The 144,179-nt window shown below is 42.3% G+C and overlaps 1 protein-coding gene and 2 long non-coding RNA genes across 3 annotated transcripts; 1 reads left to right on the top strand and 2 right to left on the bottom strand.

Moving 5' to 3' along the window:
- Positions 1 to 46,276: 46,276 nt before the first annotated feature.
- Positions 46,277 to 81,383, top strand: lrrc3b (leucine rich repeat containing 3B). Its single transcript, XM_048228915.1, has 2 exons — positions 46,277 to 46,495; positions 80,072 to 81,383. Exon 2 carries the CDS (start codon positions 80,242 to 80,244, stop codon positions 81,037 to 81,039), a length of 798 nt encoding a protein of 265 aa, XP_048084872.1. The 5' UTR covers positions 46,277 to 46,495; positions 80,072 to 80,241; the 3' UTR covers positions 81,040 to 81,383.
- Positions 81,384 to 99,452: 18,069 nt separating this feature from the next.
- Positions 99,453 to 99,804, bottom strand: LOC125284800. The gene is made up of 2 exons (XR_007191941.1): positions 99,762 to 99,804; positions 99,453 to 99,498 (listed from the first exon to the last, which is right to left on the bottom strand). It is a non-coding gene; the product is annotated as an uncharacterized LOC125284800 (long non-coding RNA).
- Positions 99,805 to 106,694: 6,890 nt separating this feature from the next.
- On the bottom strand, positions 106,695 to 107,299 carry LOC125284797. Its single transcript, XR_007191938.1, has 2 exons — positions 107,006 to 107,299; positions 106,695 to 106,740 (listed from the first exon to the last, which is right to left on the bottom strand). It is a non-coding gene; the product is annotated as an uncharacterized LOC125284797 (long non-coding RNA).
- Between the last annotated feature and the right edge of the window lie 36,880 nt (positions 107,300 to 144,179).

Genomic DNA, 144,179 nt, shown 5'->3' with positions numbered 1-144,179 from the left:
ACAAAAACAAAAGTATTGGGTTTACATTTTTGTTGAGTATAAACTTCACATGGACTATGTGAACTTTGCCATTTGAAAATGATGACTGAACTTCTGCTCAATCTATAGAGCGCTTTTCTGCTTGACAGAGCTGGAAAAGCATGTTCCAGTCAGTCTGTCAGTCAGTGAGCGGCTGTATAGGGGCCATTGTCCTGCTGAAGGCCACTCAGATAAGAAGCTACAAAACAGAAAGCACCAACATCACACTGTTGTCCTGCTGAAGGAATGTCTATCTCTCTCTCTAACATCACACTGTTGTCCTGCTGAAGGAATGTCTATCTCTCTCTAACATCACAATGTTGCTTCCTGCCATTTCTCCTCATAGCACACACACACACACTCTCACACACTGTTTGTCTGCCACTTCTCTAATAGCACACTCACACACACACACACACACTGTTTTCCTGCCATTTCTCCTCTCATAGCACTCACACACACACACACACTGTTTGTCTGCCACCTCTCATCTCATAGCTTGGGCTCCTGAAGTCTGAGCTCTGGGAGTTGAAGTTTAAAGAAAGTGGATGTTTTTGATGACTGAGAGGATGGTAGAATTGTGTGCATTTTAAGGGGGAATGGGAGAATTGTGTGCATTTTAAGGGGGAAGGACAAAGATGTGCCTTTCCAGTCAGTGAAAAACATGTCCAGCTTGAAGTTGAAATTACAATTGGAAAGAGTTGATAAATTAGATGGGAATGACTTTTGTCTCCAGGCCATTCTCAGAAAGGCTGAAATGCTATTAACTGGTCGGGTCGTCATCCACCGCTAATGAAGATATTAATTATTCACCCCGTTTTATTTCAAATGCTGTGACAGAGACGGATGAGTCTGCTTTAGTCCTGTTACTGTCAGTGGAATAGTCCTTACTTTTCATCAAGGTGACGTCTTCCTCTCTCACTTCAGAGCCCCTGATTGGGGAACTGTGCCCTGCCTGATTGGGCAGCTGGCTATGTGGAGTGTACTGTCTAATTGTTTAAGACCAGTTAAACCACATGAACACTGACTGGAGAGTGTTTACTACTCAGGCTACCCGTGACTCCCACACGGACATTGACTCGTATGTGTGTGTGACTCATACACCTTCTTGGTTCTGGACTGTATCCACCTTCAAACAGATTACCACTTTCCCTAAGCAGAAGCCATGGATGAACAGTGAGGTCAGACTCCTGCTGAAGGCACGAGACATCGCATTCAGATCAGGTGATGGTCAAGCCTACAGCTCATCCAGGGCTAACCTGAAAAGGGGCATCAAGAAGGCCGAGCACAAGGATTGAGGATCACACTCTCCCCCACCGATGTGTGTGCGGCACTGAGCAGGACTAATGCACGTAAGGCTGCTGGTCCTGATGGCACTGAGCAGGACTAATGCACGTAAGGCTGCTGGTCCTGATGGCACTGAGCAGGACTAATGCACGTAAGGCTGCTGGTCCTGATGGCACTGAGCAGGACTAATGCACGTAAGGCTGCTGGTCCTGATGGTATCCCCGGACGCGTACTCAGGGCCTGTGCTGTGCAGCTGACTGAGGTTTGTACTGACATATGTAATCTGTCACCAGCCCAGGCGGCTGTCCCCGCGTGCTTTAAAACCATCTCCATCATGCCGGTGCCAAAACACTCTACTGCAACAAGCCTCAATAACTTACGTCCAGTTGCACTCACCCCAATCATCATGAAGTGCTTTGAAAGTCTGGTCCTGGCCACCTCAAGACCTGCTTATCACCCTCACTGGACCCCTTCCAATTCGCCTACCGTCAGAACAGGAGCACAGAGGATGCCATCTCTATGCCACTTCACTCTGCCCTGTCCCACCTTGACAATAGCAACACCTATGTGAGAATGCTATTCATTGACTTCAGTTCAGCATTCAACACCATCATCCCCTCCAAACTGATCACCAAACTCAATGAACTGGGCATCGATACTTCCCTCTGTAACTGGATTCTGGACTTCCTAACCAACACCTGTCTCCTCTTCATCCTGAGGAGACTAAAGAAGGTTCACCTGTCTCCTCAGATCCTGGTGAACTTCTACCGCTGCACCATCGAGTGCATCCTCACCAACTGTGTCATACTGTAATTATACTTACACATAGCCATATTCTACTGCTCTTTATACTGTTCTAGTATAAGTATAAGTATATATACTCTTTTGATCCCGTGAGGGAAATTTGGTATTCGTGAATTAGTGAAACACACACAGCACACAGTGTACACACAGTGAGGTGAAGCACACACTAATCCCAGCGCAGTGAGCTGCCTGCATCAACAGCGGCGCTCGGGGAGCAGTGAGGGGTTAGGTGCCTTGCTCAAGGGCACTTCAGCCGTGCCTACTAGTCGGGGTTCGAACCGGCAACCCTCCAGTTACAGGTCCGAAGTGCACTTAGCCACGGCTGTTCTTAGTGCATATACATTTTACTACTCCTATAATGTTACTGTTACTACACTGCACATATCTGTAAATATCTGTCTATATGGTTCATACTGAATATCCATATTTATTTATATCCATGTTTTTTTATATAATATTACTGTTAATACACTGCATATATCTACTCTTATGTTCCAGGCTACTACACTGCATATATCTACTCTTATGTTCCTGCTACTACACTGTCACATATTTGCACATGTTGTTCATACACTGTTCTTAATGCATATTCATAAGCACTGGTCTTAATGCATATCCATAAGCACTGATTAGCTTTATAGTTAGTGCAGCATCATAATTGCACTTGATTAGCTTTATAGTTAGTGAAGCATTATAATTACAGTTGATTAGCTTTAGCTACAAGTGCATCTCAAAAAATTAGAATATCACGTTAAGGGGGAATGGTAGCCTAGAAATCTAGACGCGCCCCTAGCGGCAGCAAATTACATTTGCTGCCAGGGCTAGTCGAGCAACTCAGCAAACAGTTGTACCCTGCTGAAAAAAACAGCTAGAAACCAGCTTATGCTGGTAGCTGGTTTAAGCTGGTTTAGCTGGTCTTTGCTGGTTTTCTTCCAGCTCTTGCTGGTCTTTGCTGGTGTAGCTGGTTGGGCCACCAGCTGGATATGCTGGCGTGACCATATGAGGAAGCTGGTCATGCTGGTGTGACCAGCCTGTTGTGTGGGATACAGCTGGTGCAAGATGGTCATGCTGGTGTGACCAGCCTGTCCGGGGATACAGCTGGTGCAAGATGGTCATGCTGGTGACCAGCCTGTCTTGTGGGATACAGCTGGTGCAAGATGGTCATGCTGGTGACCAGCCTGTCTTGTGGGATACAGCTGGTGCAAGATGGTCATGCTGGTGTGACCAGCCTGTCTTGTGGGATACAGCTGGTGCAAGATGGTCATGCTGGTGTGACCAGCCTGTCTTGTGGGATACAGCTGGTGCAAGATGGTCATGCTGGTGTGACCAGCCTGTCAAGCTGGTCATGCTGGTTTGCTAGAATGACCAACATAAGCTGGCATGGCCAGTTAAACCAGCACTATAGACCAGCAACACCAGCTAAAATTACCAGCTTGAGGTGGTACGACAAGCAAAACCAGCTGAATTACCATCATAAAATGGGTAAACCAGCTGAAGGTATGTTTTCGCAAGAGTTTTGCTGGTCTAGCAGGTCAACCATCATAGGGTGGTCAAACAAGCTGGTCAACCAGCAAACCACCTTAAGCTGGTCAGGCTGGTTTTTTCAGCAGGGTAGTGTGCACATCCCACCTTCTGGCAGGTGCAGGACAAAAGAAAACTATACTCATTTGAAAAAATATAATGTCCACAACACTGCTATTGACTCCCAATTATTTATTGCAACGTTTCGACCCTGCTGGGTCTTCTTCAGGCAAATGATCGAGCAACTCTCCGTTGGCTTGTGAGCTCCAGAAATCGAAACTTAATCAGGACATTGAAATCGTGTATAGAGTTGTTTGGTGGGCTTAACATAATGATTGATGGCAGAGTTGCAACGGTTTGGCTTGAATTCCCTGCTACTTGAAAACAAATATCCTATTGCGTCCTATTGCGTGCAGAGGGAATTTGAAAGACAACTGATTATCCCGCTCCTCGGACTGAGCACTGCGAACGGTGAGTGCCCAGACCCTATACTACATTTTAATGTGTATCTGGCTCGCCAGGCTAGAGGAATGGGAGAACAATTAGAATATCAAGTTAATTTTTTCCCGTAATTTATTTCAAAAACTGAAACTTTCTTTAGAATCTAAATTCAATTCACATTGAAATTGAAACATGTCAAGCCTTTTTTTGTTTTAATCTTGATTATTCAAATACAAAATGTATTATGCAGAACTTTCGACCTGAGATGAGCTCATTAAGTCAAAACACCAGCAATGGTTTCCTAAACCTTTAATCTCTCAGTCTGGGCCCAGACATAATAATAATAATAATAATAATAATAATAATAATAATAATAATGTGTGTCTGTGTGTGTGTCTGTCTGGGCAGGGCAATGGACTTTTTCATGACATTCACATTTTTTGAGATGCACTGTATTACTGCATGTTGATGAGAAAAGACAGTTCTTAGTGTTGGTAACAGACAGTGACAAAGCCAGACTATTTTTACTGCAGTGGCACAGGAACTAATGACTATTTTTACTGCAAAGGCACACTGTCTCGTTAATTATGTTATGTGTGGCACAGGAACTAATGTCTCGTTAATTATGTTATGTGTGGCACATCATCGGCGGCCAAATAGTCTGATTGTCTTAGTCATTTTCTCCTAATGTGACTGTGACTGCAACAGTCAATGAAGTATACTAACAGTGAATGAAGTACACTAACAGTGAATGAAGTACTCATAGTGAACAACAGCATATCTCAGGAGCTGGAGGAAAGGAGAAAATGACAGGAGTGTTTAAAGAGAAAAGGACAGAAGTGTTTTACGGAGAAAATGACAGGAGTGTTTAAAGAGAAAAGGACAGAAGTGTTTTACGGAGGAAAGGACAGGAGTGTTTAAAGAGAAAAGGACAGAGTGTTTTAGCACAGTGTGTTAGTGTGTCCATGTCATGGGGGGCAGGGTACACACACACAGTGATTAGTGCTCTCTGAATACACACACACACACAGTGATTAGTGCTCTCTGAATATACACACACACAGTGATTGGTGCTCTGAATACACACACACACACTGATTGGTGCTCTGAATACACACACACACACACACACTGATTGGTGCTCTGAATACACACACACACACACACACACACACTGATTGGTGCTCTGAATACACACACACACTGATTGGTGCTCTGAATACACACACACACACTGATTACACACACACACACACTGATTGGTGCTCTGAATACACACACACACACTGATTGGTGCTCTGAATACACACACACACTGATTGGTGCTCTGAATACACACACACACTGATTGGTGCTCTCTGAATACACACACACACACTGATTGGTGCTCTCTGAATACACACACACACTGATTGGTGCTCTGAATCACACACACACACTGATTGGTGCTCTGGAATACACACACACACACTGATTGGTGCTCTGAATACACACACACACACTGATTGGTGCTCTGAATACACACACACACTGATTGGTGCTCTCTGAATACACACACACACACACACTGATTGGTGCTCTCTGAATACACACACACACTGATTGGTGCTCTGGAAACACACACACACTGATTGGTGCTCTGAATACACACACACACTGATTGGTGCTCTGAATACACACACACACTGATTGGTGCTCTCTGAATACATTCCCATTCATCTGTCTTCTGTACGGCTACCAATTATCTGAGCATTTGCATTCTGCATTGATCCGCGAACCCCCTTATGGTCAGTCGGCCTTCAAAGATCTTCAAAGATCTAACAAGATCTTGTTGTTACGGCCCTAGTGTGTTCCCTAACCCTAACCCTAGTGTGTTCCCTAACCCTAGTGTGTTTCCTAACCCCTAACCCTAGTGTGTTCCCTAACCCTAACCCTAGTGTGTTCCGGCCGTCTGTCTCGTGTTTTGCCGTTGCCCTTGTTTAGTTCCCACCTGCTGCTGATTGCCGGAAAGGGAGTTACTAATTGGGGTTGATTGGACAGCCCTTAAAAGACCCAAGATGGCGTTAGTTCAGTGCCTTTGAGCCCGCCAGCATCCACGGTTGTGTGAGAGCCGTGGATGGCTGTGTGTATTGTGTTTATGTTGTGTATTGTCCTGAGCTGTTGTCATGCTGTGTGTTCTTGACCTGCTGTGATGGTCACGGACGGACCGCACATTTCCTCCCTCTCCCCCTTTCTTGCCTTTTCAACACACACACACACACACACCTGTCGCGGACAAAACCGTTCACCTTTCCTTTTGCCTTTTTCGTAATCAAGCATTGATTTGCACACATGCACACACATACATCTGCACTGACGCCGACGTAGGCATTGAGGTTCCCCAAACGCGCTGGATGAAAGCGCTACCGCAAGTGCCGCAAGAAGCTAACTTGCATTCAAGAGACTTTTCCTTCACTGTCTACACATGTAAAAATGGACAATTGCATGAAAAGAACCACGCTAGACAAACTATTTCAAATGCTTTTCTTTTTATTGTGTTTAGAAAGTTGCTAGTGCTTTTCTAGGTGCAGAAAGAGAAAAGTAATGAGAGCTCATACCAATTCGTTGTGTTTTCCTTGTTGACGGACCCACGGATGGCAAAGAGGGTCGTCAAGGAACAAGCAATCGTTTATTTGGTTCTGCCCGGAAACGGTCCGGGTCATCTTGCCAAAATGTCATAGGGGTGACGGAAGCAGTTGTGGCCAAATTGTTTTATGTTTAATATTTACTATGACGTTAGGCAATGTTATATTTTAAATCTCACTTGGGTAATTTGTTTTGTAAATAATGTGAAATGTCCCACTGATGCATCAGAGTCTGTGTTATGTTTATTTTGTCTAGTGTATGTTAAATGTTTCCCCTTTGTGTTGAGATGGTGCTGGCCACCTTCTTTATGTAGGTTGTCTGAGTCCTATGTCTAGTAGTCTAGCCTTGGGTCTGATGGTGAGTGTCTTGAACTCCACTGCATTTGTTCTCTGCTTTTGAATAGAGACTTAGCAAATTTCTGCGACATTGAACAGTTTGTTCATTTTGGACATTTTGATACTTTTGAAGATTTATTTTTTTTCAAGATTTATTTTTTTTTGTAAAAACTCACTTTCTGAAAAGAAAATTTTGAAGATTGAACATCTTTTGGCTTCATAGCCACCAAGCTTGAAAATAAAAACTTTTGCTTGGATTTTTGCTCCCTCTGTTCTCTTGGCCTGATCCACTTTACATTTTTGGGTAACCGCTCGATCCAATCTTTCACACCTGCTCATTTATAAGTTTACTACAGTGGTAGTGTGTGTGCCGAAAGTATACCGCCGATCCAATCTTTCACACCTGCTCATTTATAAGTTTACTACAGTGGTAGTGTGTGCCGAGTGCGGCAATTACTCCCAGTGGGGAGAGTGGCTACGATGTAGCAAAATACTGGCCTAGTGTGGCCAGGGTGTGCTGGGTTCGGCAAGACTACTCCCAGTGGGGAGGTTAGTGTTTGTATGTTTATGTGTTTGTTTGTTACTATTTGGTTTAGGCCTAGCCGTCTTCATACTTTTAGTGTGATTGTCTGTTTGAACTTTTATTTTGATAAACCGGTCATCTCAATTATTTACTTCCTTGTTTGTGTTTACTGTTCTCCTTTATTTAAGTTAACTAGTTACGCAGCCATATGCCCCTAGGCATTTTAACATCCAGGCGTAAAACACACACACACACCAGCATGCCATGACACACACACACACCAGCATGCCATGACACACACACACACACCAGCATGCCATGAGACCCCCCACACACACCAGCATGCCATGAGACACACACACACACCAGCATGCCATGAGCATGCTATGAGACACAATAACACCCAGCATGCCATATGACACACACACACACACTAACACCAGCATGCCATGACACACACACACCAGCATGCCATGAGCACACATGCCATGACACACACACACCAGCATGCCATGAGACAGTCACACACACCCACGCTATGACACACACACACACACCAGCATGCCATGAGACACACACACACACCAGCATGCCATGACACACACACACACACCAGCATGCCATGAGACACACACACACACCAGCATGCCATGACACACACACACACCAGCATGCCATGAGACACACACACACCAGCATGCCATGAGACACACACACACACCAGCATGCCATGACACACACACACACACCAGCATGCCATGAGACACACACACACACCAGCATGCCATGACACACACACACACACACCAGCATGCCATGAGACACACACACACACCAGCATGCCATGAGACACACACCAGCATGCCTTGAGACCCCACACACACACACCAGCTTGCCATGAGACCCCCCCACACACACACACACCAGCATGCCATGAGACACACACACACACCAGCATGCCATGAGACACACACACACCAACCAGCATGCCATGAGACACACACACACACACACACACACCAGCATGCCATGAGACACACACACACACACACACCAGCATGCCATGAGACACACACACACCAGAATGCCATAAGACACACACACACACACCAGCATGCCATAACACACACACACACACCAGCATGCCATAAGACACACACACACACACCAGCATGCCATAAGACACACACACACCAGCATGCCATGAGACACACACACACACACCAGCATGCCATAAGACACACACACACACACACCAGCATGCCATGAGACACACTAGTGTTAATTTCGTCAGACGAGACTAGAGAAAAAATGTTCGTCAACAACCTTTTTTTCCATGACTAAGACGAGACGATGACAAGACTGCACTAATGTCCTGAAACACTGACTAAGACTATCTTAAGATGCATTATTGTTGACTTAAAAAAGACGAGACTAAAATGTTTTGCATGAAATAAAAACTAAGATAAAATCTCTTCATTTTCGCCTAAAAAATGAGAAGCCAGAATAGCTGTTACGCTTTCAAAATATTCCTAATGAGTTCAGGTTCATGCGCAGCAGCTTTCCTGTAGGCTAGTCTACGCGGCTGTTGCTGCAACTAGACATTCTCTGCTGCAACCCTGTACGAAACTACATGGAACAAGAACACCGAGATTTCTGCCAGAGTTAGCAAGCTAACTACCCAGGCATTAGGCCACAATGCTACATACCCAGAAGTTGAAGCTTCTCTCATACATACAGATTAACATCCCCCAGAATGTCCATACTTAAAATTTTCAGCAAGTAATGTCAACTATTTAACTAGTTAGTTAATTGATGATGATGCAAAGTTTGCTAGCAAGTAAGCTTAATATGGAAAGTTCGCAGCAAGTTAGCTAAGATAGAGTTTGCTTGTTAAAGGCGCTTGGCGATATTGCCATCTAGCGACGGAGTAAACATTCATACTTGAGTCTAAGACAGTGTTTTCAAACTTTTTCAGATGAAGGAATACTTAAATAATCAATAAAAAAAAGAAACGCATCGACTACCTAGCTAAAAAACAATTAAAAAAAAAGACCTAGCAGTATATTAGCCTACACAATACTCACTGAACCACCTTGCTTATTGTCTTTGCACTTTGCTTAATTGTGTCAGAGGATTCATATGATTTAAAACTGGCATATCTGACATAGACAGTGTTGTAGAACCGTTTGAATTTAACATACAAGTTGGTTCAATATTGCAAACAACTGATCTATATTATATTTACCAGGTCTGCTCGTGGACCACTTGGGATAGCTTATGACTCACCAGTGGTCCCCCGGACTACAATTCTTGTGAAACACTGGTCTACTTAAGATCATGACAGTGGTCCAGTCAAATCTTTACTGTCTATGGTCATCCCAGCCGAAGCTATAACTAGCTCGACTTACCTGTGCATGTAAACATACTGACTGGACTGAAATAATTTGTTATAAAAAAAAAGACTGAAATGTTTTGACTAAAACTGACTAAGATAGTTTAGTTTTCTTTTGACTAAAACTAGACTAAAATACGGTGACTTTAGTTGACTAAAAACTTGACTAACAAAAATGATATTTGAATGATTAAATATGACAAAGACTAAAAAGGACATTTCGTCACAAGACTAAGACTAAGACTAAATTAAAAATAGGTGACAAAATTAACACTAAGACACACACACACACACCAGCATGCCATAAGAAACACACACACACACCAGCATGCCATAAGACACACACACACCAGCATGCCATGACACACACACACACACACCAGCATGCCATGAGACACACACCAGCATGCCTTGAGACCCCACACACACACACACCAGCTTGCCATGAGACCCCCCCACACACACACACACCAGCATGCCATGAGACACACACACACACCAGCATGCCATGAGACACACACACACACACCAGCATGCCATGAGACACACACACACACACACACCAGCATGCCATGAGACACACACACACACACCAGCATGCCATAAGACACACACACACACCAGCATGCCATGAGACACACACACACCAGAATGCCATAAGACACACACACACACACCAGCATGCCATAAGACACACACACACACCAGCATGCCATAAGACACACACACACCAGCATGCCATAAGACAATACAATACACCAGAATGCCATGAGAGACACACACACACACACACCAGCATGCCATAAGACACACATTAATAACACCTCAGCATGCCATGAGACACACACACACCAGCATGCCATGCCACCAGCATGCCATAAGAAACACACACACACACCAGCATGCCATAAGACACACACACACCAGCATGCCATGACACACACACACACACACACACACCAGCATGCCATAAGACACACACACACACCAGCATGCCATGAGACACACACACCAGCATGCCATGAGACACACACACACACACCAGCATGCCATGAGACACACACACTCTCTCTTTCTCCATTTTCCTATTCTCTCTTTTTTTATTTGTCATTTTGTTTCAGCCAATTAGGCAACTTCCAGGCTGAATTATGTTCACCATGGCAACAGAGTTGTCATGCATTCCATTTGATGTCAGGATATCAGAGCTTCATCTGCCCTCTCTACAATCCATTAATAATACCATTAAAGTATTCTGGGCTACACACACACGACGACGACAGCATTATCTCCATTACACACACACGCATTAAAGTATTCTCCGCTAAGACAATAACGAATACAAGACACAGTTATTCTCCGCGACACACACACGCTATTGCATTATCTCCGACGCATTAATACACACAGCGCTTATTCTCTCCGCGACACACACACACGCATTAGCGCGATTCCTGCGACGCACACACGCACAGCATTATCTCCGCACACACGCACGCACAGCGTTATCTCCACACACGCACGCACAGCGTTATCTCCGCACACACACAGCCAGCGTTATTCTCCGTGACATAATACACGACAGCGTTATTCTGGCGCGACACACACACGCTGCGACAGCGTTATTCCCCGCTGAAGGAGACATTGCCATGAGAGACACACACACACACACACCAGCATGCCGCACACCAGCATGCCATGAGACACACACATGCCAGCAGCATGATCTCCAGCATGCCATAGAAACACACACACACACATAGCATGTATGGATGCAGACACACCAGCATGCCATGACACACACACACACACCAGCATGCCATAAGACACACACACACCAGCATGCCATGAGCGACACCAGCAGTTAGCGAGACACACACACACACACCAGCATGCGTTGATCTCCCTACATTACTCTCACACACACTCCATTATCTCCTACACACTTTTAATAGCGGAAGCATTTTGTCTCCGCGACATTAGGTTAACTGTGTCCAGGCGACGGAACAGCGTTTCCATCTCCGCGACACACAGAGTTGTCATGCATTCCATTTGAGCGCAGAGCTTCTCCGCGACTAACACACGCACATTGGCACAGCGCATTCTCCACACACACACACGCACGCACAGCATTATCTCCACACACACACGCACAGCGTTATCTCCGCGACACACACGCACGCACAGCGTTATCTCCGCACACGCAGACGCAAAAGCATTATTCAGCACGCCACGCGACGCACAGCGTTATTCCGCGACACACAGCGTTATTCTCCGTTATCTCCGGTGACGCGATCACTCCACGCACACACATTATCGCCGCATTCCTGTAATCTTGCGCATCACACACGCACAGCGTTATCTCCGCACACACACACGCACAGCGTTATCTCCGCACACACACGCATTAGCGCATTCTTCCAGACGCACAATATACACACACGACATCTCCGCCAGCGGACACTCCGCGACACACACACGTTACGCCTGCACACACACAGCGTTATCTCCGCACACACACACGCCACAGCGTTATCTCCGCGACACACGACAGACGACGCATTATTATTCCCCGACACACATGTGGGAAGCGTTATTCTCCGCGCTGCGACACACACGCACACACAGCGTTATCTCCGCACACGCACGCACAGCGTTATCTCCACACACACGCACGCACAGCGTTATCTCCGCACGCACACACGCATCCGCGACACGCGACACGCGACAGCGCACTTCCTCCGCGACGCGACAGCGCGACATCCCTCTCGACACATATGATGCGAGCAAGCGCATTCTCCGCACACGCACGACAGCGTTCTCCGCGACACATAAGCGATATCTCCGCCCACAGCATTAATCTCCGCACACACACACGCGTATTCCCGCGTTATTCTGGTAACACACGATACGATTAGCGTTATCTCTTCGACACACACACGCGACGCATAGCGCTATCTCCAAGATTACACACACGCGCAGCATTAAAGCATCTCTTCGACACACACACGCACGCATTAAAGCGCACTTCCTCGTACAATAGCGCACGCACAGACACACGCGCACGCAGGCCAGCGTTATTATCTTCCACGCACGCATAGCATTATTCGCGACGCACACGCATAGCGTTATCTCCGCGCACAACACACGCACACACACGATGCGATGCCGACAGCGTATCTCTCAAGACACGTTACACACACGCCAGCTTATTCCCCGCGATGAGACACGCATAGCGCCATCCCCGCGACGCGACAGCGTTATCTCCGCAGGCATAGCGCATTCGCCGACGCATTAATATCGCCAGCGCTCCGCGACGCGACAGCGCAGTCTTCCGACTCACGACGCATTGCTGCAGCGTATTCTCCGGCGACACACACACGCGCGACACACATGCGACAGCGTTATTCTCCGTAGACACACACACGACAGCGTGATTCTCGCGACACACACACGCATTAGCGCTATCTCCCAGACACACGCACGTTATACAGCACTATCTCGCCACACACGCGCGACGCATAGCGTTATCCCATTCCGCATCGCGACACATCTCCGCACACATATCTCCGTGACAAGCACGCGGAGTCTCCTTCCGCGACACACACACGCATAGCCAGCTTTATCTCCGACGCATTAATACGTTATCTCCGTGATCACACGGACAGCGCGACACACGCGCGACAGCGTTATTCTCCGCGACACACGCGACATAGCGTAATCCGCACACACACATTTGACAGCGTTATCTCCGACACACACACACGCCACGACGACAGCATTCTCCGCATACACACGCCAAGAGAAGCGCATTCTCCGACGCACATTATAATTAGCGCACTCCGCGACGACACACGCAAAGCAAGTATCTCCTCGCGACAGACACACGCACGCGACAAAAGTGATTCTCGACATTAATAATGCACATTTAGACGGAGCAAGTTATTCTCGCGACACATACACGCACAGCGTTATTCCGCACACACACGCAATGCACAGCATTATCTCCGACAGCACACGACGATAGCCGCGTTAGTCTCCGGGACACACACGCGACGCACAGCATTATTCTCCGACACACGCGATAGCTTTATTCAGCGCTGCGACAACGAGAGCGCTATCCGCAGCATTACAGCGCATTATCTCCGACACAGACGACAGCTTTATCTCGCGACACAGACACGCAGAGCGCTTATTCTCCGCGACGCGGCACATGCTTAGCGCGCAAAGGCATTTCGACACACGGCCACAGCGCCATCTCCATTATTATACGCCGCAAAGCGCATTCTCCGATTTCCGCTACGCATTACCACATTAATGCACATTACAGCCCCTCCGGCATTACACACACATCGCCATTAGCTTTATCGTTATCTCCATTACACGCATTATTCTCGCGATGCATTATAAGACAGCGCATGCCTCTTGACGCAAGACACGCGACGCGACGCCGCGCAGCGCGATTCTCCGACTTCAAGACGCACACACGCGAGACGCGACAGCGTGGCATCTCCGATACAATAATATACGCATTACAGCGTTATCTCCGCAGACCACACACGCATAGCGACAGCATTATCCGACGCATTACACACACACGTATTCTCCGCGATCTCCCGGACATAATGCGACAGCGCACAAGACACACACACGCGACAGCTTTATTCTCCGCGACGACACACACGCGATAAAGGCGATCTCTCTGATGCAATATACGTGCGACATAAGTATTCCCGGCAGACGCGACACGCGACGACAGCGCGTATCTCCTCGCGATTATTGCGATAGCTGCTATGTTACGCACAGCGCATCGTTATTCCTCGCATTGCACACGCATCGCCATTGTGCATTATTTCTCACACACACACGCAATGCGCCCCACAGCGCATAATACACACGCATTAATAAAAGTATTCTGCGCGACACACCTACACGCCATTCCAATCCACACACGACAGCGTATCTCCAGACACACACGCAGCGCAGACTTCCAGACACACGACAGCATTGCATTATTCTCCACGACAGCGCATTCCGCGATACACACGCACGCATTATTCGGTCAAATGCGACGCTATCTCCGCATACACACGCCAGCATTAGCGCGTTATTCTCCGCGACACACGCACGCATTGTGCATTATTCTCCACACACACGGAGCAGCGTTATTCCCTCCGCGACGCGACACATTAATAACACGCGACAGCGTTATCTCCGCACGCACACACGCACAGCGTTATCTCCGCATGCACATACGCACACACAGCGTTATCTCCGCACGCACACACGACGCACAGCGTTATCTCCGCACACACACACACACGCGTTATCTCCGCACACACACGCACGCACAGCATTATCTCCGCACACACACACACACAGCACATTCCCCATTCTGACAATAATGCGACGCGAATCTCCGTACAGACGCGACACGCACACGCATAGCAGCACCATTCCGCACACACACACACAGCGTTATTCACACCGACCGACAGCATTATCTCCCACACACACACAAATGCACGCGCATCTACATTACTGCCATATTCCAAACGCGCACTTAATATAAGAGACTCACACGTTATTCTGCACACACACACACAGCGCTATCTCCATTAATACACGTAGCATAGCAATTCTTCTCGCGATATTACGCGACACGACAACGTATCTCATGATACTACACACATGCGCGCATTTATAACGCGAGTTCTCCGCGCATTACACACACATGTTTATATATTATCTCCATTACACACGCGATTATCTCTCCAAGGACACAATATTTCCTTTCTCCGCGCAAGGCAACATTATTCTTCCTCCGACAATACACACAACATAACATTCTTTCTCCGCATACATACATTGCCACATAACATTCTTTATTCTTAGCATATTACACGCGCATAATGCGCACGCAAATATTATCTCCGCACAGAGACGGCACACACAACGATAATTATTCTGCACAGATACATGCAGACGTACAAATATTATTCTCCGCATTGACAGACACTACAAACATGCGACACGCACGCATAAGTATTTATCTCACGCATATTAATAAAGCATTCTCCAGACACACACACGCGACAACGATATTCCGACGCACACATTATCGCGACGCGACACATTGCGACAAGTATTCTCCCGCGATGCACATTTTTATAGCGCATCTCCGTGACACACACGCGACAGCAGCCAGTCCGCGACACACACACACGACGACAGCTTTATTCCCCCGCGATGAAACACGCAGAGCGCTTATCTCCGGTGACGCATTACGCATTGAAGCGTTATCTCCGGTGATGCACACACACACACAGCGTATTCTCCGCGACACACACACGCATTGACAGTATTATTCTTGACACACACACACATGCGCACGCATAACGTTATCTCCGCACACACACGCACACATTCCATAATCTCCACACACACATAATATTACAGCGAGATACGGATTACGTCACAGCGTTATTCTCCGCGACACACACACATTGTATTATTCTCTCAGACGCGACGCACAATAGACAGCGGTCTTCCATTACGTTAATCCATTACCAGCGTTATTCTCATCGCAGACGCAGCGTTATTCCAGACGCGACACAGTATTATTCCGCATTAACAATACGCATTTGACAGCATTATTTCCGCGACACACAGCGCTTATTCTCACGACACATCTATTAGCGTTACTGTTACATTTCCGCATAGCAAGATTCCGCGACGCACAGTGTTATCTCCGCGACACACACGTTATTGTATTATCTTCCGCAGACACAGCGCTATCTCGCCACACACATTGCGACACACAGCGTTATTCCGCATTCCGTTATTCTGCGACACACACACACACTACGCATTACGCATAGCGTTATCCGGCACACAGACACATATACGCCGCGACGTGACACAGCGTATATTCCACACATTATAGCGCAGATATTATTGTCGCGACGTAGACGTGTAAAATTCTTTCTGCATTACGACACACGCACATTAACGCGAGTATCGGCGACATATACACATGCGCGACGCATAACGTTATTCTCCGCATACGGCCACATACAATATTATTCTCCGCGACACACACGCTATTAACGTTATCTCCATTACCAACATTCATCTCCAAGACAAACATTATTCTCCGCGACAGACAAGAGCGTACACACATAATATAATATTCTTCCGCACACACGCATACACATACACAACATTATTCTCTCCGGTGAGACACATTACACACAACATTATCTCTCAGACAGATACACACACGCAATATTATCTCCTCGACAGATAAATATTATTATCTCCTCGCACAGACACACACATGCGACGATAACGTTATCTCCGCTCTCATCGCGTTAATAACAACGCGTTTTCTCGCCAACGCATAACGCTTTCCGCTCTCGCGCATACATAACGCCTTCTCCGCACATTACACACACACACTCCTATACAGAAGCACTCTCCTCCACACACACACTCCTATACAGAGGCACTCTCCTCCACACACACTCCTACAGTATACAGAAGCACTCTCCTCCACACACACTCCTATACAGAAGCACTCTCCTCCACACACACACACCTCACATCTCACTCCTCTACACTCTCAGTGCAAAGAATGGCATCATAAAAGGTAAGTGTGACGTCTGCAATTGTGTGATTTCTCATCCGTGATAATTATATGTGCCCTGAGTGACACACACACTCTGGTCACACACACATACACAGTTGGGTACTATGTTTGTCTTTAAGCTCAGTGTGTGTGTGACCTGACTGAGATGGAATGAGGCCCGACGGGTTCCTCCCCAAGGGAGAGCCATTGATTAAGAACTACACACACACACAGCTCCTACACACACACACACCTACTACACAGCCACACACACACACACCTACTTACCCTCGCTGCTGATTGGCCAGGTCACCCGACAAGGCCCTTTCACATACTTGACCTTTTCACGGCGGCTAAGCTCGTGTACCAGGACGTCCAGAATCAAGCGCTACATAGCCGCTCAGAGTTGACCTTTTAGCAACTACACAAACAACTCCAAATTTGGAGCCACAAACCATCCAACGTATGGTTACTATGCTGTGGAAAACATTGACAACAGGCGGTGAATATTTGTTAATTTATTGATACCAGCACTGCTCAATGTAGCAGAAATCAGCTGAGTAATCTGTAGTGTTTAACATTTAGGGAAGCATGGCTGAGGTTGGCTCTAAAGGACATTTTGTTGATTTTGGAAGTTTCATGGAAACGGTGTCACTTTAAATTAATTTATGAGCCGAGAACTTCCTTGTCTGTGCACTGACCAGTGTGTGTGTGTGTGTGTGTGTACAGTAGTGTGTGTGTAGCGTGGTGCAAGTTCGGTAATAACGCACGCCATGCCTCCTCGTTTTACGTATTTATCAAACCTGAATCCCATCAGGCAATTAGCGCATACTCCACCCTCTAAAAGAGCAAAGAATGGGCTCGCATATATCTATCATGGATCTTCTTTTCGTGATAACCCTAAAGAGCAAAAGAATGGGCTTGTAGCTTTTATATCTATCATGGATCTTCTTTTCGCATACTCCAGCCTTCAAAAAAGATAAAAAAGAATGATCAAAGAATGGATATATCTATCATGGATCTTCTTTTCGCATATTTCACCCTCTAAAAGAGCAAAGAATGGGCTTGCATATATCTATCATGGATCTTCTTTTCGCATACTCCAGCCTCTAAAAGAGCAAAGAATGGGCTCGCATATATCTATCATGGATCTTCATACGGAAAAGCGCTTAAATTTAGTGACAATCAGAGCTAAAAGAGCACGAGCGAGCGAGGAGCGGAGCGAATGGAATTTTGTTGGCGCGCGGAGCGCCTTTCAATGTAGAGGTCGGAACGGCTGCTCTGTTCCGCTCCAATTTCGCTCCGAAACCTTCACACCACATGTCTGAGGCATGCCCAAATCCACCCAGAACTCATGTCTTCAAAATGAAACCAAGACAGCTACATTTGTAAACAAAGACACTGACTCTACACTAATGCAACGGATTAGAATTAGCCAGAAGGCTGTTTCCCATAGCTAGCATTCAGATACAGGAGCAGGGATTCAGACCGCGAATATAGCACACACTAGGCATGTCAAACACTCACACACACTACACATACAGGGGTGGACACACACACAAACAACCACAGAGTTCTCCCCCGTATCCCAGAATACATTGTCCCAGAGTCCGTAGCACATAGTCCAGTGTGCCGACGTTACAGTAAGTTTGTTGGGGATGAAGTCGCTAAATATTTTAGAAAGGAAACTGAAAGTCATAGGGCTTACAAGCGTACTATTCCTACAAAACTACCCAGATAGCAAAAATACACTGGGACAGAACTGGGCCACACCTACCACAACGTCCGGCACGGATCTGCACAATGCACTGTAAAAAATGTAACTTGCAACATTGTAGAGTGAGAAAAGGATTCTAAGTTGAATGAACAAATGTCCCTTCTAATTGTTCAAGTAACTCAAAAAAATTAGTTGAGACACTTTTCCTTCGCCACAAGTTCATAGGAAGTCGAAATTAAGTTGAGTGAACCGATATTTTCAAGTTCTGATTGACGCCACTTCACCAATGCCACTGCGCATGCGCACTTCCCTGCCTCGAAAGTTTTGTGGTCGAGTGAAGTGAGTGAGAAGTCCGTGGCAGTTCGACTTCGACAAGGTAAAATGGACGCTCTTTTTATGTGCAATTTTCACCTTCATTAAGTTATAAATCACAATGTTTCAATATGTACATGCCGGAATAGTCTTGTTGCTATTTGCAAAACTTGTAAGGCAGTGATATCGCCGTAGCATTGTGGTAGGCTATGCTAGGCAGGTCCAACGGCTAGCTAGCTTGACGCTAAGCCTTGGTGAACAAATGATTTTCCAAAGGAATTTCCCTCGCAATTCTGCTTAAACTGACTGCCAATGCAAACATTAACACAAGCATTATCTTTGTCCTTGCCCATTTCGGTTGTTGTTGGCACAGGCTCATGGCGGGGCATATTAGCTGCTACGACAGCTAATATGGATGAAATAACTCCCAAGACAAACTTGGATGTTAATTTATGCATTACATGGTAAAATCAGGAGTTGCATTGTGATTGTTTATTCCTTTGACCTCATTTACCATACTGCCAAATGCCATGGCAATATCAGAGAGGAGTTTCATTGGTTTCTACACTTGCAACGAGGAAAAACGAATTGCACATGCTGAGTTCTAGCTAGCTCTTGGCTGTTGAGGGTCGAACTTCGTGTACTGTATATCGATATTGATGTAGTTATTTTTAATCAGGATAGCGTTTCATGTCGAGATTGATTTAGGCAAGTGTTTCAGTGGTATTGCGCTGAGCGTGAGCCACAATTTAGGCAAGTGTTTCAGTGGTATTGCGCTGCATGTGGCACACACATGCCACATGCACAGCAGTTCACTCTGTACATTCAGCGAGCTAATCTGCCTCCCTACTCTCTAGTCCTATAGCAAAGCAAGCTATCTAATTTCTTCAGCAGTTATTTTGCTAATAGCATGAAACTTGACTATGTTAAATGTAATAATGGTAATATACCGTATTTTCCGGACTATAAGTCGCTCCTGAGTATATGTCGCATCAGTCAAAAAATGCGCCATGAACAGGAAAAAAACATATATAAGTCGCACTGGACTATAAGTCGCATTTAGAAAAGTATTTCACAAAATCCAAAACCAAAAACAGACACTATGTAACTGGATTATTGAGGCCAAAAAGATTACTGTTAATGAAGAGGAAGGAGTAAGGCAGCCAAGAGGAGGGCAGGAAGGTAATTGCAAAGCAAAAGATTCACTGAAAGAAAATGCCATGTGGTACACCAAAATGTATCTAAAATGTGGAGAATACAATGCAATCAAGCATTTTAAGATGTGGAGTCACAAACTGGCAGCAGATTAAATGCTCACAAGAGAGAAAAAGATGCAGTTTTAGACGTGACTGAAGCAAGCCAGGCGATAGGCCTATAGGCCCGACGGCAATTGTAAAACAGTTTACAAAAGATTCACTGAACAAAAATGCTGATATGATACATGAAAATTTAGCTAAAAATGTGGAGAATGCAATGCAATCAAGCATTTTGGGCGATGTGGTGTCACAAACTGGCAGCAGATTAAATACTCATGATAGAGAAAAGACGGTTTTAAAAGGACGCGGACCGGCTGAGGCAAGCCAGGCAATAGGCCCGAATTGTAAAGCAATTTACAAAAGATTCACTGAACAAAAATGCTGATGTGGTACATGAAAACTTAGCTAAAAATGTGGAGAATGCAATGCAATCAAGCATTTTGGACGTTATATTGGCACAAGCTGGCAACAGAACAAATGATCGCAGGCCACCTCCGAGAGAGTGCGAGAAAATGCGCGATTTAAAACCAGGGCCTAAATTTCAGCTGGCTTGCGGGTATTATGATAAATTATTACTAAGTATTGAGCATACTAAGTCCCGCAACTTTAACCATCACAATGCGAGAAATTCCCACACATTTTACAGCACTATCTGACATTAATCTAATAATGCAGCGGCCTGAATGCGGGACTATTGACTGGACGGACCAACTCTGACTTCAATTGAACCCCATGCAGAGACACACACACGAGCGTAGGACCACTTTAGGGGTGCCTCTCTCTCTCTCTACCTCTGCAGGATTTGTCACCGCTAAAGTCAAATTATAGCCTACAGGTGCTTCTACATCAACCGCTATCGACAGGAAAGGAAAACAAACGTTTAGCGATCAGGAACCGTCAGGAATTTTGCAAATACAGAAGCATGACAGCCTAATATAATGTGTTCTCCATTTGAGGAATGTTATAATCGATTGCGGACGTGAACAGACAGCTACAGACATGGAGCGCATAGTAGGCCTACTTTCACTTTCTGTGCATATTCACGTGAAAGATAATTATTAGCAAAACAGCGATCAAATATTGCATGGCAATGAGTTTTGTTTTAAAATGTTTTCATGTATGTCTAGATAACGGGTGAGGAATGTTTAGGGGACAGACCATCATAAAACCTCAGCACCTTTATTTGGACCATGGCTTGTAGGCTATTCGAGTCAGCTATAGGCCTTTATTTCTTGCGTTTTACTGTGAGACGGCTTATACTTTTCGTTATAGGAGCGGCATACCGGTAGGCTATCAATGGCAATGGTTCACTATTAAGTTTCATGTATGAAAGGGTGTCGGGATTTCCATCCGCTTATTGAGAGATAAGGCATCCGCTTTCATTCATTCATGGAACGTGTGCTGTGCTGCAAGGGAAACCATATATTCCGTATAGCCAAAGAGGTCTAAGATAGCCTAAATTTAGTTATTTTTTAAATTATGCATGATTTACTTTTTTTTAATAAAATTCGTAGGCTGATGCCTGGCAGCAACAATTGTGTTTAAATGTAGGTTATTGATTCAGCCTCTAGCTCAGAAAGGGGCTGCGTGCGACTGGTAGCTTGAGAGCAAGTGTTGGAGACTCATGGTGTAGGATGATGACTTTTCATTGGCAACAATATTAAACCAACCAACAATATAAATTATTAAGAAGAGCTCTTTTATGAGTTAAATTGAAGCAAAATTATACTGGCTTTTATTTGTCCGAATCTGAGGCCCAGCTATAAATAGAATCCAGGCCATAATTTGAGCATTTAAGTATGCACGTGTGTTTCAGGCATAGCGAGCACTAATCTCTGACTGAAAGTGCACAGGACTTGTGCTCTCTCAAGGCTGTAGACGGTAATGTTTCATGTAGGGTTCATGTCAGTTAATATAAATTAACATTTAAAAACATGTGCAATTATATAATTTTTTTGATATATAAGTCGCACCTGACTATAAGTCGCAGGACCAGCCAAACTATGAAAAAAAGTGTGACTTATAGTCCGGAAAATACGGTAAGCATAGTGACTGTTAACCTGTATCTATTAATTTGATGTTTATGTAATATTGAATGATTGAATAAAGCAACTTATCATATAATAATAATAAGCTTTATTTGTATAGCACCTTTCATACACAGAATGCAGCTCAAAGTGCTTTACATTTGAAGCATGTAACACAATAATAGTCAGTCAGTCATTATCAATCACTTTTCTTTGCTGTTTATGATCTACTCAGCAACATATCAAGAATATAGAAAATGACGTCATAAGACTGGCAGCCTTAACCCTCTTACCCCCCACAAGCACGCCATATGGCAACTGTGGCAAGGAAAAACTCCCATATTCCAGGAAGAAACCTTGAGCAGAACCTGACTTAATAGGGGGAGCCCATCTGCTTCTGGCTGGCTGCGCCCTCCAATGGCAGCAGATGTAGAATAATCTGAAAAAGTAGTCTACAGGATAAGATGAGTTAACTACAGTGGGCAGTGCTTCGACTTGGCCAGCTTCACTCGCGGTCCGCGCGTGGGATCACGCGACTTTAATTTGTATTTTTCCAGTGAGACGCTGTAACAACCCAAACAACCGGTAGATGGCTCAAGTGAGCAGGGTGTCTCATAAAAAGAAATGGAGCCTGGAAAACCCTACACAGACTTCACTACAGACTTTAGCAGACTGGTTTATAAATAATTTAATAGCCAGAAATATGCCTGCCCTGCCCTAATAAAGAAATATTTGGTTAACTGCGAGTGAATCCCGTTTGCAGCCCATTAGAAGAAACATGAGGACAAATTAAACATTCTGGTTTTCTCCGAGTGCAACGATGATAGACAGACATAATTTGGACAAAATATAGAGCATATTAACCTCCGTTGCTCAGCCAAATGCCTTCCTGTTACGTCCTGTTATCACGGAGTTACAGGCGATATAAACGATTTTGATGGTCACAAGTTTACTTCATTAGCGGTTTATTATTTTGTTTTTTTTTATTATTAAAGAGTGTTTTTCATTTAAAGGTTTGACTTCGTGCTTATTCAGAAGAGCATTTAGTGCTCTCCCCAATCCCAGATGTTCACATTGCATGTTTGTAATGGATGCAACCGCGAGATAGAACCAAGACATATAGCCCAGCAGCAATCTAGGGACTGTTCGTTATTTATTGAAGGGGCCACCGGAGGAATTTTGAGTGCTTCAGTTGCAAGTTGCAAGTTGCATGACCCTCTCTTGCCTGCTAGAAATCGTTCAATGACCCTCCAACAGAATTGTTAAAAAAGACATGACCCTCCCCTGCCAATTGTCGCTGTCTTCCGCCCGCGCTGCTTTGCGCCACAGCCACACACTGTGATAATAACGTTATTAAATGAATCTTTCCCGTGAGCTTGCATGCTACCAGTCCTTCCTTTTCAAATGTGTTGCGCCTGTTTGCACAATTTCATAAATAATCATATGTGATTAATAATATGACAAATAATCCCTGTGCACAGGGACCGAAACAATGCATGCCAACTTTTTCCGTGTTTATCACGTATTTTAACTTTCCCCCGTTGTCTTGCCGTTTTAATGTTTTCCCGTAGAATATCCCATATTTTAATACTCTCATAACAGCCCTGCCATCGGGCCTGTCTCTGTGTTGCCCTATTGCTACCCCTTGCCCTTCCAACGAAACAGATGTCTTCAAATCATCGTTTTCCTTGCTTGAAGGCGAACTTACAGTGATGTTAACCTATTTAAGTTTAACAGCGTGATTGTCGTGAGAGCATGATTCATTGGCACTTGCATGTTCGGCCTTATGTCTACGTGCGCACCTGAGGCTACTCAGCTACTAGAGAAAGTATTTCCCCTGTTAGTATGTTCACTCCAAGTTGGCCTACCATAACTTACCAACTCTGCACTGTAGACCCTAACTGGCTATTTATATTTTTCTGTGAAATAAGCAAATGTATTTGTTCAACTTTATGAAGCAGACTTACGCACTAGGCTACTTGGAACATAACACATTTGACAAAGGACAGATGTGTGTTATAGTGACAAAATATTAACTTTCAGTGTTTTACGATGTCTTTGTCATGGGTAAGTTTTTTCCCCCATGCATTTATTCTAGGCTACTGTCAGTGACTGCCGTGAGAGAAGTGGGTTCTGTGTTTCGTTCCTGTCAGTGACTGACGCGAGAGAAGCGGGGTCTGTGTTGTGTTGCGTTGCGTTAATTTATTTTCAATTGGGCATGCCGTGCTATGTCGTCCACAGCTCAGTTCTGACAAAGCCGAAATTACTCCTTTTGAAACAATGAGTGCCTGCGTTTGTATGGTTATATTGCTTGACAGGGGGGGATCCCAAGCAGCTTTCAGCCATAAGGCTACTTTGAGAACATTTCCTTATTCACCCGACACTAATATTCAAAATGTTGAAAACTATTTAGGCATAGCCTATAAGCAGTTTAATTAAATGTAATGTTAGTTGTAAACAAACGGGCTACTTGGAGAGGCTTGGCCTCACAGATGCGTTCGTGCCTTAGTTGGCAAGAAAAATCTTCACGATATAGCCGATTCACGTTGACTGGGGGGCAGGGGGGGCCATCAGACATTTGTGCCCAGTTAATCCGGCCCTGCCCCCAACAAATCACACCTTTCCACCAGCTGTGACAGCTTAAAAGAAGTCCAGAGGACTCCTAACTCACAGACCTATTCACAAACCGGTTTTGTGGCATTTCGCCTGTTTTGAAATCCTACGCAGCTACAGGAGCTTCCAATCGTGAGGAAGCAATTTTGTTAGTGGATGCTCAGAGGTGGTGAAAAGGCCCATTATTGAATTGTTAGTGCCATGTGTCAAATAATTTCTTTTGCAAATCTGAGCAATTATAAATTATACTTTTGCCCCCTTTTTGACTTAGGAAGGCATTGCTCCTACATACTTTAGCCAATAATCAAACGTCTGCTCTCTTTTGGAAAGCTGAGACACTGTTGGAAAACAATTAGAATAACTGTGTGATGTACTGTCACAAAGTTACAAAGGCTAGATTATTCTTTTATTTTTCTACCGGATAACAAGCATCTTTGAACTGATCACATTTCAGCCCTCTAGGTCTTGACTTGATATGACTTGAGTCCTACCATTAGGTCTTGTCATGCTGTGTGCAAAAGTAGATCAATATAGAATGACAACATGAGTACTTTAGACCATTATTTGCCAAGGTATGCTCATGCATTTGGTAAAATGCCCTATGAAAACTCCCCATAGGACTTTGGGTTATCCAAAATGCATACTGGCAATCAAATGCTTAGTGCATATGAACCCCACATAAGCATAATCTTGGCCTCAAATGAAAGGTAATACTCTGAAGTTTCATGCTTGCATTTGGATTGTAGGCTACTTCAGGTTCTGATATGACTACACTAAATATGGAATAATTACAAAAAATACAAATCTTTACAATTTCTATTTCAATTCAATTGGTGTGTATAAGACGGGCTATATTTCTGCACAACTAATATTGGATCAACTGGTAACTGACCTGGGGCTGTATGCTAGCTGGTGATGCTAGTTGCGCGTGTAAATCCTCACACCCCTAACCTCAAGAACGCTTCTAACCGCTGAGTTGGAAGCCTGGGCTTTTAGCTCAGTGGTTAGAGTGCTCGACTCCCATGCCAGCGTGTGTTGACGTGGGGGGGATTGTCGACAGGGAATGTCACTCTTGCCTGTCCTCAAAACTTGAAAGCCCTGCTATTAAAAATATAAGTTTTCGATGTCCCAAACGGAGAGCCATACTTTATTGTTTTAACAATCTCTATGCTACTCACCAAAATGTAGGCATGGGAACATGATGAAGTATCCAACTGTCGTGTGTTAAATTATTGTGATTACGAGCCAGTCACTGTTTTCAAACATTATGCGTGACTCAGACATCTATGCAACAGACTCATATCGTCCTCGCATTCGCAAAATGAGGACATACAGACTGCTCAGATAACAGGTGTACCTCCAGTTATGCACGGTTTTAGTCAAGTCATTTAAATGTGCTGGTGAAACAGTTGTGTACTCTATTGTTATTTATCCCTATTCACCCACGCCCTCAATTCTGTGGCGCAGTGCGTTAAGGCCGGCTGATGACAACCGCCGTTACGCAGCAGTTATCAGTCTCCTGTCCAAGAGTTCGAATCTGGGATAAGGCCAAATTTTGAGAAATGCTGAATAGACCACAAACAATTTCAATTCTTCAACACGGTCACCGTTAGACTAGAGGGGAGAAAGAATGGGAAAAGATCTGGGCACAGTTCTTCCAGAGCTTTGTGCCAAGTAATAAGCGTTGAGTCGAGATGTTTGTGTGAATGAAACGAAGTGTATATAAGCCATAGTGTGTGATGCGTAAACCAATGGTGTAGAGATGACGCCACAGGGTTTTATTTAAAAAAGCCTACGTTTGTATGTAGGCAATTTATATTCACAATACTTAGGCCTACTAAAATAAATAGTATTTTATTTGTATTGGTTGTTTAGAGTAAAAAAAATCGGTCGGTCTTAACATGAAGTTTACAACCGCAAGTAAGCCTAAAAGGGGAAAAAAAAAATAATATTTGGGTCGGTTCTAAATTGACAGGGTCGGTCGGGTTACGGCAAACGAAAATATTTTTAAGGATGGCCTGGCAGTGTTTTTTTGCGAGTCTGCATGACATGAAAGAAATGACATGTCAAGCAGTCAATTGACTACATTGCAGTCTAGAAGTAGGGCAAATTAATTTACGAAACCAAAATGTGGGTCATAGTTGTCTAAGCCTCTATTGAAAACGTCGCCAGATAGTATTAAATCAGCAACAACATTGTTTTCTGCAGAAGCCTACCCAAGGCTACAGATTAATTCTGAACAGTTATTTCTCTACTGACTCAATTATCACACCACTGTTTTGATTTGCGTAGTTGCGTTACCCCCAACACGGACAATAATGTAGACAGCAGATTTCGATTTTCGTTACCACCGTGTAGTCAAGCCTTAAGACATACCCAAGTAGCCTAAATCGAGGTAATGTTTAATTATGCATGATTTATTTTGTTATTGAATTCAGAGGGCTGGGATTACTCTCGCAAGTCTCCTGCTTTTTCAGTAGGGGTGGCAGGCAGAGCGATGTACAGTGGCAGAGCGACGCACAGTGGCTGAAAGTGGTACTAAAGCTTCACGCAGCTTCACGCCTCGTAATGCGCGACTGAAGTGGTCATTTGAAAGCGATGCCCACTGTAAAGGCTTTCCTATACAGGTATGTTTTCAGATCTTTTTTAAAAATATTTACTGAACTTGCCTGCTTGATGTACAGAGGCAGGGTGTTCCATAGTTTTGGAGCATAATGGATAAAAGCAGCTTCTCCACTTTGCTTGTGGAGCACTTTGGGTACAATTAAAAGATTAGAATTGGATGATCTAAGTTTCTATTGCGGTTGATAAGATATTAAAAGCTCAGAGATATATGAAGGTGCTATGCCATTTAGAGCTTTGTAAGTAATTAACATAACCTTAAAATCAATTCTATAGGAAACAGGGAGCCAGTGCAGTTCAGCCAACACAGGGGTGATGTGTTCTCTCTTCTTGGTCTTGCCAAAAGTCTAGCCGCAGAGTTCTGTATGAGTGCCAATTTCTTTAGATGTTTTTTGGGAAGACCAGTGAAAAGTGCATTGCAGTAGTCTAATCTGCTAGTGATAAAGGCATGAATTACTTTTTCTGCATCTTGTTGAGTTAAAAAGGGCCGCACTGAGGCAGATGATGCACCCGTACACCCATCGGCCTGTAGATGGTGTACTGTCTCACACACAGCCTTTTTTCGCAAACACACACATGCATGCACACACACTCACATCCAAATGCACAGACACACACATACGCACGCACACATACACACGGTGTGATGTCACGAGAGGCTGCGTCCTGGAGGGGCGCTACATTCCCGTGAGATGGCTGCAGTCACAGACAGCTTTGGCTCCATATGCTGGTAGAGTTGGAAACTCCACCACTCAATGTACGATATCCCAACACACCTGACGCTGATCAGAGCCTGATGAGCTGAAAGGCTTTTTAAGGCTCAGAGACACGGTTAGTGGCAGAGTGGGGTTTGGGAGACAAGCTCCAAGTTGTGTTCTGCCGAGAGGTACAGACCGTCAAAGTGGAGTATCTGAACATTGGAATACTTGCCTGAAGATTGGAATACTTACCAAGAGACTGAAGGACTTACCGCTGGGTTGGCCACGGGCTGCAGCGCTAAAGTAAGGCTAAAGACTGTTTTCCTTCATTGCATTCTAACTTGGTGTCCTGGCACTGCTTGAACTGTCCCGCTCAGAACCTTGTAGCCTCTCATGATATCACAACGGACAAACACAATGATAGGCGCACTATACAAGGACAACACGGGTTTACGGCAGAGAATGTCTAGGATGATTTTCACATGAAATGTAATTCCCATTTCTTCTTGAAGCCAAAAATAAACCTGAGAATGTTTATCGAACATGCTTGGTTTTTACTGCAGGTATGTTCATTTTATACCAGCTTAATGTTACATCAATAATAGGAAAAATTAATGTTAGTTAGGTTAGCATTGGTTGAGTGATTGAGGCCAGTTTGATTGTTGATGTATTTATGAAAACATAAATGCGGTTATACTGACCAAATTGATAGCAGCACTGTTATTGTATCTTTCGACTGTCATCTCATTCTTTTCTGACCATACTAACAGGAGCTAAGTTAGTTAGTCACAACGCTAACCTTCGCTGACACGATGGTTTGCTAACATCTACGGTTGATTCGCACACAGTCCTTGGTGGCTCTGTCAGTGCTTTGTAAAATGTTGCATTAAGACCACAAAAAGTGAAAAAAAACAAAACATCTGAGCTAACGTTCATTCCACGTTCATTCATACTTCAGTCTTCTATTTTAACAAAGGTGTTTCAAGTAAGGAAGACCATGGTTTAAGCTTCAAAGCCACTTAAAGTAAAGTAACTAGGGCTGGGACAATTGGTCGACGTAATCGACTACATAAATTCGTCAAAGTGAATAATTTTGTCAACTCACAACTCAAGGTCTCATACAAAGCGGGGAACATAGGTACGTTCCCACTGGGGCCCTACTTGCATCAGACACACACACACACACTGAAGCCCTACTCGCATCAGACACTTGGTGTTCTGTTACGGTTATATTTAAAGTTACTGTTCTTGGTGTTCTGTTATGGTTATCTTTAGTCATTGTTCTGGGTGTGAGCAACTCTTTAGTTTACTAATCAGACCATCTGCCTATCTATACTTGGATATCATTTGACGCCTCAGAAATGGATCAAAGTTTCATACCCCCTTTTTCCAATTCAACCGATTGATTAATCAATGTTCCAATTAATCCAGTAGCTCATAATGTGAACAATGATGCTCCATAATCCCTTCTTATTAGTAGGCCATAAGCCTATCATGAAAGGCCACTTATTTCCCTTCATGCCTTGTTTGTTGTTTATGCCATTTTTAATTTTCTCACAAGACCAATTATGTGGGAATGGAAGCTCGAGCTGACACTCAAATGCAAATGCAGAAGTGGAAATTACAGCTCCTCCATTAGCAAAACCACAAAAGACCCTTGCTTTCAGGGAAGTCCTTTATGTTTATTTCAGGCTATTATTTTATCTCTCATCTCCTAATCATTACATTCTTGTCCTGGTTTCATTGTTATTGCCAGACATAGTAATCACATGTTATGCTGGCTGAGAGAAATGTGGGGAGTGGCGATAAGGTATTTTGCACAGCTGCAGATAAAACAAACGAAAATAGTATTTAACATCTCATTGCAATCCACAACAGGCACAAATATCTTTCATCAGTTTGTGTGAATGAAAATGGCAGCAGAGGAGCGGGCTCTTTATGAAGCTGACACATACGAACACACACACATATACGAACACACACATGGACACACGCACATTCACACCGCATGCACACACAAACCAAACACCCATACACACACACACACAGGTATATGCCACTACTAGTACTACTAGCCACACAAACATGCACGCACAGGCACACACACACACACACACACACGTGTTTTCATACGATTTGTTTCTGCTCCTCCTCGATTTGTTCTCCCTGCCTTTCCATGACCGCACAGAGAGCTTAGAAATCAGGAATGAAAAGACACACACACAGGTTTCCCCAGTGCACAGAGAGCTTAGAGATCAGGAACCTCTATTCTAAAATGGGCGAAATGAGAACACGGAGGGCTTTAGAGATCAGGAATGAGAAAACACACACACTCAGATTTCCCTGCAATGTCATTATGGCTCATTTAGCTGATGGCATTTGGGTGGGGGTGGTTCATCTGATGTTTGTGTGTTTGTGTTGTTGATGTGTTTGTGTTGTTTATGGCATTTGTGTGTTGTTGCTTTGATGCATCACTATGGTGTCAGAATTCTTTCAGGATGCTGTAATGTAGAGTTCTCATGACGCCTCTCCACCCCACCGCTCATGATACAGTATTTTAAAACACAAATATACACCAATAAAATATTCAAGCCATTTTCTTCAACCCAATAAAATATATATGACGGCACAAGCCGTGGTAGCCTCGTGGTTAACGAGCTGGGCTAGCGTGCAGTTGGGCTAGCGTGCAGTAGCCTGTAGGGTGGTGGTAGTGTAGTGGTTAACGAGCTGGGCTAGCGTGCAGTTGGGCTAGCGTGCAGTAGCCTGTAGGGTGGTGGTAGTGTAGTGGTTAACGAGCTGGGCTAGCGCGCAGTAGCCTGTAGGGTGGTGGTAGTGTAGTGGTTAACGAGCTGGGCTAGCGTGCAGTAGCCTGTAGGGTGGTGGTAGTGTAGTGGTTAACGAGCTGGGCTAGCGTGCAGTAGCCTGAAAAGTTGTGGGTTCAGTACCTGGCTTCCACCATTGTGCCCTTGAGTCAAGGCACTTAACCATTAGCCAAGGTTCCCCGAGAGACTAGAAAACGGGGGTATATTTCATTAACAGTAGCCTACAGGACGGCTCTCACACAGCTCGACGTAATAGATAGAGATATATAGATAGATAGATAATTTATTGATCCCCAGGGGAAATTCAAGGTCTCAGCAGCATACAGACAACACAAACACATTCTTTAACAGCAGAAAGAGTAATTAAAGTATATAATATAAAAACACAACTAAGCAATAAGGACAGTAGAAGATAAAGAATATGCTAAATATACTAAAATACAAATTATACTAACTAACACTTAAATACAATATATACAAATATACTAAAATACAAATGACAAAAATACATATTATACTAACTAACACTTAATCTAAATCAATTCTAAAAACAGTATCCACATAGTGGTGATTAATCAATCAGAGGCACTTGCAATGACTGAGGCAGGGACTGAGCCAGTGTGCATAGTAAGGTATGGTAAGGTGCTCTAAGGTGCTCTGTGTGAATGAGTGTCATGGTGGTAGTGCAATGGTGATAGTGGTCATGGTGATAGTGCGAATGAGTAAGTGCAACAATGCAGAAATAAAGTAAAGGAAAGTCTATATATCTATGTATTTAACTATTTAAGAAAATGTATAAGTGTTGCCACAGTTCGGCTGTGGCATGGAGGGGGTTATGCATATGTGCTAATATAGCACGCAAACAGTGAGGCATAAAGACAGTGGTAAAAGTGGCTAGTGGACAGACAGTATCCAAACATGGAGGGGATGAAGAGGCAGACAGACTATGCAGAGAAGTCTATCTCTCCTCTTCCCTTAAGTGAGGCATTGAACAGTTCAATGGCCCTAGGGACAAATTACTTTCTCAGTCTGTCAGTTGTGCAAGGCAGTGAGCGAAGTCTCCAGCTGATCAGGCTCTTCTGCTTAACAATAGTGCTGTGGAGTGGGTGACACTCATTGTCCAAGATGTTGATCAGTTTGTTCAGGGTCCTTTTGTCAGATAGTGAAGTGATGCACTCCAGTTCAGCTCCCACTACAGAGCCAGCTTTCCTTACCAGCCTGTCAATTCGCCCCGCATCCTTCTTCCTTGTGCTTCCTCCCCAACATACTACTGCATAGAAGAGGACGCTGGCAACAACAGACTGGTAGAACATCCTGAGGAGCTTACTGCACACATTGAAGGACCGCAGCCTCCTCAGGAAGTACAGCCTGCTCTGCCCTTTCTTGTAGAGTGCATCAGTGTTGGCTGACCAGTCCAGTTTATTGTCCAGGTGGAGACCCAGATACTTGTAGGTGCTAACCACCTCCACATTGACCCCATCAATGTGGACTGGTAGCAGAGTGGGCTTAGACCTGCGGAAATCCACCACCATCTCCTTGGTCTTTGAAGTGTTAAGTTGAAGATGATTGAGTTTGCACCATTGCACAAAGTCCTCCACCAGGCTCCTGTACTCCTCCTCCTGCCCGTTCCTGATACACCCCACAATTGCAGTATCATCAGAAAACTGCTGCATGTGGCATGACTCGGTGTTGTAGCAGAAGTCAGATGTGTACAGGGTGAACAGGACTGGAGAGAGCACAGTTCCCTGTGGCGCTCCGGTGCTGCAGATCACAGTGTCAGAGAGACAGTTCTTCAGTCTGACGAACTGTGGTCGCTCGGTCAGGTAATCTGTAATCCAGGTAGTAGGCTACTAAACCAACAACGTGGGCACAGTAACCAGGTTCCCTGTTAAATCCCAAGATGAAAATGCTCATTAGCCAACTACTATATTCTTACTACATTGAATGTTAACATAGCCCAACATATCTCAGTATCAATCTTCCGCTAGCTAGCTAGCATTAACGTCAGCGGTTTTTGCAAGGTGATCTGTATAGGCTACTCGCCTGTTACCTTGTATGTATTTTAAAGTTTTGAATACACTCCTCCATAGCATAATTAAGTCCCTTTTGATTGCTTCTGGAGGAAATGAAATCCTTTATCAATCAAAAGGTCCTCAAAGCCTGCTTTGATATACAGTCAGCTGCCATTCTCCATAATGTATTTCTAATCAAGTCTGGTTTGTTTGTCCGAGTTTCACACGGTGTCGTATTTATCCCTCTGTAAAATTTACATAACACACAACATAACCCCCTCCCCCAACACACAAACACACAGGTACACCCCGCACACACACACACACACACTCATCCCATTACCGCCAAGGGACAGGGCTGAAAACAATATTAAATATTTGCAGAGCCAGCGAAAAGAAGCAGAAAGCGAATAAAACGTTGTCGGAGGGAACGGCAGACTGACGATTGATGTGTTGAAATATAAACCTGCGAGCAAAAAGCGAGAAAACAGGGAAGAAATTGGCAAAACTGCATAGTTTCTCTTAAACCCTTAGAACCCAATTGACGCAAAGTGTGTCAAAAAACACACCCTTTCTTCTCTGTTACATTGCTCCGGAAATGTTCATCGCAGCGAGATGAAACCTTTATTGCGTGACAGAGCAGAAGTGGGGCTTTCCAACGAGACTACGCACTTGTCTGTACAATCAAGTATGAAAATTAGAAAAAAATCATGAAAATCAAGTTAAATCAAATTGCATCATATTTACAGTCTATACTTCTCTGCCTTCACCTGCACCCCCCATCCCTCTCGTTTGAATTACTTGCAAACCCGTGATCGCATAGATATGGCAAGCATATCAGATGAAAGAGGAGACAGAGGGCTATCCATGTATATGTATATCGATCCTTCTGGCTTATAAAAACTGACAAAGACTAGCTTGTTGTAGAGAATCATTATGAGTGCATACACCATAGGCACACACAGGCTAACGCGCAAACTCGGGTCAAGTTAGGTGAGATCAGTTCGTGTCACAGATATGGAGCGCATTTCATCACTAAATAAAAAAAATGCCATTTATTTCTGTAAGGCCACACCACATATGTCTGTAAATTGCTCAGCCCCAGAGAATTCCTCCACCATGGCAATGATATTGCCAGATGCAGGACAGTCTGCTCTACACTAACACGTAAGGCAAGTCGAGCTGCCAGCTTGCAGTGGTGAGATACATGTCAAAATATAAGATTTTTAATAAAACGCTTTTTGTATTTTTATTATTTAAACATGCTAGTAATAGTCCAGTAGTAATAGGGTTACACCCGGAACAAATTAGCAGAATTCTGCTTCCTGTTTGATACCTCAAGTGAAATGCAAATTAGCAGAATTCTGCTTCCTGTTTGATACCTCAAGTGAAATGCAAGTGAAATTCAAGAATTGAATTGGAATTTAAGAGCCAATTTCAATTCAATTCTGGAATTTTGCACAAGCCTGCAAATTAGTAACAAGCTGAATTTTTCAGGATACCTTTAGGAATGACATACTAAAAGTCCCTGTGAACCCCCCTTGTGCTCTCTGAGATATTCAAGATGCTGTCCAAAATGGCCGCCATTTGGAGATTTTTCCGTATCTCAGGCTTAAAACCTGATACAAATGTAATTAAAAGGTCAAAATATATGTTTTTAGGGTAAGTAAGTCAAGTTCATCATTAGTTTATTGAATGGAGACATTTCATAATAATAAATCACTTCAGTCATCATCCTCATCATCAGAAATTGGTGTTGATTCTTCAGTTTCTCCCTCATCATCTAGTAAAGCTGGCATTGGTGCTGCATTATATGAAGTCAGCATTATATATAATATTATGTGCTATTATAAAGGTTATAGAGGGAAAATTGTTGTCTAACTATGCGTTCAGACCAAGAGCTACCAAAGTTGCAAAATCACTTTTGTCACTGGTAAAATGCAGCTGCTAAATAATAAATCTGTTGTTTTTGTCCAAAAAGACTTGTTATTTCATTATTTGTTTATGAATGTGACACAAACAAACAAACAAACCTTTCAATTTTAATGGTCAGATTAAAATCAGAAAATTTAAAATATGGCCTCAGGGCCAAACTGATTTTGATATTTATTTTTTCCAATTGCTGTGACCCGGATATGATTTATTGACTTCCATTGCCAGCTGCTGCTTCTGTTTTGAAGACTATCAGTTCTATTTAACCAAAAGACAATGGCTATATTTAAATGTCCACTCACAGAATCTCTTTTTTTTCCTCAGCCAACAGTCTGAACAAATAGGTTATTCTTAATTGTATGCTCTGTTTGTGAATGAAGTTGTAGCCCACTTTCCTTTGATCAATGTGCTTGTTGAACAATGCTGGCAAGCGTGTCCCTAGTTTCCCTGTCATTCCATAGCTACCTGTCTCTGGTGTAATCTCACCAGAAGTTGGGCTAGGCCAACTGCAGCTGGCTGCCTTCCAATGACATTGTCGACAACAGATCTGAGCTGAGATCTATAGAACATCTACTTCCGTGCAATAACATGGACTAATACTACATAGCCCAGTCATTACTTCTATAATCATGGGGTAACATTATGTTCATAAACGAAACAGGCATGAGATGGGAGATGATTTTCTGACGATTCAACAACTAAGCTGAGTTTGCCATCGTTACGCAAGTCGGCCAATTTCTTGCTAGTTGCTAGACAACATTTTCTGTCGCTAGGGATGGCCAAAAGTCATTAAATCTAGCAACAAAGTCACTAAATTGATAACATTGAGCACTAAAAGACCAAGAAAGCGACTTCGGATTGACTTCCAGGTCGCAGAAGTCGGAAAAAATAAATATCAAAATCAGTTTTGGCCCTGAAGCCGTTTTTTAAATGTTCTACTTTTGATCTGACCATGAAATCAAAAGTCTGAAAAACAAAGCGTTATTTGTTTGTTTGTATCACAATCTTAAACAAATAATGAAATAACAAGTCATTTTTCTATTTTGGATTCTCAATTGAATATCAAATGAACTAATGATACACGGACCCTGATGTAAATTCAAGGAAATAACAGACCATAATAATAGATTTGTGTTAAAGCACAGTACTACAGTAAATACTCTTAGCTACCTTCCATCAGTGCCTAATCCCACAAGTATATTTGCATAATTTAAGTAGATGCACTGTCAGGAAGGCCTAAATAAAATGAAATAATTGAAATAATTGTTTTCATGTCAATATTCAGGAACATCGCCATTGCTGAACTTGAAAATGGCAAGTTGGAGACATGCAAAACGTTAACAGTGTGTTTTTTGGAATTTGAGGCTTCCGTTGCGGGCATCCAGAGTAAGGTTAATGATGCCCTTTAACAAGAGCCAATCATCCTCACTGATGGACAGGGGGAAAGATATTGGATTCAGAGGGAACCGGAGGTACAGTTGAACACTTCACCTACTACTGTGTGTGCTTCAAAGTTACTCCTTTGTAGTTGGAATGACTGACCAATGACTTCCTGAATAGTCCATGTTTCAGTATTGTCACCTTTGAACTCTTTTACTCCAGAGAGACCGAGACATTTGCACCACTAATTACCTATTCTCTTTACAGGATCAGCATTTTGGAAGCAAAAAGCAAGAAAGATTTTTGCAGTGAAGTAGGAAGATTTCCTCCTTTTACAAGGAAATAAAAAAAGGAGATTGAGGTACTTAAACTGGATTTGCATTTTTTGCATAGCATTATTGTGGTTGCATTAATGGTTAATTATTGGTAAAAATGACATTTCCTGATAAATTAAAGTAATTGCAATTAGCCTTGTGAATAGAAGAGTTTGCATTTGAAATACAATGTCTACAACTACAGGAGAAATAATTGACATGATTAAAATTATTTTATTGTAAAGCAGGATGTCGTTAAGAATAAGTAAAGAACTAGGATCAAATTAGTTTGTTGTGTGGTTTGCCTGTTTTACAGTCGACGGGATGATACTGGTCTCGATGAGGTTTTTGAAAAAATCGGAGGTGGTCCTAGCAGCCCAGGGATTACAAACTGTCTCCACCACAATGAAAGAGCTGATTGAGTTTGTAGATTCCAATCGCAGAACAACCGCACACCGCAAGTCTTAATGCTCAATTCAGATTTTTTGCTCAGATACGATTTTTCACATTACCTTTTAAAATGTGGCCTACATCAGATTTAAAATGTGGCCTACATCAGATTTAAAATGTGGCCTACATCAGATTTTCAGTGTGAACTGTTTGTGGTTCCGAACTGACCCGCATGCGCAAAAGAACAACAATAACATCAGCTACCTCCCACCGAGTACCGAAGCCATGAGGTAGCGTTGTCAAGGCAGCAATTTCACTGGATCTAAACAAATCAATCTTATTCAGCGGTGGCTTTCTTCTAATCTATTTAAATAATTTTACAACGTTTCCAAGACGTTCGTATATTTGACAGTAATCATACTACAACATATATTCATACCAACACGATCAAATTTGTGACTACAACGTTTTATTTTAGCATGGGTTTCCTACGTAAAAGAGACCAGCATGTAACTTCATAGCGTGTGGTTAAAAACCTTAAATTCACAGACGTGTCTTGGCTTTATGTTTGAGGCAAAAAAAGTCACTTTTAACATTCGCCAGTCTTTGATAAAACGTGAAATATTCACTGGAATTGTGTTTCTTTCTATTACACCTGCCAGGGAATCCGTGTTCTGTGGCTAAGTTGCTGCCTAGCAGGTAAAACCCGTTTAAATGGCTATAGCCTACATTTTAGTGCTGTCAAACGATTAAAATTTTAAATCGCGATTAATCGCTGAATTCCTATAGTTAATCACGGTTATTTACATATTTTATCATATGATTAAAATTCTATTATTTTGCATTTCTGAACTTTCCAGGAGTCCATATTATCAATATAAAGCAATTTTTGTGTATCTTGATTGGGATTCAAATGAAAGCAAAGCAAGTTACTTTAATAACTGAACTTTAAGACGTAGGTCTATTTGATTATTTCAAATCAAATTTCAAAAGATGTGCAGCAGACCTGTAGACCTATATTCTTCAGGGGCTGTATTCACAAAGAATTTTAAGGCTAAAAGTAGCTCCTAAGTGGCAAATTTAGGAGCAAATCCTAGAAATAATAGGCGTGTCACTCCTAACTTTAGGACTCCTAATTTTTTTCACTAAAAGTAATTCACAAAGCATTTTAGACCTAAAAGTAGCACCTAAGTCTGGGACAGCTTAAAAGAAGTCAAGAGGACTCCTAAGACCTATTCACAAACAGCTTTTTGTGGCATTTCACGTTGCGATGTTTTGAAATGTGTCGCCTATGTGGCAACAGGAGCTTCCAATCGCGAGGGAACAATTTTGCATTCATAAAAGGGATGCAATAACGCCACCAACAACAACCAAAACTACTCATTGTTAACATCTAAATTAAATGTAACGTTTCATTGTGAATCAAATTAAAATGGTCTCCTCTTTGCAAACGTAGGCATAGCCTATGGTGACAGATTAATTTAATAATGTTGCAAAGATACTGCATCAATCCGTAGGCCTGTTTCATTAGGCTACTAGGCTATTTGTTTTCCCTTACTCTTTATTAATTTAGGCTCGGCCTTTTTATTCAGTTATTCATCATCTTCCGTCCTTCGCACTTGTGTAGCGCACGCATTCTCAGACCTGTCACCTGTCACTCATCATCGTAAGGGAGGTGTTTGGAATCATTCCCGCGTTACAATCATCAGCCAATCAAGTTGGTCACTTCAGTCAAGCTCGTGCATGAGTAATGACGTCATCCATAGCAACGAAGACTCACTCTTAGTTTAGTTAGAATGGCGGGAGTGGCGCTGTTCAATGGCGACACGCAGCAGCAGTGCGCGTTATGTTTGTTTGTTTTTAACATTTGTGCGTGACTAGGCTATTAACAGTGCGTGACTACTAACACAGTTCATTGTTTTTAATTCGGCTTCGGAAATAATGACTTACCTCAGGCTGACTGGTTTTCTGCTCATTCTGACACTTTTTGGTCACTTTACGTGGGTGCTCTGTTTGGAGTACCACCTCTGTTACAACCGGGAGTTCCTACTGCTACTCCGGGATACAGGAGGGGGAATCGTGGACCCAGCTGGAATCTTCCCAGCGGAGATCATCGGGCATGGTCCTTCCAAGGGAGACCAGGGAACAAGGCCATCAAAAGGGAGGAAAAAAGGCAGTCGCGGGGGGGTCCGCCAGCGGCTCAGAAGACAGGGCCACCGGAGGATCCCTCTCCCCTCAATAATCCTCGCCAATGTACAATCCCTCCGGAGCAAGGTGGATGAACTCCAAGCAAATGCCAGATTCGTATCGGACTACAGAAATGCCTGCATTATTGCACTGACTGAGACGTGGCTCAAGGAGCAGGATCTTCAACCCGACTTGGAAATCGATGGTTTTGGAGTACCGTTGCGACTTGACAGGGACCCGGCAGCAACAGGAAAATCACTAGGTGGTGGTCTGTGCTTGTATGTCAACAAGAGCTGGTGCAACACAGTTATGGTCAGAGAAACTGTGTGTGCCCCTGACATCGAACTCATGTCGGTCTCTCTCCGTCCTTATTATCTGCCGAGAGAGTTTCCACAAATATTTGTCACAGTTGTATACATCCATCCGAAGGCGAACGCTGATATCACATCAAGGGTAATAGTGCAAACAGTGCAAAGGCTACAGAGTATAGCCCCTGACGCGCCGAACTTTATAATGGGCGATTTTAATCACTGAAGGCTTGGAAAGTCGCTAAGTAACTTTTCGCAATATGTCACCTGCCCTACAAGACATACAAAGTGTTTAGACCTTTGTTATGGTTCAGTTAAAAGAGCCTACAAGTCATTTAGTAGAGCTCCACTTGGTCTGTCCGACCATAACGTTGTTTATTTGGTTCCGGTCTACAAAACTGTCCTGAGGAGAACTAAACCTGAGCGACGTTTGGTTCCGGCCTGGTCAGTAGAATCTACACAGGAGCTATTGGACTGTTACTCATGTACAGACTGGGACTTATTCAAGGAAGCATGTCCTAACTTGGATGAACTTGTTGAGACTGTTTCTGTAAGTTTCTGTAAAAATGAAATAATTCCCAAAAAGGCCATTTCCATTTTTCCAAACAACAAACCATGGGTGTCCAAATCCGTTAAAAGTATCATTAATCAGAGGAATATTAGTTTTAAACAGGGGGAGGCTATAGTTTATAAAGACTTGCAAAAGCAAGTTAAGAGGGAGCTCAAATTAGCTAAACTCAAATATAAGGACAAAGTTGAAGCCCTATTGAATAGTGGCAAGTCATGCCCTGCATGGGATGGTGTGAAGTCAATGATGGGCTTGCAATCTAATAAAAAAAAACCTCTCATTTGATGGAAAGGCCGATTCTGAGCTTGCAGATGAATTGAATACAATACTTTTTACAATCGTTTTAGTATTTATGATTTTACAAAGGAATTGTCGGTGTACAGGGAACCACAGGCAGAACAAAATGTTGCCATTGCTATTGATAAGGACAGAGTTCACAAAATGCTGCCATTGCTATTGATAAGGACAGAGTTCACACAATGCTGCCATTGCTATTGAGAAGGACAGAGTTCACAAAGTGCTTAGGGGGGTGCAGGAAAGGAAGAGTCCTGGTCCAGACGATATTGGTGGCCCCGCCTCCTCAAGAGCTGTGCAGAGCCACTGTCTGACATACTCACCTTTATTTTTAATAAGTCACTCCAATCACACCAGGTCCCTCATCTCTGGAAAGAGTCGGTGATTGTGCCTGTGTCTAAGACCAAGGGACCTAAATCACTTAATGATTTTAGGCCAGTGGCTCTCACTTCCCTTATTATGAAGGCTTTTGAAAAAAATATTAAACAGGAGATTTTACACAGACACAGACGCAACTCGACCCCTTACAATTTGCCTACAGGGCAGGTAGGGGGGTCGAGGATGCTACAGGCAGCCTGCTCAATTCAGTTTTTAACCACCTGGAAGGGGCAAAAAAATTTGTACGACTACTATTTATTGATTTTTCATCAGCTTTTAATTGTATTCAACCCCATATTTTAGCAGACAGACTTTTAAAGACACACAACATAAACCCAGGGCTAATAGCCTGGTTAGTTGACTTTTTAACCTCCAGATCCCAAAGGGTTAAAGTTAACAGTGTTTTATCTGGCAATCTTTTATCTTCTACTGGCTCCCCTCAGGGATGTGTCCTCTCCCCTCTCCTCTTTGTTTTATACACAAATGAATTCAAATTCAAATGAATTTATAATTCACAATATGATGGAAGACAGGTTTTTAAGTTTGCAGATTACTCTGTCATTGTGTCTCTTCTCAATAACACCGAGACTGACCATGGACCCATAGTGAATGATTTGAATGATTGGTGTAAGCGCTCCTTTTTAAACATAAATGTAGCAAAGACCAAGGAAGTAATTATTGACTTCAGGAAGCAATGCCCCCCTCTTCCCCCCACTATCATTGATGGTCAACCAGTTGAGGTAGTACAAGAGTACAAGTACCTTGGCATAATTATTGACAGTAAGCTATGTTTTAATTCATACACTGCCAAAGCCCATCAGCGCATGTCCTTTTACCGCAAACTGAGGAATTTTAACATTGACCCTACTTTTATGAAAATGTTTTATTCCTGTTTTATTGAGTCTGTTTTAACCTTCTGTTTTATCTGCTGGTTTGGTTCTCTGTCCATTAAAAACAAAAATAGACTGGAGAGTATTGTCAGGACATGTAGCAAGATTGCAGGCATCAACTTCCCCTCTCTCTCTCACACCTACACTAAGGCCTAGTCCACATGTACCAAACCGATCTTTTTTCCCTCTGTCTTCCCTGGAACCGTATCAAGAATATTTGCGTCCAAATGGATCCATCTCAACACGACTCAACGCGTTACTTCATACCCCAGGCCTATAGGTGGCACTGTGTCTTTACAGAAATTCACCAAAACTTGCGCTTTAAAAACAGACAGAATAGGCTATGGCGAAATGGCTAGTGCAAGGAAACCAGAATTGTTTGTGTGGACTGATGGTGAACTGTCAACTGTAAAACTAATAAACTTTATTTTACGGTTTGTGAAGGGTGCAGTCCCGTCCTTTATTTGGCTAACGCAGGTAGGCCTACTAATCACCTTTACTTACTTTGGTTGTAGGATAGTCCGTGATTCACATTAGTTTTGGCTATGACCGCAATTAGGCTACTAAACGCAAGGCTTACCCAAGTTCTAGGCTATTCTGTCGCCACATTTATAATATTGCTATAAAACCTTCGTTAGAAACAGTCAATACTTTTGCCTGCATCAAATCGTGCATTCGCATTCAGTGTGCTACCATCGGCTTAACGTGAGTTCTAAGCGTCTTTGTATGCTTATATCTGATTTCACTCGACTGTGAATGCATGTATATATGTTGCAAGACATGTAAAATAAATGAATGACACTGGCACTACGCACAAATTAATGTCGCCTAAACTTACACTGCACTTTCCTAATAACTTAAGTTCTCTTGCGTCACTGACAGTAGCTAGAATGCATAAACAAACACCGGGGAAAACAGTGTTCAGTCCACCAAGTCATAAGCGATCGGCGCTGCGCAGCACCAGTTGTGATATTTATCTTAACAGAGTGTAATCGTAGGTAATGTCATGTATGAAAATTAGTATTGTTAGGCAATACTATAAGTGCAAGTCCAGGGCAGCTGAGGTGTGGCGATGACATCATCATCGACACGATAAGCAGGATGTGCGGTTTAAGCTGTCTAAATGAACTCAAACGGGCTACGGTTTCAGATTTCTCCACTCTGGGACCAGGTTTCAGAAAAGTGCGGTTTCGGGCAGTGCGTTTACAGGATTCGTTTGGACGCTCGGCCAAGACGAAGCAAAACCTCTGCGTTTAACCTAAAAAGCGTCTCCGTGTGGACAGGCCCTAAAAGAGTGGCAAAGAAGGCCCAATCTATTGTAGCTGACCCCCGCCATCCCTTGTCCTGCCAGTTTAAGTTATTCCCCTCAGGCCGTAGGTACTCCATGCCCAGATGCAGGTCCAATAGACTCAGAAACTCTTTTATCCTGACTTCCATTTCCATTTTAAACAATCTGCCTGAACTGTTTTAACTACATTTGCGTGTTATGTATTGTTACATATTGTTGTGTGTCTGTCCTTATGTCTGTCTGCTGGCTGCGCAATTAATTGCCCCTCTGGGACAATAAAGTTACCTTGACCTTGACCTAGGAGTTGTCATTTTTCCTTACTAAGAGTAGGTCTGAAAGGCTTTGTGAATAACTTTTAAGAGAAAACTCCTAGCTAAAATCTTTTAGTGTGATTTAGGAGTACTCCTAGTGGTAAGATAAAAGGCTTTGTGAATACGGCCCCAGAAATATAGCTGATATAAACTGAAATAAATGCTACTGCAGAAGTGCATGCACAAAATGTAGGCCTACACACATTATAAAGGGGATAACACAGAATATTCATACTATATTCATTATCTTTGAGTGCAGTTGAAAATAAGGAACTTTTCGACATGAGTGCACTGCCATTTTATAGGCCTACAGTCTATGGTGCACTGTCACTTGCCACACACATCAGCGCCAAAGTTTTTAACAGGCAAACACTGGATGAACAATGGATTTTATGGAGCAGCGTCGACCAAATATAGCCTAACGGCTGTTACACACAGTTGCGTGCGTTGCAGTGCTGGAGACATATCCCATTCACTTTACATGGGCTCACTTCATCCGTTGCCGAACTGAATTGTGGGTCCGTTGCGTTGCGTTTCTACCGTCGCTCGCGTTGAAGAGTTCAGCTGTTGCTGCACTGACAGACGGCACTGGCCAATCAAGCCAATCGACGGATGGCACCAACCAATCAAATTCCGGTTATACTTCAAGTAATTTGCATAGCTACTGTCGGGAACACCCACTGGCATGCGTTGACGGAATGCAACTGTGTGTAGAAGCCGTTATGCTGTCAACCAAACCTGGTTGGGAGCAGGTTATGTGCTAAGTTATAGCTCAAATCGTGTAAAACTACCGCCCACTGACCAATCAATTATCTTGAAAAAGTTATCTCACATGTAGGATTCTGTCATATAGGATTCTATCATGTAGGATTCTGTCATGTAGGATTCTATCTTACAGGTGGAGCACCTCCCTACCTCTGCCAGAAACACACTGATACACACGTACAGTACTTACACACACACACGTACAGTATACCTTTCTCCCTTTGACACATACAGTACTTACACACACACATGTACAGTACTTACACACACACGTACAGTACTTACACACACACACACATACAGTACTTACACACACGTACAGTATACCTTTCTCCCTTTGACACATACTTACACATCCCCACCTAGACACACACTGTACGATTCCTCTCTCTCTCTCTCTCTCCTTCCTCTCTCACACACATGCACACAAATGCATGTCACCTCTGAAGCTATGTGTCGCTTTTACACATCTTCAGGGGAGGTGTTTTGTGTCGCTGTTGCCATAGCAGAGATGTCATTGTCTTGACACCGCTTCTCCAGAGCAGCCTTCATGATCAGTGAACACACAGATCACGATCAGTCGGCACACCATTACACACACACACACATCACGATCAGTCGTCACACCATTACACACACACAAACATCACGATCAGGCCAAACACACACACACACACACAAACACACACACCACTTCAGTAGTTTAAAAGATCCAGCCACTCATTCACTTACTCCCACAAAGCCACACACACACACACACACACAACACAACACAGCCCTATCATCAGTACTGTAGCTTCTACTTCTGTGTGTGGAAAACAGTGGTGAAGTGTGCTGATTTGTTTGCGGGTATTTCATGCTGTGAACTAAACATGAGTGTGTGTAAGGAGTGAGACGGACGTGTGTGAGGAGTCCTCGGCCGATGTGAGTCACTCACCTCACACTCCTCTGGTATTTGTAGTGGAGTCAGTGTGTCTGGCTGTTGCTACTGAGTCCTTACAACAGCTCCAGAAGACTGCAATCAGATCACTCTCCTGCTCCTTATTAGGATTCACCAAGTATAACCCACGCCTGGGGACACATATTTTAATAAATCACAACCACAACGCTGATAAAAGGCATTCAAATCATAAAGGCATTCATATCGACGCTGATAAAGGCATTCAAATCATAAAGGCATTCAAATGTGGAGCTGGTGCTAATAGACAGTGACTCAGCTGCAGGAGATTTAGTTGAACAATTATGTTGGCCTTGCATAACGAATATTGCAGAAATTACCTTTTTACATAGTGACATAACATCTGACATATTACAAACAGCATTATTTTCATGGCCTGGACCACATAACCAGCCTGTCATTAAGATGGATAGCGTTATATCATCCGTCCATCACGTAAAGCTGTAGAGAAACGCTGGCGTAGCTGCTCAACAACATGGGTCTATAAAAGTCTACAGTAACACGCAGCTCTGACTGAGGTGTTCTCTGCTTCAATCGAGTGCATCTGAGCCGAGGCAGGCACGTCGCTATCACTGATCTGACAGCGACATTAAATTAGTCCAAGTCACAGAGGCGACACCTACAGCGCGATTCATTCATTCAGCGCGCGCCACCGAGACCGACAGCAGCACAGGCTCCCGAGCGGCGGGCGGCCCCTCCCTTCTAGTTCCTTCACGGGCGCTCTGTGGCCAACAACACCGCCAAAACAATTGGGTAATATGTAAAAGGCTGTTATTGTCATGGAGGAGGCACCTGTTTCAACGTGGAACGGTGTCTGAGGAATTTGTGTGAAATGCCTGCGTCGGGGTTCACCGTCAAATAGCTGTTTTCGTCGCAGGTAAGAAAACGTGTCGCCTGTTGCTCTGTGTTCCGAGCCGCGCGTAGTTCACGCGCTTGTGATTGTTGCGCCGCATCTGTCAGTATTTGTCTGATTTAAATTTCTGTCTGACAAAATATCGCTGCTTTTCACTTCTGAAATAAACTGCCACACATAAAGAAAGCCCGTAAGTACCATCCGAGGTAATAACACGACATTCGTCGCATGTGTGTGTCCAACATTTACTACAAGTGCTATTGTATGAAAGTCACAGTTGGGTCCCCACCTCTGTTGTATGTTAAAATCGTTTTGATAAAAATAACAAAAATATCGGTGAAAAATTGAAATTGAATTATGTTAAGCTCCTGAGTAACTACTCATTGTTCCTGGGGTGTAGCCTATTGAAATACTCGTGCAATGAATACCTACTCATTCATAATGCACGCTACTTATTGCAGTCAGTCTTCTTTGGGGGTGTGGGGCGTTCTGTGTATGGCGGCGGCGTCCCTGCCCCTGAGAATGAACAACAGCTGCTCCGGCTAGTTAAGAAAATCTGCCGTGCTCATTGGGATACGAGAGCACCGCGTCTGCCAGGGAAGTTCACCTTGGTTACCAACGACTACCGCGGGGAATGCACGGGGGGAGGGGGTACTAGTTTTCGTTGCCTATTATGTCTGTTCCTAACAACTGTACTCTGATATTTCTGTGGCGCCAATTATGACCAGTTGACCACCAAAAGCTATTATCAAAACCTTTGTAATTCAAGAGGGTGTGATCTAATAATAATATATATGTATTTCAAATTGGTCCTTTTTTCTTGCTGTGCCAAAATGCAAATGACAACAAGTTTTCTGACTTCTTTAGCTGATCCTTACACACTCATTCTCTCTCTCACACACACACTCAGGTAAACTGTCTTATCAGCATCACCATCACATTACCATCAATTTTTGAACTGGAAATATTGTTGTTTGAGGAGGCACTTTGTTTGTTTGTCATTGCTTCAGTGTTGACAAACACCACGCACATAGAGGATCAGCTCTCAACAAAACCACTCAGAGTTGCCAGTTTATGGTGTATGGTGGGCCTCACAGATCAGCCTAAACAGGGGTTTCCACCTTCTAAAAATAGTCAACAAGTCGCCTGCAGATCACGCGCTAAAAACATCCTCCATTGTGAAGTTTTTAATAGATATTTAATTGTAGACCAGAACCATTTTAAGACTGTACAGTATGGAGGCAGGGGGGGTGCTGTGGCGCAACAGGCTACAGTGCCCATACAATGCACGGGTCCAAGTGCCCACGGGGACCCAGGTTCGAATCCGACCTGCGGTCATATCCCGATCCCACCCCATCTCTCTCTCTCTCCCACTCACTTCCTGTCTGTCTCCCACTCACTTCCTGTCTGTCTTCACTGTCCTGTCAGCATAGGTAAGAAGCCCAAAAAATAAACTTAAAAGAATATATGGAGCCATACATATATATACATATACATATACACATGCACATACATCTGTAACATTAACTTGATATTGGTGATACCTTACAAATTGTAGCTGAGTTAAATTTGGGTCTTTGGCTCTGAATTCATTTCCCATTCAATCTTTAAACAACAACGGAAGCAGAGCGTATACATGCTGCTCCCACACATGTAAATATGTAAACATGCACAGGAGGGAGTGAGGGTCCTCCATAGCCACACACCACACACACTCTTAACTGTGACACACATTTTCCCCAACTGATCATCGTTCTCTCAATGTAATCCTGATTTCTGGCAGATAGCAGACTGTTGTCAGGTCCTCATCAGGTTTATACTTGTCTTGTGAAGTGGTGTCAAGAGAGAGAGACACAAACATAGAGAGAGGGAGAGAGAGAGTTTTATTGTAGGTTGCTCATGTTGATGATGGTAGAGAACGCATTAGGGTGGCACATGTTGGCTGGTGATGTTGATGATGGTAGAGAACGCATTAGGGTGGCACATGTTGGCTGGTGATGGTGGTAAAGAACGCATTAGGGTGGCACATGTTGGCTGGTGATGGTGGTAAAGAACGCATTAGGGTGGCATGTTGGCTGGTGATGGTGGTAGAGAACGCATTAGGGTGGCATGTTGGCTGGTGATGTTGATGGTGGTAAAGAACGCATTAGGGTGGCACATGTTGGCTGGTGGTGTTGATGGTGGTAAAGAACGCTTTAGGGTGGCACATGTTGGCTGGTGATGTTGATGGTGGTAAAGAACGCATTAGGGTGGCACATGTTGGCTGGTGGTGTTGATGGTGGTAAAGAACGCATTAGGGTGGCACATGTTGGCTGGTGATGGTGGTAGAGAATGATTGGTGGCATGTTGGCTGGTGATGGTGGTAGAGAACGCATTAGGGTGGCATGTTGGCTGGTGATGGTGGTAAAGAACGCATTAGGGTGGCACATGTTGGCTGGTGGTGTTGATGGTGGTAAAGAACGCATTAGGGTGGCACATGTTGGCTGGTGATGGTGGTGTTGATGGTAAAGAACGCATTAGGGTGGCACATGTTGGCTGGTGATGGTGGTAGAGAACGCATTAGGGTGGCACATGTTGGCTGGTGTTGATGGTGGTCTAGACTCAGGCGCATAATTTGCACGGGGCTTACGGGGGTCATGACACCCCCAAAGCTAATATAACGCCCCCAATATCATCACATCATTCAGATTAATAACCAGATCCAGCTAATATAATACCCCCAATATCATCATATCATTCAGATTAATAACAAAATTAATAACTTTTTATTTTATTTTATTCATTTCATTTGCCAGCATGATAGTATCTTTTTCATTTAAATCATCTGTAATGTACCATACCCCCACCCCGCCCACTGACTACTTGGTATTACCCAACCCGCTTTCTCTGCTGAAAGTTTGTTTACTATTTTGTGCAGTCGCTGGGATGAATGGTTGGAGAAAGCTGACAGTTGCATGCTAACTGGGATGAATGGTTGGAGAAAGCTGACAGGTGCATGCTAACTGAATGGTTGGAGAGAGCTGACCGGTGCATGCTAACTGAATGGTTGGAGAAAGCTGACAGGTGCATGCTAACTGAATGGTTGGAGAGAGCTGACAGGTGCATGCTAACTGAATGGTTGGAGAAAGCTGACAGGTGCATGCTAACTGAATGGTTGGAGAAAGCTGACAGGTGCTAACTGAATGTGGAAAGATGAAAAAGACACTGAAAGGCAGCCAGACAACATTTTTTCAATGTTGGTCGACACCAGCCAAAAGAAGCAAAAATCCTGCCCAAACGGAGGTAAATACCATTATTGTTAAGTTAGCTGTTAAGTTAGCTGATGATTTGTTAACTGGAGTTGGCTGGCTAGATGTTCATTTGCCAGTGTCCTATGAGGTAAAGCCAGAGGGTGCCAGGGATCTATTGTGTAGAACCAATGTCACTGAATTGAAAGTTAAGTTGTTGTTTGCTCCAATACAGTCACATGTTTGGGGGGGGGGGATTGCATAATTTACTTAGAGATGTCATCCATTGACAGCTAGCTGCTATGGGCTAGTTCAGAGGTCACGCCACTCCTTTTGAGTGAGCATGCCTGTACTGTACGTACATACATACACACAGTTAATGATGGTGCATGTGAGTAGGCTTGCCCTTGGGAAACATTGAAACAACATTATTATTAACATTATTATTTTATTAACCCTATGCATAATACATTTGCTGCACGTAGGTGCCAATACAGAGATGCAATTGATTAGAGATGCAAGTTCTTTTTTTTTTTCATAAGATAGTGAACACACACACAAAATCAATTAAGTGTAAGCTGCCACTGCTGGCAAGTGCTTAAACACTGAATTGAACTACTGCATCATTATGGCATAAATAGTCAAGTGAACAGCTGCATTTACGTTAAGTAGCCTAAGTACATTACATTACATTGCATTTGGCTGACGCATTTTTAACCAAAGCGACTAACAACATGGTAAACAGTTTACGTTTTTAAAGCAATTCTCTCAGCAATTTTAGGACAATTTAAAAACGGTAGAGTACAATAAGAATAAGTGAGTGCTGTTTTTAAACAGTTGAGTGTCCTTTTACACAAGAAAATTATTCCATAAATAAATAAATGAATAAATATGCCGCGAGTTTAACCCCCCAATGGTAGACCCACAGTTATGCCCTTGTCTAGACTGATTTTATGAGCAGATAATTTCTGACCGTATATGATTCTGTTTCTCTTGGGGATGTTTTCTGCTCCCGTACATTCATTAGATAGATAGATACTTTATTGATCCCCAAGGGGAAATTCAAGATTAGATGAGAGTTTGGGGTTTGGGCTGTATGTAGCAAACTATTTGCTCTCATTAAACCACTGAAAACAAGAACATGCTTTTATTATTATAATACTCAAGTCTTTAAAAGAATAAGATGAAGTCTTAAAAATATAGTATCAATCCCCATAACAGATGTCCTGATGAAAACGCAGCCCTCCAGAGCAGGGCTTGAAAACGAAATTATTTTTCAAACGTTCCGTTCCGAACGGTTCAGGTAGGCCTATGTTTAACGTTTTCGTTCTTGCATGCGTTCCGCCACCAACATATCGGTCCTGAACCGGTTCGGAACGCAAAATATTGTTCGTTCTTAAAGTTCCGGCAGTGTTTGGCGGGCCTATCAAGTCTATTTTTGTGAACTTTACCTTAGAATAGACATACTCATTATTTCCCCTTGATTTAGCCTATACTGTAGCTATGCCCAAAAATAATAAATCACAGGCGGCATCCAAAAACATTCAGATGGGCTATCCATCCCATAGCCTACAGACTTACTCTAGGCCTAACCTATGCCTATAAATTTCTTATCAAAAATATTTCTGGATACGTGCTAAACTCCTTACCTGGTTGTAGCCTAAGTTTTATCCATATGGAGATCTTCAAAGGCTTACGCTATAATTCCAACCCTGTTTATAAATGAACCTGTCTGTTGCTGACAAGGCCCATCACAAATTTCCCGTTTAACTCTTCTACATAGAATAGGCTATAATTGCGCAAACATTTCAAATCCCGACTTTAAAACGACAAGGCGTGGACAGGCAAAATAGGCTATTACGCATAGGCTACAAACAATTTCCAAATCAGTTTCAGTAGCCTACGCTACGAGCTGGGGGCGCTAGTAGTGTAGTGGTTAAGGAGCTGGGCTAGCGTGCAGTAGCCTGAAAGTTCAATTCCCGGCTTCCACCGTTGTGCCCTTGAGCAAGGCACTTAACCCCAAGTTGCTCCGGGGACAATGTGATCCATTGTAATATAGCTGACATATGTAAGTCACTTTGGTCAAGAAGTGTCTGCTAAATGTAATGTAATGTAATGTAATGAGCTGGCCTAAGATCCGAAGTGGCAGACGGATAGGTAGTTGGCTACATAGCGGCTTGTTAGCTCACATTAACAGTGTAGATGCGGGCTTGTTTTTCGCACAACCGGAAATAGTCTCCCTGACATAGGATATGCTTTTGTGAAATTTTATAAAATATATAGAGAACAAAAAAAACGTTATTAACCGGTTTTGTGGATTTCAGAATAACGTTTCTGTTCCGGAACAGTTGAAGACCATTTTGTTTTCGTTTCCGTTTCCGCTCCTCGTAAAATTCCGTTCGTTTTCGGTTTTCGTTTTCGTTCCTTGAACCGGTTTGGAGCCCTGCTCCAGAGCTCTGTATTTACTGATGAAAGTTTCCAACACCTCCGGGAGCTTCTGAAGAGATGGATGCACCTGCCACTAGTAATTCTGCTAGTAATGCCACACAATAACTAATATATATACAATGTATATACAATGTAATATAATAGACATAATGTATATACAATGTAATATAATAGACATATAACAAGATATATTCAGGGCTTCTACTGTGGTGTGGGTCACAGGAGTGGCCAAGAAACATACACACCTGCACACACACACACCTGCACACACACACACCTGCACACACACACACCTGCACACACACAAACATGCACACACACACACACACCTGCACACACACACACCTGCACACACACACACACACACACACACACACACACCTGCACACACACAAACATACCTGCACACACACCTGCACACAGACACACCTGCACACACACACAAACCTACAGACAGCTGCACACACACACAAACATGCACACCTGCACACACATACCTACACACACAAACCTACAGACAGCTGCACACACACACACAAACCTACAGACAGCTGCACACACACACAAACATGCACACCTGCACACACACCTGCACACACAAACATGCACACCTGCACACACAAACATGCACACCTGCACACACACCTGCACACAGACACACCTGCACACAGACACACCTGCACACAGACACACCTGCACACAGACACACCTGCACACACAAACATGCACACACACACACAAACATGCACACCTGCACACACAAACATGCACACCTGCACACACAAACATGCACACCTGCACACACAAACATGCACACCTGCACACACAAACATGCACACACACACACAAACATGCACACCTGCACACACATACCTACACACACACAAACATGCACACCTGCACACACAAACATGCACACCTGCACACACAAACATGCACACACACACACTTACACACACAGCTGCACAAACACACACCTGCACACAGACACACCTGCACACACATACCTACACACACACAAACCTACAGACAGCTGCACACACACAAACACACCTGCACACACAAACATGCACACACACACACTTACACACACAGCTGCACAAACACACACCTGCACACACAAACATGCACACCTGCACACACAAACATGCACACCTGCACACACAAACATGCACACACACACACACAAACATGCACACCTGCACACACAAACACACACACCTGCACACACATACCTACACACACAAACCTACACACAGCTGCACAAACACACACCTGCACACACACACACTTACACACACAGCTGCACAAACACACACCTGTACACACACACACACACAAACATGCACACCTGCACACACAAACACACCTGCACACAGACACACCTGCACACATACACACCTGCACACACACAAACACACACCTGCACACACACACACACACACACACAAACATGCACACCTGCACACACACACACACACAAACCTACACACAGCTGCACAAACACACACCTGCACACACACAAACACACACCTGCACACACACACCTGCACACAGACACACCTGCACACACACATACCTACACACACACAAACCTACAGACAGCTGCACACACACACACAAACACACACCTGCACACACACACACCTACACACACACACAGCTGCACAAACACACACCTGCACACACACAAACACACACCTGCACACACACACACCTGCACACAGACACACCTGCACACACACATACCTACACACACACAAACCTACACACAGCTGCACACACACACACAAACACACACCTGCACACACACAAACACACACTTTGAATTTCACGTCGGCCATGACGGCCATGGCCGTCGTAGCCCCTTGCGTTGGCCGTGATGCCCCTTTGAAAATCAGAGGTTTACAGGCCACGGTGGCCTTGGTGCCCCCTTCTTTCAATATTCTGCTTTGCGTCCGACTAATAACGATTTTTATTTAGCCTGTGGCCTGTCAAAATAATCTTAACATTCACAGCGCAAATTAATTTAGTCTTTTACGCAGTGGAAAAAGTGACAGCACAAGAAAGAAAGTGCGTCCAAATTCACCCATTCTTCTCAGTTGAACTACTTTCGAAGTAGCCTACTCATCATCACACAGACATCACAAGTATCACATGAAAGAGCTTTTTCTCAGCTTTTAAACAATGTTAGCCAATAATTGCTGTGTTGAACGGTTCGCGAGGAAAGTAAATAATATAATTCAATTTAATCATACATTCTACTGAAGGTTTTGCGTCCATGATCCCCCTACCCATTCATCTCTTATACTTCACGAACCCTTCTTTTAACACATGACAAACCATATATCAAAATAAACCGCAGACCTTACCGAACACAAAGGTGTAAAGCAGTCCCCTGTACAGTTAGCCGTTCCAGAGTAATCCAGTTTTGAATTTGCAGTAAATTTCGACATGCATGGATGTCTCCAATTTTGGGTTTTAAGTTTTACAATGTGTTTAAATTGTTCCACATGATTTCATAACAGGCCAAATACAAAATAAATGTTACAAATATCGCCTAGATGTTGGTAAATCAGAGGACAGCTGACTAAGAGTTTGTGAAAGTAGCCTTAATGATCACAAAATGCTAAGCATGAATCTAGGCTATTTGAGTTTCTTAACCCTCTAGGCGCCACGGTCGACTTTAGTTGACAAGATGCGGTACTGAATAAAACGGCCGATTTAGTCAAATAGGGTGTCATATTTCGTTCGACCTCCACTCCACTAGATGGCAGACATGTCATACGTCATCCCGAGTCGAAAAAAGGGCACACTTCAAACAAAACTGCTAGTGTGTGTGTGAGCCACTTTGTCAGAGCGATATTGTCAACGTCAGCGAGTATTTGCATTAGATTATCGTCTAATGGCATCAAAAAAGTTTACCCGAAATGAAGTGTTGGGTCTTCTATTCGCGGACCCTGATTCTGAAGGGTAATATCTGCCTTCAGAAAATGACGGTGATTCGTTTAGTGAGGCTTCAGATGCGTCCCTGTCTTGAAATGATGCAGCTGGACAAAGTGAGAGTTTACTCCATAGTTTAGCTTACACCAAGCACAAACGTTGAATCGTTTGCCCAATGTCACTAGTGGGAATAATGTTTCACGGGTTCGGAGTGTTCATATATAGATAGATAGATAGATACTTTATTGATCCCCAGGGGAAATTCAAGGGCTAAGCAGCAGCATACATACAACACAAACACATTCTTAAACAGCAGAAAGAGTAATTAAAGTATATAATATAAAAACACAACTAAGCAGTAAGGACAGTAGAAGATAAAGAATATGCTAAATATACTAAAATACAAATTATACTAACACTTAATACAATATATAAAAATATACTAAAATACAAATTATATACTAACACTTAATCTAAATCAATTCTAAAAACACTATCCACATAGTGGTGATTAATAAATCAGAGGTGCTTGCAATGACTGAGGCAGGGACTGAGCCTGTGATTCTCTGTGCATAGTAAGGTATGGTAAGGTGCTCTGTGTGAATGAGTGTCATGGTGGTAGTGCAATGGTGATAGTGGTCATGGTGATAGTGCAAATGAGTAAGTCAACAGTGCAACAATGCAGAAATAAAGTAAAGTAAAGTCTATATATCTATATATTTAACTATTTAAGAAAATGTATAAGTGTGGCCACAGTTCGGCTGTGGCATGGAGGGGGGGGGTATGCATATGTGCTGATGTGCTAATATAGCACGCAAACATTGAGGCATAAAGACAGTGGTACAAGTGGCTAGTGGACAGACCAAACATGGAGGGGGTGAAGAGGCAGACAGACTATGCAGAGAAGTCTATCTCTCCTCTTCCCTTAAGTGAGGCATTGAACAGTTCAATGGCCCTGGGGACAAATGACTTTCTCAGTCGGTCAGTTGTGCAAGGCAGTGAGCGAAGTCTCCAGCTGATCAGGCTGACACTCATTGTCCAAGATGTTGATCAGTTTGTTCAGGGTCCTTTTGTCAGATAGTGAAGTGATGCACTCCAGTTCAGTTCCAACTACAGAGCCAGCTTTCCTCACCAGCCTGTCAATTTGCCCAACATCCTTCTTCCTCCCCAGCATACTACTGCATAGAAGAGGATGCTGGCAACAACAGACTGGTAGAACATCCTGAGGAGCTTACTGCACACATTGCAAGACCGCAGCCTCCTCAGGAAGTACAGCCTGCTCTGCCCTTTCTTGTAGAGTGCGTCAGTGTTGGCTGACCAGTCCAGTTTATTGTTCAGGTGGAGACCCAGATACTTGTAGGTACTAACCACCTCCACATTGACCCCATCAATGTGGACTGGTAGCAGAGTGGGAAGACCTGCGGAAATCCACCACCATCTCCTTGGTCTTTGAAGTGTTAAGTTGAAGATGATTGAGTTTGCACCATTGCACAAAGTCCTTCACCAGGCTCCTGTACTCCTCCTCCTGCCCGTTCCTGATACATCCCACAATTGCAGTATCATCAGAAAACTTCTGCATGTGGCTTGACTCGGTGTTGTAGCAGAAGTCAGATGTGTACAGGGTGAACAGGACTGGAGAGAGCACAGTTCCCTGTGGCGCTCCGGTGCTGCAGATCACAGTGTCAGAGAGACAGTTCTTCAGTCTGATGAACTGTGGTCGCTCGGTCAGGTAATCTGTTATCCAGGTTCCCAGGTGAGCGTCCACACCCATCTGCAAGAGCTTGTCTCCCAATCTGAGGGGCTGGATGGTGTTAAAAGCACTTGAGAAATCAAAGAACATGATTCTCACAGCACTTTTCCCCTTGTCCAGGTGGGAATGTGTCCTGTGTAGAAGATAAGTGATGGCATCGTCCATTCCCATTTTCTCCTGGTAAGCAAACTGTAACGGGTCTAGTGCATGGCGTACCTGGGGTCTGAGCATGCCTAAGACCAATCGCTCCATTGTCTTCATCACATGTGATGTAAGAGCGACAGGTCTGTAGTCATTAAGCTCACTAGGGTGTGGCTTCTTAGGGACAGGGGTGAGACATGATGTCTTCCACAGTGTTGGAACTTGTCCAAGGCGTAGGCTCAAATTGAAGATGTGCTTCAGTGGCTCCCCCAGTTCAGCAGCACAGGCCTTGAGTAGCCTTGGGCACAGTCTGTCAGGCCCAGCTGCTTTATTGCTGCGCAATTTCTTTAGTTGGACTGTCACTTGATCTGTTGTAATGGTGAGGGGTGGGAGGGGAGGGGGGGGGGGAGGGGTGCATCTGTGATCTGTGTGTCTGATGGCTGTTGACTGAGGTCGTTGTCACCTCATTGTTCATGAACGCCATGTGGGGGAGGGGTGCAAAATCCAGTGGGGGTACGATAGCCTGTGATGATGGAGGTGAGTGTTGCGCTGGTATTGAGGGGGTGTGAGGGTGGGGGATGGTGGACAGACCACCGCCATTGGAGCTGGAGCAGGGCAGTCAAACCTGTTGTAGAAGTGGTTCAACTGGTTCGCCCTGTCCAGGTCCCCCTCCACAGAGCTGCTGTTCATCTTCAGGCCAGTGATAACCTTCATGCAGTCCCATGTCTCCTTCAAGTTGTTTTCCTGCAGCTTCTGTTCCACTTCTTTCTGTAATCCTCCTTAGCTTCCTTCAGCTTGAATTTGAGTTCCCCTTGCACGGCGCCTCAGCTCTGCCATGTCCCCTCTCTGAGCGCCATTTTTTCCTGTTGAGAAGGGTCTTGACATTGCTGGTTATCCAAGGCTTGTTGTTGGGAAAGCAGCGTACAGTTCTGGTGGGAACAACAATGTCCATGCAGAAGTTCAGGTAGTCAGTTGTGCACTGTGTGACCTCCTCCTCTCCATTCTGTAACACACTCCAGTCAGTACACTCGAAGCAGTCTCTCAGAGCCTCATCCACTTCGGGTGTCCACTTCCTGAAGGTGCGTGTGGGAACTGGTACACTGGTACGGCAATCAGAGTGCCTACTGTATGTAGTAAATGGAAAATCTCTACAGCAAAAGGCCAGTCTACCGCTACATGCATTTGGTTTGTTTCTGCCATTTATTAGTAATGATTTACATAGTTTGTTTACTACTTAGTATTTACCTGAGCATTCAGTATTGTGCAATATAGCATACAGAAGGTGAGGGACATTTTGGGGGGAAAGAAGTGGTGCATTTTATCATTCAAACATGCGACTTTTCATGAAAATTCTATAATCCAAGATGGCCGCCACCATATGACTTCATAATATGCAAATTAGATATAAACATTTAATCCCTACATAAACTTTGGGTCATCCTTAATATTTCTCTAATTTACAGAAAGTCTCTATCTCTTATCACTTTTAAGATATAGCCTTTTGAAATGAAGATGTCAAAATCGAACGTTTCGAAAAAAAACCTCTGGCGCCTAAAGGGTTAAAGCTGAGCTGTGGTTAAATTGTTCAATACATGATTTCATACCAAGCCAAATATAAAATAAATGTTAGATATAGCCTAGATATCTGTAATTATTAGATGATCAGATGATTTACAGTTCTATGTAATATGTCATGTTTCATGTTTTTGTAATGTTTCATACAGTGATGCAGGTCTACTGCAGTGAATAGGCTAAATACAACTTTGATCATTTTTATATGCTACTACTGTATAGTTAACTTTGGCCTTGGTGCCCTGACATGTGGCCTTTGTGCCCCCCACCAAATATGCCCAACTGAAGGCCAACTGAATGGCCAAGGTGTGTGCATCTCCCTCCCCCTCTCCCTTCGAGCTGGGCAGAGTTGCCATCGCAGTGATATCAGAGCTTTAATAATGAGAGACGTGTCATATGTAGTTGAATATTAATTCGTGTCAACGTTTACCATGTACCAGACATACCGTGTATGCTTTACTTGTTTAGAGCCGTTTGCTAACGTTATCATTATCAATCCAGTTCAATGGTGGTTTGTCAGCTACCAAACAGAAGTTTGTGTGTGCGTCTGTCTCACTCAGTGGGACAAACGCATCATAGCGATATGAGAGTGCTGCGCTACCTGAAGGAGAGATTTTAAAACTTTGAGAGATATGTTTTTATACCTTTTGACGTTTGCCGTTTAGAACAGAAACATCTGACACCACGTTATTTTCTTCTGCTGATTTATGTTCTGTGGTTGACAAATCTGGCAGCTTTTTTTTAGAAAAATATAGATAGAAAAATTGAAACCATGCAGTCTTAAATTACAAATCAAGCACTAATTCAATAGCTACTTTTCAGGCTTATTGTTTTCTTAAATTATTTAAATGTGTTGACAAAGGACATTTTGTGATGACCTGAATTATGTCTTATAGTCAGCAAGCAATGCATCATCAAGGCTGTGTTGTAAGATGTTGATGAAAGCATTTTGCACAGTTAACCATATCCAGTGCACCCATCCATAAGTTCAATAAATGTTCCTTTTTTAAATTGAGACTTATAACATTTGTTATCTTCATTTGTGTAATTATGTGTCATTTGTATGATGTAAATTGAGGGAGCAAAATAAAAGCAGCATCGGCTCCAAATATCGGCTCAAGAAAATCGGCAGCCTGTATCGGTCATCGGCTGCTGATGGAAAAAAATCGGTATTGGTATCGGCACTAAAAAATCCATATTGGTCGATCCCTAGTTATCGACCTAAGTGAGGAAGGAAGGTTGTTCCAATCTGATGGAGCTTTAAATTTAAATGCACGACGACCAATTTCTTTGCTGATTCTAGGTGTAACTAGAAACAAATGGTCCATGTGCCGTAGGCTGTATTGAGAACTAAAAGGGATTAAAAGTTCTTTCAAATATGAAGGGAAATTGAAATGAATGCATTTGAAAATAAGTGTTGACCAATAGAGTTGCCTTCTGGACTTGGGGGCAGGCCAGTTCAAGGACTCATACATTAGATGGGTTCTATAAGGACACCTGAGCACAAATCTACAAAGACTATTATATTCTACATTAAGAGGACGGAGATTTGTTTCAAAGGTGTTACCATAGATCACATCAGCATAGTCCAGTATGGGGAATATTAATTGAGTTATAATTCTTTTCTGGACTTCTTGTGTGAAGCAGTCAACAGAACGATAAAGTGATTTCCAAATATTTTCTTGGTGACTGAATTAATATTCAAGTGAAGAAAGGGGAGATCGTACACAGGGGCTGAGTAGTTCCAACAGTGTTTCTTTCAAAAAGCAGAAAAAACAATTACAGGCCACATAAACAAGGGGTAAACGTTTCAGGTCTAGCCCTTCATCAGTATTCCTTGTACGTGACGCGTCAAAAAGCATAGCTTGACCATTTATAGGCTCGCCTGCCAATCACCCAATAACCCCAAGACATATGAGTGCATTTGGGGTCACATATCCAAATCACCAAAATTACATCACAAATCATTAAAATTATATACAAACATGTACAGGAGATATAACCATATTTGTATACAGAAACATACAGTCACAACAAATGTTTTAAGAGGCTATGTCATATTTGAAAATAGTAAAAGCACAATATTTAGAGAACAGAGGACCTATATTAATCTAGGTACATATTCTCATCATTATCATCAACATCAACATCTCACTTCGGATATCTTGCATCCATGTAGGCCTAGTTCATTATTCAACCAAATATATTCATCACAGCCAACATGTTAAACTAAATTCATCATTAATACCACTAGGGTGCAGAGTTTTAAGTGTAAAAATCCAGAAGGATTCCCTTTGTAAAAGTCTTCTTTCAGTATCCCCCTCTACGTGTGGGTTTCACTTGTTCTATAACAGTGAAAGGCGAGTGAGGCCAGCTGATGGCGGCTTCAGTGAAATGTCTCGCTACTGGCGATTTCTCATCTTTGCGTCTAATAGCGCTTTTATGTTCTATGATGCGCGTTTTTATAGGTCTGTTGGTTTTGCCTACATATTGTTTATTGCATGGGCACGTAATCAGATACACTACCCCCCAGCAGTGTTACATGTGGTGCATTGTTTAATTTTGTAGGTCTTGTCTGTGATGGAGCTTGTGAACGAGGTGGTCTTTTTAGTGTTATTTTTACACGCAGCACACCCTTTTAACGGAAAGAAACCAGTGATGTTCCTTAAGCGTCCCTCCTTGTTTCCGCTGTGTGGTGTGACAATCCGCTTTAACCAAGAAATCCCTAATGTTACTAGCCCTATAGTGGGAGAAGAGGGGAGGTTCAGAAAACAGCGTTTGACATATGGGGTCACTACTGAGAACATGCCACTGTTTGCGTATGCATTCTTTAATTTGTCGGCTATGTCTAGTGTACGTAGTAGTGCAGGCTATAGACTTATGCGTATCCCTCTTAGGGGCAGTTTTGGTTCTTTGGACCCTCTCTAGGGCTTCGTCTAGCCAGATGGGGGTAGCCTCTTAGAGAGAATTGCTTGTACATTTTTCTAGCTTCCATATCGAAATCAGACGCATTTGTACAAATCCGTATTATTCTGAGAAACTGTGTGTATGGGAGTCCTTTCTTTAGGTATGAAGGGTGTGTGCTCGAGGCATGTAAAATGCTATTTTTGTCGGTCGGTTTAGTGTATAAGGTAGTCGATAGCTTTCCTCCCTCTAGAGAGACTGTGGTGGAAAGAGACAGATTTAGCGTCAAAAACCGCACTGAATTTAATGGACTCAACCATATTATTCAAATGAGATACAAAGTCATTAAATGTTTCTAAAGACCCCTTAAACACACAAAATACATCGTCTACATACCTCATCCACAGTAAAATGTTATTACAAAAAGGATTGTTATTCCATATGTATCTTTCCTCCAGATAACCCATAAATAAACATGCATAGTCAGGTTAAAATCTAGAGCCCATAGCCGCCCCTTGCTTTTGTAAATAGTATTCGTCCTCTAACAAGAAAAAGTTTTTATGTAGTAGCATAGAAATCATCTCGATAAGAAATACTGTAGGGGGGGTTTATCAGTTCTTAGATTAAGAACATTTTGCATAGCAATGATACCTTTATCATGTGGAATGTTCGTGTACAAAGATACCACGTTCATCGTTGCAAGGAAGGTCTCCTGGGCATTCAAGTTGACGTCGATCTTGGATAATTGTTCTATAAAATCGCCTGTGTCTCTCAAGTAAGAAGGTAATGTCACGACCAAGGGTCTGAGGATGCAATCTACGTGCGATATACGTTGAACACCAGCTGCTGTTGCTGGTTCTGGGAATTCACTCCATCGGTCAAAAGTGCGTCCTCCTCCCCTTCACTCCTGCTTTGTCCCTTTCCCCGTCGACCTCTCCTGGTTTTCCTTTTAGTCGGGAGCGAAGAAATCTTCTGGCTTGTATAGTGGTCATCTGTCGTTGTTCTTTCCCTTGAAAAAAAGTCGGAGTCGGATGGGTACTCTGAGCTTGAGCCTGAAGTGTACGGCAGTGTGCTTCTGAAGCTTACCTGTTTCTTAGGTCTTGTTGCAGGTGTAGCACTCTGGAGTCGATGGATAAAACTCTGCACCCTAGTGGTATTAATGATGAATTTAGTTTAACATGTTGGCTGTGATGAATATATTTGGTTGAATAATGAACTAGGCCTACATGGATGCAAGATATCTGAAGTGAGATGTTGATGTTGATGATAATGATGAGAATATGTCCCTAGATTAATATATGTCCTCTGTTCTCTAAATATTGTGCTTTTACTATTTTCAAATATGACATAGCCTCTTAAAACATTTTTTGTGACTGTATATTTCTGTATACAAATATGGTTATATCTCCTGTACATGTTTGTATATGTTTGTATATAATTGTAATGATTTGTGATGTAATTTTGGTGATTCGGATATGTGACCCCGAATGCACTCATATGTCTTGGGGTTATTGGGTGATTGGCAGGCGAGCCTATAAATGGCCGCTGCGCCTTTTTGACGCGTCACGTACAAGGAATACTGATGAAGGGCTAGACCCGAAACGTTTACCCCTTGTTTATGTGGCCTGTAATTGTTTTTTCGGCTTTTTGAAAAATACACTGTTGGAACTACTCAGCCCCTGTGTGCGATCTCCCCTTTCTTCACTTGAGTATTACGTTTTTTGGAGACTATACGCACCGGGCGACACCTCAACACTAGACGAAAGGCGCAGACGCCACACTTCACCTCTGACTGAATTAATATGAAATTTAAAAGATAGCTGGGAATCAAGCCAGAGGCCTAGATATTTAAATTCTTCAACTTTTCCTATTATTGTTCCATCTAGAAGGCTAATGGACCAGTTATTTAACACCGAAGGATCAGGTCGAGTGCAGAACAACATATTATATGATCTTCTTCAACATATTATATGACCATCTTTGAACCAGATTGAAATCAGATTGTAGAGAGTGTTGAATTTGTGAGATATCAGATCAGGAAGAGTATAATACAGTGTCAACTGCATATAGATGAAGATAAAGCAGTCAGAACAGATTTGAGGGAGATTAATAAAGATTGAGAACAACAGAGGACCTAGGGAGGAGCTCTGTGGAACACCTCTATCAATTATCTTCAAATCTGATTGACTTCCCAGAAAGGAAATACACTGACTTCTATGATGAAGAAATGAATTAAAAAATAATAAAGAGTTAGTGGAAAGACCAATAGTATACAATTTGTCTAAAAGAAGATAATGATCAACCATATCAAATGCTTTTGAAAGGTCAATAAATATAGCACCTGTAGGCATATTGCTGTCAGCTGCTGACAGTTAGGGGTGTGACTTTTGAAACCGACGTCTCGAATCAGTGCCGAGGCTTCGAAGCACAAGTGTTTCGAAACACTACTTCGAAACGTGGTTCAAAACAGCCATGTCATGTGACCACTGCTTTGAAACATCGTTCAAAATCCCCATGTCATGTGACCAAAGTTAAGTGAACCTTCGGTGCATTTCACTGGTGTCGGCAGGCGTGCCCGCGCGTTCAATTAACAGTGTAGCTTTCTCTTAAGCAATAACCATGATGGTGTAGTGGTAGTGAGGGTGTTTTTTTTGCACGGTAGCCCAGGCTGCTCAAATGTGGTTCGATCCCCATTTGATTTGTAAGGTATTGTTTCAGATCGTATCTGTTTATGTTTTCTTACTTCACCATTAATCATACAATTTCAACTAAACTCTCAGAATGGTCAAAAATCGAGAGTTTTTATAAGAAGAAAGTGATTTAGAGAACACATAGTGGCTGCAATAAGACTCCCTTTATTGTGACTTCATGTGGTCTCCCATCCAGTAATTGACCAAGGGCATGCTGCTTAGCTTTTGACAAAGACTGAACACAGGTAACACAGCGAGCCACAAACTTCAAAGACTACATCTCTAATACGAAGCATTTGACAGATTTGTTTCACCCTAAACAGCTCTGAGGTGTCAGAATTGTTTCAAAGCTTCGGAACAATTCGGCACAACTGCTTCGAACGTTTCAGTGTTTCATAAAGCCTCGCTTTGCCCATCCCTACTGACAGTATATCATTTGTAAATTTTAAAAGAGCCGTGTGTCACGGTTGCAAGGGGAGAGCTTGACCCAAACACAGGGCAAAGTACGGCAAGGCAAGGTACGGCAAGGCAAGGTAATCTTAGAATTGCTAGATTTTTTTAATCCAAACTGAACAAACCGTGTGTAACACAACCAGTCACCTAAAATGATCTTTTCATTGGAGCAGTCTAAAGAATTAATGGTAGACAAAATACAATCAGTAGTTTCTGCTGGAGCAGATGGAGGTTTATAAATATTTCTAATGATTAGTCGTTTATTTTCATGAAAAATGATTTTAACGAAAAGGGCTTCAAAATGCCGGGATTCTCATTTGGAAGAACACATTCAGCAGTCAGAGTTGAGGATACAAATGTTAGTAGGACTGTAGTCCTTTTGATGGAAGAGAAAATTCAACCTGAGAACTCCTCAGAGTCTCTAAGTGCTGGTCCCTGGGGTTGGATAGCTAAGGAACTCTCTAACCACCCACCACCACCACTATTAAACATCTCTAACCACCCACCACCACCACTATTAAACATCAGCCTCTGAATGCCCCCCATCAGACACTGAGTGCGGTTTCCTCCTCTCCAGTATAGTGTAACGGATGCCAGCTAGCTTAGCGCTGCGTGTGGAACGTTGGTAAACCTCACTCCCCAGACGCCTCAAGAGTGCTGCTGGCATGCGAGCTAGCAGCCTGGGCTTTTAGCTCAACTGTCAGCACGCTCGCCTCCCGATCCGAGGTGCTGCTGTTCACGGGTTCGAGTCCGGGCATGTGCAGGGTAGGGTTGTGCCAATCGTGATGGTTGACAAACATCACGATGGGAAGCAACCATCGTGATACCATGCCCCCACATGCCAGGCACTAATTCCTGCCGTAGGCTAAAACATAAAAAAAAACCTTTCCCTGGAAATGAAATTGATGGGTACTATGTAGAGGCTGTCAGCCAAACAGTGCAAAAATAAAAGATTTCTTAGATGAGAGACTGCCGTTTTGTTCAAAGAATTCCTGATTGCAACGTGAATGTGTTATTGTCTTTTTTTACATGTCTCGCAGTAGGCCTATAGCCTACAATGAATGTAAAATATGTAATGTTTTAGCAGAAAATAGTCCTAATGAATTATTATTGTTACGACTAAATTCTAGCTCTAAGATTTTTGCGAGGCTACAGCACTGAAGTGCCAAATGCATCCTTCTCCACCATGTTCAAATAAATAATTTCTTTCGTTATCGTTATAGGATACAAAGATATCCATCTTTCACTGTAAGGCTGTGCAATGGGTAGGTTAACTGTATAAAACACTATATCTTGCCTTGACATAGTTTGAATCAGTCTGTCAACTGGCTTGAGAATCTGACCAAATCTAGACCTCACCTGTGTGGATGTACTAGGATTTTCAGACTGTGAGACATATGATACTGTGTCAACATTGTTCATGTCATTAGCTTTGTCTGTCTGTGTATATTAATATATTACTAATATTTTAATTAAGCTTAACCAACTTTATTATAAGGGGCCCCACGCTGATAGCTATATATTACTAATGTTAATTAAGATTACTCAACTCAACTTCATTGTAAGGGTCCTATGGGGAGTGGTTCATATTGGGATAGGCAGAAGCACAGTTTAATAACAATTAGTTAAATAATAATATGTCATTAACTTTTATATTAACATATAGTTTGTAAATAAACATTTAACATTTAAATGATGTAAGAAATAACTATTAATTAGTGCCAAAAAGACATGTAGTTAACTGTTAACAAATAGTAATACAATATTAGTTAATAGATTGTTTTATATTTGTTAAAACATTAACATACAGATTTTATGTAATCAACTAATATTTAATTAATGATGAAAAAACTATTAACTTGTTCCAAATAGATATTTTAGTAACAATTAACAAATATTAACAAAGGATTAGTTAATGGATTAGCTATTTATTATGGCACCTTATTATAAAGTGTTACCAAAATGTTTTGTCTTGTTCTCATCTCTCGTCTCTTGGGCTGAGTGTTTCGTCAAACCCCTACCACTTAGCCTCGTTGAATGTCAATTGGCCATATCATCGTTTTTTTGGCCATATCATCGTATTTTGGCCATATCATCGTATTTTGTTGCATATTCTGTATTGTAGCTGCATAGACATGAGAATCATTATATATACATCATACTACAAAACACTGACACTTTTTTTGGGAAAGGATTCCCCACAAAACTCAATCCCAGGTTTCAGCCTAGAGATTTCTTTTTTATCCAAAGCATCCAAAGATGTCAATTATTACCAGGCCAGTTTCAATGCAGGGTTACATGTCTTCCTCAAGGTCACAATGCAGGACTACATGTCTTCCTCCTCCATCTATCTACCCATGTCCTTGATTGCCTAGCCTTTCTGCCCCCCCACCCCCAACACACATACAAAAAACACACACACTTACATCATCACTGTCATCACCTCACATACATACATCACACTGCTTGCTACAATAAGCCTCCTCTACATACTTGCTGCACACTGCCCCCCCTCCCTACATACACAGCACATTGTCTTCAGGATCTTCTCCAACACACATCCTCTTCATACTTACAGCACACTGCCCCCACCTACCCACACGAACACTACACACACACACACAATCACTGCTCCACTCCCCTCCTGCCCACACACACATCTTCACTGTCATCACTCACATACATCATACATACAGTACTCTGCTTGCAATAGTAAGTCCCTTCACCATACTTGCAGTACACTGCCCCCCTCTACCCTACATACACAGCACATTATTTCATCAGGAAGCTTCTCCAACACACATCCCCAACATACTTACAGCACACTGCCCCAATACACAGCACATTGTCTCATGAGGGGCTTCTCCAACACACATATTGCACACTGCCCTCTCCCCCACATACACAGCACACTATCCCATCTCCCCTGTCATCCCCCAACACACACACCAAGACCCTGGCAGTTGGGTTAGCCCCCTTGAGCCGTGGATCTGCCCAAGGTTTCTTCCTTGGTAAGGGAGTTTTTCCTTGCCCCTGTTGCTCTTGGGTGCTCCTTGTTGGTGCCCCCCCATCCCAATTCTCCCCCACCTTTCTTATGCAGCCCTTGCCACTTAATCTACTAAACCCCTTCTACTGCACTTTTTACCACCCCCCCATAAATGCACAAATAGGCTGACACCAGACATAATTTCACTGCATTTCTTACATCCAGTAACTATATGCATGTGACAATAAACTTCCTTGTATCCTTGTTCTGGGGTGCGTTTCCCAAAAGCATAGCTAACTACGATGCATCTACTGTTCTGTTCTGGGGTGCGTTTCCCAAAAGCATAGTTCTGGGGTGCGTTTCCTAAAATCATAGCTAACTGCGATGCATCTTCCAATGATGCAACGATGGCAAATCGGAGTTGACAGTATTTGAGTCACACGTTACAGATACGTTAAAAATACAGAAATACGGTGTTGATATTCGGTCGTATTTCGGTCAGATTTTAGTGAGAGCTAACAAATATGGTCTTATTTTTTAATTTTCCAAAATTAAAAACGTGATGTGACAATATGAAGCCTCATAGTTAGCACTCTACCATAGTTAGCATAAACATGCTACATAACAATGAGCAGACACATACCAACTACATACACATGCTATAATGGTTAGCAACTCTGCTTTTGGGAAACAGATCCCTGTAATGCTATCATAGTAATAATGGACCCCTGTAATGCTATCATAGTTATATATTATGTAGTACAGTTATGTAGTATATTATAACTCTGCTATTATAATTATATAGTACGTAGTATAGTTATGTAGTATAGCATTACTCTGCTATTATAGTTATATAGTATGTAGTATAGTTATGCAGTATAGTTATGTAGTATATTATAACTCTGCTATCATAGTATGTAGTATAATTATGCAGTATAGTTATGCTGTATAGTTATATAGTATAGTATGTAGTATAGTTATGTAGTATAGTTATGTAATGTAGTATAGTATGTAGCATAGTATGTAGTATAGTTATGTAGTATAGTATGTAGTATAGTTATGTAGTATAGTATGTAGTAGTAGTTTATAGTATGCAGTAGTTATGTAGTATAGTATGTAGTATAGTAATGTAGTATAGTAATGTAGCATAGTTATGTAGTATGTAGTATAGTTATGTAGTATAGTATGTAGTATAGTATGACTGCTTTGGGAAAACGGACCCCTGCAGTGCATGCTGGGAAGCAGAGGAAGGGCTTCTGGAAAACATGCTAGTCTGGCAACATATGGGAATGAAGTACAAGTGTGTGTGTGTAACAGAGGGAGAGAAAGAGTGTGTGTGGCTGTATCTGTTTGATCGTTGTGACGTAAATGTAATTTTCCCTTTCCATATTTAGCCCCTGCTGTGTTGTTATTTTCATCAACAAATATGTGAGTGTGTGTGTGTGTGTGTGGGGGGGGGGGGTACATGTGTGTATACATGCATGTGTGTGTGTATTTGTGACCATATGTCATGCCGGTGCATGTTTCTGTATCTCTGTGTGTGTGTGTGTGTGTGTGTGTGTATGGATTGCCTCATGAATGACAGAGGGTCGTTGCTCCTTTCTGCTGGTTAACATGTACACAAGGAACTCCTCCATATCACACACACATGCACACACACACACCATGGTCCTTACACTGCAGGTATAAGGATAGGCATAATAGGGCTTAGCGGTCACATCCGTAGACAGCACTTTTTAGCTCTTATGTCCACAAATATGTTCACTGCTGAATTGAGGGTGTTATGGACATGTATGGGGGTACTAACACTGCCATCTGGTGGTGTCAGAAGTTTCTAACTAACTACGGTCAAAATTCAAAATGGCGGAGAAGACAAGGACGATTCAAGTGGTAGCTCCATACACAAACGTCGACCAGGTAAGAAGTTCTGTCATTTTTTATGGCTTATTCTGACAGATATTTATAAAAGCCTTGTACATTTGTCATGACATGCAAATTTGAACAAAAAAGTGTAGAAATAGCAGCTTTGTAGGTCGCTAAACATGAAGTACTTGTGGACTGATGCTCCTTGAAACAGCTAATATGCTAGTAAACATGAACATATGTAAAATGAGAAAAAAGCTAACTCTGATGCAGCTAAAAACTGTACATGGTCCCAATGAATTAAATAACAATTAAATCACCAATTACATACATACATACTTAAATTAGTTGGGTTTAAAATGTTAGTAAAAATGTAATATGCTAGTAAAAATGTGCACATGTTTAGCTAGCATATTGTCATTGGAATAAATAAACAAATAAATAACCCTAACCCAAAAAAATAATGCAAACCTACATACATACATACATACATAAATTAAATTAATTTGTATTATATTTGTATTATTGTATAATTGTGTCATGTTTTTATTTCCAGAGCGTATTTCTGTGCTGATGATAGATATGGTAGAGTGCTAACTATTTGATGATCCCATCCTGGATGACAATTACCAACCATCACCAAGCCGCAGTGAGGATGAGGGCAACACTAGTGATGATGAGGACCCCATTCCTGAGCCCACTGACCACAGCAGAGGACGCAAATGTCTCCGTAATGCAGATAATGGTTAGCCAAGACCCACTACAGTGGGTCCCAGTTAAGTTTGGACGGGTTCCTTCATGAATCACGCACCCCATTTTCTCAGCAGAAATGGCACAAACTGCAGTTGACACAAACAACCACAAGGTGTCACTTGGGAGTTCTGCCACTACTATTTTTGATGCGACTTGACTTAACTGCTTCCATGACGCAGTGAGCCATTACCAAACATATATGATAATACAATAGCATGAGTTTATATATCTTATAACCTATTTGTCATGATTACTTATAGATTTGATAGTGTAACGATAAGCGCATGAGACTTTCAGCGGGGGCACGGGAACTTAAATTGATCACGGTAGTTTAAGCTTACACTTAAACAGACAAAACATTCTAATATGAAAATGTAGATGCAATTGTTGTAAAATGGTGCAGCTCCTTTAAGAAAGCCCCCCGCGAGGGATGGAAAAGAGAAAGCCGAGAGGGCATGTGTGTTAGAACTTAGATGCGTGTGGAAAAAGTAGACGTGCTGTTGAGACTGGAGCGAGTCATATTCAAAATAATGCAAAAATAAATCTGCAGATAAAACCAATTATCCTCATTCATTGCAACCGCAGCATGCCTGCTTGCCGACGTTCAAACGAAAAAGATATCAAAGCACCTTTTGCGTTTGAATGTAGCACGAATTTTGTTTTAAACAGCTGGACAAATGATTTAGCTAATTGATTATATCCTGCACACCAGCAATTGTTGCACATTTACCTGTACAAGACAGTAGCCCAGCCTAACAAGCATGTTGCATGTTGTAGGCCTACTGTAGAAATTTCACTTAAATTGCAACCGCAACATGCCTGCTTGCCGACGTTCAAACGACAACGAAAAAGATATCAAAGCAACAAGAGGGTTGAGTCTGAATGACACGGAGTTCAGACTCATATTGCTCCTCATAACCATCTATAAAAAAGTGTTTTTTCTTTTCTTTTTGAGCACGTCCGAATCCCAGGACATAACGCACTGGACCTTATAATAGGCTCGAGATATAATTCCAAAGGGGGCAGATAGGGGCCTACTGCACTTAAAACTTTAAAAGATTGAACGAAGCTTCCCGAAATTTGAAATTGCGATCAGTGACTGGCATCGGGTGAAGCTTTACGAAGTTGAACAGGCTATTAAAAACTATTTGCGCACCTCAATGTCACAGGAGAGACTGGGCTCTCCCTTCTATGAATTGAAAAAGACGTTATGCTACCTGCAAACTGGCCTATGATTTCATTGCTAAGTTTGCGGCAAAGCAAGACAATGTTTTTTCAGAGTCAGGATATGGCGAGTCACCGTTCAGCACAATGATTCATGCCCAATTAATTTCCCCTGTTAAAGTGTTCGCCTTTGTTACACTATTTGGTTTCGTGATGTAGCCTATGATAAACACCATATGGCCAAATATGTGACTCAGCTCATGTTATAGGCTATGCAATTTCCCCTCTTAAAGACAAGCTGGTGTAGCTTATTAGACTAGGCTACTAAAATGCACCGACGGTAGCCTTGGCTATGTGTAAAGTAAGCTATCGCATGATTTCATGCATGTAAGTTCATGCATTTGTCAAGTTCGCACAGGGCCTCGCACCATCTGTCAAGTTCGCACAGGGCCTCGTACCCCTTGCGACGGCCCTGCAGCTCCTCCTAAGACAGCGAGGAAAAAGTTAAAATACGCGATAAAACCGGGAAAAGTTGACAGGTTTGTTTCGGTCCCGGTGATTATTTGTGAAATTGTGCAAACGACAGCCTTTTCAAGGCATTTCAAGGAAGGTGTTGTAACATGCAAGCTCCCAAATTGACCCAGTGGCCTACAGAAGGCATCAATAAATTGTTGGGACTGAGGAGGGTCATGCGTTTTTTCTCAATCACTTTGGAGGGTCATAGAAAAATTTCTTGCTGGCGAGGGAGGGTCACGTCTTTTTTGACTAACGCCCCAAAACTCCTCCTCCGTAGCCCCTTAAATAAATAACGAACAGTCCCTAATTGATTATAGCCTGTAGGCCTACACCAGCAATTGTTGAACATGTACCTGTACAGGACATTGACAGTAGCCCAGCCTAACAAGCAGATGTTGCAAAAGATGCAATTAATCAGAAATAAATAATGTTATCTGCATCGCTTTATTTAACAAACTGCAAGCAACAAGAGGGTTGAGTTCGCTGTGAGGCCAAACCCAAGAGCAGAGCCTATCTGTTAAGGCACTCGATAGGCTATATGGTAATGAGCTGTGTGCACCTGGAAAGACAATAGAAGATGCTTTCTGAACAGCACAGCGAAGATGGCTCTGGTCATCCCATTCCCTCCCCCCACTTCCTGTAGCCTACCATTATGACTTGTTGCCGTTTTGGGACATTAAGCTTTTTCACGTTAAGCCCCCCTTCCCCACCCCTTCTTTCACAAGCAGTGGAGGAGCAGCTGGGCACAAAGTAACACTTTTTGGTAGACAAAGGAGGGTTCCCATTACCGGCTCCTGTCACCTAGTTAAAAAATGAAAACAACCGTGCAACCAGGCCAGGACAGATATTTTAGAGCAGGGGTGTCAAACTCATTTTCACAGAGGGCCACATTATTGAATTTATAGGTTACTGAGGGCCACATAATCGGCAAACATATGCATGGTGCAACCATGAAATCGGTATTGCAGTATGGCTTATTCAAAATTGGTGTGATGTGTCGATGTTTTTGACTAACGAACATCGAAACGTTAGTCAAAGTTTAATAATGTTCTGCACCTTTTACTAAAGAATAAAGAAAATTAAGAAGACATCTGAGCTGCACCGGTGTCTCTCCTTCTCTCTAACACTTTTTGGCTTTGGCTAAATATTTCTAAAATCATTTGAGTTTCACTAGTCACATGTTTTAACAAGGAACACTTGTTATTGAATTAATAACAGACGTGTGTCGAAAATTAACTTTATTTTCCATACGGAGAAATAACATATGCAGAGTCTAACCAAGGTCAATCTTGCCAAAAAAGCATGAAAACACATGAGGCAAAAGTGCAAAACATCACAAAACTAACTAAACTACCACGCGCATATTTTTGTATTGCAATCATTGTAGCCTACAGTTGTAACAGTCGTTTTACTCCCCGTATGCGCTCATTATAAAGAATGTTTAACGTGTCCCAAAAACAGCTATCAACTAATCACCAAACGTCTTATAAACAAGTATTGCCAGGAGCAACACCTTGCAAAAAATGATAACAATAGGCCTTTATATGGCTCTGCTCCTGCCTAGATTCGAACTCAGAACTGCCTGAAAGTTGCAGACCTGTTCTGGAAATACGCGCATTAACCCACTCAGACAACGCTATCTGCTTCGAGTAGGCCTATTGGGTAGAACTGTAGCCTACACTGCTTGCTGTGGCACAGTCTTGAGTGACCGAATTCGTTTTCCTGTGTCATATGAATGCTGTCATTTTGTTAACATTACTGTTAAGGAGATGCTGTAGGCAAAGGCTATATTTAACCTCGTTAGTGTAGTAAAACAAATCAGAACTATTCACGAGGTTTCTGGGCAGCATATTTATGTTCTGTTAGCAAGCAAACTTCTCATGACTGCCGACAAAGTAGCCTACTGCCAGCTGACGAAGCTCTCATTTTAAAACATTACTGAGAGACAGGCACTGTACAATCAAGACATCTTGCCACTGAATCCAAAACAATCCAAAATGTTTAACATTATGTACAAAGCTTATAGGCTACAGTGGACTAGCATGTTGCAGAGGCTGCTAAAGACAGAGAAACGCACTGAAAACTCGGCCAATCACAGCCCTTGCTGTCGAATGCTCCGTCCAGTTTGACCGTGGAACGCGACAGCGGACTATGCTGCCCCCAAGCGGCTGCAGTTGTACTTACATTTCACCCAGCTGTGTGAATCACCTTGATGGTGAATGAAGTGGCCATTCTTAACTGGGACCCACTGTAGATATTTGTTTATTTAATGCAGTTAGGGCCCCAGAGTTATTTGAAGAATTGGAAGCAAATTGCTTATTTACAAAACTTGTTGACAGGTTCATGGACAGGGACGGAGACAGGTACAGTCACATTTTCCACACGTTGGGTGGAAAATGTTAGTAAAAATGTAATGTAACATGCTAGTTAAAATGTGCACATGTAAATTAGCTTGCATATTGTCCCATTGGAGTAAATAACAAATACATAATGCAAACCTACATACATAAATAAAATTCATTTCTATTTGATTTTGTCATGTTTTTATTTCCAGACCGTTTTTCTGTGCAAAGAGCATTGGAGCTACTAACTGATGGAGACAACTCAGATTTGCACGTGTCTGACAACGATGATCCCATCCTGGATGACAACGAGGACCTCATTCCTGAGCCCACTGACCACAGCAGGTTGGACCACTACTAGGCTGCACTGGAAGAACCCGAGTGCGTTGTGACCTGCAAATTGTTCTTGTGCTTACAAACTGTTACTCAGCCTTTCACACATAAGTAATGGCAGTGATTCTCAAGGTGTGTACATGTTCCTAGGTGTACATGTACATTTTGTGGTACATTTGTACATGTTCCTAGGTGTACATGTACATTATTATTTTGCGTGTGTGTGTCAGAGAGAGAGAGAGAGAGAGAGTGTGTGTGTGATTAGGTCACATTCCTCCTTTCACCATGATGATTGACAGGCTGGTAAGGAAAGCTGGCTCTGTAGTGGGAGCTGAACTGGAGTGCATCACTTCACTATCTGACAAAAGGACCCTGAACAAACTGATCAACATCTTGGACAATGAGTGTCACCCACTCCACAGCACTATTGTTAAGCAGAAGAGCCTGATCAGCTGGAGACTTCACTCACTGCCTTGCAAAACTGACAGACTGAGAAAGTAATTTGTCCCCAGGGACATTGAACTGTTCAATGCCTCACTTAAGGGAAGAGGAGAGATAGACTTCTCTGCATAGTCTGTCTGCCTCTTCACCCCCTCCATGTTTGGTACTGTCTGTCCACTAGCCACTTGTACCACTGTCTTTATGCCTCACTGTTTGCGTGCTATATTAGCACATTAACACATATGCATAACCTCCCCCCCTCCATGCCACAGCCGAACTGTCAAAGTCAAAGTCTGCTTTATTGTCAATTTCTTCACATGTCAAGACATACAAAGAGATCGAAATTTGCGTTTCATATTTTACCAATTAGGTCCACAGACAAACATAACATTCAAGTAAACAATATAAAAAGTATAAAAAGGAAAAAAAAGAAGGCACATACAATGAAGAAATAAGAGCAGCAAAATTTGGTAGAAATTGTGCAATTGTGCATACAGTAGACAGTCAATATAATAGTGCAAAAAGTCAGGCCAATAAATGGCTGAGGTAGTTTTGTTTGACCTAAGTATGCAAGTGGCATAGTGGTGCAAGTTATGTAAGAGCAGCAGAAATGTGTTCAGAAGTGTTCAGGACAACAACAACAAGTTGCAAGTGCACAAGTGGAGTAGTGCAAGTGGAGTAGTGCAAGTGGAGTAGTGCAAGGCAGCCATTTTGGGTCTAAAAGTGCAGGATGTTATGTAGCTGAGGGGGGAGAGAGTTCAGGATCCTAACAGCCTGGTGTATGAAGCTGTTGGTGAGTCTGGTGGTGCGGGAGCGCAGGCTTCTGTACCTCTTCCCAGAGGGCAGTAGATCAAACAAATTGTGAGCGGGGTGACTTGCATCACTCACAATTTTGGTCGCCTTATGGGGTGAGGTGGGAGGTGTAAATGTCCTTCAGGGAGGGGAGAGAAGCACCAATAATCCTTCCAGCTGTGTTCACTATGCGCTGCAGGGCTTTCCTGTTGTATTCAGTGCAGCTTCCGCCCCACACAGCGATACAGCTGGAGAGGATGCTCTCAATGTGGCCACACTTATATGCTCTCAACTGTGGCCACACTTATACATTTTCTTAAATAGTTAAATATATAGATATATAGACTTTACTTTATTTCTGCATTGTTGCACTGCTGACTTACTCATTTGCACTATCACCATGACCACTATCACCATTGCACTATCACCATGACACTCATTCACACAGAGCACCTTATCATACCTTACTATGCACAGAGAATCACAGGCTCAGTCCCTGTCTCAGTCATTGCAAGCGCCTCTGATTTATTAATCACCACTATGTGGATACTGTTTTTAGAATTGATTTAGATTAAGTGTTAGTATAATTTGTATTTTTGTCATTTGTATTTTAGTATATTTTTATATATTGTATTAAGTGTTTGTATAATTTGTATTTTAGTATATTTAGCATATTCTTATCTTCTACTGTCCTTACTGCTTAGTTGTGTTTTTATATTATATACTTTAATTACTCTTTCTGCTGTTAAAGAATGTGTTTGTGTTGTATGTATGCTGCTGAGACCTTGAATTTCCCCTGGGGATCAATAAAGTATCTATCTATGTTCAAAACACATTAGTAGCCTAATGCAACAGTGACAAAAATGTTGAATGTTTTATATTTTGTTACAGACATATAATGTTATCCTGTAACTGTTTGCAGCATATCAAAGGATCCAAACTTTATAACTGTCCAAAATGGGCAATGTTTTCATGTTGTTTTTTACTCTGATATTCAAAACATGTTAAAAAAAAATCTATGTATGTGTTATTAATACATTAAAAACAGTCAGGAAAAAACTGCTGTGTTCAAGGTGGAAATAAAGAGTTTTTCATTCTATTACACAAAGGTGACTTTCTTGTGTTGGAAATTGTGTATGGAAATTCGGACCTTTGGAACATTGCTTGTGAATCCACATATGTGGACATCATTTTTCTCTAAAAGTGCATCATATCAAAAGATGATACTTAGTTATGACCGCCGCGCAGCGAAGTATAGGTTTAGTCAGATTTTTTGTCCAAATGTCCAAATTTCAGTCAAGGATTCCCGGGACACTGAAAGACCGGGGTACACAAAACTTGGTGGGCATGTAACCCCACATGGATAGCATAGAACCATAGTTTTTCGTTTTGATCTGCCCCCCCGCTGGACTGGACCCCCTAAAGGAGGGTAGGGCAGACACAGTTTTCTGTGAATATCTTGAGAACTGTAGGGCCTAGGATGACCAATTTTTTCTGAATATTTGCCTTCAGGGGTCATGTTAACCCATTCCATATGCACACATGTGCATAAACAGATACACACGCACACATACATTCACAGTAATCATACGTATGACACATACTCACACAGTAGACATATGTACGCACAAACACAGGCACATACTGTACGCAGGCACACACACACACACACATAAACATGTACACGCACACATGCACACAATTCAAGAATTTCTCAGAATTATGAACAGGCAAGATGGGGGTGGGGTTGTATAAAATGAATTTTACATGTCATAAATCTATTAACTAATCATGTTTTGGTAGTTGTTGTCTAGAAGATACCAGTGAGAATTGAGTGTGGATAATGCAATTTAGTGCGACAGTTAAAATCATGCCATAGGCCTTTCAGCGTGATTTATTTTTGTGGAAAAAATGTGCTGGACTGGGCGGCGGTCATATTTTGTACCGCTCTGTGGTACATCTAGTTTTTATTGGGGGCCAAGCAGCGAAGCTGCGAAGGCACCCATTGTGTTTCTATGATTTCTTATTATTATTATTTAACATCTTTCCTCTGCCATTGAAGTCTATGGCAGCCCATAGAACCGTCTGGTAAAAAGTTGTGAAATTTGGCACACTGATTGGGGATAGTACAATGATTAATTTCACCAAGTTTCATGTCGGCACCTCGAGGGCTCTAGCGCCACCAACAGGCCAAAGTTGGACGTGCGTTCACGCACGTAACTTTTGACCTGTTGATCAGATTTTGAAAAATGATGTACCGTTGGAATCCTTGGACCAAGCCGAGTTCAACGCACCATTTGACGTCATTTTCCGCCATGATGGATTTTCCGCCATATTGGATTTTAGTGAAAGTGAAACTAAAACTTCACAGGTCACAAATTTTGTCCGATCGTCACCAAACTTGACACACATGCTCTTGAGACCAAGCTGCACAAAAGTTATTCCTTTTCGTCTTCGGAACTAAAACCGTTCGCGCGTAACAGCCAATCGAAATTTGCGGCGAAGCCGCCAAACAGGAAGTGAGCTCATATCTCAGCAACCCATTCATCTATCATAACCAAACTTAGTCCATGGACTCAGGACCCAATCAGGGGGACGCTCAAGAAATCTGGTGACCTTTGACCTCTAGGGGGCGCTGTAATTAAGAAACATGCCTTTTGGCCTGTAGCAGCAGTTGTGCTTAGAATTAATACCCATTAGTGGTGTCTGGTACTACTGTTGAAGGTCCTTAGGCCGACCCAAGCCAACTTGTGATGTCATCGTAATTGATTCGGCCGCCATATTGGATTAAATCAAAAACACAAAAAAGTTTTGGCAGGTGACAAATTTCATCTGTTCCTCACCAAAATTGGCAGAGACCATCTTCAGACCATGCCTGATGAGTGCATTGCTTTCTGGAACAATTGACAGAAGCTTTGGCCTGTACCAGCCAATAAAAATTTTGCGGCAGCCAAACAGGAAGTGATTTCATATCTCAGCAACGCTTTCATGTATCAAAACCAAACTTAGTACATGTACCTCAGACCACATCGGGAGGACGCTCAAGAAATTTGGTGACATTTGACCTCTAGGGGGCTCCGTAATTGACAAAAATGCATTTTGGCCAGTAGTTGCTGATGCGCATTATTTTGCAATGGAAGTCAATGGCAGCCCATAGAACCGTCTGGTAAAAAGTTATACAATTTGGCACACTAATTGGGGACAGTCCAATAATTCATTTCACCAAGTTTCATGCCGGCACCTCAAGCGCTCTAGCGCCACCAACAGGCCAAAGTTGGACTTGTGTTCACGGACGTAACTTTTGACCTGTTGACTCGAATGGCAAAATGAGGTATCATTGGAATCCTTGGGCCAAGCCGAGTTCAACACACCCTATGACGTCAATTTTTGACCTCTGTGTTTACATCACAGCAAGTGTGATCATATCTCAGTCAATCTTTTATTTTTGATGTGAAACTGATGACAGCAAGTTCCATCAAGTTCATTCTAATAATGTGCGTGCAAAGGGTGGGACGGGTGGGATGGGCAGGGGCGGTTGCGGCGGTGGGCTGGCTGGGGGAGGGGGCGGCGACACTCAGCCCTGGTTCAGCCCCACAAAATCAGTTATGTTTTGATATGAAACTTGACCTTGTAACTCAGCCAATCTTGGGTTGTATGGCATGGAACTTGCTGTGACTGCTTAAGGCTATATGTCTGATGCAACGGCATTGACTTACATGGCAAATCTGGCCTGCTGATCTCACTGCTTGGCCCCCTCATTGCTGCTTGCAGCTATATTTCTAATTAGGTTCCAATAAGCCCAAATAGCAAAGATAAATAAAAAAATGCATATAAAATGCACAGCTATGAACAGCAAGTGTTTGTTACTAACTAAAAGCACTGCTATTGGACAAATGCGTGTGGGTGATGTGGAGAGAATATTAGGGTCTTGATTATTGCGCCACAAAGCATTTTCCTTGAAGTGATGGCAATCATAGTCTCAGTTCTGGCTTACTGCTACTATAACTACTAGTGATAGCACTGTTTATGTTACTGCTACTATAACTACTAGTGATAGTCCTGTTTATATTACTGTGACTATTACTACTAGTAATAATCCTGTTTATATTACTGCGACTATAACTACTAGTAATAGTCCTGTTTATATTACTGCTACTATAACTACTAGTAATAGTCCTGTTTATATTACTGTGACTATAACTACTAGTGATAGCACTGTTTATGTAACTGTTGCATTACTTTCACCTTCATAATCACTGACAGCAACTCCTCTCTTCTGTAGGGCTGACCAGGAGATAAGATCCGCTGTCCACTGAGAGCAGACTGTAGGTGAAGCCCCTTCCTCCAACTCCAGCATGGGGAGGAAGTGAGACAGAGGTCAAAGTTCATACCCCCCACCCCCATCTCTCCCCTCACCGTGCGGTGGGATTATGCAGCGGGAGGCTGACGGACATGTCTGCTCTGGACGTGTGGCTGTCGCGCTCCATCCCCATGTGTCTGCTGCTGCAGAGCCTGGTGCTGATGGCGCTGTGTTTCCCCCCGGCCAGCATGTGCCCCAAGGGCTGCTCCTGCCTGCGCACGGATGCACACCTCCACCTGCACGGCCTCAACGTCACCTGCAGCCGCTCGCGCCTCAAGGAGATCCCCCGCGACCTCCCCGCCGAGACGGTCCTGCTGCGACTCGACCACAACCACATCTCAGCCATCCCCGAACGTGCGTTCGCCGGCCTGAGGCTGCTGCGCGAGCTGAACCTGTCGGGCAACGCTCTGGAGACGCTGGGCGAGGGCGCCTTCGCCGGCCTGGAGGGGGCGCTGCAGCTGCTGGACCTGTCGCATAACCGCATCAGCAGCGTGCACAAGGACGCCTTCTCACGGCTGAACGCACGCATCGTTGTCGAGGACAACCCATGGCACTGTGACTGCGCACTGCAGCAGGCCCTGGGTGGCATGGCAGCGCATAATCACGAGGCCACCAGCACGCGTGTTCTCTGCCGCAGCTCCGAGCTGCGCGACCAGGATGGACAGCCGTACATGGCGGTGGACGCCGACCTGTGCAACCTGGCCAAGAGGACCACGGACTATGCCATGCTGGTCACCATGTTCGGCTGGTTTGCCATGGTCATCTCCTACGTGGTCTACTATGTCCGGCAGAACCAGGAGGATGCACGCCGGCACTTGGAGTACCTTAAGTCCCTGCCCAGCAAACCCAAGAGACCCGACGACCCTGAGGACATCACCACAGTAGTGTGACCTCTCTATGACCCTGAGGACATCACCACAGTAGTGTGACCTCTCTATGACCCTGAGGACATCACAGTAGTGTGACCTCTCTATGACCCCGAGGACATCACCACAGTAGTGTGACCTCTCTATGACCCCGAGGACATCACCACGGTAGTGTTGCCTCTCTATGACCCTGAGGACATCACAGTAGTGTGACCTCTCTATGACCCTGAGGACATCACCATGGTAGTGTTGCCTCTCTATGACCCCGAGCAACTGCGGTGGTGTAACTACGTCACGTTACAAGCACACATCACAGACGTACTGTATCAGCGGATGTTGTGTGTCTGTGTGCCAGTCGATGTTTACAACCTGGGGGGGGGGGGGGGGGGTGACCTCTAATTCACAATGAACAAATTACTACTTTATCTCTGCCACTTCCTTGACCAACAGCACTTAATGAACACGCTTATAACATTGGGATTAATGTTGTTCAAGTTCAATTTACAATGTCTTAGTGAGCATTTTTAAACAGTGCAGGCAATGAAAGATAATCATATTTGTAAATCTCCCTATTTGAAATTTTAAACAGCAAACAGCACAACCTTTACTAAATGACCAATTATGATGTTTTAAAAGAGTTTACATCTCAGGTTTTTTAGGTTACACTGATTTGTAAAAAAAAACGAAACACTAAAAATCTATTTACCTACACCAATCTATGGGTACACATGGCCTAAAGACATGTACACACATCAATTTGGGTATTTCTTGGGTTGATGACCTTGTTACCTTTAATCTTCTGGATCCAAATGACACTCTAACTTAGTAGAGAATGCAGTAGAGGTGCTTCAGATAAAGCATTTCCTGTGGTTAGGTATCTAGCCATTCTGAGTAGCCGACTGGTGTGTGGTTAGCTATCTAGCCATCTGGTGTGTTGGACTGCAGTAGCCCCAGGGGAATTCACTGTAACATTTCTGTTGTGATTTTCCAGTAGCGTAGTGAACTGTGGGTTCTGAGTGACGTGGTTGTCCTGACGACGAACTAGGCTTTCGTCACGTTCAGTGTTCCCACCTGCCTAGGCTTCAGGCTGGCTGGCTTTGTGAGTATAAGTGATGTTATGTGTTAATTGTTGGTTTTTATTCGCCTGGAAAACCATGCGTCGCCTCTTATAACACACACACGTTTGCCATCCATCATGTCAGTTGTTGAGCTGATAATGAAGCGTTGTCACCCTCCATCAGAAAGGCAGAAAGAAGCATTTCATGAAATTAAGCACAGACACGCCTCACTCTAGCTTCTCCTTCTCCTCCACCAATCAGAGGAGCACATATATGACAGGGTTATATCAGCATATATATATTCTCCAGGATTCTGATGAACATTAGCTTAGTAAAATCGCTATTTAGCCTACTGCCATGTAACAAAATCGCTATTTTAGCGACTTAGCCTACTGCCATGTATCAAAGCTTAGCCTACTGCCATGTAACAAGCTAAGTCACCCAGTCATATGCTACAATATTGCTATGTTCTGAAAATCTTTCAGATCACTACTTTATAGCTCTGATTCGGCGTATTAATATACAAATGTGAAATGGCCAAAAAACTGGAGCGACTGTGCAGTTCACAGAAAGTAGACAGTCTAAACACCACACCACAATATGAAACTTAACCAAGAAGTGAGATCAAGGGCCTTGACCCCTCCCCCCTTACACACACACACATACACACACTCAGTGAAGCTCTGAGTGCAATGCTATCCCAATTGAGGTGAGAGGGAAACATTGCTTGTGTCACCATGGTAATTTCCCTTCTCTCACCCAGGAGACCTGCATGGGTGCAGGCAGACTCATGCCGGCTGTTAGGGAAATGCACAACACAGCACAGGGCCTGATGACATGAGGTGTGCACAGCACAGCACAGGGCCTGATGACATGAGGTGTGCACAACACAGCACAGGGCCTGATGACATGAGGTGTGTTTCTATTGCTCTCTCCCAGCACAGTCATTAGCACAGTTGAAGGAACCTGCCAACTTTTTGGAAAATGTCTTCCCAGAGTTCCATAAGAGGATACATACCCTTCTCTTCTCTGCGTGTGATGACCCAGTCTGACACCATTAGCCTAGCTTAGCATAATTCACTGAAAGAGGTTAGACCAGTTATTTTAAAAGGGAGCTATAGGCTAACTGGTGTAGATAGATAGATAGATAGATAGATAGATACTTTATTGATCCCCAAGGGGAAAATCCAGTAACACAGCTCTAGTTAATTATGCTAAGCTAGGCTAATTGGTGTAACCCACTTCCAGTGAATTGTGCTAAGCTAGGCTAACTGGTGTAACCCACTTCCAGTGAATTGTGCTAAGCTAGGCTAATTGGTGTAACGCTCTTCCTCCTATCTCTGGGGTAGACGGCAAATAAGCTAATTTCCCAAAAAGTTGTTGTGCTTCGCTAAACATCCTGTCAGATCAGTACTCGGCAAAAAAAAACAATGGCAGAGTTGAATCAGACTTGGCCAGGACTATCCCAGTATTCCTTTAGTAAGGGATATTCCAGGGTCAGGAATATCCCTCGAATCTAAGGATCTAAGAATCTTGTTTTTTAAATGCATCTTGGGCAGTTTGATCATACGTGGATAGCCAAGACAAATCAACCTTTACCAAAGTGTACAACCAGAGAAGTTGCTAAGCACTTGTGTTCACATTTCATTACTACCTGTGTCACAACATTTAGAACTCTCATTGGCAGGGATGTATCTGAGCGCATGTGTTTACACTGCAAAATATATGTGATCAAATGCATCCCACACCACCTAGTGGTTTCAGTGATTCAGGAGGAAAAAAGAGATAGGGTGGACTCTAACACTGCGCTGACTGATCGGAGAATAGAAGGTGGCTAGGACACAAGACAGGTTAAAGAGAATACAAGGTAGCTAGGACACATGACATGTTAAAGAGAATACAAGGAAGCTAGGACACGAGACAGGTTAGCTAGGACACGAGACAGGTTAAAGACAATACAAGGTAGCTAGGACACAAGACAGGTTAAGGAAATGTAAGGTCATTTGTAAGATAAAATGATTGAATAGAAAATGGAGCCCTTCTAGTTTAGACAAATTGGCCTCAATCTGTGTGGAAAATGCTAATATAACACCCCAGCTTAATGATTAATGGTATAGTATTAATATTCAATAGTGAAAACTTGTGCGGGTTTACAGTTCCTAAACAGTAGGGTAATGATTAACTTTTGCATTCATATTGCATTAATAAGAAAGGCTGTATTTTATTATGTAAGGGATAACGGCCACCAAGGTGTCCGTTATTCGGAATTAATGGACAAGGCAGAGGCAAAGAACTGCTGGATGCATCAGCTGAGGCTTTCCTCTGCCCAAGACCATTAATTACGAATAACAGGACACCTTGAAGGCCATGATCCCGCTTATCACCCGGTTGCCACTGTAGGCAATAATCATGCCTTCATAGCATGCAAAGGAAACAAGCAGTTCCGTTTAAAAAGAAGTCGACCTGTTTAGTTTGTTGAAGTCCTACAACTTTCTTTGGCCCTAACAGTGATAGCAGTGGACAGTTAGCTTGTTTAGAGTTGATACCATTGTTGCGAAGCCTGCTTCCAAGCTCAACCATCATCCTACTATGGTTGTTATAGTTACCATTCATAAGCATTGATATGGAATGGTGATTAAACTTTTTTTTACCAGATCTACTTCATCGGTGTCCCGTTATTCAGAATTAATAGCCACCCCACCAGCCAATCAGAAAAAGAGTATTTCTTCTCTTCGGGTGATAAGGAAGAGTAAGTTTGTGCACCAAGGAAGCTTCTCATTCTCTCCCTGGAGACCCTTTAATGACTTACATATAAACTCACACACACATCCCACAGGTTACATATAAACACACACACATCCCACAGGGTACATATAAACACACACACATCCCACAGGTTACATATAAACACACACACACACATCCCACAGGTTACATATAAACACACACACACACATCCCACAGGTTACATATAAACACACACACATCCCACAGGTTACATATAAACACACATCCCACAGATTACATATAAACACACTCACACATCCCACGAGTGTCACACACCTTTTTGTTTGTTTTGTTTGGGGACATAGGGGACTAGTCTTGCAGGTCTTGCATGTTCCACAGATGAAGCACAGTCTCGCCAAGGATGACAGACAGGGAAAAAAATGAAGTGCCTGAAAAACTCCTTTTATGTTTTAATTTCTTCATTACCCACATCTGAAAACAGCACCCTGTTCAGCACCAAATCAGAGCCAGATTAGTACCAGATCAGGGCCAGATTAGTACCAGAGCTGGGCCAGATTAGTACCAGAGCTGGGCCTGGTGTGTTTCTAGGCAGACTACTGTGAGGGATGTGCATTTGTGCTGTTCTGTCAGATAGCTGAGGTTAACCTAAGGATGCAACCTTGTCTAATCCAACTGAGGTTTTCCTTAACCTTGTGTAATCCAGCTTCAGAGAAGAGAGACATGCCCACTATTTTCTTCCTAATCTCAGTATTGTAGCATCATTGCTGCACTGAAAATTCCATTAAACTAGCCACAGCTTTGCCCCATGGGGGCAGAGAAGGTAGTGAAATGCCATTAAACTAGCCACAGCTTTGCCCCATGGGGGCAGAGAAGGTAGTGGTGCGCACACAGAAGCTATCTTCCATTTCTTAATTTTTTCTTCCTCTAATGTTGTTGACGTTATGACAGACTTTTTGACGTTATGACAGACACATGACAGACTTTTATAGCATATCTCATTATTATTATTCACACTGGAAACCTAAAAGTTTGTTTTGGGAGATGTGAGATTCCTCTGCAGAAACACTTTCATCCGGGGAACACCTCTGAGTATGAGTATGGTTAGGATTAGGGTTATGAGTCAGAAAAGACTGGACCTACTGTATATGTCATAACACACACACACAATGTGTCATAACTAACACACACACATGCACACTGTGTCATAACTAACACACACACACATGCACACTGTGTCGTAACTAACACACACACACATGCACACACATGCACACTGTCATAACTAACACACACACATGCACACTGTCATAACACACATGCACACACACACATGCAGTATATCCATGTCATCATGTCTACCCGCCCCCTCCTCACTCAGAACTGTCCAATCAGACAGCAGGACCAAACTAGATCTGGTTCCTGTTTGTGCACCAGATGTGCAGAGGCATGGCCAGATATGGAACATTGTAAATGCATGTCATCATAGAGCAATGAAAATAAAGGACTTGTCAACTTGTCTTGGATGCACATAGTCGTTTGTTCACACTCATCCTCCTCCACGGAGGAATACAAGACAGACATGTTTGCATTTGATGTGAGTGTGTGTGTGTGTGTGTGCATGTTTGCATTTGATGTGGGTGAAAGTGGAGCAGAATGAAACATATGGAATTGGCACCCTGCAGTCAAACAGGACTGTGATCGGGACAGTGTGCTAACAACGCCTGCCTGCCTTTTGACAGTATACCAGGTCACAGGACTCATTCATAACAAAGAGGATTGTTATGTACAAAAACTGTTGTGTGTGTGTGTGTCTAGCTCTCTGCCTCACTCTCCATATGTGATTCACGCCACAAACAATATTGTGCACTCTTTCTCACACACACTATACCACACACTATACATGCACTCTCTCTCTCACACACACACTATACGTGCACTCTCTCTCACACACACTATACTATATATATTGTGGGCAGCCGTGGCCCACTGGTTAGCACTCTGGACTTGTAACCGGAGGGTTGCCGGTTAGAGCCCCGACCAGTGGGCCGCGGCTGAAGCTCACTGCGCCGGGATTAGTGTGTGCTTCACCTCACTGTGTGTGTGCTGTTTGTGTTTCACTAATTCACAGATTGGGTTAAATGCAGAGACCAAATTTCCCTCACGGGATCTAAAAAGTATATATACTTATACTTATATACGTGCACTTTTCTCTCAATCTCTCTCTCTCTCTCACACACACACAGTCCTGTCACATCTGTTCCAGTCCTATGTTCCATTTGTATTTGAAGCCTGAATGCTCATTATGATTTTTTCCCCTTGAATTATGGAGTGGCTGTGCTCCAGAATTAGCCCTGACCTGGACTCTATTTCCAGGACCACACACACACTCACACACACAGTGCCTCTTATACTGCAGTCACACACTGCACCAGAATTAGCCCCGCCCTTACGAAAATTAACCATGGTTTTCTATGGTTTAATGCAGTAACCATGGTGATGATGATCACCATGCTCCTAACCATAGTACTATGGTTTATGCATAGTTCTTCATAGTAGCTTTGATACCACCATGGTTACCCTATCACACTTTATGTTGACTGTAGTACTACTATGGTTTTAACATGGCAAACATGTTATTACTATGTTTAACAATTCATTTAATTTAATGTCAGTCGGTGAAGTTGGGTTAGGAAAAACAGTGGTTTATACCTTCTGAAGAAAACCATGGTTTATACCTTCTGAGGAAAGCCATGATTTATACCTTCTGAAGAAAACCATGGTGTATTAGCCTAGAAATCTAGAAGCACCATAGCGCAAGGCTAGTCTAGCAACTCTCCGTTGGCTTGCAAGCCGGAAAAATTAAACCTTATATCAGGCCAATCACATCGTGTACAGAGACGTTAGGTGGGCTTAACATAATGATTGATAGCAAAATTGCAACAGTTTGGCTTGAATTCCCTGTTACTTCAAAACAAAGAAGATGGATGTTGGTGAACAGTGTGACACGAGTTAAGCTTTATTTAAGTTGGCAGAAGTTTGTACTAACCAACTAGCTCTGTTGGTGGGAAAACGCATGGGACTCATGAGTTGTAGCGCTGTCCTATTGCGTGCAGAGGGAATTTGAAAGACAAGCGATTATCCCGCCCCTCGGACTGAGCACCGAGTGTCCAGACCCTACATTTTAATGTGGGTTTGGCCCGTCAGGCTAATGGTGTATACCTTCTATAAAAAACTATGGTAATGTTAGGGTTTAACCTGTAAAGTGTTCATCATTTTGCCTAATCTAAGCGTGCTCAGATGACGTGATAGACTAGGCACTGTGGCTCACCTGTCCATCATCATAAAGCCCGATTTGATTGGTCCGCCCGATCTAGAGCGAGCATACTTGCTCCACAATGGAGTAATGGCAGACCGAACTTCCCGACCTCAAATGTTGTGGGCGGAACTAAGTTTGGAATGGCACCCAGGCTAGGCCCACTTACCTCCCAAGGAAAAAAGTTCAGGCTCAGGATTTTTTTCTACTATCACCCCTGTATTTATCTCTATGGCTCTGCTGCCGGTGAGTGTCAGTAGGTCAGCATAGACCATATTAAGACTGCTCCTCTAAACAATTCACAATCTAAGTAAGTATAAGTATAAGTATATATACTTTTTTGATCCAGTGAGGGAAATTTGGTCTCTGCTTTTAATCGGTGAATTAGTGAAACACAAAGTTTCACTAAAACTAAGGGAAAGTTCTTTGGTGTTGCTTGGTGGCGGGGGTTCTCTTCTTCCCCCTCGAGCCGCGCCTTGTCTTTGCCTTGGGCGATGGTGGCCTTGGTCCAAAAAAGACGTAGAGTTGGGCTGTGGTGGTATGTAACGACCTCCGACGTCGCTCAGGTCATCAGATGAGTCTCTCTCACTCGCTGTAGATAGGGGCGCGTACCTATTCGTTTTCGGTAGGGGCGGGCGGTTATTCCTTTGAAATTTCCTTCTACTACCTTGCCATTCATAAACTGTCCCATCCGCATAGTCTTTAGTATCACGTTCATATTTCCTCATTTTGTAAGTCTGTAGATCTTTCACAAAACTGGATAGAGTGGTGGAGATTTTTTCTGTAACCTCAGCAAACGCATCCGTATTAATTTTACTTCTTATTTCCTCTTCCACCCGTATGGCCTCAGTCTTTAATTTTTCTTGTTCAGACTTGGTCTTCTCAATTATCAAGAGCATAAGATCAAGGGAGCATTTGTTTAAAATGTGCTCCCATTTTTGCATGAAGGATTTGTCATCCAGACCAAATGACGGAATTTTGTTAATACGTAAACTGCGCGGAATACGCTTGGCTCTCCAGTACTCAGACAGCGTTACGGAGTGCCAAAAAAATATGGACTCTAGTCAGGGACAGTATATTAGGCTCTGGCGGCTTGAACGTATCCTTAAAAAGTGAGTGTGGCACAATAATGTCAGCACCTTGTTCATCAGTGTACGACAATGTCTCTGATCGTGCATTGGTACTTGCGTTAATAGATTCAAAGCTGATCATCTTAGCTCTTCTTGCAGCGTGCAACGGGAACGTGGGAGGCCTGTCCAATTAGCCTCTGTGGTATATCAGTAGACAAAGGAGGGTTCTCCGCGCTTCTGTCAAACAATCCGGTGCAACCAGGCCTGGACCACGCGTTGGTCCCCACGGAACCACCAGAGGAGACTGTAATCAACATCTCAGACTCTGACCTGACGGATACAGAGAAATCAGTACTTCGGAAAGGACTCTCGTTTGCCCCATCTAATCATATTGACTCCTTCTCACTGAAAGTGGACTCGTTTACATTTTTTAGACAGCTACACTTGAAACATTTCTTTTCTAGGCCCAATGTCCTATTGAGTAACAGTATAAGCAAAAACTCTGATCCCATTAGTGAACCTATTAGAGAAGTGACCCCTTTCAAGAAGAAATCTAGGTTCCTGCCGTCTTCCAATTTAAATCCCACCATAGTCACTTTCAGTCAGCTAGTTGATCAAGATATGGCCAAACTAAACATGCTGTGCCCTTCCAAAAATAAAAACTTGACAAAATGTGAATTTGATGTGCTACGCTCCTTGGAATCGAGAGAGGACATTATTATTCGTCCCGCTGATAAGGGGGGCGCTGTTGTTGTCATGGGCTTAAAGAACTATAACTGTGGTATATTGGAATTACTAAATGATGAAAAACACTACCAACCCCTTCCCTTAAATCCTACTTCTAGGATAAAAGAGTCGATTTATGAATATATTGATGCATCTCATAAAAAAGGTTGGATTACCGATAAAGAAAAGGCTTTTCTATTAAGTGATCACCCCCGATGTCCAGTATTTTATGGTCTACCTAAAATTCACAAACGACTCATTGACCCCCCTCTACGGCCCATTGTATCTGGCATAGGGAGCCTCACTGAGCCTCTCTCACAATTTGTTGATTTCTTTTTAAGACCGTATGTTCACAACCTACCATCATACCTTGGGGATACAACAGATGTTTTAAATCTTATAAATAATTGGAACTGTGAAAGCACTGATATCCTTGTGTCTTTGGATGTACAAAGTCTTTATACATGCATACCCCACCACGTAGGTCTACAAGCAATGTCATTTTATCTTGCCAAACGTAATGTTGATGTGTTGCCGCCATCAGAATTTCTTGTAAATTTGATCGAGATTATTCTTTCGAATAATTTCTTTAAATACTCTGATCAATTCTATCTACAGGTACAAGGGACTGCAATGGGTAGTGCCTTTGCACCTTCATATGCCAGCCTAGTGATGGGTTATTGGGAAGAAAAATGTATCCACAATACTGAAAACAACCCTTTCTACTCCAAAATATCATTATGGCGCAGATACATTGATGATGTCCTTCTGATATGGAAGGGCACAATCAATGAGCTAAATAGTTTTTTGATCTATGCCAATTCCACTACAGATTATCTTGCCTTCACACTGGAGAATAACAAAAAGTTCATTGACTTTTTAGACCTTACTATATCTAAGGACGAGAGCTACACCCTACAATCCACAATTTACCGCAAACCACTTAGTCGGAATACTTTGTTAAGAGCGGACAGTAATCACCCGCCTCATTTAATTCGCAACATACCAATGGGTCAGTTCTTGCGACTTCGAAGAAATTGTAGTACAACTACTGACTTCAATTTAAAAGCAGCCAATTTAGCGCATCGTTTTGCACAACGCGGTTATGATCAGACTGATATTAACAAAGCATGGGGCAGGGCTTTGAATACAGATCGCGCCTTACTGCTAAAGAAAAGAACGAAGCCACAAACAACATCTAGGCTATCTTTTTCCGCTTGCTACACCCCAGCAGCGGGACACATAAAAAACATTATTCGCAAACACTGGCATGTACTAAAAAGTGACCCGACACTAAAGGATATTTGGCGCTGAGCCACCCAGATTTATATTCAGGCAGAACGTAACCTCCCGCGATCGATTGGTCCACTCCGGACATGACCACCCCACCTCCTTCCACTTGGCTATCCTGCCCACCACAAGGTTTCTATAAATGTGGAAATTGTGCACAATGCTCAAATTCGTCCAACACAAAGTACTTCACTCACCCTCGCACTGGCAAGAAATTTCTTATCTCTTCATTTATAAACTGCAACACCACACCACGTAATCTATCTTCTAAAATGTCCCTGTGGACTGGCTTATATAGCTATACCGCTGCTATCAACACCCGCAAGGCAACAGGTCCAGACAACATCCCAGGTCGATGCGCTGAAGGACTGCGCAGGGGAGCTTAAGGATGTCTTCACAGACATCTTTAACACTTCCCTGAAGCAAGCCATCGTCCCATCATGTTTCAAAGCTGCCACCATCATACCTGTGCCAAGAAAACTGCTCCATCCTGCTTCAATGACTACCGCCCTGTGGCACTGACACCCATCATCATGAAGTGCTTTGAGCGGCTTGTCATGTCACATATCAAAGCCATTCCCCCCCCACCCTGGACCCTTCCAGTTTGCATACCGAGCCAAAGCGGTCTACAGAGGATGCAATCTGCTCTGCCCTCCACCCAGCCCTCACCCACCTGGAAAAAAAGAGACTCATATGTGAGATTGCTGTTTATAGACTTCAGTTCTGCATTCAACACCATAATACCACAACAACTCATCTGCAAACTTGACAAACTGGGACTCAGTACCTACCTCTGCAACTGGCTACTGGACTTCCTCTGTCAGAGGCCCCAAGTAGTGCGATGTTGGCAACAATACCTCAAGCAGCATCACACTGAGCACAGGGGCCCCCAAGGCGTGCTCAGTCCGCTGCTCTTCACCCTGCTGACGATGACTGCACTGCAACCTACAGCAACAATCACATAGTGAAATTTGCTGACGACACAACTCTGGTGGGTCTCATCACCAAGGCGACGAGACTCAATACAGGTTGGAGGTCGACCATCTGACCACGTGGTGCAGGGACAACAACCTCCTGCTGAGCGTCAGCAAGACCAAAGAGATTGTTGTTGACTTCCGGAGAGGTCACACCCAACACCTGCCACTGACCATCGACGGTGCTGTGGTGGAGAGAGCGAGCAGCACCAAATTCCTGGGGGTGCACATCAGTGAAGACCTCTCCTGGACCACCAACACTGCATCAATGAGAAGAGAGAGCTCAGCCGCCTGTACTTCCTGCGAAAACTCAGGCGAGCAAGTGCTCCACCAGCCATCATGACCACATTCTACCGAGGCACCATTGAGAGCATCCTCTCCAGCTGTATCGCTGTGTGGGGATGAAGCTGCACTGAATACAACAGGAAAGCCCTGCAGCGCATAGTGAACACAGCTGGAAGGATCATTGGTGCTTCTCCCCTCCCTGAAGGACATTTACACCACCCACCTCACCCATAAGGCGACCAAAATTGTGAGTGATGCAAGTCACCCCGCTCACAATCTGTTTGATCTACTGCCCTCTGGGAAGAGGTACAGAAGCCTCGCGCCCCGCACTACCAGACTCACTAACAGCTTCATACACCAAGCTGTAAGGATGCTGAACTCTCTCCCTCCTCTCCCCCCTCCACCCTCAGCTACATAACATCCTGGACATTGGACCCACAATGGGCCTGCACTACTCCACCTGAACACTTGAACACTTGCACACTTGTACACTTTACAACTTGTACACTTTACAACTTGGTGTTGTTGTCCTGAAAACACAACACTTCTGCTGCTCTTACATAACTTGCACCACTATGCCACTTTCTTTTATTACTTAGGTCAAACAGTATTTTATAGTATTTTACAGTATTTGCACTAGTATTTTATTGACTGTCTATGCACAATTTCAACAAAATTTTGCTGCTCTTATTTTTTCATTATTACTATATGTGCCCTCTTATTTACTTATTTACTTACTTTTTTGTTTTACTTGAATGTTATGTTTGTCTGTGGACTTAAAATTGGTCAAATATGTCTTGTCTTCACCCAGGTGGGATAGTGAGAAACGTAATTTCGATCTCTTTGTATGTCTGGAACATGTGAAGAAATTGACAATAAAGCTGACTTTGACTTTGACTTTGACTTTGATATAGGGCAAACAAAACGGCAACTTAAAATACGGGTATCTGAACATAAGACTGCCATTCGCACCCAAAACCTAACATATGCCATGGCGCGACATTACAAGGAGGCCAATCATGGTTCTCCGGCATCTTTGAGATTCTGGGGAATAGAAAAAATCACAGCCCCACCCAGAGGTGGTGATATTATTAAAAAGCTGCTGTGCAGGGAAGCTTATTGGATACATGCACTTGGCACTTTAGAACCTTTAGGCCTTAATGATGAATTAAATCTATCATGCTTTCTGTAAATGTTAAACTGTTAATGTTAAATGTTTTTTCCCTATTGTATTGTGAACTATGTATGCTTGTTTATACAGATGCTTGTTCGATCATTTTAATTACTTCTCTGCTTTGTGGGCAATTTGCCTTTAATGACTTACTGTTGTGAGTGTAGCTCCTTGGAAGCTGTGGGTGTATCTTCAGGTAGCCAACGCCCCCTTTCTGCTCAATCACACCTGTAGGTAATCCTTATCAGGGCTTTACCCCCCATTCCTTCCAAGGACTCTGATGAAGATGTGACTACATCGAAACGTTAGTCGTATGTTTTGCACCTTGTGAAGAAGACATCTGAGCTGCACCGGCGTCCCTTCTTCTCTCTGACCATTTGTTCTCTCAGTAACAGCCTAGTCTAGTGATTCCCATGCTATTCATCTCATGGTGCACTAGCCATAACCACCCAAACACTTTTTTGACACATAAAAACATAGCATATTCTATTGGCGCATTCCAGGCATCATGTTTAATTAGCCGCCCTACATGATAACAAATAACAAAATCAAAATGTGCAACTGGTCTCTGAGCTCTCACACTAAAAAAGCAGTGTGGAGAACAACATTAAGAAATACAAAGAACAAGGAGAACATTTTAAAAAATCATTTTAAACACCTTTCCGACACTGCCTTTTTCATCTCGCGTACCCCCTAGTGGAAGCTTGCGTATCACTGGTGGTAGACGTACCACCGTTTGGGAATCCTTCACACGTAAGTCAAGAGTACTATCAGTGTTTGTTTAATAAAATATGGCTAACCCTTTGGTTATATAACCTTTGTTTTGTTTGTTTTGCCTTTCTGCAGAAAATACAACCAGCAGTCTCCACTGTGGAGGTGACACTGATTGGGGCCAAGGTGGGGGAGACTGGTGCCAAAGTTTTAATAGACACAGGGTTGGAGCTGCAAGTCCAACTGACAGATTGGTGGGGGACAGAGCAGGAGTTTTGAGAGGCTCCCCCCTCAAGCTGACTCTGGACATCATGGGGGATGTCATCACATCTGCCCATAAGCTTTTTGAGGTAAGTGTAGCCCACACTCATTCACGGCCGCCCATTGTAAATCAACCACAGTAATACAAATCCAGCCTATTGGAGAGTATACTGAAAACAGTTTCTGAAGTAAGTTGTCAATTCCAGAGGAGAGGAGAATGTTCATTGGCAAACAATAATCACTGTTGGCTGAGGAAGTCTTTAGTAGCTGTGAAAGTACACACTTAACATGAACTAGTTCAATGTTCTGTTCAACAGTGAGGGAGTAACTCTGTGCTTATCTTTTCAAATAAACCCTCCTCAAAATCAGCTGTTGCATGACTACCATCTTCAACAGTATTATCTGGACCTAAACAGTACTAAGTTAAAATTATTTAGTTATAAATGTATTTAGTTAACAGATCATAGAAAAATGAACTTGTTCGGTTAAGTTGCTATACAACTACTCAACTCTGCACAATATCGACATGGAGGGAGTTCTTTGGCACGAGCATGCCTCTCTTCATTTCAGTTTGGGAACGTGCACACATCCAATTTAAGGTGCAGGAGCCAAAAATCCATGATCCAGTAACAAAGAAGGTCCGCACACTTACTCTCCGTTTATTTTCTTTTATTTGACTTCAATCCCCACACACATGACGTTTCGAGCCCTTCGGCTCTTCATCAGACTTGCTTCTCTCCATGCCATATTAAGTCTTACTGTAGGCCTTCCACACCAACCACATTTACTTACTATACTAACATATGACAACTGGGCTGGTTGATGAGTGGTTGTCTTTATATGTATTAATTAGTGGGTTGGATCCAGCAAGCCCACTATTGTTCTTCTTAAGTTTACTTTATTTATTATTCCTTTTCACCCACTTTTTGGCCGAACTACTGCTCCTAGACCATTTGAGCTATCGACGCGGTTTGAACTCCAAAAATTCAGGCCCAAACCGGTGTAACTTGCTTGTTTATTTCGTGTCGCTGGCCCTTGTCGTTTTCGCGGTATTCCCGTTTCGCCGTTTTTGGGCCCCATTGAAATGAATGGCGGAATGCTGGGCCTCTATGACATCACAGCACCTCATTACTTGCACCTGGCAGAGCTCTGCTGCTAGAGTTGATTACTTGCACCTGGCAGAGTTCTGAGCCATCTGGCAATGTCTAATGGGCTGGGCTGTCTGTGTATATGAAGGTGTGTGCATGTAACTTTTGACCTGTATGTCCTATTTTCAAAAATGAGGTACCGTTGGACTCCTTGAATGAAGCCCAGTTCAATGCCTTGCCAGCACCAAGTGTAAAGGTCATGTAAAAAAAGATTTGCACTCTGCCATCTTTTTTAAAAGTGAATCCATGTTCATACAGGTCATTTAAAAAAAAAAAAACTTTTTCCCAGTCCATTCAGCCCAGTTCAATGCCCAGCTAGCTCCATTCAAACTTAGTCATGTATACAGTTGTATAGATTATAACAATAATTGAGAAATACACATTCATTCAGATATTATACACATCCACGCCACACTACTGTTCAAGAAACACTGTTTTCCAGACCTTGAAAAGTCTTGAATTTTGTGTAAAAGTCTTCATAAAGTATGGAAAAAAATGTATGGTAGAATTTTACAGTATGCTCAAAGGCATTGTGAAATAAGAAATAGGAAGGTAGGCTATAAAACTGTAATTTTACTAACTGGTCACGTACTGTATTAGCCTAATGGAATTATATCCAATCAACGCTTGCTTAGCCTAGTCTGGCACATTTTCGTGATGTCACTGCTGAGGTCTATTGACACATAGCTAGCCTAGTGGTCAACAGAAATGGGTCGTTGCATGTTTTCAAATTTATGGCTACAACACCCGAAATTTAAAGACTGGATTGCACCGGACCCTAAATCAAACACAAAAGCATATTACAAATATTGCGCTAAAAACATTGACATCGTCAGCATGGGAGAGGCAGCACTGGTGAGCCATCTTCAAAGCAAGAAACACTCAAGTCTGGCAGCCAGTGTATTGACATCACCAGCGTCCAGCTTTTTTCAGTCAAGAACTGCTCCACAGTCCAGGTAAGAGAGCTTGTAAATGCACGTAGTCAAAATGCTGTCGTCAAAATATCCAGAGCTTGTTTATTATGGTTCTCTGGTGTAACGTGTGTGACTAGCTGAACATACTAAGCGGCTATGCTAGCTGTAACGTAGCCGTTAGCTATAACTTAGCAGTTAACTGTATGGTAATATTTCAGTTACTAGTTCATTAGTAATACGGTTTTTGCAAATAGAACAATCTTGTTCAGTGACATAAGCTTATCTTTTTGCCACCCAGTTTCAAATGGTGAGGACTGGTTTGATCAGAAATATTTTTAGGCTATTTTGAATTCACCAGGGTTTAATCAGAAATGGAGGTTCTAGTGTTAGCAAAGGAGACTAGCTACCATACTGTCCTAGATTGTTACTATCAGTGAAATCGTTTCAAATATGATGTGCCATTTTAGCACTATGATTTTGTAGAATTCATTTGTTTTGGTGTGTGTAGTTTCAGCGATTCTGAAAAGTCAAGTCTAATTTCGCAGAATAATCAAGTTGTGGTCTCTGGTGCCATCTTGTGGATTAGTAGGAATGCTTCATGCAAGTAATTTTCAGTAATGTTGATTTCTGTAGACACAGGAATTCATCTTATATGAGAATAATATTGATGTAATAAAATATTTGCAAAATGAATTAATACCAAACGTAATATTAAATTTCATGTTATGATTGGTATTCATAGTAACAATCTTTTTTGATCTGGATTTATTGGATTTGTTTGCAGACCAAGCAGGAAAAGGAACCAGTGATCATTGTTGTTGTTATGTTGACGGATGAAATGTTAGTTTAATTCGGTTTCCGTTTTGTTGGCTGGAAAGTGTTGTATTTGCGGAATATAAAGTAACTGCAAAGCTGGATAATTAACATTAAAAATGTTGCCTGGTTTGCCTCCAATACAGTTCATTCATTTGGTATTGTTTAGATTGCTTTAACTTATATTAGAACTGTTTTATTTTTGTAAACATCAGTGTAATTTTTAGAATAAATATTTATTTGTTTCAGCACGTCAGCTAGTACTCCTGCCCCTGCTTTAAGTGTGACTGCATCAACTGGAACTCCAGCATCTCCTGCAACCTCCTCATTAGCAAGTTTTATGCAAGGCACTGAAGTTCTTACTGCTGAGATTTACTGGGTACTGGAGCTGGTAACCAAACACAACTCATTCAAGAGCTGCAATGGAGTCAGCAATGTCTTTCAGTTGATGTTTCCAGACAGTGGTATTGCAAAAAAATGCACATTACATTACATTTGGCTGACGCTTTTTTAACCAAAGCGACTAACAACATGGTAAACAGTAAGTTTTAGAACAATTCTCACAATTTTAGGACAGTTTAAAAAACATTAGAGTACAGTAAGAATAAGTGCGTCGGTGAGTGCTGTTTTTAACAGTTACTTGTCAGTTTAAAACGGCTGGTGAGTGCTAGGATCAGTAAGACTTGTTGTAAGTGTTGCTATGCCCATACAAAAATATGATACATGGCAATATATGTAAAGCACATATATTATGTATATGTCAGTGTATGTCTCACACATGTAAGTCACATATATACACATACATGTCAAATATATTTCAAAATATAGAAAAATTGGCCGTTTTTATATATGTCACATATATTTTCCCAGATATAGAAATATATTACAAATATATGTCAGTTGCATATATGTTAATATATGATAAGTTATGTATTTGTACGCATACTAGGGATACCAATATATTGCAAATATATGTCTATGGACATATATTTGCACTCATATTAGGTTAATATAATGCAAAATATATGTAATGTTCTGCTATGTCACAGTTATAGAAATATGTCACAATATATGTATATTTCAGAAATATAACATTGTTGATGTTACAAAGAAAACACACAAAATATTTGTTTAACCTTTTATTAAAGTTTAGTTTTTCCACACAAACAGTGAGTAGGCTACACTCTACAGGTAGAAACTTTTTTCCCTGTATGGAAGTGGCACACATTGATTTGGCAGAATGCACTCAGTGTTCTCTGGGCAGCAGTCCTCACAAATCACCACCTGCAAACAGGGAACAGAGAAGATTAATATGCTGTAAAACACACAGAACATGAAAAGACCATCACTGAAGCACTACTACCTTCACATGCATCTTTAATAAACACACGCCTTGGCACAAGTAAGCTTAAATAAGGGCTATGAGATGAAGAACATGTAGCCTAATGATCCATACATCAGAATACTTTGACAAGATTTGGGAAAGATTCTTGAAAGATTGGAGTCTTTTAACTAATGCCCCCATTCAAGCTTTACTCAAAAGACTCTTTCAAGAATCTTTCCCAGATCTTGTCAAAATCTTCTGTTGTAAGGATGGCTTAACACTACCCTTCACAAACTAAAGATCCATTTAGGCCTACTAATGTTCACGTTAGCCTGCATGGTTATTAGCAGCCACTTTAAATGTAAGCTATAGCTAGGTTAGCTAACTTACTCACACCTGATATTTCATTCAAACTAAAACTTATATTCATAACAACATCTCAGACAGGCTTTTTGTTGGATATGATGTTAACTACCATTCTAGATATTTACCATAATGGTAAAGTTAGTTAATGGAAAAGTTAACATTAACAGCTAACATCGCTAACGTTAGCAATATTAGCTCGCTAACGTTATCGATAGCTAATTGATAATGTAGCAGCCCTCGGAACCGAAATGAAGAGGAGTCACGAAAACGGGTGCAATGACATTTATTGTCGCTCTTCCAGCACCGTGAAACTAAAGTATGATACACACAAGAGCAAGTAAATAAAAATACACAAACAGAGTGCATAGTTTTATGCAATTATTAACTGGATACTCAAAATGATAAATGAAGAATATGCTCGTAAAATGCAATAGGCTACAATAAAGCCAACTTTCACATTAAATTCACCCGTGTGGACAACTCATAACTCAAGAAAACACTGCAAATATCATTTAACACTTTACGTTACAAGGTTCACTTGGATAACTGAACATTATACTTAAAGATTTCATACCTCGCTCCACTTTCCAAGGGTGCAAACTAGCAGTTCATTTAGCTATCCATTAGCTCCTTGCAGGTAGTTCACAAAACAGACTTAACACGAACATAATATGCTAAAATGTAATCCGTAACGGTGATGTACACATAAATCTTCAAGTAAAACAATGAGAAAAGGTGTTCCTGTGCGTATGTGGTGTATGTTCACGCAAGAGAGAAAAAATGTCTGACTTGTCTAACAAAGCTTGCCGCGCGCTGAATCTCCTTACCCCTGTCCTGTGTATTTTCAAAATAAAAGTCTCAAACTATGGTCAATTACACTCCCACCAAATCATGTTATGATGAATGAGGTACAAACATGAAAATGAACAATGAATCAGTCATGATTTCTAGGCCACATTAGTACACACACACAACAAAACAAAAAAAAACATTCCACATGTGACCTAAACATGTCTGAGGTAAGTGGCTTGTGTTGGAAATCATTTACTGAGCTTCCAGTAGCAAGACTAATTTTTGGATAGGTCTTTCTATAATTGAAGTTTTAAAAGTGTAGTGTCCCTTTCCTGTCAGATTCCGATCTCCTACTAGTACCTTTACACGACGAACTAACCCATCACTTCCTTCTGTGACGTCAATCACTCGTCCAAGACGCCACTCATTCCTTGCGAGCAGGTCATCCTTGATGATGACAAGGTCATTTACCTTTAGATTTCGCCGAGGTAAGTGCCACTTTAGTCTTATGGAAATATTCAGGAGGTATTCTCTTTTCCACCTGCTCCAGAACTGCTCAACAAGGTATTGTACCCTGCGCCACCTTTTTACAGCATACAAATCCTCCCTGACAAACTTCCCAGGCGGTGGCAAGGCGACTTTGGATTTCATCAAGACGAGGTGATTTGGAGTTAAGGGCTCTAATGAGTGAGGGTCATTGATTCCTTCCACGTTTAATGGACGACTGTTGACAATGGCCATTGCTTCATAGAATAGTGTTCTGAGAGAAGAGTCATCTAGTCTACCTGGACACTGCGCAACAGTAGCATTCAACACATTCCGAATGGTTCGAATTTGTCGCTCCCAGATGCCTCCTGCATGACTGGTGGAAGGAGCATTGAAGATGAACTCACATTGTTTGTCTGCCAGGAAGGCTTCCTGTGCCTTTGTATCACATTGCTTAAGGGCTTCCTTGAGCTCATTTCTAGCTCCTGATTTTAAATTTGTGCCCTGGTCACAGCGGAGTTGACTGACTGCTCCTCTCAGACTGACAAAGCATCTTATGGCATTGATAAGACAGTCCGTAGACATATCTTCAAGCATTTCAATGTGGACTGCTCGTGAATACAAACATGTGAAGATAAGCCCATATCGCTTGTAATCTTTACGACCTTTCTTAACAACAAATGGACCGAAGCAGTCCATCCCACAGAATGTAAAGGGGTCTGAAGCTTGGCAGTGTTCCTTTGGAAGGTCGGACATTTTTTGCTCCTCTGTAGGTTGTCTAAGCTTTCGGCATTTTATACATCTGTGAACAAACTTGGCAATAGTCTTACTCCCACCATGGATCCAAAAACCATTGGCTCGTAGCTCCATCAATGTTTGATTTCGTCCCTGATGACAGATCTGGGCATGGTAATGAGCTATAACCAACTCAGTGATGTGGCTGTCCCTTGGGAGGATAATGGGGTGCTTTAGTTCTTCACTGAGGGCTGACTCTTTCAGTCTCCCACCAACACGAAGCAGTCCTTCATCTAGCATGGGGTCCAGGCAAAAAAAGGGGACTTGAACTTGGGAGACACTTGCCCTTGTGACTTGTTTGAAGTACCTTTATCTCTTCAGAGAAGGCTTGTTGTTGGACCAGCTTAATCACAACCTCAGCAGCTCTCTTACGTTCGCCAATGGACACACATTCAACATGTTGTGAGGTTTTCTTAGATCCAACTCTCTTGATTCTTGCAACCACCTTCACAAGCTTTGTCCAGGAGGAAAACGGTTCAAGCGGCTTAGGATATCACTTTCGTTTCACTGACTTGGGTTGCAAATATTCGAGCTGCCTTGACTTCTGGATCTCCGACAAGCAATTCAGTCGAGGGTTTAGGTGGCAAGAGCACTTCTTGTTCCCACAGAAATCTAGGCCCGGATAACCAATTAGATGAGGAGATTTCTTCTGCGTTAATGCCTCTCGAAGTGTGGTCAGCGGGTTTTGTGTTGTGTCAACATAGTGCCATTGGTTGGGATCTGTACTTCCTCTTATCAGTTGGATACGGTTGGCCACAAACCGTGGAACCTTTCGTGCTTCATTGCAGATGTATGCTAGCACCACCTGAGAGTCAGTCCAAAAAAATTCTTCATCAATTTTCATCTGAAGTTCCGTCTTTAACATGACGCTCATTCTGGCTGCGGTGACAGCAGCTGAGAGTTCCAATCTCGGGATACTTAAGATCTTTGATGGAGCTACTCTGGACTTTGCCATTCTGAGACTGCAATGGATCTCACCTTTGTTGTTTCTGTACCTTAGGTAGGAACACGCTCCATATCCTGTACTGCTGGCATCCGCAAAGTGGTGTAGTTCAATCCTGACAATGTTACCGAGGTTGTGAGGAACATTACATCGGGGTATAGTGATCTCCTTTAACCTTCTGAGACCATCCTTCCACTCCTCCCACCGTGACTGAAGGCTTACAGGAATGGGATCATCCCATCCAACACCTCGGTGACACAGCTCTTGCAGGATACATTTCCCTCTCAGGGTGAATGGAGCCACGAACCCAAGTGGATCATAGAGGGAGGCGACAGCTGACAGGATACCATGACGAGTTGGAGGGCGGTCTTTGGCATCAATATTGAAAGAAAAGGTGTCAGTTTCCATGGACCACTGAATGCCAAGTATGTGTCCTTCTGGTAAGGTGTCTGGATTGAGATTGAGAGGGTCAGTAGTTGCTGCTCTTTCTGATGGAGCTACGCAGGTAAGGACCTCTCTTGGGTTTGAGTTAAACTTATGCAAGCAAGCCTGCACTTTTGCAAAGTTCCTGTGCTCTGATGATTAGCTCCTTAGCCCCTTCCTCCGTTGGAACACTGATTAACCCATCGTCCACGTAGAAATTATTCTCTACAAAGGCTGATGCTAGGGGATGGTCAGTCTTATGTTATTGTGCCAGGTACCGGAGTCCAAAATTGGCACATCCTGGGGAGGAGGCAGCGCCGAAGAGGTGGACTGTCATTCTATATTCTTGAGGTTCTGCTTCCAACTGACCTCCCTCCCACCAAAGGAACTTCAGGTAATTACGGCATTCGGTAAAAGCGGAGAACTGATGAAACATTTTTTCAATGTCGCGAGATCACAGCAACAGCTTCTCTTCTAAACCGTGAAGAACTCCCACCAAAGAGTTGATCAAATCAGGGCCAGTTAGTAGTGTGTCATTCAAAGACATCCCATTAAACTTGGCAGAGCAATCAAAAACAACTCTAAGTTTATCTGGCTTTCTGGGGTGGTATACCCCATGATGTGGAATGTACCACACAGTCTCGCTCTCAGAAGCTGCTGGGGCTGGTTCCGCATCACCTCTGTCTATGATGTCTTTCATGAAGGCCATGTAGTGGTCATAATACTGTTTGTTTGACTTCAACCTTTTCTTCAGGTGTTGCAGCCTAACAGTGGCCAGCTTCTTGTTATTTGGAAGAACTGGTAAAACCAGTGCCTTTAAAGGGAAGTGGCATTTCGTAATGTCCATTGTCCTTTTGCTTAATGTTGTCACTCAGAAACTGAATGAATCGAACATCATCCTGAGACACGTATTTATCCTCATAGGTCTTTTTTGGCTGAAGTCCGATTCTAAAATCTTTAACACATCTGGAGCAGATGGCACTGGGATTTCTTTCACAGAGATTCGATGAACAAAGCTTTGATTTCCCTGCCTGTCCATGTGGGGATTGGCTGACCCTATGATACCCCAGCCTAATGCAGTCCTTTGTGCAAAGGGGCTCATTTTCACTACCTGAGATGACCTCTAGGGGGCCAGTGCTGACGGACAGTCGTAACCAATCAGTAGTCCCACCTCACAGTCTTGCAATGGTGGCATCTTGTTTCTTAAGTGGTTCAAATGAGGCCACTGGAGTGCTGTGCCCTTAGTGGGAATGTGTGACTTATCGACTGGAATGAAGTCTCGAGTATAGGCCTGTTTTACTGTGATGTATGTTTCCGAGTTCAGTCCTCTAACCTGTAGACCACTGACAGTCTTACTTGCTATTACTGTATTGGCAGCAGTCATGGTGCTTAACTTGAGTTGTACTGAAAACGTGGTCACACTGAGTCTTGCAGCTAGATCCTCCAATATGAAAGTAGAGTCACTCTGTGTGTCAAGCAATGCATAAGTGAGAATTTCCTTTTCTGGTGCTGTCGTCGAAGACACAAGAACTGGGACAATGCTGGAGGTGGCTGAGGCATGTTGTGTCAAAGCAAATGATGTAACCTTGTGGGTTCCTTCATTCCTATGTTCTCCTACAGCTCCAGAGTCCTTTGTAGCTTTTTTCATTTGAGTTTATATTTCCTTCTATGTGCAGGCATGTAGGATGGCGTCGACCACATGTGCTGCAGGTGTGCCGCCTTTTACACTCTTTGGTAGCGTGTCCCTTTCTTAGGCAACCGAAGCAAAGATGATGTTCATAAATGAAAGCCCTTTTATCATCTATGGATTTTGCAGCAAAAAGTTGGACATTTAGAAATACCATGAGTTTCATCCTGACAACATAAGCAAGGCAGCCATGCCCTTGACTGTTCTACTGTCTCAGTGGGGAGAGTCTTTTCGTTTGAGTGACTGTGTTTAGGGCTTTTTGGCTGGCTGTGGAACCCTCTCTTCTGTTGTTTTAATGTTCAGCAGAAGTGGTGAAGCAATGGGGTTGCATGCAATTCTGGCTTCCCTTGCCAGGAACTCTGTAAAGCAAAGCTGGGATAATTTCCACTTTGATCTAATTCTTCCCGACAATCGACTCCACCCACGGACCAACCACTTTCGGGGAAGCCTTTTAAGAAGTTTGTGATTCTCCTCACAGTCATCGAGAATGCTCAGTCCCTTAACATGGGGAATGGCCTCAGCACATCCTTTAAGAAAATCAGCGAAGTCTCTAAGTGCAATTGGGTCATTTGCAGAAATCTTCGGCCACTTTGCAAGCTTATCTCTAAAGGCCTTTTGAACAATGAATGGATTCCCATACCTATCTTGAAGGACTGCCCAAGCACCCTGATATGCATCATCTGCGTTCCGATAGAAAAATCCCTCCACAGCCTTGCGTGCTTCTCCTGCAAGATAACTCTTTAAATAGAGCATTTTTTCAGCGACTGGAAGGGGCTTCTGATCAATTAATGCGTTGAAGGATAATTGCCAATCGATAAACTTCAAGGGGTCACCAGTGAATGTTGTAGGTTCTGGGACAGGTAGACGACTTAGAGTGAATGAACTAGCAATTTCTCGAGCTAGATTGACTTCTGACTGATTTGACGACGCTCCTTGTGATGTTTGATGAGGCTGGAACGGTGTGGCTTGTACATTTAATGTTTTGACAGTGATTTGGTGGTCTGGTGGGATCTGGATGTGTGTTTCTTCACCACCATGAATGAGGCTATCGCAGTCATTGTAAGCTTTCACGCGCGCTGCTGCTACCTTTACATCACTCTCTGCTTGTAGTTGTTGTAACTTTATTTTCTCTCTCCCTATTTTTAATTTAATTTCAGCCTCCATGGCTTTCCATTCACTCTCAAGTTCATCAAGCCTTGACTGTTGAGCATGTAGTTCCTGGCAGCAAGCTCAGCCTCAGCATCGGCACGTTTGCTAGATGCCGTGGAGTTGGCATTAGAGATCTTATCAAATTCTTCAGGTGACTCAGAGAACACAGTTTCAGTGTTTGTTTTACCGAAGACCGACCCGTACTCATGCTTATTTAAAGTCATCCTCACTCTTTCCTTTTCAAGTTGACCGTTAAAAACTTCATGAATATTTTTTAGTCGTCTGGTGGCTAGTTCACAGATCTCTGCTGTTATAGTGCCACATGCATCCATTCGACTTACAATGTCTGAAGTAGTACTATGGTTTCTCTGCATAGCTTGATAATGTTGAGCAACTGTGTTGAGCTTAGATTCAATGTTGACTTTACATGATCTAAGCTCTTCATCTGAGCAGCACAACTTTAGCTGTGTTCTTATTTCCCTTGCTGTCTGTCGCCACACCTCATAAGTCTTGTTGAATGCTTTCTCATTTTTCTTTGCTTCTTGTTCATGTAATTCTTGGCCCTTTTCTGTTAGATTGCGCTCACGAGAGCTAGACCTGACCTGCGGTGACTTGTCTGCTTCTTCAGTGGGTTCTAATATCTTGTCTACTTCTTCAGAGGGTTCTGACATCTTGTTTATCTATGTGTCTGTTTATGTTACAAGCTTGTAAGTGTAGTATGTCTGTACTCAAATCTATGACTTTAACTAAATCTTAAACTATATAACCACTCACTTCAGACATTTACCCATCAAGGATATGCTAAGATAAGCAAAGAACAACAAAAACTATATCAGACAGTATTACTGATGATGTACAATCAAGCAATACACTTCTTTTAAACTCAATCAGGTTAACACAATAAACAGTGAAATGCATTCACCTTCGTTTTTCTTGCTTATTTGGAGTGTCTATTTTCATCTTTCAGGTCACAAAATATGCGTGAAATTACTCAATCACCTTGTAGGCCTAGGCTAATACACAATTTCCATAAACCATGTTCAATGTATCAAAATGTCCAATGTTGACGATCACTTAAATTTAACCTGTACTCTGTCGGTCTCTGATTGTGGACTTATCTGTAGACCATGGACATTTTGACATCCTGGCAGAGCGTGGTAGATGACTCACAGCGTAGTGACGAAGTTTCACTGTAGCAGCCCTCGGAACCCGAAATGAAGAGGGAGTCACGAAAACGGGTGCAATGACATTTATTGTCGCTCTTCCAGCACCGTGAAACTAAAGTATGATACACACAAGAGCAAGTAAATAAAAATACACAAACAGAGTGCATAGTTTTATGCAATTATTAACTGGATACTCAAAATGATAAATGAAGAATATGCTCGTGTAAATGCAATAGGCTACAATAAAGCCAACTTTCACATTAAATTCACCCGTGTGGACAACTCATAACTCAAGAAAACACTGCAAATATCATTTAACACTTTTACGTTACAAGGTTCACTTGGATAACTGAACATTATACTTAAAGATTTCATACCTCGCTCCACTTTCCAAGGGTGCAAACTAGCAGTTCATTTAGCTGTCCATTAGCTCCTTGCAGGTAGTTCACAAAACAGACTTAACACGAACATAATATGCTAAAATGTAATCCGTAACGGTGATGTACACATAAATCTTCAAGTAAAACAATGAGAAAAGGTGTTCCTGTGCGTATGTGGTGTATGTTCACGCAAGAGAGAAAAAATGTCTGACTTGTCTAACAAAGCTTGCCGCGCGCTGAATCTCCTTACCCCTGTCCTGTGTAATTTCAAAATAAAAGTCTCAAACTATGGTCAATTACAGATAACATTAACGTTTGCTAATTCTAACATGATGGTTAGACTGTTAACAAACGGATTTGGTTAACATTACATTATAAAAACAATATTTTTCTAATTCCTGTTTACTAAAGGCCTTCTTACCTTGGATATGATGACAGCAGAGTTTGTACAGGTTACACAGTCAGATGCATGACAGGACAGAAAAGTGATGGTTGAAGTCACCGTGGGTTGGATTTCAAAAGTCAGTCAAGGGTGGGGGATGGGTATTGCTGTGTGGGCATGCGCATATCAAGATGAGATAAGCATCCGTTATATTTAAAGTAGCTGTGGCCTCGCACATTTTTTGTATGCATATAGTGCAACCCAAAGTGCTCCACACAAAATGACACATAAGGCAAAAGATGCTGAGCAGCATAGTCGACATCATACCTGTGACGCAAAGACATAAACAAATTCACACTGTTCTCCATTTGGAAAATAAGTAATGGAATCTAGTGTATGGATATGTATGCCACCATATATGAAGACTACAAATATGTCCGCCACATATTCACACATAAAGTTCTCCATATATTTAGAAAATAAGTAGTGGAATCTAGTGTATGGATATGTATGCCACCATATATAGAGACTACATATAACTCCGTCACATATTCACACATAAACTTCTCCATATATTTGGAAAACAAATAATTGGATCTACAGTAGTATATGAAGATATATAGCATCTTATATGGGAAATTAAAATATGTTGTATGCATGTATGGACATATAGCTTTGAATATATGTTTGACATAAATATTTGAATCACATATATGTCCATATAAGTACAATTATAAGTCCCTGTTATTTGACATATATGTTCATATATTGCCATATATCACATTTTTGTATGGGTGAGAGTAGATGTTCTCTAAAGAGCTGGGTCTTCAGGAGTTTTTTGAAAGTGGAAAAGGATGTCCCTGCCCTTGTAGGAACTGGCAGTGTGTTCCACCAACGAGGAACAACAGATGAGAAAAAGTTTGGATTGGCTTGAGCGCACCCGGTGGTAGAGCTAGGCGTCGTTCGTCAGAGGAGGAGCGGTCTGGAGGTAGTGTAAGTCTGTATGAGGGCATTCAAGTAGGTGGGAGCAGAACCGGAGACTACTTTGTAGGCAAGCGTTAGAGACTTGAATTTGATGCGGGCCGCCATAGGTAGCCAGTGTAGCTGGATGAGCAGCGGGGTAACATGTGCCCTTTTGGGTTGGTTGTAGACCAGGCGCCGCCCGCGTTCTGGATCATCTGAAGTGGTTTCACTGCGCAGGCTGGGAGACCTGTCAGGAGGGCATTGCAGTAGTCGAGTCGTGAGATGACTATTGCCTGAACCAGAAGTTGGGTAGCATCTTGAGTCAAGTTAAATATGTTCTCTTATTTGATGAAAGTTTAAATGACAGTCTTCAGAAAAAGCAGGTAGATATCCACATTCGCTTTTGGGATGGTGATGAAGTTAGGTCAAGATACTTTGACTCACAGTTTATAGGACATGCCACTGCAACAGAGTTGCACACGTGCCTTCAAAAGTCCTGTGAGGCAGTTGGAACACATGGAATCTTTCAGCTATCAATGGATGGTCCAGCTGTCAACTGGAAGGTGTATGACATGTTAACGGAAAACACTGAGCAGGAAACAGGCAGCAAATTGGTGACTATTGGTAGCTGTGGCCTTTATGTTATGCATAATGCGTTTAAGGCTGGAAGTGCAAAAACCAAATGGGGGGTCGAGCAGACACTCAGTTCTCTTTTTTGGCTCTTCAAGGATTCACCAGCGAGGCGTGAAGACTACTCAAAAGTCACTGGCAGCGATGTCTTCCTAAAGCAGTACTGCCAACATCGCTGGCTTGAGAATTTGCCTGTAACAGAAAGGGCAATAGAGATTTGGCCACACGTTCAGAAGTATGTGGCTAGTGTTAGGGCTAAACAACTCCCAGAGCCTAAAAATAAATCTTTCTCTGTCGTTGCAGAAAGCTGTGACGATCCATTTGTCACCAAGGCCAACATATTCCTCTCAATTGCTAAGAGTTCCAACCCCTTTTGGAGAAATACCAGACTGACAGGCCAGTATTGCCCTTTTTTGGACAGGACCTTTTCAAACTCATTACCAGGGCTCCGAACCGGTTCCAGGAACGAAAACGAACAGAATTTTACGAGGAGCGGAAACGGAAACGAAAACAAAATGGTCTTCAACTGTTCCGGAACAGAAACGTTATTCTGAAATCCACAAAACCGGTTAATAACGTTTTTTTTTCGTTCTCTATATAATAGCCTAATAATTTGATTTCTGCAGTTTGAAAAAAAAAAAAAAAAAAACGAATAAATGGACCTTTGGTCCAAATGTGTATATTTTGTCTTGCTGTTGTAATGTAACCTATCCGTCTGCCACTTCGGATCTTAGGCCAGCTCGTAGCGTAGGCTACTGAAATTGATTTGGAAATTGTTTGTAGCCTATGCGTAATAGCCTATTTTGCCTGTCCACGCCTTGTCGTTTCAAAACGGGATTTGAAATGTTTACGCAATTATAGCCTATTCTATGTAGAAGAGTTAAACGGGAAATTTGAGATGGGCCTTGTCAGCAACAGAAAGGTTCGTTGGAATTATAGCGCAAGCCTTTGAAGATCTCCATATGGATAAAACTTAGGCTACAACCAGGTAAGGAGTTTAGCACGTATCCAGAAATATTTTTGATAAGAAATTATTCATAGGCATAGGTTAGGCCTACAGTAAGTCTGTAGGCTATGGGATGGATAGCCCATCTGAATGTTTTTGGATGCCGCCTGTGATTTATTATTTTTGGGCATAGCTACGGTATAGGCTAAGTCAAGGGGAAATAATGAGTACGTCTATTCTAAGGTAAAGTCCACAAAAATAGACTTGATAGGCCAGCCAAACACTGCCGGAACTTTAAGAACGAACAATATTTTGCGTTCCGAACCAGTTCAGGACCGATATGTTGGTGGCGGAACGCATGCAAGAACGAAAACGTTAAACATAGGCCTACCTGAACCGTTCGGAACGGAATGTTTGAAAAATAATTTTGTTTTCAAGCCCTGCTCATTACAGATATTATGGACAGATTCATCAAAGAGGATGTGATGGAGCAGGTAACCTCTGCTGATAGCTCTTCAGTGTTGATGTGACTGACTGTGGAAACCACAAAGGATCAGCAAAAGTGAACTTGGGATTTGTGGATGATCGCATGCTCAAGGACTTAAGAACCAAGAAAAAGGTGTAGGTGCAGGTATTCACCCTTCGCTCTAACACAAAGACATTCGTTCAGGCTGCAGTTGCAAAATTACTTGAGAAATGCCCACTCAGATATTCTCTTTTTCAAAATCTGGGGTGGATGGACCCTACAAAAATTGTTCAGAATCCGGACAAGTGCAAACGAAAATTAAAGGTCTGTCTAGAGCACCTTGTGAGTGCCAAACAAATGAAAGAGGGAAACTGTTGAACATCAGTGGCCTCTTGTCCTCCGCTGACGATTTGGCTGCCAAAGTGGAGCAGCTTGGTCAAGTACCATTGATAGCCCAGTCAAATGCTATGAGGAAGGCTGCCAAAGAAAAGTAAGGGGAGCTGAATGATATCCAGAAGAAACTGGATTTGAAGTTAAATTAAATTAAAAATTAGAGTCTTTGCCATACTGTGCAGTTTATTTTTTGTTCTAACCAAGTGCGCTAGGTCAAATGTATGCACTTTTGTGAGTGTTGTTGTGATACAGCTTGTTCAGAAGTTAAAATGAGACAACAAAGATAAGTTCAGTCATGTCAAGGACAGAAAAAATGAGATGTGAGTGAGACTGAATTCTACAGTCGGCATCGCTTTCAAATGGCCACTTCAGTCGCGCATTACGAGGCGTGAAGCTGCGTGAAGCTTTAGTACCACTTTCAGCCACTGTGCGTCGCTCTACCACTGTACATCGCTCTGTCAGTAGCCTGACTGCCGCCCCTTCTGAAAAAGCAGGAGGCTAGGCTACCTTTAAACGTAATTGTTACCGAGAGGAATCCCAGCCTACGAATTCAATAACAAAATAAATCGTAATTAAACATTACCTCGATTAAGGCTACTTGGGTATGGCTTAAGGCTTGACTACACGGTGGTAGGGAAAATCGAAATCTGCTTTTGATAGCCTACCGGTGCCGCTCCACAAAACGAAAAAATATCTTAATTTGCTGTCTATGTTATTGTCAGTGTTGGGGGTAACGCAACTACGCAAATCAAAACAGTGTCTTAATGTGCCCTACTTCTTGACTGCAATGTAGTCAATTGACTGCTTGACATTGATCATTTTTATTTTTCTGTACAATAGACAAATACATCTGCTTTAAGCCGCCGAATTACATTCATATTTGGCTGACTGCAGACGCGCCACTTCCCTCCCCATGTTCCAAGATTAAGATAGTAGCCTATACAAAAAGCACTTCATACTATCATAAAAAAAATCGTTAAAACGAATAGCTATTTGCAATTTGACAAAACACTGGTCCTCATTTTATAATGCGAGGACGATATGAGCCTGTTGCATTTAGTTAGATGTCTGAGTCACGCATAATGTTTGAAAACCACTGGCTCGTAATCACAATAATTTAACACAGACAGTTGGATAGCCTACTTCATCATGTCCTCATGCCTACATTTTTGTGAGTAGCATAGAGATCGTTAAAAACAATAAATTATGGCTCTCCGTTTGGGACATCGAAAACTTATTTAATAGACTACCGTCGAAGATGCTGACTTGCAAAAGCCTCGGGATAACACGTTATCTCCACTATTATCAGTCATGCCCCTTAATCAAAGTGGGGAATGAAATAAAAGTTTGAGAACCACTGGCTTAACAAGTTACCTGCAGTCCAGAACACAGAATCTGTTGCAATATTCTGATGATCGGCAATGATATCGGCAAATGTTTGTTTTCCAAAGTAAGAATTTCACTTCACCATGCACCTTAGACAATGAATAGCTCATTACACTTGTTACTGTTAAATGTAGGCTTACCTGTTATCATTACAAACATTATTCTGTGTCCTAAAACTGGCATATTTTATGGCATTGTGTCATGTAATCGTTGCAAAATCTAGAGAAATGTGTGAGGTGGTCAGCGGGGGACAATTGAGACACACATTGGATTGTGTTATTACTTGAACATTCCACACTATCCACAGCTGTGGTAGGCCTATCAGGGGCAGGAGGATTACTGTTAGCGCAGGCTTTATATAAAATTCAACAGAAGGCCTCGAATGTTGTCTTGTTTGTGGAGCGCTTTGCTTCGCTTCTGTAATCTCGGCTTCATTGAAAATGAGGGCTTCCCTCAATGACCCTCCGAGAATAAATAAAGGTTGAATGAATGAATGAATGAATGAATGAATGCCCAAAATAAAGGCCTGTGGTTTGCGCAGCCTGCAGTAAATAACAGACCCGCCAGAATGTGCGTTATGATGCTTTTTTACGAGCAAGATGTTTTTGGTACCCTACGCACACTGCATGTTCTTAAATAACAATGATCATCAGTAATATTCGACCATTCATTTGGGTAAATGGGCAAGCGGGACCACCTTGATTGGCTGATGATTGTAACGCGGGCATGATTCCAAACACCTCCCTTACGATGATGAGTGACAGGTGACAGGTCTCAGAATGCGTGTGTTACACAAGGACGGAAGATGATGAATAACTGGGGCCGTAGTCTATTCACAAAGGCTTTTATCTTACTACTAGGAGTAGGCTACTCCTAAATCGCACTTAAAGATTGTAGCTAGGAGTTTTCTCTTAAAAGTTATTCACAAAGCCTTTCAGACAACTCCTAAACTAGGAGTGAGTCTTCGTGGCTATGGATTACGTCATTACTCATGCACGAGCTTGACTGAAGTGACCACCTTGATTGGCTGACCATTGTAACGCGGGAATTCCAAACACCTCTCTTCCGATGATGAGTGACAGGTGACAGGTCGGAGAATGCGTGCGCTACACAAGTAGTGCGAAGGACGGAAGATGATTAATAACTGAATAAAAAGGCCTAGCCTAAATTAATAAAGAGTAAGGCAAAACAAATAGCCAAGTAGCCTAATGAAACAGGCCTATGGATTGATGTAGTAGCCTACCTTTGCAACATTATTAAATTAATCTGTCCCCATATGCCTAGGCTACGTTTGCAAAGAGGAGAACATTTTAATTTGATTCACAATGAAACATTACATTTCATTTACATGTTAACAATGAGTAGTTTTGGTTGTTGTTGGTGGCGTTATTGCATCCCTTTTATAAATGCAAAATTGTTCCCTCGCGATTGGAAGCTCCTGTTGCGCATAGGCTACGCATTTCAAAACATCGCAACGTAAAATGCCACAAAAAAGCTGTTTATGACTAGGTCTTAGTGAGTTAGGAGTCCTCTCGACTTAAGCTGTCCCAGACTTACAGTGGGTCCCAGTTAAAAATTGACACTTCATTCACGATCATGGTGAATGGTGAAATGTAAGTACAACTGCAGCCGCTTGGGGGCAGTATAGTCCGCTGTGGAGTTCCATGGTCGAACCAGACGGTGCATTCGACAGCAAGGGCTGTGATTGGCCGAGTTTTCAGTGCGTTTCTCTGTGTTTTTAGCAGCCCCTGCAACATGCTAGTCCACTGTAGCCTAAGCCTTGTACATAATGTCAAACATAGTTTTGGATTCAGTGGCAAGATTTCTTGATTGTACAGTGTCTGTCTCTCAGTAATGTTTTAAAATGAGAGCTTTGTCAGCTGGCAGTAGGCTACTTTGTCGGTAGTCATGAGAAGTTCGCTTGCTAACAGAACATAAATATGCTGCCCAGAAACCTTGTGAATAGTTCTGATTTTTTTTACTACACTAACGAGGTTGAAATATAGACTTTGCCTACAGCATCTCCTTAACAGTAATGCTAACAAAATGACAGCATTCATATGACAAAGAAAAATGAATTCGGTCACTCAAGACTGTGCCACAGCAACCAGTGTAGGCTACAGTCCTACCCAATAGGCCTACTCGAAGCAGATAGCGTTGTCTGACGGTCGAGTGGGTTAATGCACGTATTTCCAGAACTGCAATACAAAAATATGTGCGTGTTAGTTTAGTTAGTTTTTTGATGTTTTGCACTTTTGCCTCATGTGTTTTCAGGTTTGAGGGCTTTTTTGGCAAGATTGACCTTGGTTAGACTCTGCATATGTTATTTCTCTGTATGGAAAATAAAGTAAATTTTCGACACACGTCTGTTATTAGTTCAATAACAAGTGTTGCTTGTTAAAACATTTGACTAGTGAAACTCAAATGATTTTAGAAATATTTAGCCAAAGCCAAAAGTGTTAGCGAGGAGACGCTGGTGCAGCTCAGATGTCTTCTTAATTTTCTTTATTCTTTAGTAAAGGTGCAGAACATTATTAAACGTTGACTAACATTTCGATGTTCGTTAGTCAAAACATCGACATCGAGAAATGTTAGTCAAAGTTTAATAATGTTCTGCACCTTTACTGAAGAATAAAGAAAATAAGAAGACATCTGAGCTGCAACCGGCCTCTCCTCTCTAAAATATCTGTCCTGGCCTGGTTGCAACGGATTGTGGCCAAACGACAGAAGCGCGGAGAACCCTCCTTTGTCTACCAAAAGTGTTACTTTGTGCCCGGCTCCCCACTGCTTGTGAAAGAAGGGGATGGGGGAGGGGGCTTAACGTGAAAAAGCTTAATGTCACAAAACGGCAACGAAGTCGGTTTTTAGGCTACAGGCCTTCATAATGGTAGGCTACAGGAAGTGGGGGAGGGTATGGGATGACCAGAGCCTTCATCTATCGTCTTTCCAGGCACACAGCTCGTTATATAGCCTATCGACTGCCTTAACAGATAGGCTTTGCTCTTGGGTTTGGCCTTACAGCTTAACTCAATGCTCTTGTTGCTTGCAGTTTGTTAAATAAAGCGATGCAGATTACATTATTTATTTCTGATTAATTGCGTCTTTTGATGTATTTTGCAACATTTGCTTGTTAGGCTACTGTCAATGTCCTGTACAGGTCAATGTTCAACAATTGCTGGTGTAGGCCTAGGCTATTAATCAATTAGGGACTGTTCGTTATTTATTTAATTAAGGGGCTACCGGAGGAGTTTTGGGAGCGTTAGTCAAAAAAAGGCGTGACCTCGCCAGCAAGAATTTTTCTATGACCCTCCAAAGTGATTGAGAAAACGCGCATGACCCTCCCCAGTCCCAACAATTTATTGATGCCTTAGGCTACTGGGTCAATTTGGGAGCTTGCATGCTACGACTCCTTCCTTGAAATGCCTTGAAAAGGCTGTCGTTTGCACAATTTCACAAATAATCACCGGGACCGAAACAAACGTCGCAAGGGGATGCGAGGCCCTGTGCGAACTTGACAGATGCAAGGCCCTTTTCACTTATGTGCATGAAATCATGCGATAGCTTACTTTACACATAGCCAAGGCTACCGTCGGTGTATTTTAATAGTAGCCTAGTCTAATAAGCTACACCAGCTTGCCTTTAAGAGGGGAAATTCAATTGTATAGCCTATAACATTAGCTGAGTCACATATTTTGCCATATGGTGTTTATCATAGGCTACATCACTTAAAACCAAATAGTGTAACAAAGGCTAACACTTTAACAGGGGAATTAATTGGGCATGAATCATTGTGCTGAACGGTATTTGTCAATGAGCAGAAACACACACACGACATTCAAACTATTGATAAGATGTACTGGTCTGTATCTATAGGCTAACATTGGACAAATAAATAACACTGACTTCGACATATCCTGACTCAGGAAAAAAAACATTTTCTTGCTTTGCCATAAACTCAGCAATGAAATCATAGGCCAGTTTGCAGGTAGCCTAACGCCTTTTTTCATAGAAGGGAGAGCCCAGTCTCTCCTGTGACATGGAGGTGCGCAAATAGTTTTTAATAGCCTGTTCAACTTCAAAAGCTTCGTTCACCCGATGCCAGTCACTGATCGCAATTTCAAAGTTAGGAAAGCTTCATCTTTTTAAGTTTTAAGTGCAGTGGCCCCTATCTGCCCCCTTTGGAATTATATCTCGAGCCTATTATAAGGTCCAGTGCGTTATGTCCTGGGATTCGGATGTGCTCAAAAAGAAAAGATAAATCACTTTTTTATAGATGGTTATGAGGAGCAATGTGAGAGAGAAATTTGATGATCATTGATCGTTGTTTTGGGACGTTAAGCCTTTTCCATAGGCGCCAGTGAAGGAGATTGAAGAAAGACCATTTTTTATCACTAAAATATTTCTTAACTACAAAAACTCAGTGTCATTCGGACTCAACCCTCTTGTTGTTTTATTATCTTTTTCGTTGTCGTTTGAACGTTGGCAAGCAGGCATGTTGCAGTTGCAATTTAAGTGAAATTTCTACAGTAGGCCTACAACATGCTGTTAGGCTGGGCTACTGTCAATGTACTTGTACAGGTAAATGTTCAGCAATTGCTGGTGTACAGGTTATATAATCAATTAGCTAAATCATTTGTCCAGCTGTTTAAACATTTTTTCGTGCTACATTCAAACGCAAAAGGTGCTTTGATATATTTTTCGTTTGAACGTCGGCAAGCATGCTTTGGTTGCAATGAATGAGGAGAATTGCTTTTTTTTGCATTATTTTGAATATGACTCGCTCCAGTCTCAACAGCACGTACTTTTTCCACACGCTAAGTTCTAACACACATACTGTAGGCCTATCCCCTCACGCTTTCTCTCTCTCCATCCCTGCACACGGTGCTTTCTTAAAGGAGCTGCACCATTTTACAACAATTGCATCTACATTTTCATATTAGAATGTTTTGTCAAGTGTAAGCTTAAACTACCGTGATCAATTTAAGTTCCCGTCATGCGTCATGGAAGCAGTAAGTCAGTCGCATCAAAAATAGTAATATAATAATAATAATAATAAGCTTTATTTGTATAGCACCTTTCATACACAGAATGCAGCTCAAAGTGCTTTACATTTGAAGCATGTAACACAATTATAGTCAGTCAGTCATTATCAATCACTTTTCTTTGCTGTTTATGATCTACTCAGCAACATATCAAAAATATAGAAAATGACATGTCATAAGACTGGCAGCCTTAACCCTCTTACCCCCACAAGCACGCCTATATGGCAACTGTGGCAAGGAAAAACTCCCATATTCCAGGAAGAAACCTTGAGCAGAACCTGACTTAATAGGGGAGCCCATCTGCTTCTGGCTGGCTGCGCCCCAATAGTAGCAGATGTAGAATAATCTGAAAATGTAGTCTACAGGATAAGATGAGTTAACTAAAAGCTTTCCTGTACAGGTATGTTTTCAGATCTTTTTAAAATATTTACTGAACTTCGCCTGCTTGATGTACAGAGGCAGGGTGTTCCATAGTTTGGGGGCATAATGGATAAACGCAGCTTCTCCACTTTGTTTGTGGAGCACTTTGGGTACCATTAAAAGATTAGAATTGGATGATCTAAGTTTCCTTTGTGGTTGATAAGATATTAAAAGCTCAGAGATATATGAAGGTGCTATGCCATTCAGAGCTTTGTAAGTAATTAACATAACCTTAAAATCAATTCTATAGGAAATAGGGAGCCAGTGCAGTTCAGCCAACACAGGGTGATGTGTTCTCTCTTCTTAGTCTTAGTTAAAAGTCTAGCCGCAGAGTTCTGTATGAGTGCCAATTTCTTTAGATGTTTTTGGGAAGACCAGTGAAAAGTGCATTGCAGTAGTCTAACCTGCTAGTGATAAAGGCGTGAATTAGTTTTTCTGCATCTTGTTGAGTTAAGAAGGGGCGCGACTTTGGCAATGTTTCTCAAGTGGAAATAGGCTGTCTGAGTAACTTTACTGATATGGGGCTTAAAACTTAACTCTGCATCTAAGATGACACCGAGGCTTGTTACTTTTGATTTGACCTGGTGTGCCAAGTTCCCCAGATTACTAAGAATAATATCTCGCTTTAGTTTTGGTCCAACCAGAAGTACCTCTGTTTTGTCATCATTTAGTTTCAAAAGTTTTTGCTCATCCACTGATTAATGGAGGTTAGGCATGCAGTGAGGGAGCAAAGGCCATCTGGGTTAGTTGGCTCCACAGAGATATACAATTGGGGATCATCTCATGTAGCTGTGGAAGTTTACATTATGCTGACTTATGACGTTTCCCAATGGAAGCATATATAGAGAAAATAGCAGGGGACCAAGGCAGCTCCCTGGGCCACACCAAAAGGCAAGTCATGTTTTTCAGATACATGATCTCCTAGACTGATATAAAAAATCTCTGCCAGTAATGTAGGTTTGAAACCAGTTTAGAGCATTATCAGAGAGACCCACCCACTTCAAGAAGGCGGTGAATTAGGATGCTATGATCAATGGTGTCAAATGCCGCACTCAAATCCAGAAGAATAAGGATTGAGACTTTGTTTGAGTCGGTAGCTAGTCTGAGATCATTGACTATTTTTACTAGAGCCGTTTCTGTGCTGTGATTTGATCTAAAACCTGATTGGAATTTTTCAAGGATACTGTTTTCGTTGAGGAAGGTATTTAACTGATTACAAACAACTTTTTCAAGTACTTTGCTCAAAAACGATAGATTTGATATAGGCCTGTAGTTGCTCAGATTGGTATGGTCAAGATTTTACTTTTTTAAGTAAAGGTTTCACAACAGCGGTTTTAAAAGCAGTTGGAAATATACCTGTTTCTAATGAGGTATTTATTACCTTGAGAAAAAAGGGAGCTAAGCTATCATATACTTTTTTGAGGAATGTAGTAGGGATTGGATCTAAAACACATGTTGAGGAGCCGGTTTGAGTTATAATTTTACCAAGCTCAGATAGAGTAATAGTGCTAAAGGACCTTAATTTTGGGGGCTGTTTTTGGGTGTACTATCAAACATATTACTTGTGTTACCAATAGCCTCCCTTATAGAAATGACTTTGTTTTTGAAGAAGTCTGCAAATTCTTCTTAGATCTTAGAGAGGATGCCTGGCTGAGTGTATCAAAAGGTGTTTGATGCAATAGCCTATCAATGGTAGAGAACAACACCCTAGAGTTTCCACTGTTTTCAGCAATTACCTTAGAGAAGTGGTTCCTCCTCTCATTCGAATAGCTCTATTATAATTTGCAATTTTTCTTTTAGAATGGCACGGTGAACCTGTAACTTAGTTTTTCTCCATGTTCTCTCAGCTTTCCTACATGATCTTTTTTAGATCATGGATATTTTCGTTCATCCAAGGTGTCAGTTTGCTACAGGGCCTTTTTTGGTTTTTAAGGGTGCCACTCTGTCAAGCAGAGCGCCTAATTCACGATTTGAGAGCCTCTACCATTTGATCAATGGGATGATGTAAAATATCTAAATTTGTGGAGTCTATAAGAGCTATGAACTGCTGTTCTGCTCTAATGTCCAAGAGTGATTTGATTTGATTGCAATTTCGGGATGAATTTTTTGGAGTATGTAGTACTATATTAAAAGATACACAATGATGATCAGACATATTTATATAATTTACTGATAAGTCTGTGACTTCTATCCCTCTAGAAATGACTAGATCGAGGGTGTTGCCAAGGTTGTGGGTGGGTCCTGTAACATGCTGCTTTAGCTCTAAACTGTCCAACACATAAAGGAACCTACTGGCTTTAGCATCAGTTGTCTTATTGACATGAATATTGAAGTCGCCATTTACAATTATCCGATCATAGCTAGTGATGATGAGCGACATAAGTTCAGAAAACTGGCCGAGAAAGCCAGTCCATAGTTTAGGAGGGCGGTATAAGGTTAATAGAAGTACAGCTGGGTCAGCCTTCAGAGTGAGGGCAATATACTCAAAGGAAGCGAATTCGCCAAAGTTGACTCGTGTGCAACTATATTTGTTTGAGAGAATGGAGGCAATTTCACCACCTCGTTTGCCTTGTCTAATTGAGTGGAAGAAATTATAATTTGGGGGACAAGTCTCAACAAGAACAGCTTCGCTGTCTGAAGTCAGCCAGGTTTCAACAAGAAACAGAAAATCCATTTTTTTTTCACTAATAAAATCATTGATTGCAAAGGTTTTGGTAGTAAGTGCACCTATATTTAGTAAACCCATGTTAGCTGAAAATGCCTCTGGCTTTTGAGGAATATGCTGAGGTATGGAAAGAATATTTGTTAGGTTTCTAGTTTTAAATTTGTCTTTTCTTTTTACTATACGTTGGGTAGAAATCAACGTTGGAATAGAACTATAAGCATAAGTCAAAGTCAGCTTTATTGTCAATTTCTTCACATGTTCCAGACATACAAAGAGATCGAAATTACGTTTCTCACTATCCCACGGTGAAGACAAGACATATTTTACCAATTTTGGTCCACAGACAAACATTCAAGTAAACAAAATTCAAGTAAATAAAGGGCACATATAAAAATGAAAAATAAGAGCAGCAAAATTTGGTTGAAATTGTGCATAGACAGTCAATAAAATACTAGTGCAAAGTCAGGCCAATAAAAGGCTTGGGTAGTTCTGTTTGACCTAAGTAAGAAAGAAAGTGGCATAGTGGTGCAAGTTATGTAAGAGCAGCAGAAGTGTTGTGTTTTCAGGACAACAACACCAAGTTGTAAAGTGTGCAAGTGGAGAGTGCAGGCGCCATTGTGGGTCCAATGTCCAGGATGTTATGTAGCTGAGGGTGGAGGGGGGAGAGGAGGGAGAGAGTTCAGCATCCTTACAGCTTGGTGTATGAAGCTGTTGGTGAGTCTGGTAGTGGGGGGCGCAGGCTTCTGTACCTCTTCCCAGAGGGCAGTAGATCAAACAGATTGTGAGCGGGGTGACTTACATCACTCACAATTTTGGTCGCCTTTAAGGGTGAGGTGGGTGGTGTAAATGTCCTTCAGGGAGGGAGTGAAGCACCAATAATCCTTCCAGCTGTGTTCACTATGCGCTGCAGGGCTTTCCTGTTGTATTCAGTGCAGCTTCCGCCCCACACAGCGATACAGCTGGAGAGGATGCTCTCAATGGTGCCTCGGTAGAATGTGGTAAGTCATGCTATTGCATGACGCAGCTTGATCTATGGTAGTAGTATTGTATGTTACCCTGCAGAAAACATTCTCAGACTCATCCACATGTATAATGCCATTCGAATCAATACCTGGGGGGCGTGAATCTGTAATATTTTCTACAGAATGTCAATGCCTCAGTGTGGACGCTATGTTGTCAGAGAGTAGCCTGGCTCCATGTTGGTTTGGGTGGTGACCATCACGCTTCAGCATACTGGGCCTCTCCCAGAACAAGCCCCAGTTGTTGACATAGGGGATGCTTAGGGAAGCGCAGTAGCGTTTGAGCCAGGTGTGGAGATCGAACAGTCTGGACCATCTCTCAGCACCTTTTTCTGTAGGTAGGGAGAGGCCCAGAGATGACAAAGCGTTTTTCTGTGCCCATCAGAGTGGTGATGAGAGTTTTGTAGTTTCCCTGCAGTGCTACTGACTGCTTATCTCTGATGTCGTTCGTGCCCACGTGTACGATGATGTTGTTGACCTTGGTGTGGCAGGCCAGGATGCTTGGGAGTTTCTGCTGGATGTCAAGGACCTTGGCACCAGGGAAGCAGTAGACCTTGGAGGGACCGCTACATGATGGGGGAATGCAGAGGTCTCTAACCATGGAACTGCGAAGACCAGGGTGGAGGTTGATGAGGTCCGGGAGGAGGGGGTCGGGGGGCCGACTTTGAGGAGGGACCAGGATGGTTGTCTCGAGGGCTGGAGGGGCTCCTCATCCTCGGTCAGAATGGCATAGCGATTTTCCAGTCGTATAGGTTGGGCTGGGCCTAAGTGCCGTCCGGACCGTCTGCGCCGGCTTGTGATGCTTGCTTCTACGCCATGGCTCAGGCTGGTGTGGAGTGGAGCTGGCCAGCAGAGCAGGCTTGGTTCTCAGCAGAGGCCGGGAGAGGCAACAGGGACAGAAGTTGCATTAGTGCATGGCATGGTTAAAGTATTGGAGGACAGAGTGAAATCAGGGGGCATTTGTGTGTGTAAGAGAGGTAACGTTATTTTACGGAGAGAATGGTGTCGAGGAACTGTTCATCCTTCTCAATCTGATGGAGGGTCGCTATTCTGGCTTCGAGTTCCACTATCTTTTCGCTGAGAAGGACGCATGAGTCGCAGCCTGGTGCACAGCTGAGGGGAGGCATCGTGGTCGCTGGCGAGGGCTCATCGGTGTCAACTGTCTTTTAAAGCGTTTGTTTGCTAGTTGGCTAGCAACAGCGATATCGTGCAGTTCCTTGATAACTCGAACACAGGTAGCGGGTAAGTAATCTGAGAAGATCTCACTTTTATATTGAGTCACTAGTTTTGAGAGACGTTAGAAGGAATTTGATGCTTTCTTCTTCCAGATAGCGTTTCCTTGGCCCGGTATTATTTGCAGCCCTTGATACTGGCTTAAGGTTTAACAGAAAAGTTTGGCGATCAAGGTTATAGAGTCCGATAATCCAAAGCCTCGAGCAACAACAGTTTATGCAACAGTTTGTTCACGAGATATAATCGGTAGCCAGTAAATCCGTAGAAAGTAGATGGTAACAAGGAGATTTAAGATAGATAAGTTTGGAAGTTTAGGTAGTTACATACGGAGCACGCCGACCGGAACCGGATGTGAATGCAAAACTCGTAAATAGTAGTGGCACCCAAGTGACACCTTGTGGTTGTTTGTGTCAACTGCAGTTTGTGCCATTTCTGCTGAGAAAATGGGGTGCGTGATTCATGAAGGAACCCGTCCAAACTTAACGGCGACCCTCTGTAGGTGCTACTTTTAGGTCTAAAATGCTTCGTGAATAACTTTTTGTGAAAAAATTAGGAGTTCTAAAGTTAGGAGTGAAACGCCCATTATTTTTAGGAGTTGCTCCTAAATTCGCCAGTTAGGAGCTACTTTTAGCCTTAAAATTCTTTGTGAATACGGCCCTGAATAAAAAGGCCTAGCCTAAATGAATCAAGGCAAAACAGCCTAGTACATAGGGAAACATACGGATTGATGTAGTATCTTTGTAACATTATTAAATTATTCTGTTACTATGCCTACGTTTGCAAAAGAGAACATTTTAATTTGATTCACAATAATGTTACATTTAATTTACATGTTGACAATGATTAGCCTAGTTTTGGTTGTTGTTGGCGGCGTTATTGCATGTTAGTTATGCCTACAATGCAAAATTGCTTCCTCACGATTGGAAGCTCCTGTAGCTGCATAGGATTTCAAAACACGGCAAAATGCCGCAGGTTTGTGAATAGGGCTGTGAGTAAGGAGTCCTCTTGACTTCTTTTAAGCTGTCAGAGGTGGGAAGGTGTGATTTGTTGGGAGCAGGGCCGGATTAACTGGGCACAAATGTCTGATGGCCCCCCTTCCCCCCAGCCAAGTGAATCGGGTGGTTAGTTAATAGGCCTATCGTGAAGATTTTTCCTGCCATCTAAGGCACGAGCGCATCTGTGAGGCCAAGCCTCACCAAGTAGCTTGTTTGTTTACAACATTCCATTTAATTAAACTGCTTTATAGGCTATGCCGAAATAGTTTTCAACATTTTGAATATTAGTGTCGGGTGAATTGAAATGTTCTCAAAGTAGCCTTATGATGGCTGAAAGCTGCTTGGGATCCCAAGCAATATAACCATACAAACGAGCTTCCTGCACTCATTGTTTCAAAAGGAGTAATTTTGGCTTTGTCAGAACTGAAGAGCTGTGGACGACACGGCAAGGTATGCCCAATGAAAATAAATTAACGCAACAACACAGAGCCCGCTTCTCTCGCGTCAATCACTGACAGTAACCTAATATAAATGCATGGGGAAAAACACTTCCCCATGACAAAGACATCGTAAAACACTGAAAGTTAATATTTTGTCACTAGCAACATACATCTGTCCTTTGTTAAATGTATTATGTTCCAAGTAGCCTATGCGTAATTCTGCTTCATAAAGTTGAACAAATACATTTCCTTATTTCACAGAAAAATATAAATAGCCAGTTAGGGTCTACAGTGCAGAGTTGGTAAGTTATGGTAGGCCAACTTGCAATGAACATAGAAACAGGGGAAATTCTTTCTCTTGTAGCTGAGTAGCCTCAGGTGCGCACGTAGACATAAGGCCGAACATGCAAGCGCCAATGAATCGCGTGCTCTCAACGACAATCAATACCGTTAAACTTAAATAGGTTAACATCACTCTAAGTTCGCCTTCAAGCAAGGAAAACGATGATTTGAAGACATCTGTTTCGTTGGAAAGGGCAAGGGGTAGCAACAGGGCAATACAGAGACAGGCCCGATGGCAGGGCTGTTATGAGATTATTAAAATATGGGATATTCTACGGGAAAACATTAAAACGGCAAGACAGCGGGGAAAGTTAAAATAGCCTACGTGATAAACACGGAAAAAGTTGGCATGCATTGTTTCGGTCCCTGTGCACAGGGATTATTTGTCATATTATTAATCACATATGATTATTTATGAAATTGTGCAAACAGGAGCAACACATTTGAAAAGGAAGGACTGGTAGCATGCAAGCTCACAGGAAAGATTCATTTAAGAACGTTATTATCACAGTGTGTGGCTGGAAAGCAGCGGGGGAAGACAGCGACAATTGGCAGGGGAGGGTCATGTCTTTTTTAACAATTCTGTTGGAGGGTCATTGAACGATTTCTAGCAGGCAAGAGAGGGTCATGCAACTTGCAACTTGCAACTGAAGCACTCAAAATTCCTCCGGTGGCCCCTTCAATAAATAACGAACAGTCCCTAGATTGCTGCTGGGCTATATGTCTTGGTTCTATCTCGCGGTTGCATCCATTACAAACAAACATGCAATGTGAACATCTGGGATTGGGGAGAGCACTAAATGCTCTTCTGAATAAGCACAAAGTCAAACCTTTAAATGAAAAACACTCTTTAATAATCAAAAAAAACAAAATAATAAACCGCTAATGAAGTAAACTTGTGACCATCAAAAATCGTTTATCGCCTGTAACTCCGTGATAACAGGACGTAACAGGAAGGCATTTGGCTGAGCAACGGAGGTTAATATGCTCTATATTTTGTCCAAATGATGTCTGTCTATCATCGTTGCACTCGGAGAAAACCAGAATGTTTAATTTGTCCTGTGTTTTAATTTGTCCTGCGTTTTTTCTACGGCTGCAAACGGGATTCACTCGCAGTTAACCAAATATTTCTTTATTAGGGCAGGGCAGGCATATTTCTGGCTATTAAATTATTTATAAACCAGTCTGCTAAAGTCTGTAGTGAAGTCTGTGTAAGATTTTCCAGGCTCCATTTCTTTTTACGAGACACCCTGCTCACTTGAGCCATCTACCGGTTGTTTGGGTTGTTGCAGCGTCTCACTGGAAAAATACAAATTAAAGTCGCGTTTTCATCAGTAAAAGCATAATTTACTGCGAATAATGCATTTGTTCATTGAATACTAGCCTATAAAAATTAACATTTCTAATAAACACAGTTGGTACAATCTCAACCAATGAAGTAAGCAGTAGGCACACAAGTATACAAGTACATAAAGTTAAGGTCTTGGGAAAAAAAAAAATCAGTTTTAAAAAAGTCTGGAATTTTAGTTTGGAAAAAGAGCAAGCACCCTGTTAAGATACTCATCATTGCCCGGCCAGAAGTCCACAATCAATTCAATTGTCTTGCCATGATCTGTGGAACTTACAGACAACGTTAAATTACTATAGGTTCTGTATGCCATTTAAAGCCGACCTTACGATGAGTCCCTTCATGACGGTGTGTTGCAATGCATTCTGGGTGCTGTGCTGTGATTCGACGGCTCGTCACCTGACCCACCAAACAACAATGCTTGAGCTGAACGTCGCACACGTAGAGTAAAAATAAATCGCTACCAAGGCTCCAAATAGCAACACACTTGCACGGTAGCATAATGAGGGTATCTACATGTAAACCGAAGCATTGAGAACTGTGTAAGTCTACAGGTAGTTTATTAAAAAGAAAAACAGTACCGTTCACATCTCATTCACATATACAGACAGGCGCCGTCTTGGGAAAACCGAACTCTCTGGGATGTGGCGTGAATCTCGCATGAAAGGTTGTTACCGGAAGAAAGCACTGCATAAGAGAACTGAATGCAACAGGATACAAACGGAAGAGATGGCGGGTTATTCGAACGAATTTGAAGACATCGAATAACAATGTTGGGTCAACGTCAACGATAAGTAAGTTAGGCTAACGTAAATGTTAGCTATTTGCTGTTGTCAAATTCATGCTGTTTGGATAACGTTACTCGGCAGTCTGAATCATAATTACCTTAGCTCTCAGTAAGTTACAGTTTATTATAGTCATGTGATTTACATAAACTAGTAAACAACAGAAATGTTAAACGTGTCAACAAGTTAGATTATACCCCACAAGCCACAGTGGGAACATTGTTAGCTAACATGCTAAGCATTGAAAATGAATAAGTTAGCAATAGCCACTGCTTTTTATGACAGGACAATGTTGTGCCTAAACGCGTTCATTGAACAAAAGTTCATGAAGTCATTCATATTTTGAGCGAACGTGAACTGAACGTAGGCTAGTGTTTTACTGCCTGATGAACGTTACCAGAGACTTTTGATAAAGCTAATTTGTTGTCATCAAACATAGAGGCATAGAATTAAGTCGTGGTATGAGCGTTTTATTCAATGCATGCGTGTGCACGTTGGTAGCAAAGCTAAGCTTCAACCTATTGAAAGGCTATTTAATTATGAAACGACATTTAATAGAACGACATGGATTTATGCAACTTCCATAAAAAACAGAGCACAGACTGTGTGTGTGTGCGCGCGAGAGTGTCTCCCTCTCCCTCCTGTGTTATAGAATGTGTCAATGAGTTCTGATATGTTTTGATTGGGGGGAGGTGTCCGGGAGGGAATATTTAGGGGTTCGGATAGGTTAGCGATTGATAAGGGGAGGGAATAGAATAGGGGGTTCTAAGACGTCTAGTAAGTTTAGTCAGAGTAGAAGTGAATTACGTGCGAATGGGTTGTGTTGTTGGCCGATGAGAGTGAATGACGATTGATTAAGACGTGATTTATCAGGATCAGTTTGTTGTTTTGTAGTGGACACCTCCTGCTACCCGTACCTTAACCTGTACATCCTTTACAAAAATAAATTACCGGAGTTTGGAACGATATCTCAGCCTCCCCGTCTCCTAACTACTCTTCGGCATTACAATATAAAACACTGTCTAGCATTAAGTATTAAAGTCAGCCAAAAGCTATTATAGTCTTATGGCGGCCTTACATTGTACAATTTTGGTCTGTTTTTACAGTCGGCGACTAAATTTCAAAAGTCGGACAGAAATCATGGGAGTTGTACTGGAATCGCGGCGCGCTCCCGTCAACTAGATCATTAAGTGTAAGGTGCCAATCTTAGTGGTTTTAAGTCAGTTGGAGTCGGTCCTTTTCTAGTTTTGCCGTTACGCAAGTCTTTCTAGTCGTGGCTCATGCAAATAGTGACGTGAACTATAAAAACCAATAGTGACCTCTCTCCAACAACAAACAGGAAGGGGCAAAGTAGGCGACAGCTGTAGCCTATAATTATTTGTTATTCTTATAATATTTGTCATTTCTTATACATATTTAGTCGGCTCTTCCACATGACAGAACAACTCTATATCAGTTAGGGATGTCACGAATGAAACAATGCTGCAGAAACATGAAAATACGACTTTGAGTTTAGTAGGCTATAATTTTCAGTTCCTGTTTATCTATTGAACGATGGGTAATAATTTAATGGAATCTAGTTGCAGTCTTGTAAATAGTGACCCTGCAAGATCCCTAGTCATTGCAAAATTGTAGTCTGTGACTTACAACTCTACTACTTGTCTTTAGATGTGAGAGGGTCTGAGACTGTAGTCTTTCAAAAATATTTTCCAAATATTTGCATATCTTTCCAAAGTCTGTCAGTGAAAGGAGGGCTTTAGTTAAAGCCTTGACTTGGGTCTCAAGATCTGCAGAAGATCCTGCTTTCTGCTGGTCCCGTAGTCTTTGATTTTCTGCCCTGAGAGCCCTGATTTCGTCCTCAAGTTCCTCAGAAGTAGCGTCCACTGGGCTGAGGTTAGGTTCATCTTGGGAGAGAATCTCTAATTCAGACCGTCTTGCAGCCATTTGTTTGTAGTTGAGTTTCTGTTGGGTAAGAATGATCAAATCAATTATGTATGAAACATTAGGAAAATTAAACCATGAAAAGATCACAACGAATCATTAAGGTTAATAATATGTCCCATGGCTAAAATGTTTAAATTCATAGTTGTAGTACTATAGTCCCCCCCCACTACCACTAACATACTGACACACAAACACCTATGGGCAATATACCAATTAACCCAACATGCATTGGCATATGGGAGGAAGCCAGAGTACGCAGAGAAAATAGCAAACTCCACACAAAAAGGTCCAAGCCAGCCAATGGGTTTGAACTCAGAACCATCTTGCTGTGAGGTGACAGTACACTACACCACCATGCCGCTAGTCCCAAAATTATTACAGCAAATACTTTTTATTTTCTATTGTTTATGTTAAGCTGGCTCACAACCCAAGTACAAAAATCAGAGATGTAAAAATACATTAACAGCTCCCATAAAAGAACCCCTTACCTTTTTTGCAACTACAGTTTCTTCCTGGGTGTTAAGGTAGAGTTTATTGGGCAACCTCTTTCTCTTTTTGCCCTTCGGTTGATTCTCTTCCAAGAGATTTCGCTCTGCAACCTTGAGTGTAGACTCCTTATCTGTTAGTAAAAAATAGTAGCAAGAAAAAATTGAATTCCTATGAAACTATGTGGCTTACAATAAATCAAATACTTTCAGGCTGTGGACCACATAGGGACAGAGTGTACCCCCAACACACCCCCACCACCACTTCTGAACAAAGCCAACTTTTTGGCATGCTCTGGCCTTGCCAAATGTGAATTTGAATGTAAACTGTGAAAATGGGATGTACTACCCGTTTCAGCCATGCCCATTGAAGAGTTTTCAGAGTCATTTTATTCCATTGAAATAGATTAGAAATCTATGGATAATCCATTGGATGGAGGAAGTTGTCAATACATGTTAAAATCACATATACAGACTAGAAAAGCACTCAGAGATTGCAGACCTCTGCCAGGGCAATATTTGTCACTGACGCTCAAAATTCCAGACGGTGTTACGGATCTCAGCTGTTCTTTGTCCCAATACACATTGTTTGAAGATTTCATCCAAATCCGTGCAATACTTTTAGAGTTATCTTGCAAACAAATAAACAAACAGACAAACCCAATGAAAACATTCAGAAAATTTGTAGTTTATGCTTTTTAATCTGTCTAATCTGGTTTCATTTTTGATCAACAGTCAAAGTCACGTGCAAACACTGCTATCACTAATGTATAGGCCCTGTAAAACTGTTTGAGACAGTCAAAAGTGACTGAGACAGTTTCCAACCGACCGACATAGCGGCATATAGCCCTATGGGAACTGATGATCCATTAAGGGAAACAGGTTAAACAGCAAAAACTACAAAAAGCTTATAACCTGTAGATATGATTTAACATGCCTGTCCCAACTTCCTCCATCCCATTGGCTATCCATAGTTTTGTAATGTACTGTATTTCAATCAAATGAAATGGTTCTGAAAACAATGGGTTTCAATGGGTATGGCCAAAGTCCTTTTAGGCAACTTCCTCCACTCGGCGGCCATATACCAACGTTTTATGGGCACTCATCGGGCACAGTCTTTGGGTCGAACTGCTTGGCGTAGCAAGGCTTCACGACACCAATCTTGCTCCAGCGGCGAGATCACAACACATGATTGGCACGATGTCTTCACAACACACCATATGATTGGCTCAATGTATTCACATGTCGACGTTTTGCCGAGGAAGGGGTGGGATATGTGTAGACAAGGGCCATATTGGCGTGACAAACTAGCCCCATGCATTTCTATAGAGTATTTTTTGAGTGCTGTGTCTCCACATTAGAAAGTCTCTGGTATGGCTGAAATGGGTAGTATCCCAAAACTTTCACTGCTAACATTCAAAAATAGAAACTTAAGATATGAAACTTAGTCTTTTGAACAAAGTTAAGTTAAAGTTACCAGTATTAAAAGACTTGGTAAGCTTCATAAATATAACTTTGAACTAAGACTTAGTAATAATGTCATCATTATTTTTTGTAATTATTATCATCATCATTAGGGCCCGAGCACCGACGGTGCGTGAGGCCTTGCACACCGAGAGGTGCGAAGCCCTATTGTTTTTGGAAAGATTATTTATTATTATTATTATTTTTAGTTCACCTTTTTGCTATTTTTAAGGTGGTTAACATGGATGAAAAGTCTTGGAATTTGGCACACACATCTGGTATCGTAATGGCTACACAAGCATAAAGGCTTGGCCCCGGGCGAGGCCCAGGGACTCGGTAGCGCCCCCTTAGGTGACTGATGCAGTGGTTGGCACATACTTTCAGCTAGACACACCTAATTTGGTAGGTGTGTGTATCTCCCCAAGATGAACAACTTTCGTATGTACAATGCATTAGCACATGTGTTAAAAATCTAGGAGTTACAATTGACCAAGACCTATCACTAAGTAATCACATAAAACAGATTACCAAAGCTTCATTTTATCATTTAAGGAACATTTCAAAGATAAGGAAGTCTTTATCCCTACCAGACGCTGAGAAATTAATCCATGCTTTTGTCACCTCAAGGATTGATTATTGCAATGCTCTATACGCTGGCTGCAATAACACCTGTCTAAAGAGCTTACAGCTTATACAAAATGCAGCTGCTAAGACACTCACTAGAACTAAAAAAAAATATGAACATATTTCCCCTATCCTGGCATCTCTACACTGGCTGCCTGTTAGAAGTCGCATTGACTTCAAAATATTACTTCTAACATACAAAGCCATTAATGGCCAGGCACCAGAATATATTAAAGATCTCCTAGTCCCATATAACCCACCCAGACCGCTACGATCACAGAATACTGGCCTTCTTGTAATTTCAAGAATCTCAAAAACTACAGTAGGAGGCAGAGCTTTCAGCTATCGCGCACCCCTCCTCTGGAATAATCTTCCTACCTCAATTCGACTAGCAGACACCCTCCCTATTTTTAAGTCTAGAGTTAACCCTTTAATACCTAAACCAAGAAATAATGGACAGAAAATTCTATTTTTTTTAAATCAGAAGTCTTTATTAGGCCCTTTAACAAAATGTAAAACAAAAATAAGAAAAATAATTTGCAAGTGTGTTTTTTTGTTTGTATCATATTTGATACTTTGGGCATTACATACAATATTTGTTTGTATCATATTTGATACTTTGGGCATTACACACAATTTGGGCAATAACAAGAACTTTGCCATTTGTAAGATCTTTGGACATCCATAACATTCAAATCTTTCGTTCTTTAAACAGCTGCCTTTTTCCATCCTTTTCTTTCATTTAGCAAGGAGATAACCAGGCAGCACATGAAATTTGAAACAATAATAACAACTTCAAAAACTCTTTCTTTTTATAACATCTGCATCTTTGAACGTTGAAAACAACAGTCTCTTCTTTCTTTTACTTTGCCAAATGGTAAGCAAGGAAACAGTTCCTGTCCTTGTTGAAGCAGAGGTGGACATTGCATTTTCCACAAAACACATGGGAAAAGTGAGGAGTTTCTTTGCAGTGCTTGCACCTTTGTTGTTGTGCCCAGGTTGGGAAGTGGTCAACCCCATCTCTCCTAACATCTGGAGGAACACTGTACAGTGGCCTTCCCCGTGGTGGGGATGGTGAGGAGTGTGGCGAAGGGGAATGTGATGGAGAGGACAGTGGCCTACCGAGCCTGACTTTGCCTTTTCCTGCGCTTATCAGACAAGAGCCAACTGAGGCCTGAAACCTTCTCAGGGGCATGGCGTCTCTCTCCTGGTCTTGTGCCCGCATGTCTCTTCGGTACAGGATCCAGGCATTGATCAGTGCCATTGTGATACTATGCCACCAAATATACAAGTACCATCTTCTGGTTTTCAAGTTGTATTTGTACAGGACAGAGAGCATATCGGAAAGATCTACACCACCCATAAATTTGTTGTAGGTCTCCACAATGGCTGGTCTGGGAACCATAACGTATGTCTTGGTCTTCCGATCCCAGCGTTTCACCTGACCTTGGGGAGTGATGCCAACAAAAGAGGACACCAGGTGGACAGATTTGTTGTCATACCACCGGACAATTATCATGCCGTTTTGGTTCACTCTATGATCCATGGACCCTCTTCCCTGTTCCTTCAGGTCTTTTTCCTCCATCATCTGGCAGTTGTGTACCCTGTTCATTCTGATGGTGCCAACATAGTGAATCCCTCTCTCCCGCAGGTGTTCCAGCAGTGGGACTGATGTGAAATAGTTGTCTGCGAACACCTTATAGTTCTTTCCTGCAGGAAGGGTTGATGTCAATTTGAGAACCACATCTCCACTCACACCAACATCAGACCTTTCCTTTTTTGGATCTGTTGGCCCTTGACAGACGTCAAAGTCATACAGGAACCCACTTTGTCCTGCACGTCCCCAAATTTTGAACCCCCATTTGTGGGGTTTTCCTGGCATGTACACTTTCAGCTGAGATTTCCCCTTGAAAGGATGATCTCATCGACTGCATGATGTTCTTCAGGATGTATTTGAAGGCATTGCTGTCGTAGCTTTTCAAGCCATGGTCTGAGTTTCCACATTTTATCCTTCATTACATCTTCAGTCACACAGAGATTGTCTTCGAAGTGGAGCAGTGTCAGCAATTTCTGAAATCGGTCCCGTGACATTACATCTGCAACTTTAGGGTACCTTGTATCCAATTCCCAATAGGCTCTAACATTGGGCATCTGTACCAAACCCATGTACATGTACATACCAAGAACTTGCTCAATTTCTTTGACAATTGTGTTGACTGATTTTCCTTCTTTCTGCACACTATACAGGTTTGTTTGGTCTGCAACTAGCTGTAACATTTCATTTGTCACAAATTGCTTGAAGTACATATATGGTGTAAACTCAGACCTATCTTCAATTGCTTCATCTACACTGTCATCTCTGTCATCAAATTGAACATCTGGAGATTCAAAGTCGGCCTTTCTCCATTTGTACTCCCTCTTCGTCTCTTTCTTTGCAGATTTCTTTGTACTTGTGGCATGTGTTGCTGTTGCACTCTCTTCTTCTGAGCTCGTCTTGTCAACACTTTCAGCTGTGTGTGTCTTTCTCCTCTTCTCTTTACTTTTTTCTTTGCCTCTTCCACACCTCTTTGTTGCCTGTCTAACTGTTGGAACCCCCTCTCCAGTTTCAGGTCTCTGGTCAATACTTTCATCTTCCTCACTGCTACTACTAGAACTTTCATCATCATGCTCTGCATTAGGAGTCCAATTCCTATCTTCCACTTCATCATCTGTCTCTACAAGGCCCTGTATGTCACTCAAATTGCCATCAAGAAAGTTCAGGACATCTTCAGTAGAGCCTTTTATTCCTGTTCCTTTTAGCCTTTTCCCTTTTAGCCATAGCATAGATATTTATGAATTATGAATAAGAATTATGATTTATTTGTTGTAAATATCACATTTCAATCTGTAAATTATGTAATTGATTCCTTAAAACACTGTATTATGGACTATGGAAGACATAATATACATATAATATCCAGAAAAAATAATCATGACTATTGAAGGATTTACCACTAAATACCTGCTGTATCAATTTTGATACAAACATTTTCTGCTCGATTTTACACCAAACTACATTTTGAAATTTTAAGTAATTTTAAGTTTTTTGAACAAAGTAATTTTTCATGTTAAAATATTGATAAATATGTAAAGGTAAATCTTACCATAAAATCATCAAATTACCAATATCCTGGACCTTTACATAATCAGCAGGGTGCTAATGAGTTTCCGCCATTTTGAATTCTAACAAACCACATGCCAGAATTGTTGTAATGCAAAAGGTATACACCAGAGGGCAGAAGACAAGTAGCAGATTGTATACAACAGGGTTTTATGCAAAGTTTATAACTCATGGTGACACAATGGGTCTCAGAAATGCATGTCTCAAATTTGATACGCACGGCATTAAAGGGTTAAAACATACCTCTTTACTGCCTCCCATAGTTAGGTATGGTGCGTGGAAATTCACCCACCTCAGGGTTTTTTGGAATGGACCACCCTGCTGAGTCCTCGTGTGACTGGCACCCCAGTCGAGCGTGCGATGGTGGTCACTGACCATACCTGCGCTGGTGTCGACTACCCCTCACCATGCCTTAGTTATGCTGCTATAGCATAGTGCTGTCATGGACTTTTCATGTGTCACCCCCCTCTCCTCTCCCCCCTTCTCTCTCTCTCTCTCTCTCAACTCTTCCTCTCTTGCCTATTCCCACCATGGTATATAGTGTAACAATATACAGTACTACTGATTACTTATTGACATTAACCATTCTGATTTTCAGTAATACTAACCCACTCTACATCTCTCTTTCTTCCCCCTTACTGTACCTCACTTGTGAGGTATATCATCACCATTTATCAACCATCCGTGTGTTGGCCCTCCTCTCACCCATCTCACCTGAAGTCCCATCCCCGATTGCCCTATTACTGCCCCCTATCTGGACTCCTGGCCCGTACAGCCTAGCGACCCACCACCAGCCTATGGCAACTCTGCCCGGATTACTGGCCCGTCTGCCAACCCACCACATGCCCCTCGACAACTCCCTTCCCCTGGACAATTCCAACGCTGGACTATTGAACTTTCTGTCACTAAATCAGGAGTAATAAATTACCATAACGGATACGTAATCATCCCACCTCTTGTAACTTTCAGCTCAAGTGCTTTTAACACCATGTCTTATTCTCTACACCCGACTATCATATGCATTTGTCATGTATACAGACCTTACTGTCATGTACTGACCCTAGGCAGATGGGTCAGGCCCTTGAGTCGTGGATCTGCTAGAGGTTTCTTCCTATATATATCTCCAATTCTAGGGAGTTTTTCCTCGCCCCTGTTACCCATGGGCCTCTCTTGCTTTTCTTTTCTTCCTTTCTTCCCTTCTTACTCTGATTGCCTCCTAGACGGTTGATCCGATTCATGTGAAAGTCGGTATACATGATGCCAATATGCTTCTGATTTTAAATTGTGAAGCTTTTTTTGATATGTTGTAATTTGACGAAATGGCGAAACTATGAATTTTAATACCCTTCCACATAAACAATAAATGTGTCTTAATTCACCATGCATGGCTCGAAATGTTTTAAATTTCACAGGTTATTGAATACCATTGTAATGACAATATTCACAAGCCCATAATCAATATTTCGCATAGCGCCACCCACTGGCAACAAAAAGAATGACAAGAACACTGATGCCACATGATAGATTTGAATGTACTCCACCTAGACGGTTTGTCAGATTCATGTGAAATTTGGCAAATATGATGGCAAGATGATGGTAAATTCTGAAGGGATTTTTGATATGTTGTATGAACTTGAATGAACAGTCTGAAACTTCTCAGGTTCATAGATATGATTATGAGAATAATCAGAAACCCTATTGGCCTGTCTGGCATAGCGCCACCACCTGGCCAAGCAGGACATGTGCCAGAAATTGTTAATGCCTCAACTTATTAATATGAAGCTTGGTAGGTAAAAAATATTGGAAATCATTGTTGTGATGATATTCACATGTGTAATTCAGATGCTTAGCATAGCGCCACCATCTGGCCAAGCATGAAATGTGCCAGAAATGTTCTATACTTCCAACGAATGGTCTGAAACTTAACAGGTTAATAGATATTATGATTATGATGATATCCAGACACCTAATGGGCCTGCCTGGCATAGCGCCACCATCTGGCCAAGTGAGAAATGTGCCAGAAATGGCCAATGCCTTAACTGTTTGATCTCAAACTTTATAAAATATTGGATATCAATATTCTGATGATATTCACTTGTGTAATCCCATGCCTAGCATTGCGCCACCATCTGGACAAGCAGGAAGTGTGTCAGAAATGTTCTATGCTTTGAATGAATGGTCTGAAACTTCTCAGGTTAATAAATATTATGATTATGATGACATCCAGACACCCAACGGGCCTGCCTGGCATAGCCCCACCTGGCCAAGCAAGAAAATGTGCCAGAAAATAACATGCAACAACAAATAGCACACACATAAAATATGTATATTACACAAACGCACCGCGTCAGTGCTTTGTTGGATTCCGAAATGTCACAGGTTGCGGACCGGAGGTGCTCGGGCCCGCCATTGCCGCTTGCGGCTATATTTTGTATTAGGCTATCATTAAACAAGATAAAGGTCAGTCCTAAATGTTTGAGTGTGCGTGTTTAATAATTAGTCCCTATTGCCTTATAAGCTACCTTACAATTACAATGTCAGCTTGCTTATCCCTTTACCTGCACTTTTAAAATTATTTCCATCAAGCTACATCAAACCATATTCAACCTGCCTTCTAAAACCTATTATGTAGTGATCTAAATCCATTATGTAACTCGTTAATGCTGCGGCTGAACTACAGTCTGAAATGCACACATGGCGTCATTGGATTTCACACACGTGTAAAAGAAAAGCTAACTTTTATGCACAAGCTACGTTTTGCACAAGCTACGTTTGATACTTTTTCTCCATGTCTAAATGTTCACTCCTCGCACGTGTAACTTACATTTTACAATGCAGGGACTGTAACTACAGATATACTAGTTATAAATACAGTAATCATTACTTTATTTAGGCAGAATAAGTTCGTTGTGGTTTCCAAGCTCATTAATGTTAACGTTAGCGGTCTTCCACTGATATTCATGTGGTTAGCTAGTCTATGATGAGCCATAATTTAGCAATGGATAACGTCATACTGCAAATTGTAAAACATACGTTTTCAAAATAACAGGCCAGGGAGAGATGATACATCTCACTGCTATAACTGTCACGCTATTAAAGAAATACATCTTCAGTCACATTGTCAAAAGTTAAAAGGACAGACAGTCAACAAACGTAATTACTAGCTAATTCCGCTTCACTCTCGGCTTATTTAACAGCAGCAAAACTGGACATTGTTTTCACAAATTTTGTCATGATTATTTGAATTAAGAGAACTGATGGGGATGTTCTTTTAATTGTTATTCAAGCGATGTATGTCTCGTGACCAAATCACCATGAACACACTTAACTGATGATCTCACTCGCGGATAACTGGTTCTCTCTGCCCGACTCTGGCTGGATCAGCAGGTTGCAGGATGTGTGGCGTATTATACACGAGTGTTGCCAGCAGGGACGGTGTAGAGTGCCCTCTGGTGGACAAACTATACAATGCCAACATTCATGACATGGTTAAAGGGTGTTTCGTCCGTTTTTATTTTATTTTTAAAATATTCATTTATCGGCCATTATAAATGCCGATACCGATAGTTTGAAAAATGCCTAATATCGGCCGATAATAACGGCCCGCCGATAAATCGGTCGGGCTCTAGAGTTTCAAATGAATACCTTTTCTTCTTGAGACAGGCCCGTTTAAGTCTTGGAAAGTACTTTTCCATTTGCATCGGGATTGAGATGATTAGAACCAGTCAATTTGAATGCAACAGTTTTGAACAAATTCATGCAGCTTGCTAATGATGCTAACCAGATTTAGTAGCAATTTAGCCAGTCGTCTTGCACGATTGTGAATGTTTGGATTATGTGCATGCTGAGGAGGGATGCTAGCCTAGAAACTACGTTTCTCTTCGTCATACAGTCTGGAACAAAGTAATAATAATCTGTCTCCATAATGGGTGGATGCTTATTTCGAGGTTTAAAATCATTGGTGTTCCCTTAACCAATCAGCAACGTTTGGTAATGACGTATGCTGTGCGCCCGGAGTTCAGGCTCTTCCGCTCACCACTTCCGGCTCTGCTTCCCACATCTGCTCTCAGCAGTAAACAGACCGCTAGCTAGTATGTAGGCTAGCTGACCGCCAGGGCAGTCTCTTTGTAGTGGATAAATCCCTAACTTGCGCCAGCCACAGGCCGAGAGTTGTATACCAAAAGCGTCATGTCACCGAGATTATATCAGCTCTTGTCACACGCCAGTTTTCCTCTTATCTCTTCTTCGGCCGCTTATCAGGCGATTGTTGTTCCCACGCAGCCGGTAACCGGCCGGAGCACGGAGCTGCCGTCCCTACACGGGCTGTTCAGACTTCACTCTCGGATAAGTTGGATTGTACTGATGACCTACGTGTTATTTAACCTGGAGCTTGCTCAGTTAAACTAACAGTTGTTCGGCATAAAACAACGCAGCCTCACCTTGAGCCATGCTCGGTGACTGGCTAACGTTACTGTCCACAAGCACGGTTGCCTCGCCTTGAGCCCAGCTCAGCCACAGGCTAGCCTCTGTCAAACACAAACACGGAGCGGTTTACCTTGAGCCCAGCTCGGTAACCGCTAGTCCCAGTCAAGCATAATCACATCAGCCTTGCCTTGAGCCCCGCTCGGTAGGCTAGCTAGTAGCTAACATTCCATTCCTTAAGTAGGCCTATGCCGCATTGATTTTGTAAAGGTAATTTGAGAGTAGGGGGGAGAAAAACGAGCAGCAAATGTTTATTTGAAAACATGAAAAGTAGTGATGCATGTAGTACACTTGTGCGTTTAGGTTTAGTTATCACCATCTGATAAATCAAACTTTTCCCAAAGCCAGTTGGAAGGAGAGCTACAATGTCCTTGCCATTTATAAAATTGACAAGACAAGCCTCTTGCTCCTGCTTTAATTGCGTGATGCCCTCGAGAGTTGCGACAACTTCGCGGATAGCTTCTAGCGTCTCTTCCTCCGTCGCCATTGTTGCTGTGCTGTTGAACTACAAGCTTCGCTGGACTACAAGCAACTCGTCAGGCAAGTTAATCACTCAACTGTTCACTGATTGGCGCAGTCATATGCGAGCCACATACTGTGGGTTGGGCCAGACTACGTGCGAGGCTGAAATCAAATTTTGGCCGGAAGTACGTAGGATGGTAACACCAAGCTAGAGGGATGCGCCTGTTGGGAGGGAGAGAGAGAGAGAGAGAGAGAGTGCACAGAGCAAGAACTCATTGAGAGTCTGTGTTGAGGTAGGCCTACTTCTATCACCGACTCTGGTAGAGTTGCACATCTACAATGCAAGATATATTTAGCCTATTTATTTATGGACAACTTAAGGAGGTGTGTGTTGCTTTAATTATCAAATGTTCTATCGAACATAATTTTTATTGATATCGATTACATGTCTATTGCCGTACATATCACTACCATTTTATCGCCCAGCCCTACTGTTTACGTTTTATATTTAAAAAATATGATTAGCTATCAACTATCCTTAAACTGAACACAATACAACATAGAATTCTGCTTTGTTTGCAATTTAATATTATAGGCTAGTATTTAATTACCATTAGGTTGATGGTGCAACAATTGTATTATACTCTACCTTTTTTTTATTGTCCTAGGATTGTTGAGAGAATTGTTTTAAAAGCTTAAACTGTTTATCATGTTAGTTGTTAGGTTAAAAATGTGTCAGCCTAATGTAATGTAACAACTTCACTTAAATAAATGAGTTGTATTGAATAATTGTATAATTACATTCCTTGTAAACCTGACTCCGCCAGATGGATGCTTCGCATTTGCTCTGCATGTCCATCTGGGATGGGCGGAAATACTGGTTAGCTGATTGGATAAACCATCTGTCTATCACCACCTATGTTGGTTATCGACGGGCCAAATCAACCAATTAGATGAACAAAGTGTTCCCAGTAAACAAAATAAAGTCCTGGCGACGTCCTAAAAGGTCCCTGGCTTAACGCCACCGACATTGTGTAGGGTTCCCTTTACGTCCCGCGGACCACTGTTCGGGAGGTCTAAAAGACGTCCACGAGACTTTGAGAGGACGTCCTGTAATGGTCACCGCGACGTTATGCGGGCGACGTTTATATTTCCGCGATGGTAAAAAAAAAAAAAAAAAACATGAAGCACGATTTAGTATGGTAGGCTATTACATCCTGTAAGTCTCAGCGTTGCTAGGAGAGAGGTAGACGGAACATGAACACGCATTATTGACTTGTTCTACAACTACACAATCAACTTTACTCACCCCATATTTTCACGCATGTATGAAATCACGTCCTCCGAATGCATTACACTAATGATGAGTAGACATGGACATTTATACCGGGCTAGGATGTGCTGCTTTCACATCTACGGTGTCATTTTCTTAATAAACTAATACGACGTTTTAATGGGCATATCCCCTAGGATATTGTTCAAAACATCATCAGAGTAGGCCTAGGCTAGCCTAAGATAAATTGTTCAAACCATATTGTTTCAAAATATTACAAACTAATAATAGCCAAAAATACTAAATGAATCGCAATGCATGCTGGGAAGCAAAACTCAACATGAAATAAAGTACATGAAACATAGAATGCATTGACGTTATATCCACTCGTTTTCTTGGACCTGCTGTGATCAAACAGGGACAGCCTATACATGTAAGCCTTTCTTCCTGGAACATTGCAGATAAAGAAAAATGTATCGTTTTCTCTAGGCTATGAATGCTCTTTGTAGCCAACTTTAAGATGAATTAAATAGATTCCAGATGTTTCTATTCTATATCATTGTTTTATTAATAAACAGTAAGGCTCTGGTGAGGCAGAGCTTGCCCCCGGGCCAGAAATCTCATCGGATATGTGCACTCTTTGCTGTTTCCACAAGGAGCTGCTGTAACATCGGGACAGCTAGGCCTATGCGGACACTTTTAAACACGAAGCAGGCCAAATAAATTACAATGACATTTAAACAAGTCATGAAGAAACAGTATCCTTTAATTCTTCTGCAATGTAGAGCTAGATCGTTTTTGCTTTACAAATTAAGTAGTCACTTCTGTTGCTAGACAACCCTAAACAAATGCTACGCGGGTCTGTTTTTAACATTTCTAGTTTTATTGCATCGTATTCAGCTCCAAAAGTCGGTTCAGTCCCAATTCGTCCGTGTGTGTTTCTGAAAATAAAACAAGTCGCGGACTACGTTAAATAAACCACTGCCTATTTAGAGCATGTTACATGCATCAATGAATGACGTTATCTGAAGAAATGCGATTGTAGGCTAAGCTTTAGAAGCTAAGAACAGCGACTTTGCTAACGTTACACCAAGCATCACATCAGCTAACATGAATTTGATAAAATCCCTTCCCTAGTTTGTAACGTTATACATTAACGTTAAACTCAAAATGTATGTGCTACATAATTCAGCATGTCACATAATTCAGCATGTCACATGCCGAATTATGTAGCACATACATTTTGAGTTTAACGCTAACAATCTTCCTGTTTATGAAGTTAGCGCTTATGAGCAAAGTAGACATATACTTTGCTCATAGACGACAACCTCATAAACTGTATGATATGTTGCCTTAGACTACGGTAGGCTAATGCAGCTACTGCTAGAGAGACTAGATAGATAGATACTTTAGTCATCCCCAGACGGTAACGGAAGTCGCGGTATGGATGTGATGTCTCCGCCCCTGCAGTCGTAGCCAGAGCTCTCAACTCGCCTGCCATGTGAATAAACAAACGCCCCCCATGTCCCCCGGTATAACGCTATTGTCGGGTCCTTAGGAGGTATTTGAAATTACCAAATGCAAATGTCATCCGAGGGACCTGACGGTGACGTCCCCAGAAAGTCCTGCACCGGACGTCACACAATAACCAAACGATAACTTGCTCGACGCCAATAAGGTCACCGAACGCCCGCTAGAGAACATGACGCTCGGGACCAATTGGGGTCGTCGTGAATGTCGGCATAAGGTCCGGGGGACGTCCCGTGTTTGTCGGGTTCTTCTAATGCCTTCGTTTAACATTTAACGTTTAACAATTAAGTTAGGTAACGTAACTAATGTTAAAAAAAATTAACTTACCATTTGTATGTGACATGAACCTAATCAACGACAATTCCCATCAAGTTTTCACGGTAGGCCCTACACTTCTGAAGAAAGTATATTCCTCCATTATGAACTGGAATCAGCCGTGGAGGATGTCTGTGTCGTTAATTCCTCCCAGCTGCATGGCTGAGAATCATACCTTCACAGCTTACCCAGGAATACTTTTTAATTTGAATAAAACTCATGCTGCCATGTTGTTCGTTGTGTCACACACCCACCTCAAAACCAACGCTGATTGGCCGTTCGTTTGGTGAACTGCTCCAAATTTTCTCTATCGGAAAGTTGCCAGACTGATCTGCGAGTGAAAACCTGAAGCTCGCGAGATCAGGATGGTCTCACGAGGCTAATTCCTTGTATTGTTTTGGTATAACTGTTAAACTCGTTTGCTTTTGACTTTTAGGTTCCAGACCAGACCAGTGGTGATGACCGTGTATGACATAGATAGATAGATAGATAGATAGATAGATAGATAGATACTTTATTGATCCCCAGGGGAAATTCATTACGTGTGTGGCTGTCTGTGTGTACACCTGTCAACCAATCTCTGGCAATGTTGCTAGAAACATACCTACTAACATACATTCTTAACATGTGACCATATCTCAACATATCTGTGTACATACCATTTAACCATACTGAGACATATCCAAGATCTACACTGAGACATTCTGAGAACTATATTGTTGTGTGGACTATACTAACTATATGAAACTTGTATACTTGTGAATCATATTTGTCAACCATTCATACCTTTGAATCACACCTGTGCTGTAACATCTGTGAATCATACCTGTGCTGTAACATCTGTGAAACCTAGATGTACTGTTAGACCTCTGTTCTGTTTTTAGACCTGAGCTGTGCTGTGTGAAAATTAAGATTCTAACCTGAGTTCTGTCTAAAACTGATCATCTGAAGGGCTGACTCTTTTATTTTTCAGTATATATCACCATCAAATTTGACCTATTATCATTAACTGAGGCCTCTAGCTGTTGCTGCCAGTTCAGAATTAAAACTGATAAATAGATCTGTCTTAGGATAATATGATTGGCATCATCAAGTTCTGTAAGAATGCAAATTCAGACATCTGGTTTCTCCCTTATCCTTATTGGTTAACTTTAAAATGGATTTCAACAACTTTGATTTTTTGACTTCAAGCTTGCATTGGTTGTTAAGTGTTCATTAGTGTGTTCTGAGTATCATTCTGCTGTTTCTGCAGTACTGTTTTAAAACAAAGAATGTTGATCAATATTTGCGATTATTTGTACTGACTGTCATATACTCTAAGCTAACATCTAACCAAGTAAGTGGTTTTCAAGAATACTGTAAGTCTATGTAATCCGAATAATCATACTGTAAGTAGATAGATAGATACTTTATTGATCCCCAGGGGAAATTATGTTATACACAGCAGTTTTTACATTTACATGCAATGGTCATTTCCTGGAATTACATTTTCTAGTTTTTTTTATGATATTGTAGCGTCGGTGGATGTACATGTCTGACGTTGAATAAGTGTCTCCCAGAATGCAGTGCGAGTGAATGCTAGAATGTGTAATGTCGGTTATAATAGTTGTATTTGCGTTTACCATGTTGTGTAGTTGTTAGCGTGTTAGTCTCTTTGGTTGTACCTCATGTGTTGATGTGTGTGGTAAACCCTTATTGTGTGTTACATGTGCGGCTGAGATTACCCCTGTGTTGCCCTATGTAGTTGTCTAAGTGTGTCTGAGTCAGCCTGTTTCAATAAATGGCCGTCCTGGCCAAAAGTGATCCATGTCTGAGGGTGAGATTGCTATATTTTCATTTAACAATTATATAATAAACACATTTTGTTACTTTGTACAAATAACATTGTATGTGATGCCAATTTTTGTTTAAAGATTGAAGGTGAAATCCAGCAATTATTCTCCAAAAAATCTCCAATTCTCAAGGTCATCATGTACT

Source organism: Alosa alosa, chromosome 20, assembly GCF_017589495.1.
Source record: "Alosa alosa isolate M-15738 ecotype Scorff River chromosome 20, AALO_Geno_1.1, whole genome shotgun sequence".
NCBI lineage: Eukaryota > Metazoa > Chordata > Actinopteri > Clupeiformes > Clupeidae > Alosa > Alosa alosa.
Note: the sequence above shows the minus strand (reverse complement) of the source record. Positions and strands in the feature narration are given on the sequence as shown.

Excerpts from the sequence above, each read along its gene's own strand:
- lrrc3b (XM_048228915.1), top strand. The coding sequence starts at position 80,242 with ATGTCTGCTCTGGACGTGTGGCTGTCGCGCTCCATCCCCATGTGTCTG.